Genomic DNA, 144,179 nt, shown 5'->3' with positions numbered 1-144,179 from the left:
CCACCTAACCGCTCTGTGACCCTGGGCTGGTTATTTAACCTCATTCCTCAGCACGTTTCTCCGTAGAATATGGGTAACTGCAGGGGTGATGCAGGTTAGCTGAGATAGGCATGTATTTCGGCCAGTAAACGTGAGTTATTTTTGTTGCTTTGAATTCTGCCTCTTTGCTATACTCTTGAGCTACTCATTGTAGCTAGAAACTGCGGAAGCCTTCAAATGCTGGCAGAAAGAACATGGAGAGAATAATTCATAGAACAAGAAACAACATTCTGCCAATTTTTCCTCTTCAAAACTTGCCACTTACCCAAATGCCCTGATTCTACTTTTTCTTTCCAGCTCCACACCCTCAAGATGATCCCAGTGAGCTGGAATCCTGGTTGAGGGATCTGGGACTTGGCTAGATGAGATTTGGCTCTCAGATGTGCTTTTTGTGAAGTATAACTATGATTTTTCTCTAAATAGTTACTCCAACTTAACTGTCATTCAGTCAAGACTCTTAGTTTTCTTGTTTGTGTTCATGTAGCTTCTTGTAAGACAAACAATTTTAAAAATATAAAAATTGTTCTATTATCCAAACACAACATTTCTGTGTGCCCCTTTCCTCTTCCCCAGTCCTTGGAGTTCATTTTCTTTTGTATGTTTCACATATACCAATGACAAATATTTCATAGTAGATATTGCCTAGGTATAGAATTAGCTGGTTTTTTTTTTTTTTGAAACGGAGTCTTGCTCTGTTGCCCAAGCTGGAGTGCAATGGCATGATTTTGGCTCACTGCAACCTCCACCTCCCAAGTTCAAGCGATTCTCCTGCCTCAGCCTCCTGAGTAGCTGGGATTACAGGCGTCCGCCACCACGCCCGGCTATTTTTTTGTGTTTTTAGTAGAGACAGGGTTTCACTATGTTGGCCAGGCTGGTCTCGAACTCCTGACCTCGTGATCCACCCTCCTCAGCCTCCCAAAGTGCTGGGATAACAGGCATGAGCCACCGCGCCTGGCCAGAATTAGGTTTTTATGAATGTGAAGTATCAGGTTCTTATCAATGGGCACAAGTAGAACTGAGAAACTATATCATATGCTTATAAACTCATTTCTTCTTAGTTTTTACTCCTATAATGTTTCTGTCGAGACCGGTTGACAGAGTAGGAGTGTCAGTATGGAAAAAGCATGGAACATTTTGAAACGCAGATTATTCATCAATTACATGTGTTTTAGAATGGAGTCAGTGATATACCCTTGGAGATGATCTCTCCTCACCCTCATCTCCTCCCTTTTTCCTTTCCCCATATCTGTAGCCACTCCCTGTCAGCTAAACCCAGAAGAAAAACTTGACAGAAGCAAAGAGCATCCAGAGAATTATGATCCCCAGGTTGTAGTTCCAGCTCTGCCATGTCCTAAGCGGTCATCATCTCTCTAGGTCTCAGGTTTCTTATGTATAAGATAAGTAGGAGATTGGGGTCACAACACCTGAGACTAAAGGAATTCTAAGTTTTCATTACTCTTTGGATTCCACCTTTGCTAGCTTGGGACCTGGCAGGTCTCAGCAGCTGGTCATGTAGCTAATTTCCAAAGCAGATAAATGCCTGCAGGATAACTGTGAATCGACTCTAATCACAGCAGAGTCCAGTTGCTGCAATAGATGCTGGTGCCTTTGGCTGCTTCCCGGAGCCACCAGTCAACCCAGAGATGAAGCTGGCTGAAAAAGTGGACGGATATGTTGGAGAGGCCAGCATCATCTCTAAACACAGCATCTGGGAAATACCCATGTCCCCGGAAAGAGGTCATTGAAATCCTTCACTTAGTGGTGCAGTGCAGAGACTCAGGCAAACCAGGCTTTGAATCCTGACCCTGCCACTTATACCAGCAGTATGAGTATGACCTTGGGCAAGTTCTCTGGCCCTATGTCATCTTCCTCCTCCATACAATGATGGTAGCAATTGAGCTACCTTGCGGGAGTGTAGTAAGGATTAAGGTCCCAGGAGGCCTAACAGTACCTACTAAGCAGAGGTCCTCAGAGGTACATAGTAAATGGTAGTAGTAGTTATTATCCTGTGCCCTTTGTTCACAGGAGTCTCTCGTAAGGGACTTGGGCTCAGTGCTCCTCCCCATAGCCAGGCTGTATTGGCTCATGTCCAAGGTGTAGCCTTGCCAGGGAGCCTGGTACAGAGATGCTGGTGATTGACATGCTGATTACATTCCCTGATTGAGGAGCCTCAGCATTCTGGCCCAGGGCAGGAGGGCCAACAATATTTAGCACAATCTGCTTGGATCTTCAATTAAATTGTTTTCCCAGACTGCCCTTTTCAAGGTCTTGTCCTCTTTCCTCACCTCCTTCTGGCCCCTTCTCTCTGGATCCTTGCCAGAGAAGGGAAACAAAGCCTTGTGGGGCTCCATCTGCTTCCCCCTATCCAGAGAGAAGGTGACAGAGGCTGTCTTCCTTGCAGAAGATGCGGTTAAAACAAGCCTTGGCCATTCAAGGTGGCTGCAGTCTCATCCTGGAGGCTAAAGGCTCTGCGCATTCCAGGTTGATCCCTGTTTTCTTGGCAAAGCTGAGCTCTCAACTCAAACCTGCTTCTCCCTCCATCCTTTATCCCGCCAGCTTGCAAGTGCTTTGCTGGGAAGGACGATTAAGTGGCACTTAGAGTATTTTTCCATTTTCCTGTGTTCACCTGGTAAAAAAGAAAATAAAACAAAATAAAGGAGGCCCAGGATTGAACTGTCGTTATTTTTTAAATGGAGAGAGAAGGGGTCACATGACTGCGAGTAACCGATTTAGCCAAGTGGCTGCAACTCCGAGTTTGCTGCAGAGCCGCCCCCTCCCGGCGGGGGCGCTGACGTCACGGAAAAGCCCCGCGGCGGGTCGGCTGGGCTAGTTATAAACCGCCCGGCCACGGCGGCTGCAGGCGGCGGGCACGGACGGCGGGCACAGCGCAGCACTACCCGCTCGTTGGCCCGGGTATCCCAGCGCGGACCCACGCGATAAGCTGACGCCCCGACGCCGATCCGGCCGAGCCAAGTAAGTGGGGCGGCCCGGGACGGAGAAGGGAGAGAGTGGGAGTTTCCCAGCCCGCAGAACTTTCGAAGTTGAGAAAAGAACCCCTGAAACGTGCGTTCTGCGCTGGGATTTTCTGGTGGGGGTCAGAGCTTCAAGTGCAAAGGATGTCGCTTCTCATCAGCAGGTTCCTTAGTTCAATTCGGTAGGAGTCACCTCCTCCTACAGATCGAGTGGTCAGAGAGGGCAGCCCTTAATGATGCTTTATGTATTTGTTGTTTGAATGTAAGTCTGCCAACTGAGGTGCTGCTTTTGAGACTAAAAAACCAGCTGGTCGTCCTGGTTAGTGGCGAGGTGTTGAGGTATGGAGTGTGGGGGTGAGGGTGGGAGAGCAGTGTTTGTGCATCTTGCTGATTGCAATGTGCATACTTACACTTCGTCGCCAGTAGCCAGAAAAACAGACCTTCCGGCTAGGCGAGGCAGTCTGCGAAGGGAAAGTTGTAGCGAAGTTGTTGAATATCATTTAGGAAAGTCTTCAGCCTTCTGATTTGCTTCAAGAAGGGAGGCTGAGAATAGTGGCTCAGGCCTGTGGTCTCAGCACTTTGGGAAGCCGAGGCAGGAGGATCACTTGACCCCAGGAGTTGGAGACCAGCCTGGGCAACATTGTGAGACCACCATCTCTACCAAAAAATAAAAATAAAAATAAAAAACTAGTGGGCGTGGTGGTGCGGGTCTGTAGTCCCAGCTCCCTGGGAGGCTGAAGTGGAGGATCACTTGAGCCTGGGAGTTGGAGGCTACAGTGAGCTGTGATCATGCCACTATACTCCAGCCTGGGTGACAGAGCAAGACCCTGTCTCAAAAAAGGAATCTGAGTTGAATTAAAGAACTCTTGAGAATGGATGTGGTTTGTTAAGAATGAGGCACTTTCTGTGCAAATTTGCTAGGTCTGAACATGAGCAGATCATTTCTCTGCCAGGGTGTCTAGGTTTGGAGCTGGGATGCTTTAAAAGTGGTATGTGTGGATAAGAGGGCACAGCTGAGGCATAAACTTTAAACAGAAAATTTCCCCTCTACCCCCAATAATGGCAGGTGGATGCTCTCCAGGCATCTGGAGAGCATCAAAGCAACTTTACTAAACATGGAAGTTCCAATAAGTGCCTGTCCAGTCCAGCCAGGGTTGTGGTGGGGAGGGGTGGGGGTGATGTCATTGCCACGTGTTTCCCACTGAGGCACAAAATCTGCTGGACGCTGGTGCAATTAAGAGCCAAGTTTAGACAAGAGCAGCTAACCTGACCAGTTGGTCCCCAGCAGCATTAACTTGTTGCTTTTCAAGTCATCTCTGGAGGCTGCTGGTTCTTTCCAGCTGCCTTTGTGCCAGCTCTGAGTGCAGCTCTTCTTTGATCCAAGTCTGCTTTGAGGAAGGGGTAAGCTCCATGGGCAGTGGTTGATGTTAACAGTATTGTTTTTTCCATGCAAATGACAGTCTGCCTGAGGAGCTGGTTACTGACAGTGTGGGCAGTGTGTGTGTATGTGTGTGTGTGTCCAGTTGAAAGCCTGTCTTGTTGGGGTTTGGAGACTGTTTAATTGTTGTTTTTTATGTTGGGGATACTTGCTTCTCATCTCATCTAATATAATATTACTGATGACTGACCATGTATTTGAGCAGAGCTCTCACTCATGCTTACTAATGCTGCCATCTTGGCTGCTTTGCTCCCCAGGACCCAACGATGACTCTGAATGTCACCATGCGCCAGGGCACTGTGGGCATGCAGCCGCAGCAGCAGCGCTGGAGCATCCCAGCCGATGGCAGGCATCTGATGGTCCAGAAAGAGCCCCACCAGTACAGCCACCGCAACCGCCATTCTGCTGCCCCTGAGGACCACTGCCGCCGAAGCTGGTCCTCTGACTCCACAGACTCAGTCATCTCCTCTGAGTCAGGGAACACCTACTACCGAGTGGTGCTCATAGGGGAGCAGGGGGTGGGCAAGTCCACTCTGGCCAATATCTTTGCAGGTGTGCATGACAGCATGGACAGCGACTGCGAGGTGCTGGGAGGTAGGTGTCCCAGCCCCAGTGGGCTTCTTTCCATCAGGCATGGCCCAGGAAGAAAGAGAGAAGGTGGGTGGCTTATTTACCTGAAGAGTTGGGAGCTAAGGTTATGCATTTTAGACAATTGATGGGGTAACTGAGTCTCCAGAAAAGCCCAAGCACAGGCTATCAGAGCAATAAAATGAAAAAGCTTGTAGACAGGACCAAAATCTATTGAACCTGGGCCAGAAAGGGAATTTTTCAGATTTCAATTCTAAATGGGTGGGGGAAGGCTGATTAGAGAGGGCATAGTCAGAGGGTCAGCGCCCCACCTCTGACTTCTGCTGACTCTGACTTGAACATTCTTCCCAGAACTCAGTATAGGCACAGCCTTTTTCCATGGTTATACCTAAAACAAGCCAGTTGGAAAAGCTGTTAGGATGGCTTGATCAGTTTGCTTCTACCAATATTAGAAACTTTTGTGGGTGTAAAATAGTTCAAAATCTGTATTTGAAATAGTATAATAATTTTTTAAAATGTGAAGTATAACAATGATACTTTGTATAGAGTCTGACAGCTTTTCAAGACAATTTTACCTGTACAATTGCATTTCATCTATTTATTGATTGGAATCTAGCCTATTTCCAAAACTGTTTTGAGGTGACATTATCTCAAAATGCATGTATTCTTCAGCTAGGGGTAAAGTACAGCCCTATGTTCTGCTAAGTAATATGAAGATCCTGATAGCCAATGCTGTCCATAAAGTGTCTTTCAGCCACGGCTTCAGTCTGAGCGTATGCGACCAGGGTAGTTATGTGTCCCTATTCACAGCTACAGAAATAAAGGAAGCACTGCTCAGTGTTTCCCCAAGTCACATGGTCTGTGTTCTGTCGCGACTCACAACTGAATCACAGAGTAGGGAGGTGTCTCAGCGATGACTCAGTTCTCCCCTGCATTGATGCATATTAATACTATTCCTCACTACCCACAGCCCATCTCATCTGGAGGTTTTATTCTTCTTGACTGTCTCGGTGTCAAGGAGTTCACTGCTTCATGAGGCAGCTCAGGAACTGGGCTATAAATGATGACTCATTGATGAAACATCGATTTCTCTCCTGGCTCCTGGAATCTCACAAGAGTAAAGGGATAAATAGGGCCAGTGTTGTACAATTGATTCCCTCTTTCTTTGTAAAGGCTGCCAGGTGACTTGCTAGGAAAGAGAAACAGGAGGAAGGGACTGACATTTAGAGTGAATGTTTGCAATGGGAGAGGCACTTTGTTAGGTGCCTTATATCTGCTAATGTTTATTTTGGTCTTCACAAAGTTCTTGTAGTCATGAGTAAACTAAGTCTCAGGGAGACCAAGAGCCTTATCCAGAATCACCCAATAAGGAAGGTGGATTTAGAATTTGGGATTTTATAATCTTAATTCAGTTCATTTTACCATTTCTGGGGAACTTGCTATGTGCCAGGCACTGTGTTAAGTACTTCCCGCACATGTTTTTGATAATACTTGAATCAATCTGGCATTAATATACCTATTTTATGGGTGAAGAAATGGAGGCTTACAAAGTCAAGTGACTTTCCCAGGGTGAAAAAACTCGTACATGGTATGAACAGGATTCAAATCTAGTTGTGATTGAACCCAAATCCTGTGTCTTTTCATGGCCCCCTGCAACCCCAGGATTTAGCTTCCAAATACTAAGTATAACAGCACACTGGGCATGAGCCACACAGGTGGCTCTGTCCTAAGCTCTAGGGTACATGGTGATGGATGAGGTATACCATGCTCCCTAATAATGAGCTAAGTGTCAGTGGCTATACTGCAGAGCAGGGTCACATTAACTGATACTTTAAGCAGTAACAATACAGTGCTTTGGGCGTTGACATAAGGAAGAGATCGACTGGGAGGTTTTTTTTTTGTTTTGTTTTTAAGAGGGAAGAATTGAAAAAAGTTAGTGGATAGTAGGCTTTAAAAAATGTTTGTCCATTAGAATGGAGTGTTATGTATCCAGAGGGTACTATTCCCACAGGCATAAAATGTTAAGAAGACTGACTCATACCTGGAATTTGGAAAGGTAGGCTTCCCAGATATTTTGGGAACTTCTTTGTTGAGAGAGACAGAGATGCCCAATATGACAGTACATTGGGCATCAGGCATATGGCTGATCCTGGGTCTTCAGGGGACCATGAAAAAGACACAGGATTTGGGTTCAATCACAAGAGAGAAAGGGAATCCTTTCCCTAGCTTCTTACACAGAGAATCTGTAGGACCTGCTGGAATCACTAGTTGGCTTTGTTTCCCAAGAGGAAGGTTTTCTAAGGCACACTCCTACATTTTTTTCTAAATCAGCATCTACTATACGAAAAAAATCGACATAATATTCTCATAATTATTTCTCCTAATAAAGATGGATATTGTTATAATTATACTGCAGTTATCTTATGACTCTCTGTACACACTGAATGCCATTCACTCATTCATTCCTAAGAAGTTACTGAATGTATAGCAGAGAGCTTGGCGAGGCACTCCGGGGACATGCGAAGAGTTATAGTCATGGGACTTCTGCGGAGATGCTCACAGTATGCAATGGAGCATAATGTATACACCAAGTAGAAATTGAGATAGAATGTGATGTCTTGAAAGTGTTGTAAGGAGAGTGCTGTGGGAATTCAGAGGTGAAAACATTACCTCTGACTGTGGATTTAAGAGCTTCATGGTTGGCTGGGCATGGTGGCTCATACCTGTAATCCCAACACTTTGGGAGGCTGAGGCAGGTGGATCACCTGAGGTCAGGAGTTCAAGACCAGCCTGGCCAACATGGTAAAACCCCATCTCTACTAAAAATATAAAAAATTAGCCGGGCATGGTGGCAGGTGCCTGTAATCTGCAGGTGCCTGTAATCCCAACTACTCAGGAGGCTGAGACAGGCGAGTTGCTTAAACCCAGGAGGTGGAGGTTGCAGTGAGCTGAGATCTCGCCATTGCACTCCAGCCTGGGCAACAAAAGTGAAACTCCATCTCAATAAAATAAAGTAAATAAAATAAAATAAAATAAGCTTCATGGAAGAGATGGTCTCTGAGCTGGACCCTAGGAACAACTATGATTTGGAACCCCTGAGCTAGGTGGGAAGGCACACTACATATATACAGCAAAGTATGGAAGTCTTATTGGGCTTGGGGTTTGATGAATGGGTTTAGACACAGCTCTGACACTGACTTAGCTGGGTGCTCTTGGACAAGCCACTTAGCCTCCTCAAGCTGCCTCATTAGTGTAATTGGGGTAATACCTCATTCATAGGGTGTTGCAAGGATTAAAGGAGATAACACGTTGAGCGTGGAGCATAGTGCCTGGCACATAATAAGTACAAAATGAGCATTAGATAGAGCTGATTCTGAATCTACCATTTCCTTTTTTTTTTTTTTTTTTTTTTTTTTTTAGGCGGAGTCTCGCTCTGTCGCCCGGACTGGAGTGCAGTGGCCGGATCTCAGCTCACTGCAAGCTCCGCCTCCCGGGTTCACGCCATTCTCCTGCCTCAGCCTCCCGAGTAGCTGGGACTACAGGCGCCCGCCACTTCGCCCGGCTAGTTTTTGTATTTTTAGTAGAGATGGGGTTTCACCGTGTTAGCCAGGATGGTCTTGATCTCCTGACCTCGTGATCCGCCCGTCTCGGCCTCCCAAAGTGCTGGGATTACAGGCTTGAGCCACCGCGCCCGGCCCTACCATTTCCTTTTGATGTGCTTGTGCTTATCTTTCAAAAGTGGCGGTTTCCTTGCTTGTGGCCCCTGTCCACTTTGGTCACTGTTGGCTGGGGCCCTTGGAGCTGTGCAGAGGGGACTGGGCCAGTAAAGGAGAAGACAGTATTTGTAGAGCAGGCATTTCTTCCGAGGTTCCTTGGGATCCCCTGAGCTATGAAAGCTGGAAGCAGTTGAAAGTTTTCAGGGAGAGGGATGCTGCAGTCTCGGAACTTTAGAGGTGCTGCAGGAGTCGGTTCTGGCAGTGAGAGAACACTTGGGTGGGTTCCACACACAGCACTAGAGCCAGTCTCTGGCAGAAGGGGCCTCACCTCCAAGCACAAGAGGCGTTAACAAAAAAATTATTAACATGGTAAGGAAGACCTTATTCAGGGCCATTGCAATAGGCATCCCAATAGCGGGGAGAGATGGGGCTCAATTCCAAATACAAGAAGAACAACTGGGCACTTGGCCAAGGAGCAGGTGGGAGGGGGTCAGAGGATGGAAAATTACTAAGAGGAGACGTCAAGGTTAGGGGGTATTCTTGCTGAAGTCAGGCCAAGGACTTAGACATCAGAGGTGGTGGGTGAGGAATTTGATCAGATATTGAAGGTGAGGGATTCTCACTAAACTAACTTAGCAGGATTCTTGCTAACGGTGGATTCTGCCAGGATGGAAATGGAAGCCCAGGGTGGAGGCCTGGTAGAGAAGAGGATTCAGAGGAGCCTGACTAAAGTTTGGTTAAGGAGAGAGTCTGTCAGGGGGATCAAATGAGGAAAGACACACTGGTCTAGAGAAAGTGGCTACTGACCACCATCACCCTTTATAGAACCTCTGTCCGTCCCCATCAGCATGAGTTCTCTTGCTACATAGAGAGTGCACAGACACCCCAGCTTTCTTCCAGTGCACTGGAGAAGTGGGGGTGTCCTCAGACCCAGATTACTGAAAAGCTTCACAGAGGCTAATCAGTATCCAAACCTTTCTCCACACCTTTACTGGAAGCAAATTTCAAAGAGCTCTCCTAGAGTCTAGTATTCCTTTCCTTCCCTTCTTCTCACCTGATTAGCACTTGAAAAGGATAAAAGATGAGCTGAGCAACTTAGATGAAGAGAAACCTGGAGCTCTGGTTACTCCCAGGCTTGCACCTGGTTAGGGGAGAGTCTTCAGTTGGGATGCCATGTGTGCTGGAAGGGTCCTGGTGCACATAGCCAGTGGCCGTATCTAAACTCATGTACTGGAGTGGGGGATAAAAAGGGGAGTACACGTGCTGCGCAGGGAGAAGATGGATTGTTTTAGCCTCCCAGGCCTCCAACACAGTAATTTTCAGGCAAAGGTAAGATCAGAGCCTGTCAGGAAACTAGAGGCGCTCAGGAAGCTTCTAGAATGGCAAAGCATCGTGTTTCTATTTTCATGGCTGTGATCCTTGGTCCACTTTTTCTCTAGACTTGTTCTGATATCTCTTAAGCCAGGAGAAAGTTGGGTTTTCTTTTCTCATCAGCGATTGGAACACAGTATGTTTCTTTCTTTCTTTTTTTTTTTGAGACGGAGTCTCACTCTGTCGCCCAGGCTGGAATGCAGTGGCCGGATCTCAGCTCACTGCAAGCTCCGCCTCCCGGGTTTACGCCATTCTCCTGCCTCAGCCTCCCAAGTAGCTGGGACTACAGGCGCCCGCCAACTCGCCCGGCTAGTTTTTTGTATTTTTAGTAGAGACGGAGTTTCGCCGTGTTAGCTAGGTTGGTCTCGATCTCCTGACCTCGCGATCCACCCGTCTCGGCCTCCCAAAGTGCTGGGATTACAGGCTTGAGCCACCGCGCCCGGCCGGAACACAGTATGTTTCTATTTGAGTGACTGAGCACTCAAGCAAGTTCCCTGTACCTGAGTGGTGGGCTGGGAAAGTTCCTCCATCATCGAAGGAGTTGTCTGAGTTCAGAGAGGGGTTTTAGAGAAAAGCTAAGAACCCTGTGGTGGGAAGGGAAGCAGCGGTCAAGCCATCCCCGCTCTGTGCTGCCCAGACTCTGATGGTCTCCGTTGCATTGTCTAATTTGCATGTTGAGGTTGTGAGGCTCTACCCCCAGTAATCCAGATAGTCCCACTGTGATCTCATTCCTTCTGCCTATTGTGAGAAGGCACGCTATGGGCATGACAGAGTTTTAATTCCCTGGGGGCAAACACTTACTGATTAGAAGAATGACGCTGTGGGAGGTGGGGAAACTCACAGAAAGACAGGGACATCCCTGGTTAACTCTCTTCTTATTTGTCCAAGTTTTCCTTCTGTAAGGAAGGGAAACCTCTCCTGATTCCAGTTCTTAGATGATGAAGCATTAAACCAGGAGCAGTGTTTTTCATAAACCCCTCACTATTGTAAAACAAGAAGTGCCCTGGTTCCAATGTAGCTCTCTTAAGCTAGGATTTATCTGTAGTGAGGACGTGCTGAGTATGGTAAGAACCAGCTTCCTTCACCTGAAGAAGTGATAATGGCTAACACTGATTGAGTTTCTACTTTGTGCCCAGACTTAATATAGGTAATTGTCACATAGCCCTAAGGTGTGAGTACTATTACCAATTCCATTGCACTGAGGCTCAGAGAGCCTGAGTGGTGCAGACCCCCAGAGTTCATAAGGGATGGCACCTGGATTCCAGTTAAGGTTTGCTTGTTTTTGCAGCCACAATGCTATATTTATCATTCATTCGCTGCACAGACTTTATTGTGCACCAGCAATGTACCAATGTGCTGGGGGACACAGTAAACAGCACAAATGCAAATGTCTGCCCTAACATTACGAGGAGGGGCAGGAGGGACAGAAAAGAATAGAATAAGTAAGTTAAATATGTTGTATGTTAGGTGGCAATAAGTGAGATGGAGAAACATAAAACAGGGAAGGAATACAGTGGGAGAGAAGTGTTACAATTTTAAATGGATGGCCAGGAAGCACCTCTCCCAGAGGGAGGTAAGGGAACAGGCCTTGTGGCTATTTGAGGGAAAACACCCTAGACAAAAAGAACCAGAAGAAAAATGATAAATCATTATGAAAGTCATAATTTTCAAAAGATGAAATTCAAAACAGGAAACCTCTGTGAAAATAGAGTGGGGATGGGCTCAATGGTATTGGGATGAGTGAAATCCCACTTGCAGAAATCCCACTGCGCCCCTTTCTATGCCTGCTCCCCATGGATTTTCCAGGCTGGAACTGCTTTGGCCCATTGCACTGTACTGTGTTCGCCCTTCACCTACACACGATCTGGGCTCAAGTGCAGGGAGGAAAGTTTCCATTACCACGTAGAGCTGGAGGCTGCATTTCTGTTATACTCAAGATGGGAAAACAAGCCCTAGGGAACAGCATTTTTTTAACAAAAGGAAGAAAACTACAGCCAAAACAGGGAGAGTCTCAAGATTCTTTCTTGCACTTGTCCAAAGAGGAGCAATGTCTCTGAGCTCAGAGCTCCTGAAATTGCTAGTGAGTGTTCAGTAACTACCCACTGAAAGGTACAACGGACTCAGGAAAATGCAGCTTACAGTTTCACTGGGTGGTTAATGTTTCCCCATGGCATTAACCATTGAATCTGAGTCAAAAGCTCTTAAGTAAGTTTATCCTCATAAACGATTTTCCCATACAAAAGGTCCAGGAATGATGCAAACAAATGCCTTTTACTCCATGTGGTTTAGTGATACGTGTTCTAGAGAGACGTTCTGCTGGATAAGGACTGGAGGAATTATATGTAGAATGTTGTTGAAGGTGACAAAAAATAGTAATTTGCCTTTGAAAATATTTGTATACTTACATAATTAATTGCATATTTAGTAAGTTTATGTTCTAGCATAATTTTCTACCTGACTCTCTTATGGAGAAGTGTTGCATATTCGTCTGACTCCAATATCTTTGTTCTTTCTTTTCTAGAAGATACATATGAACGAACCCTGATGGTTGATGGGGAAAGTGCAACAATTATACTCCTGGATATGTGGGAAAATAAGGTATGCAGAGCCTGTAGCTCTCTAAATTCCTTCAGGGCTTTCCTTTCAACAAACTGTTTGGTGCGAGGGTGACCTTGTCCTATGTAGTGGGTGTTCCAGATGAGGTGGGCTCATTTTCTTGATTAAAAGCATACTTCTGAAGAATGAGACTGTTCTAAGGAACAGGTCATTAACAAATGAGTTCTGAATAACAAGCAAGTTGTAGTGACTTGCCTTTAGTTCTATTAAAAAACACACCCAAAAAGTTTATTTGTTTTAGGGAAAATACAAACAGGCATGGACAGTTATTTTAAATAACATAAGTCCATCTTATATGAAGATATTGAGATTCTCAATACTAGTCTTCAACATTGGCTTTTAAAGATTTTAAAAACTTCAGAACCTGGCCAGCGCAGTGGCGTAAGCCTGTACTCCCAGCACTTTGGGAGGCTGAGATGGGTGGATCACGAGGTCAGGAGATCAAGACCATCCTGGCTAACATGGTGAAACCCTGTCTCTACTAAAAAATACAAGAAAAACTAGCCGGGTGAGGTGGCGGGCGCCTGTAGTCCCAGCTACTCGGGAGGCTGAGGCAGGAGAATGGGGTAAACCCGGGAGGTGGAGCTTGCAGTGAGCTGAGATCCGGCCACTGCACTCCAGCCTGGGCGACAGAGGCAGACTCCCTCTCAAAAAAACCCAAAAAACTTCAGAACCTATGTGCTAGACTTCTGTTTATTGAAAACCCTCCTAGTCCCACAAAACTGTTCTTAATCTCGTCACTTAGAAAAGGCAAAAGGGAGTTTTTGGGAAGTCAGAAAAGGCTCATTATGGTAGATTAAATAGAAGTTGGAAACCCTGTTTGGCAGAGTAGTTGTGTAATGTATCAAATCAAGCTGTAGAAGTATTGAAAAGTAAAAACTTTTTGGCATAAATAGTGGACAGGCTAGCAATTTTTACAGCCACCAGACATCTTATAGGCATGGAAGACCAATGCTTTTGGGGAGTCAGAAGCGATTTTCTTCCTTTCTCCTGTCAGCAAGGGTACTTTAGGACACACATAGTGTTTTTTTGCAAACTGACGCTTCATTCCCTGGTGTAACTGAACTCACAAAAGATCTTATTGTTTCATTAGGGGGAAAATGAATGGCTCCATGACCACTGCATGCAGGTCGGGGACGCATACCTGATTGTCTACTCAATCACAGACCGAGCGAGCTTCGAGAAGGCCTCTGAGCTGCGAATTCAGCTTCGCAGGGCCCGGCAGACAGAGGACATTCCCATAATTTTGGTTGGCAACAAAAGTGACTTAGTGCGGTGCCGGGAAGTGTCTGTATCAGGTAAGAGGAGCAGAGCCAATACTGTAGAAACAGTCACTGGATCACATGCATTTTCCTTCAGACACAGGTTCTTCCCTCCTTCCACGAGGCTGGATCTGGGAACTCATAAAGATGCTATATGAAATTTTAGGTGTGTTCCTCAGACTCCTACAGTCCCAATCAGTCTCCTCCACAGTAGTTACTCTCCTTTGTCCAGCTGGTCTACCTACAGGATGCTAATCTTCCCGCTTTTAAGGAGTTTCCTGGAATTCCCAAGAGTACAGGGAAAAGAAAGTAGCATCTTCATGCAAGAAGGATAGGGAACTCTGATTTAGGGGAACCGTGAGAAAGAGTTTCATTGAGGAAAAAGAATTCTACTCTGGCTGACTCTGGTTCCTGTAAGCCCTAGAAACACTGTCCTACTCTCCTACTCCCCATCCCTGGCTTCTGAAATTTCATTTAAGGCATCAGTCTGATGGGGTCACATATTCTTCTTCATACTTAGTTCAGGGAAAATCTCTGTCTTCTGAGTGCTTTTACAACCGTTGAGATTTTACTGGCCTAATTCAGATTTGATCCCTTATACAATTATAAAACTAAAATACTGCATTGCCAGGCCCTGCTCAGGAGGAAAGACACCTGATAAAGACAATGTACATGCTAGTTTGGGAATGTCTTCCTACTAGGACACAACTGTCGACAGTAATCATTTTTCTCCAAACCAAAACTTGATGCATGGTCATTGAACACAATGAGATACTTGCAATTGAGACTGTCACAGAAAAGCTTGTATAATTTAACTGTATTACACATGTGTACAATTCTCAATTTTTTCCCAAGATATCTCATTATTGCTTTATTTTCATTTTCATTTTTATTTTTTAAAGAGAGGAAAGCTAAGTAGTAGAATTCTTATTCCCAATTCTGGAAACTGGGTCAGGAAAAAGAGTTGAGTGTGGGCTTGAGAACTGAGCAGACCTGGATTCACTGCCACTTACAGGCTGTGTGAACTTCACCTGCAGAGGAGACTCCCCTCAGTTTCTTCATGTATTCGACAGGGATAATAATGTATTTTCCAAGATTGTTGTGGACATTGAAAACAGCGTTTATAAATAACTTAGCCTTGGTCTTGGCACATTGTAAGTCTGCAGTAAACTAAGGATATGGCTTTTACTGTTATAACAAATATCACTGTATTTGATGAAATGGACCTTCGGACAGTGAATGTATGGTGGGCCAGGTCTAAAGCCCGTCTCCCTTACTTCCAAGGATCCTCCAGTGAGACGTTTTCTATTCATGCCCTGGGAGGGCCCGTGCTGCAGCAGCCTCCTCTATCCACTACACATACAGCTGACTTAGTGTTACCTCGAAGAGCCATCCAGCTTGACTGTGTGCTGTGCGGGACTGTGCTCTGCAGCCCCTCTCACCTCTTTCTTTCCTTCCCAGAAGGGAGAGCCTGTGCAGTGGTGTTTGACTGCAAGTTCATCGAGACCTCTGCAGCTGTCCAGCACAACGTGAAGGAGCTGTTTGAGGGCATTGTGCGGCAGGTGCGCCTCCGGCGGGACAGCAAGGAGAAGAACGAGCGGCGATTGGCCTACCAGAAAAGGAAGGAGAGCATGCCCAGGAAAGCCAGGCGCTTCTGGGGCAAGATCGTGGCCAAAAACAACAAGAATATGGCCTTCAAGCTCAAGTCCAAATCCTGCCATGACCTCTCTGTACTCTAGGAACCCAGAGTCACCCACATGTCCCTTCGATGGACATTGTTGAAGGCCATTGGGACCAATAATCTATATTAGATTGGATACTTTAGTATTGTTAGATGTGGTTTCCCCCATTGTAGCAGGGAGCCGACGTATTAGCCTTGTGGGCAACATGATGCATGGGAAATGGAAGATTTTTGTAAAGAGTCAGTATTTATTTCCAGGAAAACCTGACCTTGCTATTTGAACACCCAAGACTCGTTAGAGGATGTGTTTTGTGTTCACATGTGTTTCTTCTCTTCTGGATAGTAGAGAAGTAAAGCTTACAAAGAATGCCTAGAACAAGAAATTTTCGCATTAAAAATTTTGCGCAGTGTTCTGATATGTGACTTTGAGGCCAATGGGTCATAAACAAATATAAGAAAGCTGTTAATCAGTTTCTTCAAAGGAGAGAAAACTTTCTACGAATCTAAGATCGATGGAGCTAGAATTGTAGGACTAGGCTTATCAGAATCGTGACTATTATTGTTCCATCAAACTGTGAAAAGAAATGATGTGGACCTTGCTGGAAACAAAGGCTTGGCAAACAATTTTTGTTCAGTGCCCACTGAGATGTGTAGAATTGGGAACTGATACATGTATTCCTTATAGGCTCAAAAATTATATCTTACAATTTCTTATTTAGGGGAAAATTATTTGAATCAGATTCTATTTAGTCAAACCACCTTTTATGTTTTATTAGTTTTGAATTCATGGAGCCATCATAAAAATATTTTTAAAATCAAAATTATTGATACCCTGTAGTGCAAAATGTCAATTTTTAATGTATAATCAGAAGTCTGAATTTTTATAAAACATATAGCATAAAAACTTCCAGTACTTTGGTTGACCCTTGTATGTCACAGCTCTGCTCTATTTATTATTATTTTGCAAAATAACCATTTTAACATTTGATAAAGCATATTTATGAACATATTTCTTAATAAGAAAAATATCCATTTTATTACCATTTTCTATCTTTTTCAAAATATGCAAGTTTTTACCTATATGTCTTATAATAAAAGAAAATATTTGAAAAAAGGCATTCTTGATTGGTTTTCCTCCCCAAGCAAGATGATTAGGATTATTTTTATACAGCCTTTAGAGCAAGCACATTCCAAAGAGACATATGCCTGTTGTTTTCTTTCTTTTTTCTCACCAGCAATAGCCCAGTCATTATCCGTTTTAAAGGGTATCCCTGACATCTCTGCTTTGGAATCACGATTCACAGTAATGCAAAGTTATTTTTGGCTGATACCGTTGGGAAGTATTTGGGGTCATCTCAATGCTGTTATAGGAAAAGCCAGATTGACATTTTTGGTCTGGCAAATGCTGACTGAACAGATGGGCCTCGCTTTGCTCCCTGGAGGCTCATGGTCTTAAGCTTGACTAAGGCATTAGAGGAAGTTATCAAGGATTAGGGGGAAATAAAATAAAGGAAACTAGTGATTTCCAGCCCAAGATCTAGCCAGGCAAAGCTTTCACCAAATTCTCCTCTCTGACATTAATACGGCTTGACATTAATCACTTGGCATCTATCCAGTGGCTGTATGCAGCCCTTTTGCTGGAATGGAACTTCCTGGTATTCTGCCTTCACATCTTCTCTGGCCCTATATGCACCCTATTTCACTCTCTTCTCCTAGCTTTCTGAGTTTGTAGTCAGACACACACTGACGGTGACAATCATGGGACTTCAGACATTCCCTAAAGTGACACAGTTGTTGTTTTTTTTTTTAGACAGAATCTTGCTCTGTCCCCCAGGCTGGAGTGCAGTGGCCGGATCTCAGCTCACTGCAAGCTCCGCCTCCCGGGTTCACGCCATTCTCCTCCCTCAGCCTGCCGAGTAGCTGGGACTACAGGCACCTGCCACCTCGCCAGGCTAGTTTTTTATATTTTTAGTAGAGACGGGGTTTCACCATGTTAGCCAGGATGGTCTCGATCTCCTGACCTCGTGATCCACCCATCTCGGCCTCCCAAAGTGCTGGGATTACAGGCTTGAGCCACCGCGCCCGGCCTCACAGTTGTTTTTTTTGAGATGGAGTCTTGCTCTGTCACCCGGGCTGAAGGGCGGTGGCGTGATCTTGGCTCACTACAACCTCTGCCTTCTGGGTTCAAGTGATTCTCCTGCCATAGCCTCCCAAGTAGCTGGGACTACAGCGTGGACCACAATGCCAGGCTAATTTTTGTATTTTTAGTAGAGACAGGGTTTCACCATATTGGCCAGACTGGTCTCAAACCCTTGACCTCAGGTGATCTGCCTGCCTTGGCCTCCCAAAGTGCTGGGATTACAGCCATAAGCCATCACGCCTGGCCTTAAAGTGATGCAGTTTTAAAGGGGGTCTCTGCTCTGTTTTTGTTGCCCTTTCTCCTCCTTTTTCCAAGTTGAGCACAAAGGTTCCCATCTCAATGTGCTTTGCATCTTAGAATTGCTCAAGGCAATAGCATGGGGAGATGGATGATACAAGTAAAGATTCAGGTTTCATAGATGTGGGGTGAATTTTGACTGTGGAATTTAGCATCGTGGCTTTTGGGGTAGAGGTTAAAGGTTTCTAGCTATCAGTTTTCTCATCTGCAAAATGGGATTGCTAATAATACCCACTTTGTAAATCTGTTGTGAGATTAACATCTTTTAACCCACCATACAGTAAAGAGCTCAAGAGATGTTCCTTTCCATGGTTGCACATTTTCCATTCTGTATCATTTAGAGTTAGTTTTACACGTCTGTTTCCCCTAATTTGAATGGAAACTCCTTCAAATCAGGGACCACCACTCTGTTCCTCCTTTCTCTTCTACTCATCAGTGCAGTACACTGCATATACTGGGATTTTAAGAACTTTCTTCTTGAACTTCATAGGTCCTTCCAACGCCTTTGTGAGGTCAACAGGCCATCTCACAGCAAACTAATTCAGGTAGATAAATGACTGGTCCAAGTTTGTTCAGATGCTAAGTGTCTGAGCTAGGAATGAGGTCCACCTGTGACTCCTGGTCATTTGTATATTCTTATCTCCAAAACTTTCCTATAAACAAAGCCTGTTTCATCCCCATGTATCATCGTATACACAGAATACACACACACACACACACACACACACACACACACACAATGCGTATATATTCTTTACACTACTTTTCTCTTCTCTCAATCTCAAGTTTCCTCATCACTTCTTTCAGACCTTCCCAACCAAATGGCCAACAGATGCCAAGGCTCCCAGGTTTAACGGTGTGTTCAAGGTTGTCATGACCACATTCCTTTGGCTTGAAGCAGGGCAGAATATTGCCGACTACAATCCAATCTGAGAGGATTTTTGGTTAAGAGCTTTAGCTCCGGGGTTAGAGAAACCTGGGTTTCAATCTGGTTTCATCACTTACTGGATGTGTGGCCAAGAGTCAAGTTCTTTACTATCTCACAGCCTCAGTTTTCCCATCTGTAACATGGGAAGAATGCCCACCTCATAGGGTTGTGGTAAGGATTATGTGAGACCTGCAAAAGTTAAGTCATCATCTCAGGGACAGCTCTGACTCTGCCTGCTTTCGTGCAGCATCCACACCTTCACACACTCGTGCAGTCTTCAAATATTATTGGATACCCAGGTGCTAATAACTGCTAGGAATATAATGATGGCTAAGATGTTATCCTTGTCCTGAGAGATCTCAAGAGTAATAAATTTGTCCTGAAAACCCAAAGGAAGTAGCACTGGTGATAGGAAGAAAATAAAGAAATTGTGAGAGAATTATACCAGGAAGGGACTTGATTTTTATCCATTAGATAAAATTCAAATGGTGAAAAAAATTAAGATGATTGAGTTAGATGTGGAAAAGAAAATTAGGCCATTAAAAAAATTCCAGTTGGAGAAAGTGGGAGCATTGGGGAAAGGTGAGTTTGTTAAGCATCCTACATTTTTGCTTACAAATACATGAACTATTCAATGCAGAGAAAGATGCAGATGATTCTAAATTCACTTGGGCAAATTTGTGGAGCTCTGGCTTCTGAAAAGTACTGTGGAGAACACATGGTGGGAGGAGGCAGTTTTGCCTTTAAGGTGCTTGTAATGTAGTTAACAGTGGCAGGAAGCAGATGTTGTCAGGAATGGAGGCAACTACACAGAAACCTACAACATGAGGTTGAAGATAATATGGGCCATCGGAGACATGTGCAGTAAGGCAGTTTAGCTCAGGTGGGAGAAAAATCCTTTGCTTGACTGTTGTAGTAATGAATGTCTTCTTATTTATTTATTTATTTTTGAGATGAAATTGTACTCTGTTGCCCAGACTGGAGTGCAGTGGCACAATCTCAGCTCACTGCAACCTCCACCTCCTGGGTTCAAGCAATTCTCCTGCCTCAGCCTCTGAGTAGTTGGGATTATAGGTGGGTGCCACCATGCCCGGCTAATTTTTGTGTTTTTTGGTAGAGACGGGGTTTCACTGTGTTGGCCAGGCTGGTCTGGAACCCCTGGCCTCAAGTGATCTGCCCGCCTTGGCCTCCCAAAGTGCTGGAATTACAGGCGTGAGCCACTGTACCAGCCCATGGATGTCTTCTTAGAGGAAGTGATGTTGAGCTTCATCTTGAAGACTACATAACGTTTCCACAGGTAGGATTGGTTGAAAGGAAGACAAAGGGAAAAATTGGCCTATGTAAAGAAAACAGCATGAGCAATGACAGAGAGGCAAGAAAGGGAAAAATCTATATAGAAAAATGAGAGAATTCCAATTTGGCCAGGAGCTTTCTGGGAGGCGTTAAGGTATTAATGTATGATGCTTGATAGCCTGAGAGATTCAGTTTCAAATTCTTACTTGTTGGGTGTAGTGAGTTAAACAGTCTTCCTCCAAAATTTGTGTCCACTTGAACCTCAGAATGTGACTTTATTGGGAAATAGGGTCTATGCAGATGTACTAGTTAAGGATCTCAGGACGAAATCATCCTGGATTAAGAGTGAACCCTAATTCCAATATGTGGTGCCTTTATAAGAGAAAGAAGAGAGATTTTGACACAGAGGGGACAGAGAGGGAAGAAGGTCGTGCAGAGATTGGGGTTGCAATGCCAAGGAATGTTTACAAGCACCACAGCTGAAGAGACAAGGAAGGATCTTCCTCTAACTCCTTCAGAGGACATGTGGCCCTGCCAATGTCATGATTTTTAGATTTCTATACTCCAGAACTGGAAAAGGATATATTTCTGTTATTTTAAGTCATCAAGTTTATGGTAATATCAGCAGTCCCAGGAAACTAAATACATTGGGTTACTTAGGGCAAGTTAATCTTAATATATACCTCAATTTCTTCATCTGAAAAACAGGGATAATAACATATACCTTATAGGAATATCATTAGGATGAAATGTAAAGCACTTAACTTACCAACTTATTGTTTGCCCAGGAGGTGGAGAGAGAGTGAACTGGAAAGGTAAGTTGGGAAGCAATTGTAGGATACATTGAGCTCCAAACTGAGAAATGTGGACTTGTCTCGGAAGGTAATGTAGGTACTTGAATATTTCTAAATAGGGGTGTGACAGATCAGAGTGGTGCTGCTTCAGGACATCGCCCAGAAGAGCTGAGCCTGGCAGGAACTGAGTCATGAGACCCACCCAAGGAGACCAATGAGGAAGCCACTGCAACGCTGGGAGGAGAGTCGTGAGTAAGGCATTTCAGGCAGAAGGAAGGAAGTCCTTCATGAGGGGCATTTGCTGTGCTTATTGGACTTAGAGAGCACATGTGTCCGGCAGCATTCAAGGTTTTCTGTGAGAAGTACGCATAAAGTGTTGAGGCCTGATGCCCACAACAGCCAGACAGACAGCAGCACAAAATGACAGCAGTAGAGAGAGGGAGCCATTCTGGCCAGACACAAGCCCTGGCCAAGGCCCTGGTGACAAGATTGTGCTGGAGTAAGATATGGAGTCCAGTCATGTGACTTGACAGGAGACAGCCACAGAACAACAATAGACTCTACCTAAACCATTGGTAATTCATCCAGTCCAACCCCAGGGAAATGAGGAAGTAAATATTATCCACCCGTTTTTCTTGTCATGCAGCTGGGGAAAAATTAATCTATGCAAACCAAGGACATGAGATTTTTAGCAAAGGAACATACAGGTGATCCTGTGTCTGCATGCATGTATGCTGGTGTGTGTGTGTTGGGGAATAGGGTAGAGGTGGGAGAGAAGGGACTCACAGCTGAAGGAAGAGTACAGTACTACAATTAGTGAAACATATCAATGAGACTCTTGTCTTGCTCCACTTTTCTTTTTTTTTTTTTTTTTTTTTTTTTTGAGACGGAGTCTCGCTCTGTCACCCAAGCTAGAGTGCACTGGCCAGATCTCAGCTCACTGCAAGCTCCGCCTCCCGGGTTCACGCCATTCTCCTGCATCAGCCTCCCGAGTAGCTGGGACTACAGGTGCCCGCCACCTCGCCCGGCTAGTTTTTTGTATTTTTTTTTAGTAGAGACGGGGTTTCACCATGTTAGCCAGGATGGTCTCGATCTCCTGACCTTGTGATCCGCCCGCCTCGGCCTCCCAAAGTGCTGGGATTACAGGCTTGAGCCACCGCGCCCAGCCTTTGCTCCACTTTTCAATACATATATTCCAAAAATGGGGATGCTGTCAGTCTTATTTATTTATTCCAGCATCTACCAAGGAAGGTGAGTATCCTAGAACATGCCCTTTCTGGTACTCAGGATAAGTAACTGTTATTTCAGTTTTGCTGGAATCGTGCTCAAATACACCAAAACAAAAATGTTCTTGTATCTTCTGTTGTATTAATGTTTTAAACCACTTCACTGTAAGTAGAGAAGCTATCCCCTTACTGTCAGGCTTCTGAAAAAGTCAAAATACAGGAGAATTGAGAAGTACTCTTGCTAGTATCACTCAACGGCCCCAAGGCAGTTGCTTGACTTGGAGAAAGTACCTCGTGGATAATTTGAGATAGCTTTGGAGGACACTTTCTTGAAAGGTATTGCAATTTTATTTGCGTATGTGTACATACCTATTGTGTATATATGTGTGTATATGCACTCAGATATGTGTATACACACATGACATACATTTCTTTTTTTTTTTTTTGAGACAGAGTCTTGCTCTGTCACCCAGGCTGGAGTGCAGTGGCACAATCTTGGCTCACTGCAAGCTGCTCCTCCTGGCTCACGCCATTCTCCTGCCTCAGACTCCTGAGTAGCTGGGACTACAGGCGCCTGCCACCACGTCCCGCTAATTTTTTTTTTTTTTTGTATTTTTAGTACAGACGGGGTTTCACCGTGTTAGCCAGGATGGTCTCAATGTCCTGACCTTGTGATCCGCCTGTCTCGGCCTCCCAAAGTGCTAGGATTATAGGCATGAACCACTGTGCCCGGCCAACATACACATTTAAACTAGTCTTGATTAAAGGTAGGGAATAATTGCAGGGCAGATGGCAGATATTTTATTGATTGATTAATTTTTTTTTTTTTTTTGAGACGGAGTCTCGCTCTGTCGCCCAGGCTGGAGTGCAGTGGCCGGATCTCAGCTCACTGCAAGCTCTGCCTCCCGGGTTTACGCCATTCTCCTGCCTCAGCCTCCCAAGTAGCTGGGACTACAGGCGCCCGCCACCTCGCCCAGCTAATTTTTTAAAATATTTTTTAGTAGAGACGGGGTTTCACCGTGTTAGCCAGGATGGTCTCAATCTCCTGACCTCGTGATCCGCCCGTCTCGGCCTCCCAAAGTGATTGATTAATTTTTATTTGTATAAGTATGTGAAGTACATGTGTAATTTTGTGACATGAATATATTGCAGAGTGCTATGAAGTCAGGGTTTTTAGGGTATCCCTCACCCAAATAAAGTACATTGTACCCACTAAGTAATTTCTCATTCCTCACCTTCCTCCCACTTCCTCATCCTTCCAAGTCTCCATGGTCTATAATTCCACACTCTACGTCCATGTGTACACATTATTTAGCTCCCATTTATAAGTGAGACCATGCAGTATTTGTCTCTCTGTTTCTGAGTTGTTTCACTTCAAATGATCGCTGCTAGTTCTACCCATCTTGCTGCTAAATACATGATTGTGTTCTTTTTGTTGGCTGAATAGTATTCCATTGTGCAATATACCACATTTTCTTCATCCCATCCAGATGGCAGATATTCTAAAATAAGTATCTAATGGGGGAACTCCTACGTCTCAGGCATACCCACAGACACAGAGGAAGGGCAAATGTGTGACATCAGGAAATGGGCAAGGAACAGTGTTGGAGGTGTGCAGCTCAAGCAGTCAGGATTTATTTGACTAAAAAACACATATATTTGAAAGTAGTGACCTCTCTCTTTGCAAACATCAGGCCAGACAAGACAATGAGGTAGAAGTTGAAATCTTACTTAAAAATCCAAAGGAAATGGCCCTGTGACTCATCTATTTGCTAATAAGATGGAGCTGGTGGCCTGCCATAATGTGTTTCAAAACTTGGAAACAGCAGTGTGAGGAGCTTGGATTATTTGAGGAGTGACTGGGCAAAAGTGCCTCTGAGCTGGGTAGGGGAAAAATAGGTAGAGCCAGGGCCTCCAGATGTCTTTTGGACAAGGACTGCCATGCCATAGGGCAGTAGCCCAGGGAGGCAGGCAGGCAGGCAGCTTTGACTGTGACCCCCCCACGCTCAGCTCCACGCAGCACGGTGCGAAGGGCACGGTTTACTCATCATGTGTGGATGATCTGAGTCACAGCCAAGGTGGTGATGTTGATGAGGCTGGAAGGAGCTGACATTTATTTAGCTCTCATTGTCACACGGAAGCACATGCAGACCTACTGACCCCCAAAGATGACTCAAGCTTATTAGAGCTTGAGAGGACCTTAGATGTCAGATTCCCCAAATCCTTTTCATACAGAGAGAAAATGATGCCCTGACAAGCGTGATGTGCTCTAGGTGACTCAGTAGCCCAGCTGGCCTGAACCCTGGGGCTCCAGATCCCAGCTCAAGGGCTTTCCCACAAGCGTGTAGTGCGGCCACTTGGCTCCACATCAGGATCAGGCAAGTGACCCCTTCCCAGCTCTGCAGAGACAGGTTCTTTGGTCCCCTTGCTTAGCCCTTCCTTCTTGTCCTTATGTCACACGCCAGACGTGGCTTTTCTTAGGACACCAACCAAAATTTACTTGTCCCAGTTTCAGACTTCTGCCAGGTGAAAGAATTGTGTAAGAGATGTCAATGAGTGCTAAAATTCTACATCCAGAGAACACTGGGCTTGGGTGAAAGCCTTAGATGAGTGAACTTTAACATCCTCCTATATAAAGTAAGAATAATGATACCTGCCTTGGAGGGTTTTTAAGACTGAGATAAGTACAAATGATTCGTAATCTCTAAAGAGCATTCGAATCTCTGCAGGGTTATTAAAGTGCTATGCACATGTGAGGTGGCATAAGGATTTGTTTGCACTTCAATTCATTCACCATTGTTTGAGGGAGAATGACAGGCATTGCATGTATTTGGCTGGCATAGGAAAGAGATCTTTGGGAGTAGTGGGTCTCTCAATGCCCACCCCCATATTGGGCCCTGTCTCCAGCATGCAGACAGACTCTCACCTAGTTTGCTGACCTATTGGACTGGGCTTGACTGTTGTCCCTGGGAACACACAAAGCCAGTTTAGAAACATTAGCAGTTGGAAAAACGCCACCTCTATCTCTTCTGGCAGCAAGAGAAGGAAACTCTTCATTTGATTTCCTTTACTATGTTTTTGAGACTCTCTGCAGACTGGGCAATGAGAAATGCTATTTTACGCGCTGAAGAGGAAGATGTTTGACTCATAAAAAACTCTGGTTGAAAGTGACACGGTCCATTTCCCAGCTTAAAAGCAGAATATCACCAACAGATAAATGGGCCTCCAGGGTTTCACAGGTGCTCCCAGTTAAAATTCTGAGTACAGGAAAAAAAAGACAGAAGTGGACGAGAAGAATCCACCTGCTTTGTTACTAAGAAGGAAGAAGCAGACTGTAGAGGTGTGTGGAGGGTGGCTGAAAAGATGGGGTAAAGTGGCAATGAACAGGGTGGGTTCTGGAATCCAGTTGCCAGGGTTTGAATCCTGGCTCCACTGGTTCCCATCTGGGTAACTTGGGCAAGTAACTTCATCTTTCTAAAGCTCAGCTTTTTCATCTGAACGGAGAATTTGAGTAAATGAATTAAAAAGTAATTCACTTCTTAGTTTTTTTTCAGGGGAATAAATGGAAAATGCCTACTAAGTGCTTGGCGCTTTCCCTGGCACATAATGAAAACTCAAAAACTTTTAGCTATATTGTATTATTTTCTTTATTCAGATGAAAACCAAGAGCCTTCAGAGATTCGTCCTGGGAGGAATTCTGGAAGCAGGGACCAGCTGTCTAACCAGAGACTCTCCTACTCTATTATCCCAAATTTTCATCCTCCCATTTTGCAGCCTTAGTACTGTTCTCATGGGTAATCCAGACGTAATGCCCTGGTCAAAGGATGAACCAAACTCCCTGGCCAAAGGAGCTCCCCTTAGCAGCTGAGAACAGGCTAAAATTTTCAAAAAGCCTTTATTCAGTTCTGAGGTTGCTAAGCAACCTGTATTCGACATGTAAACAAAACAATCTACAGTATCAGAGGTACTTAGCCCCCTACCTCTTGGGGCATATGTTGACAGGCATGTTATCTCAGGCCTTCTGCCTGGATTTGTTTGCAAGCTTCCAATCCTGCCTCCAATAGGGTATTCCCCTTAAGAACCCCCACTCAGAAGCTACCTCATAGATATCATAATGTCAAAATGCAGAGAAGAAGATGCCTTCCCTGCCCTCTGCAATTCTAGTGCTCTTCCCTGAATGCTAATTTACCAAGTGAGATATAAGCATCTTCCTTCCCTAATGACTGGTCCAATGTGTTTCTCCTCCACCTGTGGTGAGTACCTCACCCTGCGCCACCATAGGGTTTCTATCCTTGAAGGTCCTGTCATAATGCCACAAGCCAGCCTTTCCCAAGTGTGTTCTCTGGGACCCTTGCTCTCTGTTGTATTATATTAATGTGAATTCTGATGAAAACGGGGATTTCCATGGTCAAATAATTCAGGGAAAGTTAAGTTAAAGAAAGCAAAATGGTTTTCTTATTTTTATTGTGGTCAAATACACATAACATAAAATTTACCATTTTAATCATTAAAAAAATTTTTTTTACAGACAGGTTTTCACCTGTCACCCAGGCTGGAGTGCAGTGGCATAGTCATAAGCTCACTGTAGCTTTGAACTCGTGGATCCCACCTCAGGCTTCTCTGTAGCTGGGACTTTAGGTGCACACTGCCATGCCTGGCTAATCTTAAAATTTTTTTTGTAGAGACGGGGTCTCACTATGTTGCACAGGCTGGTCTCCAACTCTCGACCTTAAATGATCCTCTGCCTTGGCCTCCCAAAGCGTGGGGATTACTGGCATGAGCCACTGTGCCCAGCCCATCTTAACAATTTTTAAGTGTACAGTTTTGTGCGTTAAAGTATATTCACATTGTTGTGTAATCATCACCACCTTCCATACTCAGAAATTTTTCATCATCTCAAACTGAAACTCTATACCCATTATAAAATAACACTCCATTTTGCCCTCTCCCCAGCCCCTGGCAACCATCATTCAACTTTCTGTTTGTAAGAATCTGACTACTCCATGTACCTATACAATATTTGTGTTTTTGTGACTGGCTTCTTTCACTTAGCGTAATGTATTCAAGGTTCATCCAAGTTGGAGCATGTGTCAGAATGTCCCTTATTTTAAAAACTAAATATTATTCCAGCTGGGAGCAGTGGCACACGCCTGTAGTTTCAGCTACTGGGGAGGCTGAAGTGGGAGGATTGCTTGAGCTCTGGAGTTAGAGACCAGCCTGAACAATATAGCGAGACTCCTTCTCAATCTTAAAAAAAACTTATTCCATTGTATATGCCACATTTTGCTTATCCCGTTGGCGATAGATAATTGGATTGCTTCCATCTTTTGGCTACTGTGAGTAATGCTGCTATGAACATTGTATAAGTATCTGTTTGAGTTCCTGCTTTCAATTCTTTTGGGCCCAGAAGTGGAATTACTGGATCCTATGGTAATTCCATTTTAAATTTTTTTTAGGAACTGTCAATACTGTTTTCCACAGAGGCTGCAGCATTTTCTGCTCCTACCAGCAATGTACGCACGTTCCAATTCCTACACATCATTACCAACACTTTCTATTTTCCGTGTTTTTGTTTAAAAATACATAATAATCATTCCCATTGGATGTGAAGTTGTATCTCATTGTAGTTTTGATTTGCATTTCCCTAATGATTAGCGATGTTGAACACCTCTTCATGTGCGTACTGGCCATTTGCATCTCTTCTTTAGAGAAATGTCTATTCAAATCATTTGCTCATTTTTAAACTGGGTCATTTGTTTTTTGTTGCTATTGTTGAGTTGTAGGAGTTCATTATATGCTCTGAATATTAATTATTTATTAGACATGATTTGCAAATATTTTCTCCCATTCTGTGGATTTCTTTTTCAATTTGTTGATAGTGTCCTTTGAGCCACAAAAGTTTAATTTCAATGAAGTCCAATTGATCTATTTTTTCTTTTGTTGCTTGTGTCTTTGGTGTCATATTCAAGAGACCACTGCCAAAGACTTTCTTTGTGTTTTCTTCTAAGATGTTATGGTTTTAGCTCTTATGTTTAGGTCTTTGATCCATTTTGAGTTAATTCTTGCATATAGAATAAGGGTCCAATTTCATTATCTTTTGCTTGTGGGAAACTGGTTTCTTTCATCAACTAGAGTTCATTGTTGCAAGCAACAGCAATTGAGATAGACAAACTTAAGGAAAAAAGGAAAATTATTGGAATAATTTTAGATAGTTCACAGGAATTAAAGGAAAAGATGAATGATCAAATCACTGGATGTACAGGATCTGGGAAAGATTTAAGAGTCTTAGTAACAGGAAGTTATGGACAGCTTCTAAGAGTGCTATGATCTGAGAGATTCAGTTCCAGTAATCTTTTTTGAGCATGAAATTCTGCACTGGTTACCACATTTGGCTAGGGGCCTGCAAGTGGGAGTGTGTGTGTGTGTGTGTGTGTGTGTATGTGTGCGCTGAGGATGAGGCAGCATTGTCGCTGAATGGTCTCAACAAATAGGACCACATGAAATGCAGGGTCATGGTGGCTGGGAGGGAGGGAGTTGTTCCCCAAAGGAAAACCTGAATGCTGTTACCAAAGGAGGGAGAAAGGAGTGCTGGGCAGGCCAAGCAATAGACACCCACTACTTTTCTTCACTGAAAATGTTCTCAGAGCTATTGATACTGCTTTGTGAATTTCGGGCCGGGAGGAATAGTGTGTAGCATTTCTCATACCTATTTGTCCATAAAACCCTCAGCTGCATCTCACAGGATTCATGTTCCACAGAACATGTTTTGGGAAATGCTCCTCTATGCTAATAAAAAGAACAATGTTCTTGTAGAGACTTAATGGGAGATTTTGATAGAGTAGGCCTTCAGTGAACACTGTCCTAAACCTTGGGACAAAGGCTGATAAGGCTCGTGGAGGTAGAAAGAACTCTGTTTTTCAAAATGCAAGCCACATGCCATGGCTCATGCCTATAATCCCAACATCTGGGGAGGCTGATGCAGCAGGATTGCTTGAGCCCAGGAGTTCAAGACCAGTCTGAGCAACATAGTGAGACCTATCTCTACTAAAAATAAAAAGAATTAAAAAAAACCCAACAAAACCCAAAATGCTATAGCTGGTCTTCCAAAAATGAATAATGAACTTGTTCTAAAGGAGCATACATACAACCATCACGGTTCAGTTTCCTCATCCTGATACACTAAATTTGCCATGACTACCCCCTTAGAGCTGTGCTTTGGAAGTCCCTGTAGACACCCAGGAGAGGGTCTGGCTATGTGGCCAGGCAGGTATCGGCATGACCCTGGCCAGGTGCCTGCTTTGCTAACTCTTGAGTATCTGACAGCTGCTGGCTTGGGGTGACTGGGGATGGAAAGATGTGGGGGCTGCGCCTTCCAAGGTTGGAAGGCGGCTTCCTAATCCTCCGATCTCAAAGACTAACCTTGCTTTGCAGAAGGCCAGGTTTGGGGATTAATAATCTGAAAACTGAATGCAAAAAAAGCTGGGACTGATGCGATGGGTAGTGGGAGTGTTCCTGGTACCGAAGGAGGTATTTTCTAGAATGTGAACCAGGAAGCCAGAAACTGGGGATCTGGGTGCAGCCTCAGCTCTTCCATAAATATGTTGATCTCCTCTATCCTTCAGAATTTATTTTTCCTCTATAAAGTGAGAAGAGTTGGGCTAAATCAACTAATTCAAAAATGAATATTTACCAAGTTTTGATTAGCATGGGGCTCTGTGCTAGAGGGATGTGGCATTATTATCATTATTATCACTATTATGATTTTTTGAGACGGTCTTGCTCTGTTGCCCAGGCTGGAGTGCAGTGATGCAATCTTGGCTCATGACGACCTCTGCCTCTGGTATTTGAGTGATTCAGGGACGTGACATTAAATCAGGCATGCTACATGCCCTTGTGAAGATGTGTGCAGGGCCTCCTGCTGCTCTCACATTCTGAGTCTGTGAAACAATGCCTGACTATGGCAGCCCTTGGACACTGTGTGCTTCCACAGGCATTGTCACAACTGTGCTGAGAGATGCATTGTTCTTCTCATTGGTTGGAGGTCAAGGGACTTGTCTAATGACCACAGCTATTAAGCAGCAGAACTGGACTTGAATTCAGATCTGCTTCTCAGTCCAGTGTGCTCTGCTCTATAGCTGACTGTGACTCTTCTTGCTCTTCCCGGATGTCCCCACGCAATGAAATAACAGCTATCATTTGCCAACCACTTACTTTGGGTCCTGACACAAATATCATTTCATGGAAATCTCACGGGGCCTATGATTGTCATTTTACAGAGGAGGAAACAGGCTCAGAGAGACTGAGTACTTTGCCCAGAATCCCACAGCTTATCAGCAGCCTTTGATCCTGGGTCTGCCTGTCTCTGGAATCACCAGAGGGGATGGAGAGGACAATGGGCTCTGTCCCTGGCTAGAAAGCAGGAGCCTGTCCCTTTGGCAGATTCCTCCTGGAGGAAGGGGGCAACGCACAGGAGCCCAGGGAGCTGCTGCAAAGAGACCTTGGTGGATTCCCGGCCTGAAGGCCTGAGGCTGGGGCCTTGATGGGGAAACATCACAGACATTCAAGGCCCCAAAGCCATCCCAGGTGCCACAGACTCAGAGGCCCCTAACAAGAGCCAGTGGAGAGGCGGGAGCACCTGGTCACTTTCCAAAAGGGATCTGGGAAAGGCACTGCTAAGGGTCGAGGCCCTCCCCTCCCCCAGTGCCTGCCATCTGGGCTCCTGCTACCCTCAGGCCCAAAAGGCCTTTCTTCTTCCGAAGCCTGCCTTGGTCCCCTCTATCTAGCGCTTAGGGGGTAGAGCGAGTACCACATTCACCTGGGCCACGCAGTGTCCTCACTTCAGGGCTGCTGTGTGACCTCCTGCCATTGTGGAAAGGCTGAAAAATCACGAGGTGCACCCCCAACCTACAGATGGGGAGTGGAGGCTTAAAGGGGATAGAAATAGCTCACCTCACCCTCCACTAACAGAAAAGGTTGGGCTGAAGCCCTGACCTCAGTTTCTAGAGACATGGGCAGAGCTGACCTGCCACATGGGTGGATTGAGCTCACACCTACTCTCTGTGGCCCCTTTATCTTGACACAACCCCGCGAGGCAAGCAGTACAATCTCCCTTCCACCAAGAGGCTGGGAGAGGTTCAATAACTTAGCCCACGACACTCCGCGAAAGCATAGGATTCTAACTCCAGCCCTTCTGAATTCCAAGCCAGGGCTCCCCACCTACAGCCCCTGGGCTCCTCTCCCTCCACTCCTGTGATTTTTCCAGACTTGGAGAGCTGGAAGTGGGGCTGGCAGTTCACTGGATGTGAGGGAACCCAGGCGGTCCCTTAAGGTAGGTGGGTGACTGTAAGTGGGATCCACATTGCCTGCTGAAAGCTGGCCCCGCAGGCCCTGGTCTTTATCCTGCAAGCAGCCGTGCTAAGCTCGGCCTTAGCTATTAGCAACAGGAAGTGTGTGAGAAGCGCAGAAGCTCCAAGGGGACATTTTAAGGTAACCAGCAGCTCAGGCACAGGCCGAGGAGGAGTAAACAGAGCGCCCAGAGAGATGAAGCTGGAAGTGCCGGGTGAGGGGGGGTGACCCCAGTCCTGAGCCCCAGGAGAGTGGCTCTGACAACTGCGAGGTCACCCCCCCCAGTGACAGACACCCAGTGGATGAAGGTCACGGCCTCCACAGAGACGGTGCGAGATGGTGTGAGGCAGCATTTCTGAGTCACCGTGGGAGACGCCCACAGTCATGTCCCGGAACCCAGGGACTCGGCCCGCGCTGTCTCCACACCGCCCTCCCATAAAACACAGGATTCATTGTCATAAAAGCTCCTCACCCACGGGAGGCTGCACACTGGCTCTGCCCTCAGCGCGAGGAGAAGGCGCTTCACTTTCCTCTAATTCTCATCTGACCTGCCCGAGCCCTCAGGGATGGGCTCCCCCACGCTGGGAGGGGAATTCTCTGCCGGGGATGCAGGGAGAGGGAGGTGCAGCTCGGGATTCCTCCAGACTCTGAAGCCCCAGAGGGCGGATAGGGGAGCTGTGCGAAATAAGCAAGACAAAACCCGAGCAGATGGGGAAGAAATCGGCTTAATTGTCCGCTTTCCCACCTCCGGGCGACCTGGGGAGGTATAATCAAGCCTATTCTCTTGGAAGTTGAAAGAGAAATCAAGCGGCAGTTGTTTTTGTTTTTCCTCTTTTCTCCTCAAGAAACACATTTTTTTTTTTTTTGGACACAGTCTTGCTCTGTCGCCCAGGCTGGAGTGCAATGACGCGATCTCGGCTCACTATTACCTCCGCCTCCCGGGTTCAAGCAATTCTCCTGCCTCAGCCTCCCAAATAGCTGGGATAACAGACATGTGCCACCACACCTGGCCAATTTTTTTTTTTTTTTTCAGTAGAGATGGGGTTTCACCGTGTTGGTCAGGCTGGTCTCGAACTCCTGACCTCAGGTGATCCACCCTCCTCGGCCTCCCAAAGTGCTGGGATTACAGGCGTGAGCTATCTCACCCTGCCAGTTTTTTAGGGGGGAAATTCTCAGGGTACACACATGACTGACTGTCCCCAGAGAGAGGGGGGTGGGAACAGGAGCTGCGGGGCAGGCTCTTCTCGGTTCAGATGTTCCCTGTGACCCCCAGCGTGTCTTGGTTTTCCCTATGGTACCACGTGAGGAGCAGCAAACACTCGTGTATGTGTGTACGTGTGTGTACGAGTGTATGCATGTGTGTGTGCGTGAGTGTGTGTGCAGGTGTGTGGTGAGTGTATGTGTGTGGTGTGTGTATGTTAGTGTGTGATGTGTGTACGTGTGTGTGTCTGTGTGTGTGTGCGTGGCTTGCTCTGCGCTTTGGAGCGGAGCACAAACTCTGGGGAGGAGGGATTGGGTGACTGGAGTGAGTGGAAAGTGTTCATGCGACCCCAGGCTGCTTCTCAGCTCCTGATGGAGGACCAGTCCCTGGGGGGGGGGGGGGGGGGGGGGGGGGAAGGACGTTGTGAGCACAGGAGCTGACACACTGACTTCTGTTGAAAACAGTGGAGGGGAAATCAAGGAAGCCAACAGGAGTGCTCATTGGAGTGAAAAGTCTCAGGCGGCTGATTGGGATGGGAGAATCTGGATCTGAGGATTTGGGATCACTTTGTTCATGCTTCAGATAAGAATTTGGAAGTCTCCACATTCGTATACAACATTTATTTTTCTTTGTTGATAATTTCTTCCTTTATTTTTCCCGTTATTCCCTGCCCCACCCCTCTGCGCTATTCACTAGTGCAGTGAGGGCCTGGGAGTTTGGAGTTTTCGGGAAAAGGCGTTCAGAACTCTGACCAGCTCATTAGATCTACTCAGAGAGCTTGAGTCAGGCACACCTGGTTCCACCACTTCCCCGGTGAGTCATCCCCGGGAGGTTACTTAACCTCGCCAATCCTTGGATTTTTCACTTATAAAATGAGGGTGATAAATCTCTCCCTGTCAGGGTGGGTGTGAGAATTGGACGCAGGGGTCTGCTGCAGTTGTGTTTCCAGCCCTCCAGCCTGACAGTGTCACCCTTTTCTTTAATATTCCAACAGACTCACCCAAGGCCCATTCCACATGCTCTGGCTTGTCCAATCTCCCCTCCCTCACTGCTCCGGGAATTCTTTGGGGGATTTGCTTTTCTTGCTGATGATCTCCCACTCTGGTTTCCTGCCTCTGTGAAGCTGTGAAGCCCTCTCTGCATCTTTCCTGCCACGATTTCGCTCCTGTTATTACCTTCTCCACCCCTCCCACTATGCACTCGGAAAGGCATCATTCACCAGGGTTGTGTGTTTATGGAAGATTTGGGCCTAGTTGGGGTGGTTTAAGGGGGTTTACAGCCCAGACCAGTTAACAACTTAAAACTGACTGCTAGACATTACCCTCTCATGTCTCTCCCCCGTCTCACTGACTATTTAGCTAATTCGACATAACTGTCCTCAAATCATCCCCAGACTCAGTGATCATAATCCTGTGTATTAGCAATTTAGGATCAGCTGGGTGGCTCTTCCAGCTTCTGCCGGATTTTCATATGGGTATTCGAGAAACTGTGGGTCCATTTGCTAATCTTGTTGGGACCCTCTCACATGTCTGGAGACTTGGCTGAGACACTTGGGCTCTGGTCCACGTGGTCTGTCAACTTGAAGCAGCAGAGCCTTAGGCTTGTTTGTGGACATGGTGAGTGCGTGGGATGCAAGGTTTCCGAGACCTGAGCTTGAACTGGGACTCCACTGCATTCTGCTGATCAAAGCAAGTCACAGGGTCAGCCCATATTCAAGGGGAGGAGAAATAGATGCCACGTTTGAATGGGAGAAGCTCCAAAGCCGTATTGCAAAGGGCACGGTTACAGAAGGAATGAAGTATTGTATCCACTTTTTGCAGCCTCCCATGCCGTCTTTCCCCTCAGGGTCTCACCTGAGACCCTGGAGATCTTCAGGGTCTCCACCTGGGCTAGAGCTCTTTCCAGATATTCTCTTCGCTGATTCTACGGGCCCTGACTCTTCTTTCTTTTTGAAGAAGTCTCCAAATTCTTGTATAATATTTATTTTTCTTTGTTGACATTTTTTTTTCTTTCCAATCATGTTCACAATAGAAAAATATCCTAAGTGTGTTTGAATGAAGTAAAACCAGTGGTTCTCAACATGCTGGGCACAAGAGTGATCTGCAAAGTTTTAAAAAATTACTGATATCTGGGTTCCACACCCAGGTCTGGGGTAGGTTTTAGATAATGCTATTGCTTAAAAGGTCCCCAGGTTATTCTAAAGCGTAGCTAGGGTAGAAAACTACTGGAATACATTAAAAACACCGTTAACCTCTGAGATGAATTTCTTACCTAAAATATGGACATCTACAAGCTGTTTTTATTTTTTGTTTTTCTTTACAGGAACAGTTTCCTTCTTCCTGTTCCATTGATAAAGTACCCGGTGCATTGCAGATGCTCACGACATGTAAGCTATCATCACTGTTACTCTTGTATCATAGGCAGTATAATGTGGTGGTGAAGAAGATTTCTGAAGACGGGTCACCCCACCTCTCTCTGCCTCAGTTCCCTCATCTGAAAATGAAGATAAAGTTTCTACTTCATAAATAGGTACCTACATCATAGGATTGTTGTGAGGATTAAAAGTCTACATGGTTATACTTAGATGTACAGTAAGTGTTAGGTAAGCAGTGGCTAGTGTGTAATTATTATTTTATTCCTTCAGCATCCCATGGTTTACTAAGCTTGTCCTTAGTTTGCTTCACTCTTTGGTCCAGTTTCCAAGCAAATGTAATGACAGTGGGTAGAGAGGTGGTGCTGCCGTTATTCTGGGCTGGGGCATGCTAGTGTTGGAAGAATGCCAAAGAGACACTTCCACTGCTTGGGGGAACCATTAGCTCTGCCAACTGTAGATTATTAAGAACATTAAAAAATTCTTTGGCAAACTTGGGTCTCCCCTTTCTTTTCCAAGGTGAGTTTTCTTCAGCCCAGCATTTGTTTTGTGTGCCTCACACTTGTGCAAGTGCTTGAGTAGTGTGTAATGGGCACACTTAGTTCAGATGTCTTGGAGATAGTAGATGTAGGCAGAGATATGAAAATCTGCTAATAGGAGCCTGGGCGAGGTCTGAGTACCAGCCCAGTGGGGGCAGTCAGCAGCACGCTGGGCGGCAGGGGGACAGAGGACATCATGGAATTACAGGGAGTCCCAGTCAGCAGGACCCTTTGACATTTAAATACACATACAAGGAAACCGAATCTAGAAGAGTTACAGCTGGTGACTGGTAGAGTTCTGACTAGGGAAATCGTGGAAATTGCAGCTATTATTCTTTGCATCCTTGTGTCAGGCGTTGTGTTAGGTCTTTTTTGTTTGTGATAAGGTCTCACTCTGGCACCCAGGCTGGAGTGCAATGGCGTGATCGGGGCTTACTGCAGCCTCAACCTCCTGGGCTCAGGTGATCCTCTCACCTCAGCCTCCCAAGTAGCTGGGACTGCAGATGCATGCCACAACGCCTGTCTTATATTTTCTGTATTTTTTATAGAGAAGAAGTCTCACCATGTTGCCCAGGCTGGTCTTGAACTCCTGGACTCAAGTGATCTGCCTGACTTGGCCTCCCAGCATGCTGGTATTACAGGCATGAGCCAACGTGCCTGGCTGTCTTTAGTATTTTAGTAACATCTTGCTAAACCCAAGAAGTAGATATTACTGGCTCAATTTTGTAGTTGAGAAAACTGAGGCTTAAAGATGTTATGACAGGCCGGGCACGGTGGCTCACACCTGTAATCTCAGCACTTTGGGAGGCCGAGGCAGGCGGATCACCTGAGGTCAGGAGTATGAGACCAGCCTGGTCAACATGGTGAAATCCTGTCTCTACTAAAACTACAAAAATTATTCAGGTGTGATGGCAGGTGTCTGTAATCCCAGCTACTCGAGAGGCTGAGGCAGGAGAATCGCTTGAGCCCAGGTGGCGGAGGTTTCAGTGAACTGAGATTGTGTCACTGCACTCCAGCCTGAGGGACAAGAGTGAGACTTCATCTCAAAAAAAAAAAAAAAAAAAAAGATGTTATGATGTCACAGCAACTACGTGAAGAGTCAGGTCACAGTATTGCCTGTAACACTATGAGGACTGTTTAAGACATTGGAATGACATCTTTTAAAACCCTTAAAATTTCTTTTCATCTTGAAACAGGTTGCTCACCTACCTACAGACCCCGAATGAGATTATCTCCATGGTATGACTTCAGGAAGACCCCGTGTTAAAAAAAAATCTCTCCCCCAAAGCGAAAACCAGAAAACTCAAATCTCACTTCAGTTTCCTTTCATCTCATTCACTGAGATGTGAAAATGAATTACTACTTAATTCAAGGTCTTAATTTCTGATAAAATAGAAATAGTCTTAAAAGAAACTAAACCTCACTGTGACCTAAAAGAAGCAACATGGTGTAAGGGAATGAGAACCCACTTCCCTTGTGAGTATGTGATCTCATATTTTCAACAGCCTCCTTGGGGTAAAATTGGTTAGCCCAGTAAAAGTCATGTATTTAGAAAAGTATGGAGAAACGGCACAGATAGGATCTTATTTAGTGGGAAAAAATTTAAATTATAAAATATTCGGAAAACATTTTTTTTTTAAAGAAATGGGGTCTTTCTCTGTTGCCCAGGCTGGAGTACAGTGGCACGAGCCTAGCTCACTGCAGCCTCAAACTCCTGGGCTCCAGCAATCTTCCCACCTCAGCCTCCCATGTAGCTGGGACTACAGGCGTGCACCACCATGCCCAGCTTTTTAAAAAATTTTTTAGTGGAGACAGGGTCTTGCTTTGTTGCCCAGGCTGGACTGTAGGTGCACACCACTGTGCCCAGCTTTTTTTTTTTTTTTTTTAATTTTTAGTAGAGATGGATCTCACCTTGTTGCCCAGGCTGGACTTGAACTCGTTGCTTCAAGCGTTTCTCCTACCTCAGCCTCCCAAAGCACTGAGATTACAAGTGTAAGCCACTATGCCTGGCCAGAAAACATACAATTTTATTATAGTCTTTATTATAAACCAATAGATGTGATACTATTATGCAAAATAAGATGGAGGAATTTAAAAAAATGATAACTCTCAACAGACAACAGGCCTGACAATGCCTCATAAGCACAAAAACGTTATACAATCAGAATGCAGTGTAATAGAGCGGTTATGTTTTTAGACTTGGGAATCAGACTTCCTGGCTTCCAATCCCGGTGGTACCAATTCACTAGCTGAGTTACTTTGTGCAAGTTTACCTAAGCTCCCTGAGTCAGAGTTTCCTCACTAGAAAATAGTGATAATAATAGTAAGTACATCATAGCTAATGTTTTCAGATACGAATGAGTTAATGTTGTCTTTTTCCTGGTGCAGGACCCTCTGCACAGGAATCCTGTCATGGTTATCACCTTATTGCTAGTAATGTGGCTTTTGAATTAAAGCAACCATTTTCCTGATTTCTGATCGTTATCTTTGTCCTAAACAGGCTGGGATTACCCCTCTGCAACTATAATTTAGGACATGCACATAGCTGCCTTGTCTTAGATAGATGGATCTTGCATTGGTTTTCAGCTTGGCTCTGACATTCAGAGCTTTGGCAAATGTGCACTGGCCAAGTGTTTGCAGCAAGAGGCACTGCAGAGGGGAAGGCAGGCCCTCCTGTGTCGCTTTCACTAGGAGAGGGCCGTGGTGGAACTAGCGTCCTCTGAAGTCCTAGGTGGGTGGCATGCTGTGGACTGGGGTGTGATTCTCAGTCATGCCTGCATCTAGAATGCCTGTGGTTCTACCACACACTCGGCTTTTCCCCCATTTCCCAGGCCTCTGGTCCTACTGTAGGTCAGATAATGAACTAAGGCAGGAATAGGATACTTTTTGCCATTTGATGTACAAAGTTGTGCGGAGGGTCGGAAGAGGGCACAGGAGGAAGAAAGAAGGTAGACCACGTTTCCAGAACTAATCCCAACCCAAACTTTAAAAGCACACAGCACAAGTGCTTCTATAACAACCACCTTCTCCATGTTTCCACCCTCTGAACATCCAGCCATGAATAAGGGCAGTTCTTTTTTTTTTTCCCGTTTTTTCGAGATGGAGTCTCACTCTTTTGCCCAGGCTGGAGTGCAGTGGTGCGATCTCGGCTCACTGCAACCTCCGCCTCCCGGGTTCAAGTGATTCTCCTGCCTCAGCCTCCTGAGTAGTTGGGATTACAGTCACGTGCCACCACGCCCGGCTAGAACAAGGGCAGTGCTAAGCATGATCCAAGGACATGGTTTCCCAAGGGGAGCCCTGGAGTGGGTTGCTCAGGGTGCTGTGTGGGGCCAGCTAGAGACAAAAGAGCAGCCTTGTCATCAGCTGCCTATATCTCAGTAGTTCTCTGGAACAGCTCTGCCACCAACTACAAGCAACCGTTAGCCTAAGCTTGGCAGTTGGCCGACATCAGAGGCCTGGCAGATGGCCCATGTGGGAGCCTTTCCAGGGCCTCAGTCGGAATCTCCAACAGATGACGTTTGCCTAGAGAGCATGGTAGGTTGGGCAATTCTTGCTCCCATAAGCATCTACAAATCTCTTTAGAAGGAGAGATTCTGGATTGCAGGCCATGGGCTTGGATGTATATCAATCTGTGAGTGCTTCTTCCCACACATCCCCTAAACGGAGATGGAATCCTGGAACAAAGTGTACTACTCCACACTCAACATTGCAGGTTTCTTCTGTTAGAGACATTTGCTGACATTCTTGTTTTCCTTACCTGTGGGGCAGCATGGAGAGAAATCACAAGAGACATTTGAGGACCTGTGCTGAAATTTAGATTCTTCCATCTTTTAGCAATGGATGCTGGGACGTGTCATCTAACTGAAAAGAGTTTCTTTATCTGTGAGATGGGGATAGAAAAATATTTACCTGAGAAGTTTCAAAAATGGCATCGTAGGTAGATAATGAATGCTGTTTCTCAGAATCAAAGAATTATTTTTCTCATGAAAGAAGAGATGAAGTCCTATTTGGAACTGATGCAATAATGCTCAGTGCTCCTCTCCTCAGGTGTGGCCTTCTCAGAGGGTCTCAAGATAGCTTTGGTGGTTGGCATCACACCTTGATGCTTCCTTCCTCACTTTGCTTTTTTTGTTTGTTTTTTGAGATGGAGTTTCACTCTATTGCCCAGGCTGGAGTGCAATGGCGCGATCTCGGCTCACTGCAACCTCCGCCTCCTGGGTTCAAGTGATTCTCCTGCCTCAGCTCCCAAGTAGCTGAGACTACAGGCATGTGCCACCACGCCCGGCTAATTTTTGTATTTTTAGTAGAGATGGGGTTTTGATATGTTGGCCAGGCTGGTCTCAAACGCCTGACCTCAGATCACCTGCCCACCTTGGCCTCCCAAAGTGCTGGGATTACAGGCGTGAGCCACTGCACCCAGCATTTCTTCCTTACTTTTTGATAAACTTTGCTCGTGTTTGTGTGTGTGTGTGTGTGTGAGAGAGAGAGAGAGACAGAGAGAGAGAGAGGGGAAGAGAGAGAGAGAGAGGAGAGAGAGAGAGAGAGAGAGAGAGAGAGATGGAGACAGAGACAGAGGGAAAGAGGGAGAGATTAGAGATTATGATGGTTAATTTTCTGTATCAACTTGGCTGGGCCGTGGTGTCCAGGTATGTAGTCAAACACAATTCTGGATATTTCTGTGAGGGTATTTTGGATGTAATTACCATTTTAATCTGTGCACCGTGAGTAAAGCAGGTTGCCCTCCCTAGTACCAGTGGGCCTCATCTGATCTGTCAAAGGCCTGAAACGAACAAAAGACTGACCTCCCTCAACAAGATGGAATTCTGCGGCAGACAGCTGGCCTTCGGGCTCCAGCCACAACGTTGGCTTTTCCTGGGTCTTCAGCCAACCAGCCCACCCTGTGGATTTTAGATTTGCCAACCTTTAATTGCATAGGCCAATTCCTTAAAAGAAATCTTTCTGTATAGAGATACATATCCTGTTGGCTCTGTTTCTCTGGAGAGCACTGACTCAGAGACAGACAGAGAGACAATGATGACATTGGCATTCTCTCTTTTTTTCCTGAGACAGGGTCTCACTCTGTCACCCAGGCTGGCATGCAGTGGCATGATCTCGACTCCACTTCCCAGGCTCAAATGATTCTCCAACCTCAGCCTCCTGAGTAGCTGGGACTACAGGCACATGGTGGCCACGCCCCGCTAATTTTTGTATTTTTTGTAGAGATGCAGTTTTGCCGTGTTGCCCAAACTGGTCTCCGACTCCTGAGCTCAAAGCAATTTGCCCGCCTTGGCCTCCCAAGCTGGAATGACAGGTGTAAGCCACTGCACCCCGCCAACACTGGCATTTTCTGCTGCCTTCTCCGGACTGAGGAACTTTACACAACAACTGGGCTCACAGCCCTTTTTCCACAGAGATTTTATGGAAAATAGCCTTTTTGTCTCATGCCTGCTTTTCATTTATTTGCTTGTTTGAGATCAATTAAAAGCAGAAAATGAAGGAATAGTTTGGTGATTATTAGATTGCACTATGTTTAACTAAATCTTAACTCAAAGTAAGATTTACACACACACCTATTCCTCTTTTGAAGATAAAAGACAACACAAGCCAGTTTCTACCAACCTAGTTCTATTATAAATACCTATAAGACAAGCATCATGGTTTAATAATTATAATACGATCATAAGAACAATAGCTGCCACTTAGGAGTCCTTGCCAGTTATTGGGCATACACAGGCCCTTTACATATGTTTTTTCTTAAACAAAATTGATGCCAGAGACCTCACTCAATGCGCCGAGGCATCACTGCAGGCTCCCAAATTATAGTGTTTACTTTCTTCTTAGAAATGATATATTATGAAATAACTGTCTCCACACATTATTTTGTCACATACTTTCCAGTTCAGCTCTAAGTCTATCCTCTCCACAATCTTCAAGTGATGCAGTAAATATGTATGCTTCAGAGGGTCATGTTTGTCTAGATCCAGTGGTAGAAAAGCCAGTGTGGTCTGAGAATGTTATTCTGGCTAACCAGGTATTCTGGTTCTATGGATTTCACGTGACCATTTGTGACTGAACAGTGTCAGATAAACTTAATCCAATAAAATACATTTAATACTTGGCCTCTCTGGAATATAATTGTGTTTTGATGATGAGTCATAAACTTCTTTAGGATATCTGGCTGTGTTTGAGTCATGTTTGTGGTCATCAGTTCTCATTGTGTTGTATCACTGCTTTCTAATCAATAGGATGCTAAATAAATTAGCTTTTATTGCATTACTTGCCACAGGGGAAAGGGGGCTGCATTTGTCTAAAATATCCTTCATGATCTATTTAAAAGTGATATAAGATAATGGGAAAAAGGAGCTGGGAAATACACATTCTTATTTTTTGTTTATCACCAGCACCTGCCAGGCTCTCTGAACGCGTTTACATTTGCTGCCTAGATAAATGACCAAGGCACGATCCGTCTTCGGAACTCACTGGCTTTCCCAAATGTACTGTTGTCTTTCTTGCAAGGATTAGAATTTTTACCCAGGAAATGCTCTGTATATGACCCCTGCAGCGACAACAACCACTGGTGTCCATAAAGTGCTGCTCCATGGCAAGCGAAACGCAGACTGTGGGGAAAGAGTTTTGCAGGCAGACTGCCCTAGGTTAGAGGACAAGCTACCTCACTCACCAGCTGTGTGACCTTGAATAAGTTACTCAGTTTCCCTGGACCTTCTTCTTCTTTTCTGTCAAAATGTGGTGATAATATCTATGTCATGGTGGTTTGGGCAAGAGAGTTACAAAGGTTCATCGAGGCAATTAATGATGTAAACTGCTTAGTACATCATCTGGAATGACTATGAATGGCACGTAGTATAATTGTAACCTTGTCATCAGCTCAGATTTTCCTGACCACTGGAGATTCAGACAAAACTCTAAAAAACTTTAAATTATGCTGCAGTGATCCCCACAATTCCTGCAAATTCCGGAGGCTTAGTCTCAAGTGGACAATCTTCCCATTCTCCCTCCATCCCCCCTCGCTCCCAGGCCACTGGCTTTGTGCCTACATGCGCTATTTCTGTTTCACTTTGCACCCACCTGGATGTGAATCCCAGCTCAGGGGAGAGATTTTACACTACTTAGATGCTGAGAAGGTAGAATAGTTCTCATGTTTCATACTCATTTTAGTACTTCGACTTCCAAATTTTTCCTTTTAATTCAGAAATCTTCACTCAAATTTTCTGTAAGGCCAGATCAAGAATGTGAAATAAAGGGAACTCAGCACATGATACTATGGTTGAGTAGTCTCTTCTTGGGCAGCTTTCCAGTGAGAACATGTTCATTATTATCCTCAAGGAGGTAAACGACTTATTTTACAAAAATCACCATTCACCCAATTATTGACCCAGATCCTCTGTTCAAAAACAAGAGCAGAATGTGTGTGTGTGTGTGTGATTTTTCACATTCTGATATTTTTTAATAGAAAATTTAAAACATAAGCAAAAGTAGAGAGAATAACGTAATGAGTTAATAAACCCCCATATGCCAGCACCCAGCATGGGGAAGAATAAGCTCATGCCCAATCTTGTTTCCTCTCTGCTTCCCCGTACCACACTAGCCACCCTGTTCAACCCAAATGGATTCTTTTGAGGCAGATCCAAGGCAGCAATGCATTTCATCCATAACGATGTCCATATGTATTGGTCAATGATAAGAACTCTTTTTAAAAACTAAAACCACATAACTATTATCATACTTAAAAATAGATGACATTCAAATTTCTCTAATTGTATTATTTTTTCCCTTTTTTATCTTTTAAGAGTTGGTTTGTTTCAACATTCTTTAAACACTTTTTTTACTGTGCAGGTTTCTTCTCTCCTTTTTTTTTTCAGTTTATATATGGAAGAAACAGAGGCATTGTCCTGCAGTTTCTCACATTTTGTATTTTGCTGATTGCAACCCTGAAGTGCATTTCATCTGCAACCATTTTTTCTGACCAGCGTTTCCTATGAATGCTAGACACTAGAACTGGAAGTTTGATCTGATTCAAGTCCAACTTATTTGCCAAGAATCCTCCATTAGAAATATTGCATACTTCTCTTAGGAGACCAGTTGTCTCTGTGATGCAGCAGCCACTGATGATCTGTTTACATCCATTATTTCAACAGGGGTTGCAAAATGGTAATATTTTAATTCTATCATTCCTTCATTTATGAAAGACTTACATAAAGAGAAACTGTACCTTGAAAAATTATCCTGATATACTGTTTATACAGCAAGGACAGGCAAAACCCTTGATTCCTGCCCTGTATTTTCGTGTTTTCAAGTGGATAATGTGTTTCCCTGGCATCCACTAAAGGTGGTCAGTGAGTATTTGCTGTCAAGTGTGATTATGATCTCACGGATTTTAACACATCTGATTTGTTTAAATTCATCAAAGTCATTGTTCTTACTTGTTCTAAAATTTTCCATAGTTTCCTAGTGATAACCCCTTCTTTTTGGCTTCTAAATGCTTTGAAACAACCAGTTTTTAGTAAATTCCTTGCTGTCTGGTATGATAAATGTGCTAGGCACATGTACTTTTCCTGCCCCAGAACTATGGTCAGCGATTTCTCCAAGGAGGGTTGGTTCATTTAAATACCATTTGCCAATGATTTTTAAAAATTATAGGGTCGGGCCCAGCATTTTGGGAGGCTGAGGCAGGCAGATCACGAGGTCAGGAGTTCGAGACTAGCCTGACCAACATGGCGAAACCCCGTCTTTACTAAAAATACAAAAATTAGCTGGGCATGGTGGCACATGCCTGTAATCCCAGCTACTTGGGAGGCTGAGGCAGGAGAATTGCTTGAACCTGGGAGGCGGAGGTTGTGGTGAGCCAAGATTGTGTCACTGCACCCTAGCCTGGGCAATAAGAGTGAAACCCCGTCTCAAAAAAAAGAAAAAACAAATTATAAGCTGGCTTTAGGGCTGCCCATTGCTTAAGAGTTGGTCATTGTTCCCAGCCTTTTTCAGTGGACAGAATTGAAAACACTACTTTAAAGAAAATGCATCATGAGTTCATACTAAAATTTTGAGTTTGAATTTAGTATCACAGGGTTTTTTAAAATTTAGCTCCTTTGATTTTATATTTATATATCTTCTTTCTTCTACCTAAAATCTTGGTTGCAGACAATATTAACATAATTACTTACCTGCCTTAGTATACATATTTTAGAATAATTAATCTTGATATAATTGCTAAAAGTATGATCTCTGAAAACAGTGTAAGATTTCTTTTTCTTTTTGTTTTTTTTTAAGACAGAGTCTTGCTCTGTGGTCAGGCTGGAGTGCAGTGGCACAATCTCAGCTCACTGCAACCTTTGCCTCCCAGGTTCAAGTGATCCTCCTGCCTCAGTCTCCCGAGTAGCTGGGACTACAGGCGTGTGCCACCACACCCAGCTAATTTTTTGTGTTTTTAGTAGAGACGAGGTTTCACCATGTTGGCCAGAATGGTCTCAATCTCTTGAACTCATGACCTGCCCACTCAGCCTCCCAAAGTTCTGGGATTATAGGCATGAGCCACCATGCTTGGACAACAGTCTAAGATTTTTCAAGGTGAATTTTGGTATCTGACTATGTGTACTCTTCTAGGTCTCTTACACTATTCTGGGATCAAATTGATTACTGGAAAGCTATATCCTGGATGGACCTCATTAACCAACACTGCTATGGAAACTCTTGACTCAGTTGCCCTTTAACATTCCATCCTTTGCTTTCATCAAGGGCGGACATAGAAAAATGCCAATACAGAGAATGTCTCCACATCTTCTATACAATCACAGCAAAGAGATTTCCTCTTACATTGTCAACCTGAACGACAGAGAAATGCTTTCTAAAAGAAAATATTTATCTGGAAATAGATCATTGCAATAGGAATATGCCTGCCATAGTAAACCATGCATGGATTCAGGGAGGTAAAGAAAGACAAAGGTTTTTAAAGGAAAAAATAAGGAGGATTACATAATTGTTCTGAAATGATTATATTTGGCCATAAAGATTAATAACAAAGGTGATCCCAATGCAGTTGGACAGGCAGTTGCTGGTCTGATATCCTCGTAGCAGTATTTTTTTGTGTAAGGTTGCAGTGGCCGTTGTGCAAGATTGTGGTTTTTAAGGCTTTTGTGATAGTTTTGTTATTAGACATACAAGCATGACAACCTGCCTTCATGGTCTTCCATGGGTCTATTTGTCAGGGTTTGTTTTGATTTTTAACATTGGCAACTCCATTTTGATTCTGGCAATTTCACAATTGTTAGGTGAATCTAGAATCGGTTTGATCTGATCCAGACACAATACTTTTGTCCAGAATCCTTCCTAAGTAGTAGATATTTCATATCTACAAGGAGGCACATAATGACCACCTGTCTCTCTTTCTGTGAGGTAGCAGCCATGGATGACCCTTGCCTAGACTTACTTCGATAGGAGTTTGTAAAATGGTAATATTCTAATTTTATCGCCCTCTCTTCATTTATTAACTGGGGGATTTCTAGAAGAGAAACTTTTCCTCATGATCCACAGCCCATGGCAAACATGATCGAAGCCTGGAAAAGCTAAGGAAAGTGATCACCAGTTGCTTTCCCCAATCTCAGGAGAAACTTAGTGACTCCAGGCAGCATCTGAAATGGAGACCAATGTATTTAGACAGCGCAGTCTGGGGGAATTTATGTAAATATATCGCAGAGGGATAAGAGCATAAGAGTTAATAGGGCCGGTTTAACATTACCTACTTGAACATTAGGGTTTACCCAAAGCAATGATTTTAGTTTTGGCATAAATTCTTCTGATTCTCTTTTAGAGTGTTGTAAAACAGAGTCAGTTACCTACGAAGGCCTCTTCTGGTTGGTAGCAGTAAAGCCACCACAAGGGCAAGTGATGAGAGAAGGGCATGGCCAGGGTATTGGGGTAGAGGTGGTGACTAGGACATTGCATAGATTAGGAACAGCTTTCACAGTGACAACGGTTGTGAGTCAGCACGCCTGATTCAAATCCAGGCTTTGTCACCTGCCAGCTATGCGAACTTGAGCAAGATATTTGACTTCCCTGAGCCTCAGATTCCTCAACTGTAAATGGGGATTGGCGATTTGACCTGCCTTTCAGATTTGTGCACATTAGAGATAACATAAGCCAAGCACTTTGCCCAGTGCCTGGCACAGAACAGACATTAGCTAACTAAAGGTCAGCAAAGTAACTGTTTAATTAAATTGTTAATTTAATTAAATTAACAGAGTTAATTAAACTAACAAAGTGGAAATTGAGCCCACCCCTAAATCCAATACACAAACATTTCTGGTGGCAAAACAACCCGTGAATCTTTAACTTTAGATAGACTTTTTGCAATTCGGCTATAAGTGTGCAAGTTTCCCGCTGCGAACGGTTCTAGACTTCACAAAATATGAAGACATTGCTGTGGGATTATAAAGTCAGGGCAACGATTTAGTGGGTACCGACAGAAATCAGGGTTCTCACCATGCTTCCCAAAGCCATTTGCTAAGAAATATTAATAGTACGACAAAATCGTGTTCACTGTGATGTCTAGTGACCCATTTTAAGGTCTCTCACTGAAGCTTGCTGTATTTTATTTTTTAAAATAGAAACTTATAAGAGGATCTGAACTGGACTTTCTGTGGCTTTCTCTGTATTTGGTCTGGTATGTTAATGACACCAGGTTTTAATTTTAGCTTCCTAACGACCTAGGTAATAGCATGAGATAGGGTGATCGGCCACCAGTTGCTTAGGCTTGTGACAGATAAGGCTAACTGCTATCAGTTTCTGGTCTGAGCGTGGCTGGAAGATGAATGAAAAATACTTTTTAAGTCAAGGCAAGTAGAGCTGGGAAGCAAGTAGAACAAGCAGAGCAGGGAAGGCTCTTTGGAAAAGTAATTTATAGAAAATGTTGGGATGTCCTCTTTACACCTTCAACATGTACTGAAATAACTTGATACCATTTTTAGACAAACAGGGTTCCGATCTCCCTAACGAAGACCTGTAATCCACTTTAGTTTTACTTCCTTGGTTGGGCCATAATATTTACGAGCCCAAACAGACAGAGGAGGGGTGTGATATCAAGGGTCCACATTAGAATTTCCAAACCCATATTGGTGAAGAATATCAAGGCTAAAGAATAGCCTTGGAATTGGGATTCAGTCCTAATTTGCCAGTCTCTAAATTTTTGGTCTTAAACAGTGTTATGTCCAACCCCTATCAATTCTTTCAGGGATTCAGGGTTTGAAGACCTCTGGCACAAGATTCAAGAGACTGAAGAAGAGCCCCAGAGCCAGCAAATGAGACATGGGGTTTTACTGGGGGCTCACATGCAGGGGGACAGGGTCCAGCAGCAGTGGGCTGTACAGAAGAAGCGCAACTATTTGCAAAGAGCATCAGTTTATACAGCATTTTCACTTAACACCCTCCCCCTAACAACCTCCATCTGGCAACCTTCATTAAATCCAAAACAAAGGTCCCCAGTATGGCCCATGTTCCATAGGATGGGGGCCGAGGGTGGAAGGTGCGGTGGGAGATGCTCAGATGTTCCTCATAGACAAGGAATCAATCTCCGCATTGGCCACTCCCAGATTCCCGAGCTCAGAACACACATTCAGGTGCATCTGCCCTACAGGAGCATGCTCAGATTATGCTTAAGTTATTGCTGTCAGGTGTGTCTACCATAAACCCAATATGCCTTAAAGAATACCAGACTAATTATTAGGGAGCTGAATCAAGATTGGGGGAAATAAGTTCTCATTGCCCACGTCAAGTTCAGGACATATGCCATTGACACTGAGCCCCATGAGACTGGGGCCCTGGTAATTCTTTGTTTTTATTTTTTTTACTTTTACTTTTGGTAATTCTTTCTATACTTCTTTGCTTTGTGACCAAAAAAGAAAAGGAACCTGTATTCCAGCAATATAAAAAAATAATTTCAGAAAGTCCAAGGTCCTTGCAGACCATGTTAAATTCCAGAACATTGGAATTTAACATTCCAATGTTAAATTAAGCATTGCTGCATTGGGAGCCACTGGTCCTGAAGAGGATTTTCTATCCTGTTCCTGAAGAGGATTTTCAATATTGAGGAGAGGGTACATTTTAGAAAGTCCACTGAATCAAGATAACTCAGTTATTGCTGGGGGCAAGGTGCTCCTGGTGTTATGCATAACTCTGAACAGTATCGGTTGGCTTTGTCTGAGTCGAGCCGAGCTACAGTGAAGTTAACTACTTCCTTATTAGCTGTGGGAGAGGATGCCTGCCTCCTGGCCAGCTGAAAGAGAGCGGCTGCATTCGAAGGGGTCAGGTGGTGCTATTGCTCTGTAACAAGGGAGATGGGGAGGAAGTATAAGGGGACATCAGTCGGAGCAGAGCTATGGGAGGAAATGTTCTACAGGATAAAGTGGTGGGTATTACTGGTTCTTGAAAATGCTACCTAAGTAGGCTTCTCAGCTAAGGCAGGATTCCCAAAAATATAATGCTCAGAAAGATCGAGTGGGAGGGGCGACTGGTGAGAATGTAATCAGTGTGGAAGTATGATATTTTGGCTATGGATCTGAGTTGATCAATCTGCTTAGTGGATGTGAGTCCCCCCACCCACCCTTGTCTGATTGTGGATCCTGGGAGGTAAGTAGAACTGGGCAGGAGGCTCATTCAGCGGCTGCTATGGGAGCTTCGCCGAGGGTAGCAGCTCAGGCTTTAATTATGATTATTTTTTGAATCAGATCTGGATTCAAATCTTAATATGTATCTTCCTTGTTCCTTTATTTCTTTATTTGTAAAGTAGTAAAAATACCTTCCAGTGTTGCTGTGAAGATTAAATGAGATAATATATGCAGAACAAAAGTGCTTGGTAGAGAGTAGAAGCAAGCCAGTAATTCTCAGCCTTGGCTGCACGTTGGAACCAAGGGAAACATTAAGAATGACTGCTGCCAGGCTTCACCAAAGACCAATCAAATCAGAATCCCCATGGCTCCATGCAGCCGGGGTTGAGAACCCCTCTACTAAAAACTTATTTGTACTGAGAAAAATCTCTCTTTATAAAGAAGAGGGGTGGAGTTCGGATAACTTCTAGTCAAGTCTTATGTAGTTAACTACCACTGATTTTCTTTTGTATAAAGTGATAACTTAGAAAAAGTATAGCTACCTCTGTTTTGTAAATCCCTTTAGATACAGTCCTGGTTCTAGGCAATTCCCTTTGTTTCTCAAGCTTAGGTGAGCAGACTTGGGAAGATCTGGGAATTAAAAAACAACCTTCTGGAGCCCTCCCTTTTTGAGAAGCTGGTCTGTCTAATCAGGTTTAAAGCAGGAGCATGTGGGCTAAGTGGGACTCCAGCAAGGAAGTGAGGGTCCTCCGCCAGCCTCCTCCCAGGCCTCCTTAGAAGTGATCTGGCGCTGGCTGAGGCTCATTGGTAGAGTCAGGTGGTTTCTCCCCTCCTTCTCCCCTGCACTGTGGGCTGCTCCTGTGGATCACCCAAGGCAGGGGAATTACGCAGATTGCAGATGTGAACTTTCATTTCCTGTGTTTCCTCCTGTAGCTATTGGAAAATTCTAGTTTGAAGATAACATGGCTTTTCCAGAAACTCCTGGATTGTTCCTAAGACCAGGCTGAATGTAATCCTGAGTAGGAAACCAAAGGGAGGAGAATTTGGCCTCCTTGTCTCCTGAGTTTCTAGGTGTAGCCACATAGAAGAAAGAAAACAGTCCTCGTTCGGGCAGGCAGTCGAGTCAGGTTTATCTAGGGCTGAACTGCTTGAGCTGAGACACTATCAGAGGGGCTGAAGGGCCATTGTGCCCACATTGTCATTTTCTACTTCATCTAGGCAAAGATAATTGTGTACTGAAATGTTCTTATTCACATTTAAAAACACAAAAAACAAAAGAGGTCAAATAATAGATAAAATTATTAAAAACAAAACAAAACAAAACACCTCATATACTTAAAGGAAAATAAATGATTTTGAAACCCTAAGACATTTCTGATAATAGAACGAAATGGTCTTAAGGGCCTAGACCAAGGTGCCTGAAAATGTTTAGCCTATGTTCTGTATATTTATGTCAGTTCAAAGAACAGCTTTACTGGGATATAATTGACGTACCATACAGCTTACCAACTTAAAGTGCACAGGATTCAGTAGTTTTTAGTGTATTCGCAGAGTTGTGCAACCACCACCACAACAAATCTTAGAAAACGTTCATCACTCTCAAAAGAAGCCCCATATCTTTTAGCTCTCAGCTTCAAATTCCCCCTTAGACCCCCAACTGCAGGCAACTCTGAAATCCACTTTCTGTGTCTATGGACTTGCCTATCCGGATATTTCATGTGAATGGAATCATACAATATTAGGCCTTTTTTGTCTGACTTTTTTCACTAAGCATAATGTTTTCAAGGTTTAGTCTTGTAATATCAATATTTCATATCTTTTTATGACTAATAGTCTATCATATGGATATACCACATTTTATCCATCAGTTGATGAACATTTGGGTTGTTTCTATCTCTTGGCTATTATGAATAATGCTGCTATGAATTTTTTGTGTGATGTTTTTATTTCTCTTGGCTGTATACTTAGGAGTGAAATTGCTGAGTCAAACGGTGACTCTATATTTAAGTTTTTGATAAAACTCTCACTGTTTCCCAAAGTGGTTGCACGATTTTACATTCCCACCAGAAGTGTATGAGGATTCTAATTTCTCCACATCTTCAACACTTGGTATTATTTCTTTTTTATTATAACTGTCCTGGTGGGTATGAAACACCCTGGTGGGTATGAAATGGCATCTTATTGTGGTTTTGATTTGCATTTTGCTTATGCCTAAGGATGAGCATCTTTTCATGTGCCTTTTGGCTATTTGTGTATCTTTTAAAAGATTTCTATTCAGATCTTTTGTCTGTTTTTTGATTGGGTTGTTTATTGAGTTTTAAGAGTTGTTTATATCTTCTAGTACAGTTCATTTGTCAGATATGTGATTTACAAATATTTTCTTTCTATAAATTGGCTTTCACTTTCTTAACAGTGTTTTTTGAATTACAAAAGTTCTTAATTTTGATGAAGTCCAGTCCAATTTGTTTTCTTTTCTATTGTTATTTGTGCTTTCGGTGTCATAGCTAAGACACCATTTCCAAATCCAAGGTCATAAAGATTTACCCCTGCTTTCTTCTTAGAATTTTATAGTTTCAGCCCTTATAATTTATGTATTTGATATATTTTAATTTTTCTGAATGGTGTGAGGTCAGGGTCCAGTTCCATTATTTTGCATGTGAAGGTCAATTTCACCATTTACTAAAAAGAGTATTCTTTCCCAGGAAATACTTCTCTTAAGGGCAGAATTTCCATAGGCAATCCTGTTTTGGTGTCTAATGAGAGACCCACAGGCAGAGAAGGGAGACCATTTAATAAGCCTTAGTGTCCAAGTCTGAGTCCTTCCAAGCAAAGCTCACATGCATGTTGGTCTCCTACTTGACCCCATGACAGGACTTCCTAGACAGTCACTGCACACTGTCTGGCTAAGCGGTGATGACTGCCAGGGCTAACACAAAGGGGTAGTGTTCTAGGAGACATATGTTTTGGAGAATTAAAACAGTACAGTTCACTATAGCTGTGTGGAGTTTTTTGTGCACATGGGACACCTTGGGGAAGTTGTGGAATAGTCAGTTGGATATAGAAAACCAGAGCTTTGACCAGAGGAGAGATCTATCTAGAGAGACTTGAGATGTTGGCAAATAGATGGGAGTAGAGTTGACCTCCGCAGAGTGAGTGACAAGACAAGATAACCTGGGATTGGGCCCAAGGAATTGGATGAGCCACAAGTAGGACTGCAAGGGACTGGCTCAAGAGGTAGAAGGAAAATCAGAGTATTCGCAAGGAAGCCAGGATAAAGGGAAATTTGAGGCGAGCTCACCATGGTGTTGAAAGTTGTGAGAGGTCAGGTGAGGGGCAGACTGAAGAGTGTCCATCTGATTATCATGAGGAGGTTGTTGGCAACCTTGGTGAGGATGGTTTCAGTGGAGCAGTGAAGATGGAAGCCAGATGCTATGATCTGAGCATGAGCTGGATGGGTGCAAAAGCTTGTTAGGTGAAATCTGATAAGAGACAGAGATAGGTCTCAGAAAACCAATAAGATGATCATTTCTTGGAATTTAAAGAAAATCCAAGATCAAATAAAAAGCTTAGCTGTCGGGGCCGGGCGTGGTGGCTCAAGCCTGTAATCCCAGCACTTTGGGAGGCCGAGACGGGCAGATCACGAGGTCGGGAGATCAAGACCATCCTGGCTAACACGGTGAAACCCCGTCTCTACTAAAAATACAAAAAATTAGCCAGGTGCGGTGGTGGGCACCTGTAGTCCCAGCTACTCAGGAAGCTGAGGCAGGAGAATGGTGTGAACCCGGGAGGCGGAGCTTGCAGTAAGCCGAGATTGCGCCATGGCACTCTAGCCTGGGTGACAGAGCGAGACTCTGTCTCAAAAAAAAAACAAAAACAAAAACAAAAACAAACAAAAAAAACAAAAAAAGCCTAGCTGTCTGAGGAAAAAAATGTCTGAGGGAAGATGAGCATGCTCATGTCTACCAAATCCAGCTTATGTGTTCAACATCAGACTGCATCATTATCTCAGACATTCCTGCAGAAATGGGTTCTGCGTGGTGGGGTAATTAATCTCAATTCAGAATAGGCTTTGTTAAATAATATTTACTGGAGGATAAAGCAATGACTCCTTAAGCTAATGTTTCTCATAAGGGCCCATATAATCACCTGCATCAGAAATCCAGAGTGCCAGCCAGGCACGGTGGCTCACAACTGTAATACCAGCACTTTGGGAGACCGAGGCAGGAGAATCACTTGAGCTCAGGAGTTCAAGACCAGCCTGAGCAACACAGAACCTATCTCTACAAAAAATTTTAAAATTAGCTGGTGTGGTGGCACTTGCCTGTAGTCCTAGCTACTTTGGAGGTTGAGGCAGGAGGACTACTTATGCCCAGGAAATCAAGGCTGCAGTGAGCCATGGTTGCATGCTGCAGTCTAGCTTGGGCAACAGAGCAGGGACATAGCCTGAACCAGGATTTCATAGTGTAAGCCCCAGTTTTGTGAACTCTAGTTTGGAAAGACCTGGAAGGCATTTGTCCAATGTACAACTGATGATGCGAATACTTATTAGCCATCCCATTCAGGAGATTCTCCAGCAATTTCATGGCATGGGTAGCTGGAGCCAGATTAAGGGCCCTACCTACTGGGCAGTTGATTGGAGCCAGCATCTATAGATGAAGTGAAAAATCTTCCTGGAATAAACAAAGTACAAAGTGGGTCCACTTCTGTCAGAGTAGATAGTGGGGAAGAAAATCTTTCCTAGCCTCATCTATCTTCCTTAAATATTTTTCAGAATATCACAAGGTGGCTGTCAGCTAAGATTTTTAAACAGCATTATGTATGATTCAGTGTTTCTTGCTTCGAACTAGTGATTCATTTTGTTATCTAAGTTTTAAATCTTGTAATAATTCTCTCAAGTGTTCTGGTTTGGAAAATTGCCAAAAACAAAACTCAACAACAGAAAAGCCTCCAAACATCTGGCCACTGCACTCCAGCCTGGGCGACAGAGTGAGACTCCATCTCAAAAAAAAAAAAAAAAAAAAAAGAAAAGCCTCCAAACAAAAACCCCAAACCCAAACTCAGAAGTAAGTATAGGCTGGGCGCGCGGTGCCTCCCGCTTGTATTCCCAGCACTTTGAGAGGTTGAGGTGGGCAGATCACTAGACCCCAGGAGTTGGAGTCCAGCCTGGATGGATGAAACCCCATCTCTACAAAAAAAAAAAAAAAAGGGATATGATGGTATGTCCCTGTAGTCCGAGCTACTTGGGAGGCTTAGGTGGGAGGATGGCTTGAGCCTGAGGGGCCAAGACTGCAGTGAGCCGAGATCGCACCATTGCACTCCAGCCTGTCAGCCTGTGACAGAGCGAGACCCTGTCTCCAAAAAAGTATGAGCTACATGAAACTAAGACCTGTTTTGCTTAAGTTTATCAGAAAATGGACTCTGTCCTGGCCAGCAAAAGTAGTTGAGGAAGATTCTGCTTCAGCCTAAAAAAAAGACTAGCAGAAAATTAGTTTCACTTCATTCCACTAAATAAATGTGGAACAAAAACTGTGCACTCTGAGTTTCAGGGGGTTCAAAACTATTTGCTTTTCTGGGTTCCTATTGGCCTTGGTTGAGTCTGCAGGTAATCATGACTATTTAGAATTACTGAATTAAATAACTGAATGGAGTTGAGTTCTAAGAAGTACTTACTGAGTACTAATTGAAGACAAAGTTTCTGCCATCATCAAGTTAACAGAGCAAGACAGATATTAAGTAATTACAATATTATTTTGCACTTCTATTAGGTGAGGGTTGTGTGTTGATGGACTCATGATAAAATATTCTGAATGTGTAATATGTAACACATAAAGAACATAAAATGCAAGTACCCAAAAAATTGAGAAATTTAACACTCACAGATTCCATTTTGAGTTTTAAAGAATAAAAATAGGCAGGGCACAGTGGCTCATGCCTATAATCCCAGCACTTTGGGAGGCCAAGGCAGGCAGATCACCTGAGGTGAGGAGTTCAAGACCAGCCTGGCCAACATGGTGAAACCCCGTCTCTACTAAAAATACAAAAAATTAGCCAGGTGTGGTGGTGGGCACCTGTAATTCCAGCTATTTGGGAGGCTGAGGCAGGAGAATCACTTGAAACTGGGAGGCAGAGGTTGCAGTGAGCCGAGATTGTGCCGTTGCACTCTAGCCTTGGGGACAGCAAGACTCCATCTCAAAAAAATTAAATTAAATTAAATTAAAAAGAATATAAATACTAGAAATGTAACATGCTTTGACTTTTAGGAATAATTCCAAGTTTTCATAACTTTTTTGTCTGGGAGGCTATCTAGACTTTCTTACTAGCAAATGTCTATAAATTAATTACTTACGTATTTTCTAGGGACAATATTGGAGGAATGCTTAAAACATTATAGACAAAAGTGTTAAAATGTTTGCACCATCATGAAACTGTGAGTTGAAAGCATTAGCCCAAGTCCTTTCACTTGTTCAGTTTTGTTTCCTTTTTCTTTTTTGGAGATGCAGTCTTGCTTTGTTGCCTAGGCTGGAATGCAATGGTACAATCTTGGCTCACTGCAACTGTTCAAGTGATTCTCCTGAGTCAACCTCCTGATTAGATGGGATTATTGGCACCTGCCACCACACCTGGCTAATTTTTGCATTTTTAGTAGAGATGGGGTTTCACCATGTTGGCCAGGTTGGTCTCAAACTCCGACCTCAGATAATCTGCCTGCCTCAGCCTCCCAAAGTGCTGGGATTTCAGGTGTGAACCACTGCACCAGGCCTTTAGTTGTTTTCATCCTATAAATCATACCTCCTTTGCTTTGGAAAATTAAATCAGTAATATTTATCAATTACATTTTCCTTATTCCTATTATTATTAGCAAGTCTATTGAACTAGCAATGTCTCACTTTTCATGAAAATGAGTTCCTAAAATGCAGTGGTGGTTACCCTGAAACGTGCACATTCTTAATATTTGGATTTAATCTGGAAGGATGTATAAACCATGTAAGGAATATGTGAACAGCTCTCAGAATCTTGTTAACCTGGTATCCCAGAGGACAGAAAAAGCCTCTGCAATCACCTGTTAATTCCTCTGATGGGTGGTTTTGGCGTTTTCAGAGTTTAATCAACCTAATTCTTTGAGCTGGAAGCTGGGGGCTAGAGATAGCATGTGATGTATAGGGGAACCCTATGTTGGAACTTGGCCATCTTCCAACAGGAATGGGCTCATACAAGGATTTCTGCCCTTTGAGTTTTTTTTTTTTTTTAACTCACATAAAGCTGGAAGGAAAAAAATCTGGCATAGTCTATAGATGTAGTGAATAGGATGGAATGTGAATCAGACAGACCAGGGTTGGAGTCCAGATTCTGTAGTCAAAGGCTGTATGACTTAGACAAGACATAAAACCTCTCTGTGCCCCCATTTTCTATCTATAAACTGGAATCTACTTTGCAGACATGCTAAATGAGAAAACAAAATTTTAACTGATGTACCAACATGTCACAAACATTGTTACTGTTGCTGAAAAACGATGACTATAAATGATATATGTACTTTATTTTTGAAGAAAACTCATACATTTAAAAGCGCTTTATTATTTTCAAATTTTCAAAGAAGACTCAAACTTCTTTCTGAACAATGCCCATGATGAGATGCTTGCCCTTGATTCCAGGAACTGAAACATGTGGCAAGTGGAAGTGATTTGATTTTGTAGAACAAGCACACTTGATTCAGCTAATGGGAGGGCAGAGGTGTGAAGAATGTGGGAAGTGCTTAGCCTCAATAACCTCATTCTTCTAAATGAGTGACAGTCAGTCATGTGGGACAAAACAAGAAGGGCACTTGCTGAACCCACCAGTCCACCAAGGATGCTAACCGCTGGCGTGCAACTAGATGGTTTCACTTGCAGGGTCCTGGGGATAAATGAGGTCTATTCCCACAGTGGCTTAGAGCACTCACGAAACCTTCTCATGAAATCTGGAAAGGAGGGAGCCCTGCTAGAGAGTGGGCTGGGCTCCCTGCTTTCCCTCTGTCAGATGCACACCCAGAAAGGAATGGAAAACACACCCCCAGCTCAGAGGAAGCCAAGAAATGAACATGAGAAGGTCCACAGAAACAGGGCCAAGTGTGACACACCAGACACAGACATGACATTGATGCTTACCTTCAGTGGGGATTCCCAGAGTGACCAAAGTGTGGAAATCAGGAATTGGTCTAAAAGAAGCCTGACTTGAGAAATCTGGAGGCATTGGCTTTTATTGGTTAATCAAAAATCTCATTTTGATTGGGGAAAAATAAGTTGTTCCTAGGTAAATCCATTCCCTGAATTGGGGGGGGAGCGGGAAAGGACTTGGTTTGTGTTTGGGGAAAATTTACTATTGGTTGTTTCTTGCAGACTTTGGAAGGGACCCTTGGATTTCAAAAGCAGGCACAGCCAGATTGTATCTTTCCTCATGTCTTCTGAGTCATTTACGATGTCTCATGTGGCCAGTTATCAGTGAACTGTGTCATTGCTCAGACATGGTGCCCCCGCTCCGTCTTTTGTGTTTGAGATGGAATCTACACAAATATTTGCAGATTGAGTCTCCTGTGCTAAGTGTTGGGGGTGTAAAATATGAACAAAAGTCTTTGATGTCATGAACCTCACACTCTAGAGATAGTTGGATAAACAAAACTTTTCCACTCTAACTTCTTGTCTTTTCATTGACTCATCTACATTGAAAAATGTAGCAACCTGTTTTGAGATGGATTAGATGTAAATTAAACTTCTTTTGGTACAAAGTCATTTCTCTCCTGGAGTAAGCGTAATGACACTTTTTATGATACCCAGTGGCTCTCGAAGAGCAATAAAAAATGTTAATGGTTAATGTTTGACTGAAGCTGAAGGGAGAGGCTGGGAGGCAAAGCAGGGAAGAGGGAGTGTTCCCCGGGGAGATAACTCCAGTCGTAGCAAGAGTCTCAACCACTGAATGGAAGAAAAGGACTTTTAACCACCATTTTGTGACTTACAGAAAGGTAAGGGCTGACATGTCTTAACTGTGTCAGTAACATATTTATTCCAGAAGGACAAAGTAGATGGAGGGGAAGGACCCTTAAAAAGTTGCTTGACAAATTTTTTCCTTGAGGTGGGCTATGTAGATGCAGAGAAGGGAAATTTGTTGCTGGCGTGACAAATTTAGCTTGTGGAGCACTTTTTTTTTTTTTTGTAGTTTCTTTTCATTGGTCTATATTTTATAAATTCATTTGATGAAGTGGCTGCAGTGAAATCAAGCTTGGCAGTGGAATTAAAGGGGAGATCGAGCTCTCTGATGTTTAAATAAGTATCACACCCATTCTTCATGATAAGCGTATAAAAGCCCCTGGTCTTAAGGTGCTCTAGGGCTCTTGTATTCTAAAAATTGGGGTTGGAATCACATTCTCAAAAAGCATGTCATTCTGTCTACTTCTCAGAGAATGAGATTCAATTTGGGATTCTTAGAATTGTCTGGGACACAGTAAGGGAGGGAACATGCAAAGAAGAAAAGAAGCCTTTTTGTAAAAGTACTAGAATAAGAATTGAAGACAGACAGACAGACAGACCTGCCTTCACAAGTGGGAGAAGAGGCTGATGTGCGTGTTACTCAGCTTCCTGGACTGCTTTTAGCCTTGGTGGTGGAGGTACCACCTGCTTATGTGTGGTTATTTTTATGTTAAGTCATGCACAGCTTATTGGTATCCTCAATGGTCCGATCTTTGCCTCTGTCTTGGTCTTTTGTTTATGACAGGTGACTTTATGGGGACAGATGCCCTCTGTGGTAGGCGATGCCGAGCAGTAGATTGGAAGGACAGTTCCTTCTCTAATACTTTCTTGTCTTTATTTTTCTTCAAAAACTTAAATAACAAATGAGGTATTATTTGAAAGAAGAAAAACACATGTTTAGATGAAAGGGAGCTGGATGCTATTCAGCTCTTACCAGGAAACAAAGTGAGTCCTTTACTAAGAGAGGGTTTCTAGTGAGTTACAGCGCCATATGAGTCTTCAGGGTTGGCCAGATGGGTTAGGCCAGTTTCATCATTTTCCAGCCTGTGGGCACAGAACAGAGAGCTGTCACTCTCGGAGCCTTAATGTTTTTCATCTATAAAATGGAGAGACTTGCCTAACCAGGTAGTTGTGAGAAGTAAATTAGATAAGTAGGTAAAGAGCTTACTATGTTGCTTGGTGCATGGTACACATCCAGTGAATGTTAGCTCTCTGTTCCATGAGAAAGTTCAAGTAGGTGACTCAGGATGAATTGAGAAATTGCTGTTTCATTCTTTAGAAAAATAAGAAAAAAAATCGGTAATGCCATAAAAATAGCATCTACCATTATGCAAGAGAGGAGCTAATTCTATGTTCAGGAAGTGGGATTCAAAAATATGAGAATAATAAAACTATTGGTTTTGCATATATATATATATATATATATATATGTGAAGCATTTTTTAAAGCCCCTCTTATGGTTCCCATATAAGTCTTTGGATGAGGTGCAGGTGTGGCATCCTTTGAAACTCATCCAGATGACCCCTGAAAAAAGTCATCACTGTTCAAGGTGAAGGTTACATTTCCGGTACCTCCTCCTTTCTCATTCAAAAGGCAAAATATGGCTGGATGTGGTGGCTCATTCCTGTAATTCCAGTACTTTGAGAAGCTGAGGAGGGAGAAGCACTTGTGCTGGAGTTCAAGACCAGCCTGGGAGGTCTGAACATAGGGAGACCATGCCTGTACAAGAAAATTAAAAATTAGCCAGGCATGATGGCACTTACCTGTAGTCCTAGCAACTTGGAAGGCTGAAGTGAGAGGGTTCCTTAAGCCCAGGAGTTTGAGACTGCAGTGAGCCATGGTTGCACCACTACATTCCAGCCTGGGTGACAGAGTGAGAACCTGTCTCAAAAAACAAAAAACAAAAACAAAAAAAAGCTGGATGATGTGCAAAATATATCCTGGCAGAAACTCTACCTTTTGTTCCATTGTCAAAAAAAAAAGTCTAGAAGGATGTGTCCCTCATTTGTCTTCCACATTAACAGTGACACCTCTGAGGAGGAAAGCTGGGCATTGTCATGCTCCTTGCTCTGGAGGCTGACAAACAGTGCTTGCACAGAAGCTGGTTCACATGGTTAGAGATGTATAGATTTGACATAAAATTACATTGAGTCAGAAATCCCTGGTGTCAGATTTAGAATGGGGCTAGTTGTTCTGTAACTGCTCGTTGATTAGCCAAAGAAAGACATGCTGAATTTTAAGGGAATATCTATTTACTTATTTGTTACTTGTGAGAACAGACAGCAATGTTTACTTAGGTACAAGAAATATTAACTTAATAAAAGCAGATATTCCCCTCGTGGTTGACGTATTAATTACACTAAAGTTGAATTTTTTTTTCCACTTAAGCAATACGTAACAAACTAAGCTATACTTGATTGTTGTGTATGTGGTACAAAGAAAATTTCTCTTCAAATATTCTGTAAGACTGACATGGAATTCTCTCATTCATGATATTTCTGAGTTATTCATTTCTGACCATATACTTATTACTTAAAAATATTAGGACTTGTTCTTAAGTGAGGGACAAAGAGAATGGAAATGGTAGATTTGTTCCCTTAACATCTAAGTGAAAGATGAGCTCTCTTCCTCACTGAGAGGCCATCTAGCAGAGTGGCTTGGTGCTTGGCCCCTGCATTCACACCACTTCCTCAAGTGCTCTAAGCTCAGTTTCCTGCTCTGTGGTATAACAACAGGACCCACATTATATGATTGTGTGGTTCAAGTAAGTTGCCCAAAGTGCTTAACTTAGCTTGCATTTGTTGAGCGTTTGCTCTTTTTTAAAACAGTTCCAATGATTTTTAAGAAAACAATTCATGAATGAGATTTCATTGTGGTCTGGCAACTTTTATTAAGCAAAATTAAATTTTTTTCCCTTCCTCTCCTACCCATCCCAGTTGTCAGTTATGATTTAATTACAGAAATCAGAAAGTGAACCTGCCATACTTAAGCATGACTGCACAATCTTGGCATTAAAATTCCTGGCTTGGGTCACCTTGCAAATGAACTGGTATTAGAGTAAGTTCTTTCTTTCCTTCCTTCCTTCCTTCCTTCCTTCCTTCCTTCCTTCTGATCCTTCCTTTTGATCCTTCCTTTCGATCCTTCAGTGTCTAAACCCTACGGGATGGAACCTAATTTAGATTTACTTCCTACTGAATTTCTAAGGCCAGGATGTGTTGCTTTATTATCTTGACAAAATGCTCATCCGTAAACTTTATATTACATAAAGAAATGTTGTGTAATACATAAACACTTTGTCAAAAAAAGTCAAGCCACCTTTTATGAGAAATAGTGATTCCAGTCCTCCTCTTTAGTCCAGAAAAGATGCTTATGATATAGTTCTGCTAGATCTGGGGGAGAAAGGGTCTCCCCCCGCCACCTTCCTAGGGTTTTTGTGGGTATATAGTTGCACACATCAGGGAAGTCAATGTGGAAATCCTTCCTGACTGCCTGCTTAAAACTCATTTATGCCTAGTGTTCCATTATTGGAACACTAAGCATGTGGGAGTTATTTATATCCTACTGCTCAAGGTCATCGCCAAGGTCTGATTGCAAAAATTCAAAAAATTGCAACCTCAGGCATAAATGAGTTACAACATCAGGCAAGCACCCTGGCGGGACAGTCACTGTTGTCCCTAGGTCAGTGGCTCCCTTTCCTGTGACTGCTCTGGCTCTCCTTCCATTCAATGCTGGGATGTTTTGGGAGACTTGGAGGAGAGGCCTCTTCTCCCCGGCTGACCCTTCCCTTGCTCTGTCTTGGGGAGCACTGGGGGAACAAAAGCCAACCAGGAACAAGCATGACACCTCTCTCAAATATTCCTTGGAACTTGTCATTCTTTTCTTTAATAAGAATAATTATGCCAGTAATCCCATTACTGGGTATATACCCAAAGGATTATAAATCATTTTACTATAAAGACACACGTACATGTATGTTTATTGCAGCACTATTTACAATAGCAAAGACTTGGAACCAACCCAAATGCCCATCAATGATAGACTGGATAAAGAAAATGTGGCACATATATACACCATGGAATACTATGCAGCCATAAAAAAGAATGATTTCATGTCATTTGTGGGGACATGGATGAAGCTGGGAACCATCATTCTCAGCAAACTATCACAGGAACAGAAAACCAAACACTGCATGTTCTCACTCATAAGGGGGAGTTAACAATGAGAACACATGGACACAGGGGAACATCACACATCCGGGCCTGTCCTGGGGTGGGAGGCAAGGGGAGGGAGAGTATTAGGGCAAATCCCTAATGCATGCGGGGCTAAAACCTAAATGATGGGTTGATGGGTGCAGCAAACCACCATGGCACATGTATACCTATGTAACAAACCTGCACATTTTGCACATGTATCCCAGAACTTAAAGTAAAATTTTTTTTTTAAAAAGTGAGACAAACATTTTTTAAAAAAGAATAATTATGCTAGTAATGTGTATTATAATTGATTATATCAATCTAAACCATTTTAAGTTCTCCAGGGGACCATTTAGCCTCCTGTGAGCCCATCTTCCCCATCATGAACCTATTGATAGAACAAATAATCACCTCTAATTTTGCATATGTGTAAATCCAGATGGTCATATACTGAAAGATTGGTATATCTATATTACAGAGTTTAGTGACAGAAAGCTGGGCTTGTGTTGATGTATGTATGTTCATCCCTCCCTCCCTCCTTTCCTTCCTTCTTCCCTGTCTCACTCTCTGCTCTAAAAACAAATCATCTAGCTGCCCATTCCCTCCCCATGTGGAGTAACCTGCTTGAAGTGTGAGGCAGAAGCCCAGATTTATACCTGTCTGCTTGTTTCTAGCTTATTAATGGCCACTTTAATTGGGTCCTTAATTTATCAAAAGTGCAAATTGGTCAGATGCTTCCGCGGTTCTCTAAACCTTGAGTGATGCAATTGGTGCCAGAGATCTGTGAGCCAGACCAAAAAGATGGGCGTGACAGATCTGAACATTAATCGATGAATAATGGTTTGAGCAAGATTTTCATCTGATCTTTATATTTATCTGGTCTTGCTTTATAATTTATGCCGCTCTTAGCAATATACAGTGAGGAGGAAAAAGAAATGGCTCACAGGATATTTGGCACTGTTTGGTCCTGGTGGCGCTATGAATTCCAGTCACATCCCTTTTTGCCCACACTACCTTAGGATACTTGAAAACAAATCCTGTAGCTCTCTCCTTCTGCAACTTCTTTGTTTTTTGAAGCTTCAGGCTCAGTCTTAGCGCTAGGTGAATTATTTTAATTCAAAGCCCTTCACGCTTTTTTTTTTTTTTTTTTAATAAGAGATGACTGACTCTAAGATTTGTCTATCACTTAGCTTTTTACACGGGGACAAAAATCAATGCTTATGTGTTGACTTGTAAATTTGGAGATCTGGGACCTAGAAACTCCCTGTCCTTACTCAAATAAATGGCTAAATGAGAAGAGTCTCTAAACATCACCTTCCCATCTTGAAAGATGGTGGGTGAAAAAGTTGAGAAGCTGGATACTAAGGAGAAGAAACCTGAAGCTAAGAAGGCTTTGCCAGTGGCAAGGTGAAAAGGGGGAACCTCAGAGCTAAAAAGCCAAAGAAGGAAAAGCGTTGCTGCAGCGCAAATCCTGTCCTCATTGGAGGAATTAGCAGATATTCCTGATCTGCTCTGCGTTCCAGAAAGGCCACGTACAAGAGGAAGTACTTAGCTACTAAATCCAAGTTTGAAAAGAAGAATCTTGCAACTGTTACAAACCCAGTTGAGGTGACAAGAGTGATGATGCCCAGGTGGTCAAACTTCACAAAATGCCTTGATATTTTCCTACTAGTGATGTGCCTCAAAAGCTGTCCAGCCATGGCAAGAAACTCTGCAGTCAGCATGTGAGAAAACTTAGAGCCAGCACGGCTCTTGGGACCATTCTGCTCATCCTCCCTGGGTGCCCCCAAGGCAGGAGGGTGGTTTTCCTGGAGAGGCTGGACAGTAGCTTGTTACTTGTGGCTGGACCTCTGGTCCTCCATGGAGTTTCTCTGTGAGGGACACACCAGAAATGTGTCATCACCACCTCCATAAAAATTGATATCAGGACTGGGCGTGGTGGCTCACACCTATAATCCCAGCACTTTGGGAGGCCAAGGTGGGTGGATCACTTGAGGCCAGGAGTTTGAGACCAGCCTGGCCAACATGGCAAAACCCTGTCTCCATTAAAAATACAAAAATTAGCTGGGTGTGGTGGCACACACCTGTAATCCCAGCTACTTGGGAGGCTGAGGCATGAGAATCGCTTGAACCTGGGAGGTGGAGGTTGCAGTGAGCTGAGATGGTGTCATTACACTCCAGCCTGGGCGTCAGAGCAAGACTGTCTCAAAAAAAAAAAAAAAAAAATCGATATCAGCAATGTGAGAACCCCAAAACATCTTACTGATGCCTACTTTAAGAAGCAGCTGCAGAAGCCTAGTCAGTAAGAGGGTGAGATCTTGACACAGAAAAAGAGAAATAGAAGACTACAGAGCAGTGCAAGGCTGATCAGAAAGCCATGGCTGGCAAATTTTACCAAAACTCAAAGCTATTCCTCAGCTCCAGGGCTACCTGAGATCTATGTGTGTCCTGATGAATGGAATGTATCCTCACAAATGGGTGTTCTAAATTTCTTAAGAAGAACCTAATTATGTAACTGAAAAAAAAAATAATGAATGCCGTTAATCCTCTTGGGAGCTTGGAGCCCGGTGGGAGAATCAACGAAGTCTTGGGTGGGCTGCTGGGATGCAGGGGGGCCCTGGGTGTCTAATGACTGAGCAGAGCCCCCTGTGAGGCCACCTCTGTCCGGGGATGGCAGCACAGGCTAAACCAGAGTTCCACAGGGTCTTCGTTTGCTAGGGCTGCCTTAACAAAATACCACAGAAAGGGAGGCTTAAACAGCAGGTATTTATTGTCTCAGTTCTGGTGACCAGAAGTCCAAAATCAAGATGGCGGTAGGGTTGGTTCCTCCTGAGAGCTGTGAAGGAAGGATCTTCTCCGCACCTCTCTCCTTGGCTTGTAGATGGCCGTCTGTACATTCATGCAGTGTTCTTTCTTTGTGGATGAGCCTGTCTCCAAATCTCTTCTTAGAAGGACATCAGTTATTGTGGATTAGAGCCCGCTCTAACAACCTCATTTTAACTTCATTACCTCCATAAAGACTCCAAATAAATTCACATTCTGAGGTGCTTGGAAGTGAGGACTCCATCATATGCTTTTTGAGGGGAAGGAGGCACAATTCTACCCATAGCATTTGGATTGATTTTAAAAAGGGAAGATTCCTAAGGTGAAGCACAGAAATGAGGAGAAATAGTGAGACACAGAAATATATTTGCAGTAAAAACAAAACTTCCCAGACCAAAGCAGCCTTTTCCTCCAGGCAGGTCAGGGTGGGTCATGTCAGCATCCAAAAAAAAGAGCAGCTACAAAGTAGGGGAAAAAAACCTTTTCAATGTTTTAGAAAGATCTGTAATGGATTAAATGATACTTGGTGTCTCATGATCAGGATATTTGTGTTTCAGAGGGAGTGAAACTTAGCCTGGCACTGTGACCTTGGGCAAGTCTCTTAATTTCTGTGGTCTTCATCATTTGATTTTCTATCTTTAAGAGGTAAATCATAATAGCATCTGCCCCATAGAGTTGTTCTGAGAAATCAGCAAGATAATTATTCACCACCAAGTCTTATCGATGCATGCAGCAAATTGTTTTCAGTCAATGTTCGCTGCCTTTGTTGTTATTTGGGCTGGCTGCAGATTCAGGCTGTGGCGGGATTCCCATGTCTTCTATTGTATGGTGGATTAAATGAGGCACCACTCCTTCAGAGCAAGCCCAGCAGCCCTGGTTCCCCTCTGCAAGCAGGTGCCCTGGTCTACTGTTGAGCAAGTGGTGGTGGCGGTGGTGCCCACTGGGTGAGGGGCAGTCACAGTTTGGGAACCGAGGCCTTCTTTTCAAAACTCCTTTTCTTGAAAACAAAAACAAAAACAAAAAAAAACACAAAAAAACCAAACAAACCAAAAAACAAAAAACAAAAACAAAAAAAAACCCCAAAAACAAAAAAACTCTCTGATCTGTGTTGCAAAGGGTGTGCTTGGTCACTCAGATAATTGCCGTAGAAACTGTCTGAATTTAGTCCTTGTATCTGAGAGAAATCCTGACAAATGGCAAAAATTCCACGCAGATGGTTGAACCAACTATTACAGGTAGTTCAGATAAAATGCCACAGAATCCTCTGGAAATGTATTTCAATTCTTTTCCAAGTAGTGTTTGTGAGGAAACCTATGTGTCTGGCGTGGTGGTTTCAGGCAATTTCAATGATGAAGGATGGCTTCCCATCAGCACCATCGCAACCCATGGTATGCCATTCATGAGTGGTATTGTGTCCATGGAAGGAGGAAGTGTAGGTGGGACCTGTTTGAGAGACCAAAGTCCTCTTTTGACATAATCCTAGCATTAGTGTAGTTTGCCTTGAATCATTCGGGTAAAAGCTTTGCCTTGCTGCCTCATTTGTCCGTGAGGACGTTCCTGTGTAGGCTGTTTTTAGAATATTTTCATTAGTGGACCACCAAAAGTTGGGAATTGTGAAGAGAAATGTCTTGTTGGACAATGTTTACAGTTTTGACTAAGCAAACGTGGGTGTCAAAATGAATTTTTGACCAACGGTGTTCCAAATATTAACTCGCTGAATCTCTTAACTCTCAAAGGTAGGTATTATTATTATCCCTACTTTACAATGAGTAGACAGAGCCACAACTCAGCCGATGGAGGAGTTAAGACCCAGGCCAGCCAGTCTAACTCCTGGGTCTATGCTCCTAACAACCACATAGTGTGGTAGATTTGTCTTCAAATAAATCATGGCATCCTACGTGTGGTAATGGAAAGCAATGACTTCTACTTCCCACTGGAAACCCTTGGTGAGGGGCAGGCCCAAATGTAAATGACAAAATAAAGGATAAGTACATTTCTTCTTGTACTTCCTAGGTTCCATTCAAACATCCCAGACAGTGGTTTCTGTGAGCATCTGGATCAAAATAAGGCATTCCTTTTATTTTTATTTGTTTTTCTATCATTCAACTTGTGTTTTTTTTTTTGAAGACTAAAAGTGTTAAAAAAAAAAAAAAAACTCAGTTCAAGAAGAGATGATCTGGTTCAATCAGTTCTGGATTATTTACTGAGCAGAAATCTGTTAGTGTGTTCAAAGGAGAAACAACTCTTTTCATCAGCAATAAAAATGTATTACAAAATAAAGCTTTGAGTGTTGAATGAGTTTCCTTTTTTTTTTTTTTTTTCTGAGACGGAGTCTTGCTGTGTTGCCCAGGCTGGAGTGCAGTGGCGCGATCTGGGCTCACTGCAAGCTCCGCCTTCCGGGTTCACGCCATTCTCCTGCCTCAGCCTCCTGAGTAGCTGGGACTAGAGGCGCCCGCCACCATGCCTGGCTAATTTTTTGTATTTTTTTTTAGTAGAGACGGGGTTTCACCGTGTTAGCCAGGATGGTCTTGATCTCCTTACCTCGTGATCCGCCCGTCTCGGCCTCCCAAAGTGCTGGGATTACAGGCTTGAGCCACCGCGCCCAGCCGAGTTTCCTTTAATATATCATGTTTATTGAAAGCTCTTACAGGGAAGAACAAATTATTAAGATATCCATGTTAGGTAATTATAAATACTTTAGAATTTACCCAACATCTGATGAGGGCTTGATATATGCAAGGGATAGTATGAAGAGCCCTGAGAAGTTAAAAAAATATAACAATTTAAAAATAAGGCCTCTGCCCTTAAGGATTTTATTTAATAGTGGCAGTAATGCTAACAGATAAATAATTTAAAAAATATATATATATATATGTCAGAACTGGCTTTGAGAGAAAGAGACTCGCTGAAAATCAAGGAAGATTTCACAAAGAAAGTAGGGCTTAGGTCCTAGCTCCATGAAGGTAGACCCTGTACCCCTTTTTTTGGTATCCCAATTCTTAGCACGGTATCTGGGACATACTAGAAGTGGTGTCGTTCAATGCTATTTAAATAATTAAGTTGAACTTAGATGGTAAGATATGAGAAGCAGAAATGAGGAAACGTCTGCATCCAACCTCATTAAGCAAATATCCGTTGTCCATTTTCTCCAGGCCAGGTGGGGAGAGCAGCAGGGGTGAGAGTTTGGCTGCCAGAGAGCTCAGGGTACAAAGTCCATCTGGGTGGAGGCATGACTGGGTGTGGGAAGGGAGTTGCAGATAAGGCTGGAAGAGTTGGGAGCAGCATTTGAAAGATCTTGAATGCTGAGGAGTTTAAGGAGAGAGATCTCCCAATGTGTCATTATTGCCTGTATTTTTACTCATATTAAGCAAATACAGATTGATAGCTGACCACGTGCATTTTGCTAATATTACAGAAAACCATTTTGTTAGATATCAATTTATTCATTTATAATTGATAATATCATCTTGCAATATGCTAGAACCTGAGGTTGTTACTTGTTTGTATGTGTTTCCAAACCAAATATGTAGTCTAAAGCAGTAATGGCTCATTTGTTTATGAGTTAATTCTAAAATGTTTGGATGTGTCAACCAAATTAACTATGTTGCAAAAGCTAATTTTTAAACATTCAAGGAATTTATGAATCTAGGAGTCCTGAGGGGTTTTAATCCTAGCTTTTCCTTAAAATAGTTGTGGAATTTCAGGGCAAGTTGCTTAATTTATATAGCATGTATAAATATACATACATATATGATATTTATATATCTCTACGACTCTATCTCTGTCCATGCTCCATGTCATACATCTATATCTAGGTAGCTATCACACTGTGTAAGGCACAGTAGCAAGAGTTGAAATTCCAGAGTTTAAACTTTGGAATTGATAATCTGGTTGGAGGCAAGGTAATGTCACTTCCTAGCTGTATGTATTTAGGCAAATTGCTTGACTTTGAACCTCGATTTTCTCACCTACAAAATGAGAAGAACAATTCCCCAGCTCATTATATCTGAGAAAATCATAAGAGCACAAACTTTTTTTTTTGTTTTTTGTTTTTTGGGAGACAGAGTCTCATTCCATCACCCAGGCTGGAGTACAATGGTGCGGTCTCGGCTCACTGCAACCTCTGCCTTCTGGGTTCAAGCAATTCTCCTGCCTCAGCCTCCCAAGCAGCTGGGACTACAAGTGCCCACCACCACCCCTGGCTAATTTTTGTATTTTTAGTAGAGACGGGGTTTCACTATGTTGGCCAGGCATGTCTCAAATTGCTGACCTTGTGATCTGCCCACCTCAGCCTCCCAAAGTGCTGGGATTACAGGCCTGAACCACACCGCACCCAGCCAAGAGGACAAACTTATTATTGAGCAATTGCTATGTGTTTTCCATGTGAAGAGACTGAGGCACCAAAAAATGAAGTCGTATATCCATAGCCACATAGCTATAGAGAGCAGTGCTGGGTTGCTAGGCCAGCTTTCTGACTCGAAGCCTACCTGCTGTACTACTCTGTTACTGTTTTTATTTTTAATTTTTATTACTTTTTTTTGTTTTTTGAGACACGGCCTCACTTTGTCAACCAGGCTGCAGTGCAGCGGCGCAATCACAACTGGCTGCAACCTCTGCCTCCTGGGCTCAAGTGATCCTCCCACCTCAGCCTCCCAAGTGAAGTGACATCATTGTCTGGGCTAAATAGCCCAGGTCATCAGGGCAGGGAAATAGAAAACCCGGGCAAACAAGAAGTGAGTTTAAGAGCAGAGGTTTAATAGGCAAAAGAAAGAGAAAGGAGATTAGCTCTGTCTCCTGCAGAAAGGGGGTGCCACCCGAGTGGGTCTTCCAGGTTTCATGGTGAAATGGCACGGGGTTTTAAATATGAGCTTGAGGAGGTGGTATCTGATTTACACAGGGCTGGAGAGATTGGTTGGACCAGGTGTGATGTTTGCATACTGCGTGAAGAAGCTGACCATCTCACCCTAATCTTTTATTATGCAGATAGGTTCTCTACCTGGCTAGCGCCATATTGTCGGTTCCTTACTGTACACATGGTTTACAAAATAAAGGGAAGATGGAGCTGCCATGTTGAACATGCCTGGCCCCCAGGTGGCATTTTCCTATTGGCAGAGCTGCTGGCATTCACCTGTGCCAACTTCCAGCTTGCTTATCTATGTCTGCAGCTCGATTCTACAGGCTGCTCTTTGTTAGAAAAGAAATGATTTGGGGGCTGCTTTTTGTTAAAAGGAAATCTTACTGAGTACTCTTACCCTCACTATCTGCCTAAATAATTTCTTTCCACCTCCTGTATCAAAAGTAGCTGGGACTACAGGCAATGTGTCACCATACCTGGCTAATTTTTGTGTTTTTAGTAGAGATGGGGGTCTCGCCATGTTGGCCAGGCTGGTCTCCAACTCCTGAGCTGAAGCGACCCACCTGCCTCGGCCTCCCAAAGTGCTGAGCTTATAGGTATGAACCACCGTTTCCAGCCTGTTACTGTTTTTAAAGACCTCTCCGCAAATCTACATCCTGGGTGATGCTTAATAAAGGATTGTTTCTTTATCTCCCAGAACATTAGTGAGACTAAAATGAAATAGCATTTTTACCCTTTAAAGTTCAAATATAAATTATGCAAATATAGGGCATGTAAATTTTTCAGGATCTAAATTTTTAGAGTGGTTAAAATGTTAGTGAAATATTTTCCATGCTGGTGATATTAATGATATGTGCTCAATGTAGAAAAACTTTAAAGAATAAGATGACGAGTAAACCAAGATTATTCCTAATCTCTAGAGATAATAAAGTGATTGGAATTTTAGTGAAATAAATACATTGAAAAAATTTCCTTGACTCAACTGGGCGCCGTGGCTCATGCCTGTAGTCCCAGCACTTTGGAAGGTCAAGGCAGGCGGAGCATGAGGTCAGGAGATCGAGACCATCCTGGCTAACATGGCAAAACCCCATCTCTACTAAAAATACAAAAAATTAGCTGGGCGTGGTGGCAGGCACCTATAGTCCCAGCTACTCAGGAAGCTGAGCCGGGAGAACGGTGTGAACCCAGGAGTGGAGCTTGCAATGAGCCAAGATCATGCCACTGCACTCCAGCCTAGGCTACAGAGTGAGATTCCGTAACAACGGAAGTGTGTGTGTGTGTGTGTGTGTGTGTGTATTTCCTTGACTCTCTCTTTTGGGGAGAGGGTAGTCCAAACTCATGACAGGTAACAACACTGTTTTTCAGGCCATGTGAAAAATTTATCTCACATCTTAAAATCAATTAGTCATGACATGTCTCATAGTGAAAGTTATAATCTCTGTGAAATGGGAAGCCTTAAGGAGGAAGGGAAAAACAATATCGGACAGGAGAAAATAAGGACAGAGTTCAGATTTTTGTTTGACTTCTTTTGGAATAGTAACAAGGAAATTTTTTCTCAGGTTTATTGCATAGGTAATGATAGTATCTAGAAGACCAAAGAGGCAGTTGGTGACATCTTTGAATGAAGAATTGTGAGCATTCTTGAGTTCTTGTCACTTGCGGGATCTCATACGTTTGTGGCTTTGAATCAAAGTGTATAGTTATCCTGGCATTTGCCAAAATACATCTTCTCCATCTGTATAATAGGATTGAAAAGAATAAGCATTGCTGGCTGGGCACAGTGACTCACACCTGTAATCCCAGCACTTTGGGAGGCCAAGGTAGGCAGATCACCTGAAGTCAGGGGTTCGAGACTAGCCTGGCCAACATGGTGAAATCCTGTCTCTACTGAAAATACAAAAATTAGCCAGGCATGGTGACATGCACTTGTAATCCCAGCTACTTGGGAGGCTAAGGTGGGAGAATTGCTTGAACCCAGGAGGTGGAGGTTGCCGTGAGAAGAGATTGCACCATTGCACTCCAGCCTGGATGGCAAAGTGAGACTCCGTTCCAAAAATAAATAAATAAATAAAAACCAAAACAAACACGAATTGTCTATCATTTAAGACACTGAAATGAAGAAGATCATAACAGAGCGGAGCAGTTAGAGAAAAATGGAATTACTGTGAGCATGTTTTGAGATGTTGGCTTGCATATTGCTATGGATTATGTATATGAAGTTTCTGAAAGACTGGGCTGCTCCATACACTGGAGAGGCTGGCCTTTTGGGATACCATTTTACTAGGTTTATAACTGGATATCATCCATTGATTATTACTGATGGGAAAGACATGATTTTAACAGACTGGTAACTAACCATTTTAATTTCTGGTTTCTTCACAGGAATTTGAATAAAGAAAACTATGATACTTCAGGCCCATCTTCACTCCCTGTGTCTTCTTATGCTTTATTTGGTAAGAGAAGAGGGTGTTCTTCTGTATTTATTTACTAGAATATTTTCTGCTATCTTTCTACCCCACACCAGGGAAAGAATGGCTATTATTACTTAAAAAAAGATGAGCTATCAAAATTAAGTTGTTGTATAGAATGGAAACATAGCTTTTTCCACTGTGATATTTTTGATGAAATGGCTACAAATCACATGTCTGCCCTCAACTAGGGGATGCATTTTCTTTCCAGCTCTTAAAAGCCAATACCAGTTATGGGTAATGTTGAAAACAAATCTATCTATGTACAGCTCAGGGAATCTGGAATGACATTGCACTGATACATGAATTAGTCTGTGTCCCTTAATCTCGACTTTCTTTTTTAAACTTTGTGCATGAAAACTTACCACCAAAACATCAAGAAAAGCATTTTCTCTATTTTCAGCCCTGCTCTGCTCTATACTTTCAGGCCTGTTCTGCTGTATACTTTTCATCAATGGTTTGGAATTTTCTGGTTGTCTTTAACCATTTGTCGGGTTAACCCTATTGACTGACAGGCTTCTAGAGCTTAGAGCTGAATAGGAACTGGGGAGTCCTCACCCTTGACCCTTGGGGTAAACAGTAGGTGCCTTTTTTTTTTAATCTACGTGACTCCTGAGGTTCATAAAGGTTGGCCCCCAAATTGCTGTATTATGAAACAAGATTATAAGATTTAGGGGAAGCATTTGTTTTCTTCTTCTTTTTTTTTTTAAAGAAGGAATCTTCTAGATCCTCATACCTCAAACCTTATTTCCTTTCTTCTCGGATCCATAAATAATACATCAAATTGCAAGTCCCAAAAAATACCCTAGAGCTCACATAGTAACAGCGTGAAATGGAATGAAACTTGAAAACTATCAGAGCCTTCCTCCTGGGGGAAATCTTCAGTTCAAATTTTATGAGAGGCCTGAGTCCTCACAGCCTGCAGGCTCGAAGCCTGTCCCCAGGACTGTGGAGGGGCTGGATTAAACATCCCCACTTGACCTCTCTCCTCATCCCACCCCCTCAAATGCCCTTTGTCACTTATGTTATCCCAGGGCAGTGGTCATCAGACATGGTTTCAAACTCGGTGCCTCCACTACCAGTGATAGGAATTTGGTGAGTTACCTAAGCTTCGAGCCTCAGTTTTCTGCCCTGTGAAATGGATCTAATAATAGTACTTGTCTTATGGGGTTTTGTGGCAATTCAATGAGATACTGCATTTACAAAGCTCTTGGATCAGTGACTGGCAGTTAAACACACAATAAACATGAGCTACTATAATTACTACAGCATTTTAAGTGTCGTGTCTATGTCCATATGGACCCTGACCTCCATGAAGAATGGACTATGTTTTTACCATCTTTGTAGATTCAGCACTGAGCACACTGCTAAATTATTTAATAATAATATCAAATTATTAGGTCTCATTTGCTTCTTGTCTGAGACGGGAACATGCATTTTTATTCCTGGATGAAAGGTGAAAATAAGGTTTCCTTCTCTACTCTCACCCCAGTGAGATTTCTATCTAGAGTGAAAATACTGCCCAACCGCTGCTGGCAGCAGTGCGTTGCCCAGGTGAGAGCCACAAGCACAGCTGTCTCTGGGTGAAGTCAGGGAGTGGGATTTCAGGGGTATTGAGAGGGAGCCACTTCTCTCTCCTACCTCTTTCCAACACCTCTTCTATGAATACTGGAAATTTGCTTGAAGAATCTTGCCTTCTGCATAGGGCTTTATTCAACAGAGGCATTAGTTTACTTCAGACTGCGAGTAGATCTTTTCTTTTCCAAGAGATAGATTTATCAGAGGGTTGGAAATACAAACATAGCATGGATGTACTTCAGGGGCACCAAAGAGAGAATGAATAAGTGATCCATGGTTTGGGAAACGGTACTGACTAGGAAATCAGAGGAAACCAAGGCAGAGCCATTTGTTTTGGAGTTATGCCTGGGACTTCCAGAAGGAAGATGAGTTTGGTACAAAACTACATAGTCACTGCACTGAGCTCCTGATGGAGCTACCAGGTAGGTGAACCTGGCAATTGCACATGTCCTTTGGCCTGGAAGGCAGTGTAACAATGTGGTTAAGAGTTGGGGCTTGGTGGTCCAATGGCACTGGCTCCAGTCTGGAGGTAGCTCTATCTCTGAATGCTTTGCCTCTACTGTTGGACTTCTCTGGAGATACTTTCTTGAAAGGATTTGTCAGAAGAAATGGTGTTATGTGGTGATCTAGTCTCATTACTGCCACATAAAAGATGCTAAAAATGACTTTAAGATGGCAGTTCCATTCTCTTCCTTTCGCCTCTTTGTGCAAGATGGAAAATGCTATTGCCTCCAACTCCTGCATAAAATCGCCTTCTTGTCCTTTCACAAGTTTCCACCACACTGTCCTTCCTACTTCTGGAGACTGCGGCTTGATGATTCACAGTGTGCACATGCACTTTGAAATCTTTATAGCCCCAATAGCCATGTTAATTGGCAGGAAGAGAGATTTGTTGTCCTGATACGAGCATGCAACTTTGAACCCTGGAACCAAGACTTGATTCTCATTTTCTGATGGGTGAGTCAGCTTGTTCTTGTTGGAAAAGTGCAGCCTTGTTTGTGTGTGGCTAATGTAGTTTTCAGTAGTGTGACTAACTGAAAGACTGACTGCTTGCTGACATGAGTGCAAAGCTGATGAAGATAGTTGGTTGCTAAGCAGCAGCTCCACAGAAAGCACTGACCTCACTTAACCAACCATGGTGGTACCTGGACATCTATCTTGCACACCACCCAGTTCTTATGCCCTACCTTCTAGAGGAGTTGAAGGAACAGGAAAAGATGTGGAAAAGGAGTGAAAGGGAAGAAGAGCTCCCAAAGGAAGATAATCTTAGAGAGGAGGAGATGGGCTAGAAGTCTGGCAATATATCCATGTAATAAACCTGTGTATGTAGCCCCTACAAGTAAAATAATAGTTAAAATTTTAAAAAGAGTACATATTCTGTGATTCCATTTATATAAAGTTCAAGAATATGTGAAACCAATCAATGGTGACAGATGTGAGAACAGTGGTTACTTTTTGTGGATGTTAACTTGAAAAGGACACAAATGTGCTTTCTAGGGTATTAGAAGTGTTCTATATTTTGATCTAGGTGTTGATTACACTAGTATATACGTATATGTACAAATTCATTGAGCTATGTGCTTAAGATTTATGTACTTTACTATGACTTATACCACAATAAAAAGCAAAAACCTAAAAACAAAACAAAACAAAACAAAACAAACAAAAAAAAAAAGAATGCATTTTCTTGGCTGGGCATGGCAGCTTATGCCTGTAATCCCAGCACTTTGGGGGGCTGAGGTGGTGGATCACCTGAGGGCAGGAGTTCGAGACCAGCCTGGCCAACATGGTGAAACCCCATCTCTACTAAAAATATAAAAAATTAGCCAGGCATGGTGGTGGGCTCCTGTAATCCCAGCTACTTGGGAGGCTGAGGCAGGAGAATCGCTTGAACCTGGGAGGTAGATGTTGTTGCAGAGAACCGAGATCATGCAACCATACTCCAGCCTGGGCAACAAAAGCAAAACTCTGTCTCAAAAAAAAAAAAAAAAAAAAAAAAGCATTTCCTTGCAAGTAACAGGAAATTTGATTTATTTGACTTTAGAGCATTTTAAATAAATAGGGGTTTATTTTCCTCAGATAACAAGAAGTCTGAAGTAGGCAATCCAGGGCAGGTTTAACAATTACATGATGTTGCAGAGACTTGGGCTACTTTCTCTTTGCTACACCATTATTTGAGCTGGTTTGTCCTCTCAGGGTTCATCATGGCTGCCCCAACTGCAGACACAAGGTCCATTGTCTCAGTAAGAGCCACAGGAAGGGCAATGGCAGCCACAACTACCCTTTTTTTAAAATCAGGAAAATGGAAGCTTGACCACCCCCAATGGACTTCCCCTCTCATTTCATGAACCAGAACCGGGCCACTTGGCCACCTTCCTAGCTGCAAGTGAGCCTGGGAAAGGGAACACTTGGTTTAGCAGCCTCTGTGGTGAGAGGCAGCAAGGGAGAGGGTTGGCAGTGGCCCAGGGGCAGCAAATCTAAGGCCCTACCGCAACTCTGAGAACAGACCATACTTCAAAGCCCCTGTGTTCTCATTCATTATTGCTCTTTTGCCAGACAAATCCAGCACCCAACTTAGTCAAGATTCCCCAAACTGAGGGATCCAGCAAAGACCTTTGTCTGATCATTGGCATATTGATGGCTTTTGGGTACTCTCAGCAGGGAGCAGTTTCCTTGGCAAGCGTGTGCTTGCTTTCCCTAAATAATTGGAAAGAAAATGGTTTTCCCCCAACCTAGTGGCACCTGGAAATCTGTCCTGCATACCCAGTTCAGGGAGTGAGAAGACTTTTTACTCTTTTATTTTTATTGTCTAGCTCCAAAAACCATTGACTTGCCACGTCATACTTCTGATTTCAATCTCTTTCACCCCTGATTTCCACCACAAATGGGAGACCCAAAGACCTGCCCAGGAAGGACACAAGGCCAGCATGGGGATGAGACACTAAATCCCTGGTCCTAGAGGGTGCCCCAACATGGGTGCATGATTGGCTGTCCCTTCCTGTTGGCACCCACTCCATCTGCCTTCACAGGTGCTGTTGTGGTGAGGGCTACAGTGATGCTCCCCATGTTCTGAGACTGGGAATGGTGGGAGTCACACTCCCATGCACATCTTCAGTGCAGCCCGCCAGCTTTCCCTCCAGGTTGTCTTGGCTATTTCACCTGCTCTGGTGGGTGCTGGTGCGTAGGGGCTGAGAAGGCCGGTTCCAGAGTTGCAGGTTCAAATCTTGCTTCCAGCCACTACGTAGGCAAATAGTTTAACCTCTTTGGGTCTTAGTGTCATCACCTGTAAAACAAGGGTAACAATAGTAACTTCCTCCCAGAGGGTTGTTGTCAGGATTAAATGTGCTTAGGACAGAGCTCCACATGTACTAACTTAGCAAGTGTGAGTCACTCTTCTTACCATCCCAGCCACACTCACTTCTACTCCAGTCTTGACTTGGGTGTCTGCAGAGCCTGCTTAGCTTTCAGGTTTAGGGTCTTTGGATTTTAGAACCATTGTGGGGCTATTGCTTAAAGTAAACATTTTGTGCTTTTATTGTTTTTTTCTAAATGAATCTAAAGAGCTAATCAAATGTTAAAATAGTAAGCTTTGCTTAAAGTTATCATTCAAATTCAGATTCAAATTTGGCTAAAACTTACTGTGTAACTGTGCCAAGCAAACTTTGTACTAAATACATCTACATTTTCTTCCTCCCCCTTATAAATTCAAAACTCTAGAGTGCTGGCAATCTGCTGTAAATGTCCTTATAAAATAAAAAGAGTGGAGGGAGGTTTTTTATGAAGCTGGAGTGAAAACATATAGAATTTAGAAGACAGTGTGGGATTGTGGAAGGCCATGGGCTTTAGTTCAGTTAGGCCTGAGCATGTGTGCTGTGTTAGCCTTTTTAAGCTTCATTTGGAATATGAGGATGTTAACATTCTTCTCATAGAGTGATTCTTGTCATCTCATATTCTTCTCAGATGTTTAAGAAAAGCAACGCAAAGGTTTGTAACAAGCTACTTTGACGTGGTAGAGCTTCAACAGCTATTATACTCTTTTCTGTTTTGATCAGATTTCGGCCATGATAGAATCCTATGTTTCATATATTGGTGCTGGAAACCCTAATAAAATCATAAGTGACACAGACACATTCATATAAGATGCTAATTTTCTCTTTTTTAACAGGCAACTGGATATGGCCAAGAGGGGAAGTTTAGTGGACCTCTGAAACCCATGACATTTTCTATTTATGAAGGCCAAGAACCGAATCAAATTATATTCCAGGTAAAAGCTACCCTTGATCACTGTCCTCTTGCTTTTGTATGCTCTCTTAGTGGACTTTTACTCCCTTATCTATTGTACAGCAGGAAATAAAATAAAGGCATGACATTCTCATTATCAAGAATGATTTCAGAAGCTAAGTTAAACAGAGAGATGAGTGGCCTCAGTATCATAAGAATTGTACCTGACATTCTATTTAGACTTTCTCAATCATCTCTGGGACGAGTGCTCCCAGCCCTCCACAGGGAGCTTGGTGCCTGCAGGCTCTGCCTCTCCCCTAGAGTAGAAAGGAAGCCTGTCTCTGGAGAGGTGAATGACCATTCACCCTCGAGGTTGTCTGATCAATGAACTTACTGCTTCAAGTACTGGAAGATATGGCTTCTCTGGACTCAGTGCTAGAATGAGCTTTCTGGCCAGAGGGCTGTCTTTTCCTCACCACCTTCTCTAAGCCCCCACCTGGGCCATTGCCAAGGTGTGCTGGGAGGTGGATGTTTTGTTTAGTTAGATAACCATGAACAGTATCAGATGGAGTGGCAGTCTGCAGGTGGGAGTAAGGGAAGGGACCTAAATCCCATCTGAAGTGCTATTAAAGACACAGAAATAATCCTGGAAATGTAGTGGAGAAGGGGAAAACACTACTGTATTTACCACACATCCCTCGAGAAAGTCACTCGGCCCTGAAGTGATTGGAGGATGCTGATGAACCTCTTGGGGATGCCAGTGACCCCTCCCCATCCCATGAACCAGGGAAGTGGCAGAGGTTGCTGAGCTACCTTCTAAGGCAAGTGTCCTCCATTAACTGCCAAAAATTTACAGACGGCCCTCTGTATCTGTGGGTTCACGCATCAGCAAATTCAACCGACAGAGAATCCAAAATATTTGGGAAAAACAATAAAAATAATACAAATGTAAAAATACAGTATAACAATCATTTATATAGCATTCACATTGTATTAGGTATTATAAATAATCTAGAGATGGTTTAATGTACGTGGGAGAATGCGCGTAGGTTCCATGACCATAATACACACTTTAAATAACGGTCTTCAGCACCTGTGGATTTTGGTATCTGCGTGGGTCCAGGAATGATCCCCCACCGATACCAAGGTACAACTGTATTGTGCTGGACATTTCCCCTCCACAGAGGAGAGGCTGAAAGCTGTCTCTCCTCCCCTTTCTTTCACTGGTACCAGCTTAGGGCAAAGGGCCCCTGAGTAAGAGCTAGCAGGAGCATGCTTGCATGTCTATGCAGCCCGGTGAGGTAGGGTCTTATAAGGGGCCTCCACCTCTCCAGTCAGGGAAGTCAGGGCCTGAGGAAGCAGTGGATGTGTTGAGAGGAATTAACTTGGTGAGGAAAGGAGGGAAGAGAGCTTAGAAAAGGCCCGGCATGGATGGCTGCGCTCTGCCAGGAGAGGGCAGGGGACATACCGAGGACTGGCAAAAGGCCATGCAGCTAGGGAGGATGGAGCCAGGAGGAGCAGGTTGGAGAGGAGGCCACAGAGACAGGGAGGATGCTGACTCTTAAGGATCTTGAGTTTTTCTCAAAAGCAATGGATCTGAATCAAGACTCCATTGAGAAAATGTCACTCTGGTTACAAACTAGAGGAAGAAAGAGAGGATTCAGGGAACTGGCTTGAGTTACTTACTTTTTCTCACAGACTTTCTTTTATTAATCATGTACTGAGTGACTACTGTATATACCAGGTGCTCTGCTGGGTACTGGGGATATGGCATGACCCCGACTCCATCCCTGCCCCAGTGAGCTTACCAGCTAGTAAGAGAAAACTAACAAGGAAACAGACACATACACTGAAGGTTCTCATGGGAGGCTGGTGGGATGTGGAAGGGGCAGAGGGTAAGTGAAGAAAGAGTGACTGATTTTTATTTATGTTTATTTTTTAATTGACAAAATTGCATATATTGTGTACAATGTGTTTTGAAGTATATATAGAGAGAAATGACTAAATCAAGCTAATTAACATATGCATTATCTCACTTATCTCTTTTTTGTGGTGAGAACACTTAAAATCTAAGAATGATCAGTTTCAAGTGAAGATGGTAGTGAGTGAACAGAAGAGGTTTCATTGACCCCTAAACTGAGTATTCAAAGATGAGCAGGCGCTCAGTCAGGAAGCAGGTACTGAGTACAGGATGGGAAAAAGCCTGGGGGTGTGCACTTGTCAAGACAATGACAGCTGGCCTGTGGGCCAGAGTCTAGGGTGGGAGACAGGATGCAGTCAAAGGTCTGCATGCCTGCTGAGGTCAGCATGGGCTGGACTAGCCCTTCGTCCTATAGCAGGCTGCAGGGTGCTGCTGGAGTGCTTCAACAAGGAAAAGCATAACTAGATTTGTGCTGTAGAAGCTTACTGTGTGATCACTCTGAGTGTAAGCTGAAAGGCGGTGAGCCTACAGGTTAAAAGGATCTTAGAAAACTATTTTCAATAGTTCAACGGGAAGTGATGAAGGCCTGGTTTGAGTAACTATAGAGGTCTGAATGTCGGTGTCCCCACGAAGTTCATAAGTCGAAGCCTAATCTCCAGCGTAATATATGAAGAGTTACGGTCTTTAGTAGGTGATTAGATCATGAGGGCTCTGCCTCTATGAATAGGATTAGTACCCTTATCAAAGAGGCTTGGGGGAGCCTCTTTGCCTCTTCTGCCATGTAAGGACACATGGCAGGTGCAATCTGTGAGGAGTGGGCCCTCACCAGACATTGAATCTGCTAGTGCCTTGATCTTGGATTTCTCAGCCTTCAGAACTATGAGTGATAAAACTGTTGTTTGTATGTTACTGAATGAGCACAGGAGGTGAAGGAACAGAAAGAAGGACAACTCTTAGGTCTCTGGCTTGCTTGACTGGGTAGTTAGTGATGTCACTGAGTGAGAAACAGAGAGAGTTTAGAGATTTAGAGAAAAGTGAATGAGTTTTAGGCTTGTTGATTTTAAGGTTATCTGCGGGGCAGCCAGGTGGAGAGGTCTAAGAGACAGTGTTAATATGGGTCTGAAGATACAGATTGGGGAGCCTTCCTCATGTAGGTGCCAACTGAGTGCTTGGGTGTGGCATAGACGCCTGTCTGTAGTGAGTTATCTCAACTGCCCTTAGGGGCTAGCTGAGTGATAAATGAAGCCATCTGGAGAAAAGAAAAACAACAGCCAAGCAACAACAATAACAACAAACAGATATGATTAAAAAAAAAACCCAACTGCACAAATATGAAGTCAAAAGTTTTCTGATACTTGTCTTTAGTATTTGGGACAAGAGGAAGGAGTGGGGACTGTGGCAAACTAAGAGTAAGTCAAAAGGGGGTAGGCTCAATTTAGCTCCAGACAATTTTCACAAATTAGAATTTGGGTACTACTGTACTAGATTTTATAATTTTTCTAGAAAAGCCATAAAATTTTATATTTATATAAAATTCACTGATATAAAAAAATTGGCATAGTTTTTTTTTTAATTACAAGCTAAATAAAACATATTTGTGAGACAAAGTTTGTGGCTACTTCTAAGATTTTTGTATGAAAAGACTCAATATCAAAATAGAGTAGGTGTTCTGTGAGCACAGGTTCACACTCCATTGAAGGGAATCAGGATTGTACATAGATGCAACCTTCAACTTACAAGCTTTACAACTGACAAACATCCAGACCTAGAAACTGTTTGGTAGGATCATTCCAGAGTCTCTGAGGATACCAGCCAGTAAAAATCATTCCTTGGGCTGCTCCATGTGTTTTTTGTTTTTCTGTTAGCCATGCTGCAAAGTTATCCCTTCTTGGCAGGAAATGATAGCCTGGTTATCATGCTTGAATGTTTCTTCTTTATAGGTGTGTGTGTGTGTATGTGTGTGTGTTGGGTTAGGGCGTGGGGTTGGGATGATGGAGTAGTGCGTAGAAGATGAAGGGGATTTTCTTTTTAGAATCACAGAAGCTTCACGCTAGAAAAGACACTGGAGAGTTTTGGTACCGACCGCTTGTTTTAAAAATGGGGAAACGGAAGCTTAAGTTAGTTAATGGCAGAGCCAACAATAGAACACAGGTCTCCTGACTTCTAGTCAAGCACATTCTGCTCTCTCCGTCTTTGTATGTGGAAAGAATGCAGCAAACCCAGCCTCGGTAAGATGTGCTCGGAGGTCTTTGTTTCAGTGGTGGGGAGGAGGTAGGTGTACAGGTCCTCTCATCCAGCACCTGGACCTACGGAGGCATGAAGAACACTCATTGCCCCATGAGGTTGGTTCTTGGGTTATTAATATATCCTCAAAAATAAAATGAACTGAACCACCATAGACTTATTTCACTGAAGATTTTTCAACTAGTGACAGCTCTGTACTCACCAGGGGCTTCCAGATCATCAGACAGTGGGATATAAATCTGAGAGAGGTCTTTTTTTTCTCATTTTTAATGAGATATAGCCCTAAAAATTCATGCCTCTAAAATTCAGTAGTTTTTAGTATCTCAAAAGATGTGCAAATATCACTGCTATCTAATTCCAGAACATTTCCATCAGCCTCCAAAGAAATCCTATGCCTATTAACAGTCACTCTTCAGCCTCCACTCCCCTCAGCCCCAGGCAACCACTAATCTACTCTTGGTCTCTATAGATTTGCCTGTTCTAGACATTTCATGTAAATGGAATCGTACAACATGTAGCCTTTTATGTGTGACTTCTTTTATAGTGTTTTAAACATTCATACATGTTGGTAACATGTACCAGAACTCCATTCCTTTTTATGACTGAGTGATATTCCATCATATGGATATATCACATTTTGGATATCCATGTGTCACTTGATGGACATTTGTTTTTTGTTTTTTTTTTTTTCATTTATGGCTATAATGAATAATGCTGCTATGGCTATTCATTCATGTACAACTTTTTATGAGTACATGTTTTCGATTCTCTTGGATGTACATACACTCAGTAGCGGGACTGGTGGGTCAAAGTTAATTCTGTTTAAACTTTTGAGAAACCACAAACTGTTCTTCAAAGCAGCTGAACCATTTTACATTTTCACCAGCAATGTATGAGTTCCTATTTCTCCATATCCTTAGCACTTGTTATTATCTGTCTTTTTTTTTTTATTATAGCTATCCTAGTGGTTGTGAAGTGGTATTTCTTTGTGGTTTTGGTTTATATTTTCCTAATGACTGATGTTGAGTATCTTTTCATGTGGTAATTGACTATTCATATATCTTCTTTGGAGAAATATCTATTCAAATCCTTTGCCTATTTTTAATCAGGTTATCTTTTTATTGTTGTAAGAATTCTTTACATATTCCATATACAAGTTCTCCCTTATCAGATATGATTTGCTGCAAGTATTTTCTTACATTCTATTAGTTATCTTTTCACTTTCTTGGTAGTGTCCTTTGAAGCACAAATGCTTTGAATTTCGATGAAGTTCAATTTATTTTGTTATTGTTATTTGTACTTTTGACGTTATATGTAAGAAACCATTGCCTCATTCAGGGTCGTAAAGATTTATGTCTCTGCTTTCTTCTCAAAGTTTTATAGTTTTATTTATTCTATTTAGGTCTTTGATCCATTTTGAGTTAGTTTTGTGTATGGTATAGAGTAAGGGTCCAACTTCATTCTTTTGCATGTGGATATCCAGTTATTCTAGCACCATTTATTGAAAACATGATTCTTTCCCGCACTGAATTATTTTAGCATCCTTGTCAGAAATCAATTGAATTGTTTCTGGACTCCCACTTTGATTCCATTGATCTATATATGTTTATGTCAGTACTGCATTATCTGGAACTATACCTTTGTAGTTAATTTTGAAATTAGAGAATGTTAAGTCTTCCTACTTTGTTGTTGGCTATTCTGAGTTCCCTGTATTTCCGTATGAATTTTAGGATCAGCCTGTAAATTCTACAAACAAGGCAGCTGTAATTTTGATAGGGATTGTATTGAATCAGTAGATAAACTTGGGAAGTATTGCCATCTTAACAGCATTAGATTTTTAAATCTGTAAATATGACGTGTCTTTCCATTTATTTAGAACTTGTTTAATTTCTTTCAACAGTGTTTTGTAGTTTCCATTTTATAAGCCTCGTATTTCTTTGCTTAAGTTTATTCTGAGATATGTTATTCTTTTTGTTGTGATTATTATTATTATTATTTTTTTTTTTTTTTTGAGGCAGAGTCTCGCTCTGTCGCCCGGACTGGAGTGCAGTGGCCGGATCTCAGCTCACTGCAAGCTCCGCCTCCCGGGTTTACGCCATTCTCCTGCCTCAGCCTCCCGAGTAGCTGGGACTACAGGCGCCCGCCACCTCGCCCGGCTAGTTTTTGTATTTTTAGTAGAGATGGGGTTTCACTGTGTTAGCCAGGATGGTCTCGATCTCCTGACCTCGTGATGTAAATGGAATTTTAAAAATATCATTTTTGGGCTGGGCGCCCTGGCTCTTGCCTCTAATCCCAGCACTTTGGGAGGCCGAGGCGGGCGGATCACAAGGTTAGGAGATCAAGACCATCCTGGCTAATACGGTGAAACCCTGACTCTACTGAAAAATACAAAAAACTAGCCAGGCGTGGTGGCGGGCGCCTGTAGTCCCAGGTAGTCGGGAGGCTGAGGCAGGAGAATGGCGTGAACCCGGGAGGCGGAGCTTGCAGTGAGCCGAGATTGCGCCACTGCACTCCAGCCTGGGCGACAGAGTGAAACTCCGTCCCAAAAAAAAAAAAAAAAAAAAAAAATCGTTTTTGGGTTGCTCTTTGCTAATGGATAGAAAGATTGATTTTTGTTTATTGACCTTTTATTGTGAAACCTTATAATACTTGTTTATTAGCTGTAACAGTGTTTTTAGGTTCCTTAGAATTTTCCCTATATAAAATCATGGCATCTGTGAACAGTGATAGTTTTACTTTTTTATTTCCAATCTTTATGCCTTTTATTTCTTGTTCTTGCCTAATTCCCCTTGCTACAATCTCTAGTATAATGTTAAATAGAAGTGGCAAGATTGAGTATCCTTATCTTGTTTCTGATCTTATGGTGAAAGCTTTCAGTCTTTCACCTTTAAGTACAGTGTTAGCTGTGGGGCTTACTTAGGTGTCCTCTATTAGACTGAGAAGTCACCTTGTATTCCTGGTGTGTTGAGTGTTTTTATCACGAAAGTATGATGGATTTTGTCAAATGATTTTCTGCCTCTATTGAAATATGTGGTTTTTCTCCTTGATTCTATCAATATGGGGCATTACATTAATTGACCCTCATATATTGAACCAGCTTTGTATTCTGGGATAATTTCCACTTGGTAATGATATATAATACTTTTCATATGTTGTTGGATTCAGTTTGCTAGTATTTCATTGAAAAATTTTGTGTCTATATTCAAAAGAGATACTGGTCTGAAGTTTTCTTGCATTGACTTTTTTCTGGTTTGGGTATCAGGATATTGGCCTCATAGAATGAATTGAATACGTGTTCCTTACTCTTCTAGTTTTGGAGGAATTTCTGAAGGTTTGGTGTTAATTGTTCTTTACATATTAGGTACATATTCTTTACATACTAGGTACATATTCACTAGGGAAGCCATCTGGTTCTGGGCATTTTTGTGTGTGGAAGGTTTTTGATTACTAATGCAGTCTCTTGTTATAGTTCTATTCAGATTTTCTATGTGTTCTTGAATCAGTTTTAGTAGTTTTTGTTTGTCTAGAAATTTGTCCATTTCATCTAGGTTGTCTAATTTGTGGGAAAACAATTGCTCACAATATTCTCTTTAATACTTTCTGTTTCTATAAGGTTAGTCGTGGTGTGTCCTGTTATAGTCCTGATTCTAGTTATTTTCACCTTACCTCATTTTTCTTGGTCAGTCTAGCCAAAAATTTTTCACTTTTGTGGATCTTTTCAAATAATCAACTCTGGTTTTGTTGACTTTTCTCCTGTGTTCTTATATTCTCCATTTCATTAATTTCCACTCTGGTCTTTATTATTTTCTTCTGCTTGCTTTGCTATTCTTCTTTTTCTTGTTTTTTTAAAGTAGAAGATTAGGTTATTTTGGGATTTCATCTTTTTTAAGTAGAAACATTTACAGCAATAGATTTTCCTCCTAGTACTGCTTTATCCGCATCCCATAAGATTTGGCATGCTGTGTTTCTTTTTGTTTTCAGTTATATCAAAGTATTTTCTAATTTCCCTTTTGATTTCTTCTTTGACCTTTGGTTTTTAGAGTATATTGTTATTTCCACATATTTGTGATTTTCCCAAATTTCCTTATATTATTTTTAATTTTAGTCAAGTGTCAAATACTTTGTATAACTTCAATCCCTTTAAATTTATTGAGACTTGCTTATGGTCTAACATATAACCTATCCTGGAGAATGTTCCATGTGATTGGCTTTTGTTGGGTGGAGTGTTGGGTGTCTGTTAGCTTCTAATTGGTTTACAGTATTGTTCAAGTCTTCTGTTTCCTTATTGATATTCTATTCTATTATTTAAAGTGAAGTCTTGAAATCTTCAATTATTACTGTTATTTAATTTCCTTTCCATTCTGTCAGCTTTTCTTGTGTTTTGAGGTTCATTGATAGGTGCATCATATATGTTTATAATTGCTATGGTTTCTTGATAGATTGACACATATCATTATAGAATATCCTTTTTTATCTCTGAAAATTTTGTCTTAAAGTATGTTTTGTCTGATAGTAGTGTAGGCTAATTTTATTCTCATTTTGAAGGATAGTTTTGTTGGATTTACAATTCTTTCTTGGCTACTCTTTTTCTTTCAGCACTTTGAATGTGTCATTCCACTGCCTTTTGATCTCCATGGAAAATCAGCTGTTAATTTTATCACTTTGCATGTGATGAGTCCATGCACTTTTAAGATTCTCTATCTTTCAAATATATATGATGTGACTACGTTTGGATTTCTTTGAGTTTATTCTATTTGGAGTTCCTTGTGATTGTTGGATATATAGATTCATGTTTTTCTTAAATTTGTGAAGTTTTGGGTCATTCTATCTTCAAATAATCTTTCTTCCCCCTTTTTCCTTTCCTTCTGGAACTTTTATTATGCATGTGTTTGTCTGCTTGACGGTGTTCCCACATGAATAAAAATGGGAATCTATTCATTTTTATTCATTTTTTTTCTTTCTGTAATCTCTATTAATCTATTTTCAAGTTTACAAATTCTTCCTTCTGCTAGCTCAAATCTGCTTTTGAACACCCTCTTATGAATTTTTACTTTCAGTTATCATCCTTGTCAACTGTAGAATTTCTAATTTAAAAATTTCTATTTTTAATATTCTTTATCTGATGAGACATTGTTTTTAAGCTTTAATTCTTTAGAGATGATTTCCTTTAGTTTTTGAATCTATCTAAAATAGATTTTTAAAAATATTTAGTAAATCCAACATCTGGGCTTCCTCAGGGACAGTTTCTGTTGACTTAACTTTTTAATATTTTTGTACATTTCATAATTTGAAAACTGAACATTTTAAATAATGTGATGTGGCAACTCTAGAAATCATATATCTTTCTTTTCCTGGAGTTGGTTGTTGATGCTGTTTGTTTGCTTAGTGACTTTCCTTAATGAATTCTGTAAAGTCTGTATTCTTTGTCATGTCTGGCCACTGAAGTCTCTGCTCAGTTAGCTTAGTGTTCAGCTAATGACTAGATAGAGATTTCCTTAAATGTCTTAAGCCAGTAAGTCTCCTGGCTTTTACCAAGGGGCACTGTGTGCATGTTGGGACACAACCTTCAACTATGTGACAGGCAGTTTACAACTCTGCCTTCGCCTTTACTTTCTGCTTATGCAAAGCCTCCAAGTCAGCCAGAGGTGAGGGATAGGTCCTTCTCAGGTCTTTCCCAGGCATGCATGCAGCCCTGCTCATGATAGTGGCCTTGTAGATTGCCAGGAATATATTAGAGATTTTCAAAGCCCCATATGGACATCTCATTTCCCAGCTTTCCCTTTTAAGTGTTTTGGTCAGCTGTTTTCAACTGTTATCACAGCCTGAGGCCTCTGCAATGTTGAACAATTGCTGATGGTTGTTTTCAACAAATGGCCCAGGGGAAAAATTGTGTGTAGTGTGTGAATTCTGAGTCTGGTCAAATGAAGATAAGCCTTATAAGTAGGTGTTCCCAGGGAAATGCCCACAGGATAGCTAATGATAGTTCTCTGGTGATGGAGCTTTTCGGAAGCTACAAATGCTTCTCACCCTCTCCATGGTACTGTGGTGTGAGGCTGTTGCTCTCAAGGCTACTTCAGGTCTTAGGAAAGGACCATGGGATTAGGGTGCATTAAAACACCACAAAGCTTGGTTCTCGCTGATATTTAGTAGTTTTTTTTTTTTTTAATAAACATTCCTTGGATTTTGCAAGCATCTGGTTAATTTCACATATTCTGAAAAAATGATATTTACAATTTTTGCCAGTGTTCTCGTTGCTTTTATGGAGGAGCAGTTTTCTGCAGGCCCTTACTCCACCTTTCTCACTGATGTCCAGGTCTTTTTCTTAAAGCACAAAATAGCAACATGTTCATTTATTATATAAACAATATGATATCAACAAACAAACATGCACAAAAACTTTTTAACCTATAATCTTACCCATTTAACACATCAACTGTTCTTGTATTTTAAATTCCATTTCTTACCTACTGACATGAATTCTTTTGGTACTGTTACAGTCTAGATTTACTCTCAAATTTACTTCTGTTACTTTACATCACTGTTTCTTATGTTTCTTCATAATTTGTAGAATGAACATTTTAATGATTAATATTCTGTCAAGGTCATGTGCCATAATAATTTCACTGTCCTTTTAATGATCCTTTAGGAGTTTGCAACCTTACTGGTGTTATAAATAAAGTTACTTACATTACAAGCATGTACTTGTTTGAAAAAATATTTCCTTAGGGTAAATTCTGTATAGTAATGTTTGCTATCAAAGGCTATAAACATTTTATGCCTCAAGTTATTTCTAAAAGGATTATAGGAATTTATATTTCCATCAACAATGTTTCTTTATATTGATACTAACATTGATATTGTTTTTAATTTAATAAAATATACAAAAGTATATTAAAACTTAAGGTTGAACAACTTTTATGTTTTCTTAGTTTTATGTGAATTTTCTGTTGTTGTGGTCTTAAAAGTGATATAGCCATATCTATAAATATGGTGGTCAGTATTTTCTTCACTTCTGAAAAATAGATTATCATATAGCATTTGCATTAAGTTGAAGCCACTTATAAATTGTTTTCCTTAACATTAAGATGTCTAATAATCTTTGTCATGATTTTTAGAAGTGCTAAATGACATATTTTATCCTAGCAAGAAATCTACCCTTTTAATGCCTCTTAGAAGCTAGTAAAGTCATAGATTTCAGATATTACCCAAAAGTCCCTTTTAACCTCAGCTATAATTTAAAGCATCAGTGACTTTTGTCAATGTATTGAATAATAGTATACAGTTTCTTGAGGAAAATGTATGTTGAATGTTACACAGTTATTGTGCAAACAAACTTTTAGAAGGTACTACTTTAAAAGTTGAGGATTTCTTATTTGGTAATTGAACCAATGAAAATTTTACCTAAAATTGGTGACTTTCTACAAATTCCACAACATTGTTTTTTCCCTTACAACCTAATCTGTTGTTTTTGCTTTTTTCCCCAGTTTAAGGCCAATCCTCCTGCTGTGACTTTTGAATTAACTGGGGAGACAGACAACATATTCAAGATAGAACGGGAGGGACTTCTGTATTACACCAGAACCTTGGACAGGGAAACAAGATCCACACACAATCTCCAGGTAAATTGAGACCAGGTGAAGGGATCTAACTCCAACCTCTGCAAGCACCCTTTGTTCTGGAAGTATCACTGGCATCTTCCTCCCTTGCATAGAATCCAGTTACAACTTTCCTTACATTAATGGCACACTTTGCAATCCTTATATGTCCATTTCTTACCAACTACAGAGAGGTGTGGTAAACATATCCTTTTCCTTAGGCTTTTTAACCAGAGTAACCTCACTTACATTGCCAGGACCCTCTGATGACATTACTTATCCAAGTAAGACCATGCTTAGGTACTTGGATCAAAAGTCAGCACATCTGTGATACTTCACTGGTATCTGTCTGTGGCTCTTGCATTTGCTTGGGACACATGAAGAAGGCTGCATCGGCGCTGGGATGGAGCTACTTTGGGCATTGGAAGAAGCAGAAGGAACCAATAGCCGGAAGCTGACTAAAAAGATCCTTCTCCCTCTCTTTCTCCTTTAGTTTTCACTGTTGGTATCTAAATACTTAGGAAAGGCAGAGAGCTAACTATGGAAAAAAGAGTGAGATAAAAGCTTTCTGTCTGGTATTTCTGCGGCAGGCCTTGCAGGTTGACCACCAGAATGGCTCTGGAAGAGAACCCGACACTTTCATATTCTCGGGGGTCGCAGTGCTCTTGTTTCATGGACTCCAGCCATCCAGAATAGATGCATGTTCAGTGTCCAAAACACCCTGCTGATTGAAAGTCACCGTCATTATTAGTCAGGCTTAACTGATACAACCCCTATTTTAGCAGCTCCCAATTTGGGCTTTTGTGAGTTCTTTCTGTCCTACAGTCACCAGGCCATTGGTTCTTTGAGTTCTAATTTCCTTCAAATGATTTTTGGGCGTGTGACATGAAGTTCAGTCTCACCAACATGGTTTCCTTTTCCTCAACATCAGGTTGCAGCCCTGGATGCTAATGGAGCTATAGTGGAGGGTCCAGTCCCCATCACCATAGAAGTGAAAGACGTCAATGACAATCGACCCACGTTTCTCCAGTCAAAGTACGAAGGCTCAGTAAGGCAGAACTCTCGCCCAGGTAACAGGCAGGGGCCAGAGACATTTATGGAAAGATGGAAGGGTGTCAGGTGGAAGGGGCAGACTTGTGTGGCTAACGGCTGCAGCTGTCACTCAATAAGCACTATCTTACCCACATTTCATACTGATCTGGGAGTTGTTTGACTATCTCTGTTGCTCCAGAGCACTGTCTCTCAATGTCTCAGCACAGCACTATGTATTGACATCTTGGGTCTGATCATTCTTTTTTTGGTCAGATGCTATTCTGTGCCTTGTAGGATGATTGGCAGCATCCCCCTGACCTCTATCCACTATGTGCCCCCTGCCAAGTTGTGACAATAAAAATGTCTCCAGGCTTTGCCAAATGTCCTCTGGTGGGTGGAGGGCACAAAATCCCAGCACTTTGGGAGGCCAAGGTGGGAAGATCACTTGAGCCAGGAATTTGAGACCAGCCTAGGCAACAAAGTGAGATCCTGTCTCTACAAAAAATAAGAAAGTTTGCTAGGTGTGGTGGTGCACGCCTGTAGTCCCAGCTACTTGGGAGGCTGAGGTGGCACAATCACTTGAGCCCAGGAGATTGAGGCTGTAGTAAGTCATGATCACACTATTGCACTTGGTCTGTGTAACAGATGAGATTCTGTCTCAAAAATTACCCCCAGTTGAAAAACACTTTTCTAGGGTGATCTTTAAGATACTTCAGAGCTCTAGAACACTCTAGAAAGGTGAGCTTACTCCCTTGCATCTTCTCAGGAACCTCCATTGATATTGTCAGTGGTGGTTTCCAGCTCTTTTTTTCTCTTACATCCCATCTATGGCTCAGCCCTTCTCTATGCTACATCGACCTTCTACCTTTCACTTCCACAAGAGCTCTTCATTAAGGAGTGAGTGTGTCCAGCAGGCGCCTAGAAAGGAGCATCACCTCATAAGAGTTGCACAAAACATAAAGGAATATTAGACTTCAGAGTCTCAGAAATACAGTTATAGCTATCAACATTTACTGTATTAGAAAATTTAAAGATATTCATTTAAAATAATGCTAATCAAGACATGGGGCCATTTGCATAATTCCACCATCAAGCTTCACTTCAAGTTACTTAATCTTTTCCTTCTCTTTCTTCAATGCCTGCCTCTGAGAATTCCGGGAAAAAATTCACTTCACTTTATTACGTGGAGTGATGTCCCTGTCCCTGAGGCTGCATACCAAAGACTCACACAGACTCTGCTGAATGTGAAGCCTCCAGGCCATACCTTTTCTATCTTCACTAATAGAATCTGCTAGAGAAGTGGCTCTCAAACTTTTTGGTTTCAGGACTTGTATATTCTCTTAAAATTTACTGAGGACTCCGAAGAACTTTTAGACACGTGGGTTATATCCAGTGGTGTCCTGGTAAAGGCTTAACAGCTATTTTTCTGGGGGGACAAAGCTCTGATTTGTAGAATTTTCCAATTTCCATGTTACAAATACTCCTACTATGGTCTATTTCAAGTACCATGGCCTATTTCAAGTGACCATTGGTATTAATAATTGACACACAACATTTCTGAAAATTCAACAACTGAGTCTCATGAGGCGTCTCTACTATATCACTGGTTGTATCTATCAACATTTACTGTATTAGAAATTTTAAAAAAGTATTAATTCATTTAAAATAACACTAATCAACATGTTTTAATGAAAAATAATTGATTTTAAAGACAAAAATAGTGAGAAAAATGGCATTGCTTTAATCTTTGCAAATCTCTTTAATGTCTGGATTAATAGAAAACACTTGGATTCTCACGTCTTGTTTCTACATTCATTCTCTTGCCATGTGCTAGTTGAAGTATACGAAGGAAAATTATCCTCACACAGATATGCAGTTGGACAAGAAAGGAATATTTTAATAATATTTTCAGATAACTGGACATTCTTTAGTACTATACCCAAACTCAATAAATTGTGGTTTCTTAAAGATTAGTTGCAAAGTGAAATCAATATCAATACCATATTTTCCATCTTTTACACTAAAAGTCACTAAATTATCTTGTACTTTAAATGGATCTTTTACACATACCTGACCTTTAGCTTTACAGAGTGCTTGAACAGTTTCAGGGACCCTTAGAGGTTCTTGGACCAGACCTTGAGAAACCTTATTTTAGGGAAGGGGAGTGGGATAAATATTTATTTCCCCACTGGTGTGAATTGTCATACCTTTCCCTATTATATCTCCACTTTTTACATGGAAGAAGTAGCTATGGTTGGTTTGGGTTTCAATTAATATCTTTTTTTTTTTTCTTCCTGGTTATGTTTTGTTAAATAGGAAAGCCCTTCTTATACGTCAATGCCACAGACCTGGATGATCCGGCCACTCCCAACGGCCAGCTTTCTTACCAGATTGTCATCCAGCTTCCTATGATCAACGATGTCATGTATTTCCAGATCAACAACAAAACGGGAGCCATCTCTCTTACCCGAGAAGGTATGTTCAGGGGTGCCCTGGTAGGACTGTCTCAGTCAGAAAAAGGGAGTTGGGTCTGTCTCTTCCAGAGATGCTTCCTATTCCCTTCTCCCCTACTTCTCATAGGATCTCAGGAATTGAATCCTGCTAAGAATCCTTCCTATAATCTGGTGATCTCAGTGAAGGACATGGGAGGCCAGAGTGAGAATTCCTTCAGTGATACCACATCTGTGGATATCATAGTGACAGAGAATATTTGGAAAGCACCAGAACCCGTGGAGATGGTGGAAAACTCGACTGATCCTCACCCCATCAAAATCACTCAGGTAGTACCCAAGCCCAAGTAACACTGAGAGCCAACTAGAGAAATGGCTTCACTTTGTAGAGACCCACCATAAAGGTCTTCACTGATATCCTTATTAGATACATTTTTGCATAGCATGATTATAAAGCAAATTATATAGCCTCTGACCCCGAGTCACTGGACTTGACCATGCCTCATGGGCAGGAAATTTGGATGCAGATATTGTGTTAGGCAATTTTTGCACTGCTATAAAGAAATACCTGAGGTAGGTAATTCGTAAAGAAAAGTTTAATTGGCTCATGGTTTTGCAGGCTGCTCAAGCATGGCTCTGTCATTTGCTTCTGCTGAGGGTCTTGGGAAAATTACGATCACAGCAGAAAGCAAAGGGGGAGCAGGAGCATCACATGATGACAGTGGGAGCAAGAGAGTTAGGTGGGAGGTACCACACACATTTAAGCACCAGGTCTCCTGTGAACTCAGAGTGAGAACTCACTTCATCACCTAGGGCATGGTGCTAAGCCATTCACAGGGGATCCGCCCCCATGATCCAATCACCTCCCACTGGGCCTCACCTCCAATACTGGGGATTACATTTCAACATGAGATTTGGAGGGGAAAACATTCAAACTACATCAGATATATACTTTTGCTTTCAGAGAGAACTTCACTCACCCGTATCTTAAAAGTAGACAACAGTGACGTTTGTTGTTCCGTGTTAGCAGTGTGGGATATGGCTGCCCTGCAGTAGGTCATATATGGTGCACATATTGTATGAATGAATATAGTTTGATTTGGGGGTTGCAAATAGTTTTGAAAGGCTGCTCATTCTTATTGTGGGAAAAATCTTGACCCAATAGACTTGTCCCATCATAGGCTGAGGGACAGAGATAGGACTGGCTAGGGGTAAAAGGATCATAGTAGGGAACCTTTCCCCTTGGAAACTCCCCACACCTGGCATTCTGTCTCCTGTGTGTGCCTCTCCCCTCTGTTCAGATGCTCCTACTTCCCCACCTCCGTGGCATGTGCTCTCACCCTGGGTTCCTTCCTACCTTAGCTCCCGGAAATTCACTCTGGACTCCACCCAGATTTGATATTTTCTGGAAGCCCAGGAAATTCCTCCACATGAAAGCTGTGGGTTAGTGGGAGATCCCTGGATTTGGAAGCAGATTAAGAAAATCATATTCCTGTTCCATTACTTAAATGACTGATCATAAACAAGTCATTTAACTATTCTGAGCCCCAGTGTCTCATCAATAAAATAGGGATAATACTTCAGTGTTTTGTGAAGATTAACTGTGATAGTATCTGTAAAAGTAGATAAAATTATTAGATATTAAAAGATATGAAGAAGTACTAGTCTGTAGTTCCCCTAATTTTTTTTAATGCTACTATTGTTAAGGGGCCCTGGAATGACCTGTTCCATCATATTTATTGGGATGGGCGAGGGACATTTATTTATTGAATGTTGAATTAATGAACTTCAACTTCAGGAGGGAAAAAAAAGGAAGAACAGCAGGAAGAATTCTGATTTCCTAGTTAGAAAGAAAGCATGTCAACACTCATTACCATGAGGATTTCCGATTGGTGGCCTAGACTAAAGTCTTCGTAGCTGTTATTCAAGTTACTCCCATAGGGATTTGTAAATGCTGCAAAGAACTCATGCTTAGTTGACTTGAGGCTGCCAAGAAAACATTCTAGAGTGTCTACCCAATTTTCAGGCCTGGAAAAAAATGTTCTGGGTGTTCTGAAACCCAAAAGGAGAGAGGGAGAGGAGGAGGGAGGGAGGGTGGGAGGAAGGAAGGGGGGAGGAGAGGGAGGAGGGGGAAGGGGGGTAGGGGAGAGGAACTCAGGCTGAATTTTTAGAACACAAGAGGAGCCCACTTTATAACCAAGCAGGTAGTCTTTGCATGGACAATGCATGATGCTTAAATAATTAGCAAGGGACAAAGTTGCTTCTGTGATACCTTCCCAGGCTGCTCTGAGAATGGTTTATTGCGAAAATTTCAACTAGCAGTAGGACCTTGGGCAAATCACTTAAATTTTTTGTGCCCTAGTTTCTTCATTGTAAAATGGAGATAACAGTAGTCTGTACTTCAGAGGACTGTTTGGAGATTAAATGAGATAACACATAAATATGTTTAGAATTGTGTCTGGCATGTGCCAAACTCAGTAAACATTATTGATATATCAGACCAGGCTCTGCCTATATAGCAAGTAGATTGGTCTTACTTGTGTTATTTTTTATTTTTGCCAGGTTGTTTACAAACAACCCTAGGAGTTGGCAGTTATTCTCATCCCTGAAGTCTCTGAGGCTAAATATTTAGGAAAGGAATGTCCTTATTTTTGTATCATTTGTCTTACTTAATGGCATGGAGAAGATTTCAGAGTGGCCTCTATTGCCCCTGTTCATCTTCATTGGTGAGTGTTAGATGCTCACCATACATCACGGCTTGGTCCTCAGACACTGCCAACTACAAAGTACATTTTGTTTCTTAACTTGATGGTTCATGGATAGAAAGTTTTCACAGTCAGACTTCCAAAAGAAACCCTGTAGAGGGTTTGTGAGGAATTGCTTTAGAGAAGAAACATTTCCTGGTGTGCTTTTTTCGAGCAATATAACTTGGTGGGGGCTTATTTTAGGTTAAAAGTGAAAAATATAATTCAGTTGTTATAAGAAACCACAGACATACAAGGTTGTCAGAGATTTCAAATTGAGAACCAGAAAATTATTTCCTTTCCAGTTCTCTCAGTCCAAATGTAGCTTTCCTCACAACTGACTTTGGGTCCTGTAGGTGCGGTGGAATGATCCCGGTGCACAATACTCCTTAGTTGACAAAGAGAAGCTGCCAAGATTCCCGTTTTCAATTGACCAGGAAGGAGATATTTACGTGACTCAGCCCTTGGACCGAGAAGAAAAGGATGCAGTGAGTAAAAGAGAATAATTTCACAGACGACAAGACAAAGTCCTATGCCCATCTACAGTTGAGAGCAAAATGGATTTTACTTTAAAAAAAAAAAAAACACACATTTCAGACTCCAGCATATTATTGGTTTTCAAAGACATGATAATTTTCACATAATTCTGACCCATCTCATTTTTTTTAATCTCCCAGTTCTAAGTGAATTAAAAATAAGGGAGTAAATGACATAGAAATGAAACAGCGATTTTCTCTGCCTTTGGCAGAGGGTGGTGGGTGAGTCTTGTCTTAACTCTGACTTTCCTGTTGTAGTATGTTTTTTATGCAGTTGCGAAGGATGAGTATGGAAAACCACTTTCATATCCACTGGAAATTCATGTAAAAGTTGAAGATATTAATGATAATCCACCTACATGTCCATCACCAGTAACCGTATTTGAGGTCCAGGAGAATGAACGACTGGGTAAGAAATGAGAGAGCTGCCTAATGCTGTTTAACTTCCCTGCATTTCTCTCCTCTGCTGGGTAAAATGTGAGCAGGAGACCTTACTGGAAGTCAATAATCCATGCCTTCTACAGCATGGAGGTTGACTGTACTTTGGGAGTCATGTAGGGACCGTATTTGGGGTCAAACGGTATCTGGATAGTATTCTTAAATTGGGGCTTTTATAACTACCACTAGCACTACTACCATTATCACTATTATTATCACCCTTACCACTATCATTAGTATCACAGCCACCTACACTAGTATCTTATATACATGTATATAGGGATATCTCATTTGCAGGATTTCCCCATACATTATTTGACCTCTAATAATCTCATTAAAGAGATAATCTCATCACATTTGCCAAAGAATTTAAACATTTACACCCAAAGTCAGACAGACACCCTGCAAGAAGTAAGCAATACCAGTGGAAGTTGACTTTTGGCCCTTGGGCGCCCCTCTCTAAGAAGCTGATAATATAATTCAAGAGGCTGCTAGATGAAGTCAAGTCCCATCTATTTTTATCATTTTTGCTTTGTCTTGCTGTTTTCTTTTACTGTGTCCTAAGATAGCTTTTTAGTTTTTGTATAGGAACAACTACTGTCATAACATTATAATTTCTGGGAGTTTTATGGCTTCTCTGGGTTTGGGACGATGCTTGTCTATTTCCCCCTTGGCAGTGAGCCCCTTGACTGAGCAGACTGGCCTTTCTTGAAATGTTTTGTTCTGTTGTGCTGTGTACGTTTCAGAGGCTTTACAAGTGTAGCAGCCTCACGACTATCATTTCTAGAGCTTTGCTGCCCTTGTGGGCAGATCCTCCTATGCTTTGTGGACGGGCTCATATTTTCTTTTGGTTCCTCCACTCCTCACCAGACACCTCTGACAGAGTGAGTGCCTTCCCGGAGGCTTGGTGGGTGCTGCTGGAGTGGCTTGCTCACACTGCTCTTTATTTTTCTTCTTGCTGTCAGGTGTCATGTGGCTACCTTTTGTCAGTGTGTTCTGTGCCACTGTGTTCTGTGCAGGTCCTCTCTGTTTGATTTTTTTCAACTCCTGCCACAACAGGGAGAGTTAGTGCCAGCTTGAAGGATTTCAGTTCATTATAAGGAAGAATCTTCTCACAGTCACAATTGTGTAACATTGGAATGTGTAACAGTAGCCAACAAACACGTGTGCCATCACCTTCTTGGGAAATCTGGAATGTTCTGTGACACTGAATAAAGGTGGAAAATCTTGACAACCTTTCTTGACCTGGACATGACACTTCAAGCCTCTTTTACATTGGGCCAAACATGTAGTGCATTTGTTACCTATTTCTGTAAAACAGATTGCCCTAAAGCTTGGCAGCTTAAAACAACAAACATGTATTATGTCACAGTTTCTGTGAGTTGGGAATCTGGCTGAAGTTCAGCTGGGTACCTCTAATTCAGAGTTCTGAGGGAGAGGGAAAGAGTACAGCAGAGCAGGAAAGGACAGGCAAGATGGAAGTCAATCTTTCTATGACCTAATCTTGGAAGCGAGCCCATCACTTTTGCCATTAGAAACAAGTTGCTAGGCCTAGCCTGCACTCAACAGGATGGGGTTATGAAAAAGTACAAATATCAGGAGATGGGGGTTGCTGGGAGACCTTTTAGAGGCTCCTGCCTCATCTGGGAAGAGGACAGTGCTGGTTTTCTTAGACTGAAGAAGTCGTTGTTGTTAGAATAAATTTTGAAGGGGCTCAGCATGCTAGTTGCCTCTCTAAAGGTGAGAATTTGTTTTGTAAAAATATTTCAGTCTTTAGTGGACCAATAATTCTTATAAATCAACTGAGCATATTCTATGTATGTAACCTGAAAGAGGTACAAGACAATGCTCCTGCCTTGTGGGGACTTACTGTCTAGCTGAGCTGACAGGACATGAGTAGGTGGAAATATTCACAAATTAAACCTTGACAAAATACCGAACTAGGCCAGGTGCAGTGGCTCGTGCTTGTAATCCCACCTAGCACTTTGGGAGGCCAAGATGAGCAGATCACTTGAGAAGAGTTCAAGACCAGCCTGGCCAACATGGCGAAACCCTGTCTCTACTGAAAAAAAAAAAAAAAAAAAAAAACCTACAAAAATTATCCAGGTGTGGTGGTGCATGCCTGTAATCCCAACTACTTGGGAGGCTTAGGCATGAGAATTGCTTGGACCTGGGAGGTGGAGATTGCAGTGAGCTGAGATCATGCCACTGCGCTCCAGCCCGGACAACAGAGTGAGACTCCATCTCAAAAAAAAAAAGAATTCTCCAGTGTATTTACATTCTCTGGTTTGGTATCTTGTGGGACTTGTGTCCGCAAGTCTTAGCAACACTAACATTTATTCCTGAATCCCACTTGCCACCAAGTCTTATGTATTCACACAGAAAATTTAGACTCTCATAAAAGCCCCACCTCCCTAAATATTTCTGCATATTTCCAAGATATGCTACATATACTCCTGTATCAGTTTGAGCTGCCACTTGTTCCTGGCCTCAGTCACTCAGAGACATGGTTCCTTTCACTTCCAACTGATCCACAAGTCCTCATGGTGCCTCTGGCAGCATGGAGGTTTCCTGTGAGTGAGAGGAGGTCAGTGTCCTCAGTTTCTTGCTCAATTGCTGAGGGGATAGAGCTATGGCAGGGCTGCTGAGACACCAAAGGACCACAGAATTTAGTAAGACACTCTTTCATCCCAGCACACAGATACTTTTCTTGCAAGGGCATATGCATGCCATATGCACTAGGTACATATTCTCTTCTGTCCTATTTCTTCTGATGGTCCCTGTATGCAGCCCATGAGACACATCTGCATGTGTCCAGCTCTACTGTAGACATAACATAGGTACTTTCTTTTTCCTCCCCCAACCCAAAACCAAAAAACCTCTAAATTTCCATATGTGTCAGTGGATGCAAACTGTGTCAGTGGATGGGTGAGAGGGTGTAACTACACAAATGGGATGAATTCAAGTTTGAGCTCCTACGTGGGATTCTTGCTGCATATAAAAAGACGCACAATTCCCACCTCCCAGAGTAGGATGGTCTGGAACCTGTCGGAACTTGCCCAGAGCTGGGTGCAGAACCAAGTCGTAGCCACTGGCTTGTAGAACTCCCTGGACTGAAACTCTGACAGGAATAAAATACTTAGGACCACAAACTACAGCATGGCAGAGAGGATCCTGCCTGGTCTCTGCCCTGTGTTATCTTTGGTGTAGAGTCAGTCTCTGCAGTTGTTCCATGAAGTTGCTTAGAGGCAATCTAGGATTGGCTTCTCTTTGTTTAGTGATACCATTTGCCATGTGTATTAGTGTCCTAGGGCTACGGCAACAAATCACCACTGACGTGGTGGTTTAAAACAGAAATCTCTCTCCTAGTCCTGGAGGCTGGAAGTCTGAAGTCAAGGTGCTTGCAGGGCCGTGTTCCCTCCAGAGTCTCAAGGGGAGAATCTTTCCTTGCCTCTTCTGGCTTCTGTTGGCATCTGGTGTTCCCTGGCTACTTGTGGCAGCCTATCTACAACTTCTGGCTTCCTCCTCCAGATCATTTCCTCCTGTGTGTGCATCTCTGTGTTTCCCTTCTTACAGGTACACCTGTCATTGGATTTAGGGCTGCCTCTAAATCCAGGATGATTTCATCTCCAGAGCCTTAACTAGTGATATCTGTGAAGGCCCTATTTGCAAATGAGTCCCATGCTCAGGTTCTGGTAAACATGAAGTTTTGGGAGGCAGCACTAGGTGTTACAGGCTGAATGTGTCTCCCATGCTTCCAAAATTATATGTTGAGGTCATAACCCTCTGTTCTAGGCTACATGTTTCCTCTCCCCGAGATTCATAGGGTGAAGTTTTAACCCCTAGTACCTCAGAATGTGACTATATTTGGAGATAAAGTTTTTAAAGAGGTCATGAAGGTAAAATGTCCTTACGGTGGGCCCTAATCCAGTATGACTGGTATCCTTATAAGAGGAAATGTGGACACAGGGAGGTTCAGAAGGAAGGTGCTGTGAAGGCACCGGAAGGAAAAGACAGTCACCCACAAGCCCAGGAGAAGCCTCGGAAGAAACCAACCCCTGCAACACCTTGATCGCAGACTTCTGTCCTCCAGAACAGTGAGAAAATTAGTCTCTGTTGTTTCATCCGTGATACTTAATGACAGCCCTGGCTGACTAATACACTATTCAACCCACTACATGATAGGATGAGAAGAACCAAAATAAATCTAAGAACGTTTGTCTGCTATCCCGAGTTATTCATGGTGTTTTCTAGGAATGTGCTTATTCACTGAAACTATTTTAATTACATGGAGCCTGTAATGGTTGGATTTCCTTCTTTCCTTCCTCATAGGTAACAGTATTGGGACCCTTACTGCACATGACAGGGATGAAGAAAATACTGCCAACAGTTTGTTAAACTACAGAATTGTGGAGCAAACTCCCAAACTTCCCATGGATGGACTCTTCCTAATCCAAACCTATGCTGGAATGTTACAGTTAGCTAAACAGTCCTTGAAGAAGCAAGATACTCCTCAGTATAACCTAACGATAGAGGTGTCTGACAAAGGTTAGTATCACTCCACTGTCTTGAGTACAAATCATTGTTTTCCTTCTAGCTATGACTTACTTGTCTGCTCTAATGTCTGGTAGGTTATAGAAGGACGCCATTGAAACCTTCTTTGCTTCCTTTGTGAAACACACATAACACAGAGATAGCTGGTTGAACATTGTAAAGGCCAGAGCTGCAGCTCAGGCACCATTGTTGTGTTGGTTTGGGTCCTATGAGAAGCAGATGTCAAAAGGAGATTAAATATACAAGGATTTTATTGGTGGGGAGCCTGTGAGAAAAAATTGCAGAAGGGCACAAAGAAGTCTGGGAGAGTCATCAGACCGAAATGCAAGCCTGATGCCTGACCCTGAGTGAAGGGGAGGTGGAGAAGGAAGGCTGGTGGGAATGTCCTAGACTAGAACAGTCTGAGGAAAGCTTGGCACAGCTGTTGGGGAGTCTAAAGGTGGCTGTCAAAGGAATCCATTGTCTTTGAAAATGAGCCTTACCATTGCTGCTTTTCTCAGTCACTGGCTGTGGACAGTCCAGAGGAGGCGAGGTCTCAGTGCAAATGTGGTAATAGATTCCAGAGCACAGCGGTGGGGCCGTCGTCAGTTCACATCCTGTTGTTGGAGGTCTGCCAGGCACATTCTGCAGACCATGATCACAAACAGGAAAACTAATTGTATTTCCCAATTCTTGCTTTCAGACTGAAAGGGCTCTACTGTAGGAAAGTGGAGGAGAAGCGCATCTTTCGGGAAGTTCTGTCTTATCCTATCAGCTTCTAGTTGGCCATTTGAGAGTATCAGGAGACATTCTTCCCTATACTCCTTAAACAATTGCAGAGCAAGTGGTTCTTAATCTCTGTTGGGTCACAAGAGCCTTTGCGAATCTGATAAAAACTATGCATTCTCAATCAGTTGCACACATTGTTAAACAAATATGCACAGACACACAAAATACATGGATTCAAAGAGAGACTCATTTCAAGGACACTCACACTCCTAGAAGGTCTTTTGAGTTAACTCGTACTGAATCTTCGATTACCATATTATTCAGTAATTGTTCTGTTGGCTGACACAGGTATGGAGAACAAACAAGAAACGTTTCACACTGTGCTTCATGTTTCTCTCCTTGGCAGTGATATTGGGATACTAGGCAGAAGCCAGGTTTAGTAGGGCCCCAATGCAGAATGAAACCCAGTAATTTGACAAATATTAAGGCCCTAATATTTATCTAGCATTATTATAAGAGATAGAATAGATGTAAGTATAATAAATCTTCCCTATCCACGACAAGCTAACAATTTCACACTCTCAGCAGTCCATTCTTTCAGCAGTTATTCCACATTTACCTATTTGAGGCACCATGCAAGGTATTGGGGAGACATAGATGATTCTATCCTCAGGGAGCACTCATTCTGGTAGAGGAGATGGACACGTGAGTCAGTAAATTGCAAGGAACCGCACAACGTAGCCCATGAAGGAAATAAGTGACTCAGTGGCGGGAGATAACAGATACAGCTTTCTGGAAGAGGTGTCTCTGAGCTGGCCTTTGAAGGATGAATATGACAAGTGACAAAATCATGTAGGGCTTGTGGGAGAGTGGGAATCCATGTGGAAATGCATGGGGACCTGGAGCAATTTGAAGATAGAGTTTAAAGTGGGAATCAGATTACAATTGTTTATTTGCATGAGTAAATCTACAGAAAATATGGACCAGATGATAAAATATATTCAAATACGTGTGTGTGTTGATACAACTAAACATTCAACTGTGCACTACAGAAAACTAGAGACTAGGTTATAATTAACACAGTTTTACATAAAACCAAGGAAGGCCTTTTACCCAGAAAGGCCCACTGCTGGCCAAACGAGGTGTGTGCAGAGCAGTGAGCCAGTGGGTTCCGGGTTTGGGACCACTCCAGTCTTCAGCCGTTCTTGTTGCCTACAAACGTTCTGAGGACCAGCCTTAACTTCAGTCAATATCCACTTGGTTGTAATTGGATTGCTAATAGATTCTGTCCCTGGGATCATCTCCAGTGCATTGAGTACCCGCTCTAAACTACCTGGGAATATTAATCAGGATCCCAGCAGGAAATGGAGGCTCCCCTCAAAGAGTTTAAAGAAGGGATTGTTTGCAAAGGTTGTGGGCAGGGTTAAGGGAAACCAACAGGATGTGTGAAGCACAGTGAGCAGCATTTTCTGCCCTAAAACCCGAAGAAGTCAGGGAGGAGAGCATCCCCCAAAGGAGCAAGGCCTGTGCCTGTCACCAGAAGAGGGCTGTTGGCAACGGGGGTGTGACACCCCCAGCCACGTTCTTCCTGTTCTCCCTCCAGTCTTTTGCCAGGCCTCCCATTGGCAGAACCCAACTGTTAGCCTCAGGGTGAGGATGTGCATCGATGCAGTTCATAAGGTCAGCCCCTTGGGCTACAGAGCACAGACAGAGGAATGGATGGTGGCTGCAGAGGGCAAAGGGAGCCTCTGGGTTTGAATCCTGGCTCCATCACTAGTTAGTTTGTATGATCCTGGTCAGGTTGCCTGAACTTCTCTATTCCCTGGCTTCCTCATCTGTTAATTAAATGGAATGACAGTAGCACTATATCATGAAGTTATCATGAAGACGAACAACTCAAGTAAAGCAATACTGTTGCTGGTATCTAGAGGCCACTAAAAATTGTATTATGATGAAAACATCAGTTCTGTTATTCATATTTTACAGATAAACAGAGTGAGGCACCCAAGCTCTCACATATATGCTAAGTGGCAGAGCCAGAGTCCAAACAGTGAATTCCAAGCCCAGAGTCTTAACCATTATGTCTAACCATGGTTAGAACAACAGCAACCCAACAAAGAACCTGTCATTTTATTTCTTGTTCTGTCTCTCCCAGGCATCCTGTCCCCACCTGCACTCCACACACATCTGGAATCTAGCTGAAGCTGCTATCTGCCTAGGTCTTAGAATTGTGAAACCCATCCCTGAAAGCCTGGGTGATTTCTCCAGGCATCCAGGAGCTACCTCTGTCCCCACCTTGCTTCCTGCAGGCTGGGTAGCCAGACTCTTATGAACAGCCAGTTGTGCCAGTTCCTCCCTTACTTAGAAGATAGCAGGCCCTTGAACCTCCCCATCATAGTAGGCAGAGCAGATGTAGGATGGATGTGTTCAGACAAGGAGAGACAGCCACTGGGATGCTCAGAGAAGGCTTTCTGGAAGGATAGTTTTGCTCTGGACTTTGAAGATTACATAAGTTTCACTAGTCAGAAAAAGACTGCTTCACAAAAAAGCCATCCTGCTCAGGAACAACCTGTACGTAACTTCACTTAGGAGGACAGCAGGTGGACAGCAATGAAAAACCCAGAAAAATCTCTCTTAGATCTGTCTTTAGCCACCCTGCCCCACACATGGTGACCACTTGGGTACAGGTAGGAAGCAGAGAACCCACTCTCTGCATAAATTGCATGTCAATTGCAAAATTGTGGCTATGGCTGTCACTTCACTTGCCAAGTATTTTCTTGCGGATTTCTGATTTTAATGCATGATTTTCAGTGAAAATTTTTATGACATATGACTTTGGTTTTCAGATTTCAAGACCCTTTGTTTTGTGCAAATCAACGTTATTGATATCAATGATCAGATCCCCATCTTTGAAAAATCAGATGTGAGTAGTTGTCATTATTTGTTTTTTCTTTACTTTTTTGTTCATTTTACTTGACCCTTTCTTCTGGGATAAAGACACAGATAGTAGCTAGGAAAAGTGCCAGACTTAATAGGTAAACTTGGTCAGTGCACCAATAACCCACAGGCCATCTTCAGTGAAAATCTTTGGGGAACAATAACACTATTATAGGTGTCTGGGAACATTTGTTTATAAACTCCTGCCAGTAGCTCATTTATTCCAAGGGCTGCTTAAAAACAGCAACCACAATCTTTGTCAAACTGAAAAAAGTTGAATGGCGGCTTGCAGTTTGTCATTATATATTTTTTGTGTATTAGGACAATAAATAGATTTACTGCTAGGTCTCAAGCATTTTTAGTCAAAAATTTAATATTTGGAATATTGGCAATTTAATTTGTAATAATTGGGTAAGACAAAGGAAGAAGAAAAAATTAATCTATGACTTAAGCCAAAGAAAAATGTGTCCAAGACATTTGAGAGAATTCTAACTGGACAGAAAGAAAAAAGTCAATTTAGAACCTCAAGAAAAATGCAAATTACTATTTTCTTATCATTGATAGGGCGTTCAGACTTGGTGATGACTTTATCATTGTTTCCCTTAGGAGGGAAGTCTCTATTTATTTTGAAGGAGCAAGAAGCCCATTTGACTAGACTGTTATGTCATTTTTGAAGTCAGTTATAAGGCAGCCCAGAGCCCTGTGATGATGTTCATAAATCAAAATAGGGACAAGGCTGTGACAAAGAAAGGAACTGATTTATGAGGGGGATGGGGTGGGAAGAGGTGTGAGTGGATATGTCTTGTATAACAGGCACTGAGGTTCAGCAGGCATCAAATAACCCATTTCTTCTCAGCCTCCATTCTCTTGGGCATTTGATCCTTTGCTAACTTTGTGACCTCCTTGCCTTTTATCGAGACAGTGTTTTTTAGATTGAGGGTAAGAATCCTGCACTTGAGGTCTCAGAGCTTAAATACTTATCTGGCGACAGAGAGAGTGAGCCTGCTTCTTTCAATGCCGTGGTCCTCTCTCCTGATCCCTACTTAGAACCCTCTTTAGAATCATAATGCCAAGAGAGACGATCTGGGGGATTTTTAGCAGAGTGGGAGATGGTCTAGGCCAGTGTTCAAGAGCACAGGCTTTGGAGTTGCACAAACATGGCTTTGAATCCCAATCCTGTGACCCACTAGCTGTGTGACCCTTGGTGGGTTTAACTTCTCCAAGCGTTTGCTCCTCGTAAGTGGAGATGGTAACATAACTACTCCATAAGATGTTTTGTTGCTTTCCTTTACTGAGCACTTACTATGTGCCAAGAATTTAGGAGCTTTACGTGCATTGTCTCTCTTAATGCCCACAGCAAACATGAAGTAGTTTCCATTACTATTGTCTTCATTGGACAGATGATGAAACTGACAAAGAAGTGAAGTAACTTGCTTCAAGCCACCCAACTAATAAAAAGCAAGCCTATGATTCATTTTCAGGCTGTTTAACTCTAAAGTTCAAGCTTTTAATCAACCTCCATTCATTGGTTGATTTAAGACTTGATTAAATAATGTATATAAAGTGCCTACCACCTGATAGATACTCAGTACATGGTGGCTATTTATATCATTACTACTACAATAATTAAGTTATTAAACAAATTGGATATAGAAGGGGGAATTTGTTTTAGAATCCTACCAGTAGCTCTCTGAGATATTGTGTTCTTTGGTACAATGGATATTGGCTCATGAGTATGACTGATGTTAAAATCAACTGCAATATATTCATCAATAGGAAAAAACATGCCCCATGAAGATTGATGCAAACTATGACTTGTGTCTATTCTGAAACCAGAGAGATAAGTTTGTCCTTTGGCTTTGATGACAACAGACCTTCTCATTGTTTCCTTCTCCATTTTCTCCTTAGTATGGAAACCTGACTCTTGCTGAAGACACAAACGTTGGGTCTACTATCTTAACCATCCAGGCCAGTGATGCTGATGAGCCATTTACTGGGAGTTCTAAAATTCTGTATCATATCATAAAGGGAGACAGTGAGGGACGCCTGGGGGTTGACACAGATCCCCACACCAACACCGGATATGTAATAATTAAAAAGGTAAATAGCCCATTTATTTAATATAATTTGTCTTTGTTTGTGGGTTAATTTACTAATGACAGTGTGAGGATCTATAAGCAGAGGTGATGTATTAGCAGCCGCCTCTCAGGCATGGTGATAGATTCCTGCATGCCTGGATTCCTCTTAGTCATTCCTGTCTTCCTGACAGATGTAAAGTCAGGATTCTAGACCTGGCTCTGTTGCTAGTTAGCCAAGTAAATTTTACAGGGAGGTAATGTCACATAAAATATATAAAATGCAGGATGAACAACTTTTTAGTATAAGTGTGTTCCATGCAATATTTGGGACACACTTATACTAAAAAGTTGTTTGTTGTTTATCTAAACTTCAAATCGAACTTAGTGTTTTATGTTTTTATTTATTTTTATTATTATACTTTAAGTTCTAGGGTACATGTGCACAACGTGCAGATTTGTTACATATGTATACGTGTGCCATGTTGGTGTGCTGCACCCATTAACTCATCATTTACATTAGGTATATCTCCTAATGCTATCCCTCCCCTCTTCCCCCAATAGGCCCTGGTGTGTGATGTTCCCCTTCCTGTGCCCAAGTGATCTCATTGTTCAATTTCTACCTGTGAGTGAGAACATGTGGTGTTTGGTTTTCTGTTCTTGCAATAGTTTGCTGAGAATGATGGTTTCCAGCTGCATCCATGTCCCTACAAAGGACACGAACTCATCCTTTTTTATGGCTGCATAGTATTCCATGGTGTATATGTGCTATTTTCTTAATCCAGTCTGTCAATGATGGACATTTGGGTTGATTCCAAGTCTTTGCTATTTTGAATACTGCTGCAATAAACATATGTGTGCATGTGTCTTTATAGCAGCATGATTTATAATCCTTTGGGTATATACCCAGTAATGGGATGGCTGGGTCAAATGGTATTTCTAGTTCTAGATCCTGAAGGAATTGCCATACTGTTTTCCACAGTGGTTGAACTAGTTTACAATCCCACCAACAGTGTAAGAGTGTTCCTATTTCTCCACATCCTCTCCAGCACCTGTTGTTTCCTGATTTTTTAATGACTGCCATTCTAACTGGTGTAAGATGGTATCTCATTGTGGTTTTGTTTTGCATTTCTCTGATGGCCAGTGATGATGAGCATTTTTTCATGTGTCTGTTGGTGGTGTGAATGTTTCTTTTGAGAAGTATCTGTTCATATCCTTTGCCCACTGTTTGATGGGGTTGTTTTTTTCTTGTAAATTTGTTTGAGTTATTTGTAGGTTCTGGATATTAGCCCTTTGTCAGATGAGTAGATTGCAAAAATTTTCTCCCATTCTGTAGGCTGCCTGTTCACTCTGATGGTAGTTTCTTTTGCTGTGCACAAGCTCTTTAGTTTAATTAGACCCTATTTGTCAATTTTGGCTTTGTTGCTCTTGCTTTTGGTGTTTTAGACATGAAGTCCTTGCCCATGCCTATGTCCTGAATGGTATTACCTAGGTTTTCTTCTAGGGTTTTTTATGGTTTTAGGTCTAACATTTAAGTCTCTAACCCATCTTGAATTGATTTTCGTATAAGGAGTAAGGAAAGGATCCAGTTTCAGCTTTCTACTTATGGCTAGCCAATTTTCCCATCATCATTTATTAAATAGGGAATCCTTTCCCCATTTCTTGTTTTTGTCAGGTTTGTCAAAGATCAGATGACTGTAGATGTGTGGTATTATTTCTGAGGGCTCTGTTCTGTTCCATTGGTCTATATCTCTGTTTGGTACCAGTACCATGCTCTTTTGGTTACTGTAGCCTTGTAGTATAGTTTGAAGTCAGGTAGCGTGATGCCTCCAGTTTTGTTCTTTGGGCTTAGGATTATCTTGGCAATGTGGGGTCTTTTTTGGTTCCATATGAACTTTACAGCAGTTTTTTCCAATTCTGTGAAGAAACTCATTGGTAGCTTAATGGGGATGGCATTGAATCTGTAAATTACCTTGAGCAGTATGGCCATTTTCACAATATTGATTCTTCCTATCCATGAGCATGGTCTGTTCTTCCATTTGTTTGTGTCCTCTTTTATTTCACTGAGCAGTGGTTTGTAGTTCTCCTTGAAGAGGTCCTTTACATCCCTTGTAAGTTGGATTCCTAGGTATTTTATTCTCTTTGAAGCTATTGTGAATGGGAGTTCATTCATGATATGGCTGTTTGTCTGTTACTGGTGTATAAGAATGCTTGTGATTTTTGCACATTGATTTTGTATCCTGAGACTTTGCTGAAGTTGCTTATCAGCTTAAGGAGATTTTGGGCTGAGACAATGGGGTTTTCTAAATATACAATCATGTCATCTGCAAACAGGGATGATTTGACTTCTTCTTTTCCTAATTGAATACCCTTTATTTCTTTCTCTTGCCTGATTGCCCTAACCAGAACTTCCAACACTATGTTGAATAGGAGTGGTGTGAGAGGGCATCCTGGTCTTGTGCCAGTTTTCAAAGGGAATGCTTCCAGTTTTTGCAAATTCAGTATGATATTGGCTGTGGGTTTGTCATAAATAGCTCTTATTATTTTGAGATACGTTCCATCAATACCGAATTTATTGAGAATTTTTAGCATGAGGGGCTGTTGAATTTTCTCAAAGGCCTTTTCTGCATCTATTGAGATAATCATGTGGTTTTTGTCTTTGGTTCTGTTTATATGCTGGATTACATTTATTGATTTGCGAATGTTGAACCAGACTTGCATCCCAGGGATGAAGCCCACTTGATCATGGTGGATAAGCTTTTTGATGTGCTGCTGGATTCGGTTTGCCAGTATTTTATTGAGGATTTTTACATTGATTTTCATCAGGGATATTGGTCTAAATTTTCTTTTTTTGTTGTGTCTCTGCCAGGCTTTGGTATCAGGATGATGTTGGCCTCATAAAATGAGATGGGGAGGATTCTCTCCTTATCTGTTGATTGGAATAGTTTCAGAAGGAATGGTACCATCTCATCCTTGTACCTCTGATAGAATTCGGCTGTGAATCCGTCTGGTCCTGGACTTTTTTTGGTTGGTAGGCTATTAATTATTGCCTCAATTTTAGAGTCTGTTATTTGTCTATTCAGGGATTCAACTTCTTCCTGGTTTAGTCTTGGGAGAGTGTATGTGTCCAGGAATTTAATCATTTCTTCTAGATTTTCTAGTTTATTTGCATAGAGGTGTTTATAGTATTCTCTGATGGTAGTTTGTATTTCTGTGGAATCAGTGGTGATATCCCCTTTATCATTTTTTATTGCGTCTTTTGATTCTTTTCTCTTCTTTGTTAGTCTTGCTAGCGGTCTGTCAATTTTGTTGATCTTTTCCAAAAACCAGCTCCTGGATTCATTGATTTTTTGGAGGGTTTTTTGTGTCTCCATCTCCTTCAGTTCCGCTCTGATCTTAGTTATTTCTTGCCTTCTGCTAGCTTTTGAATGTGTTTGCTCTTGCTTCTCTAGTTCTTTTAATTGTGATGTTAGGGTGTCAATTTTAGATCTTTCCAGCTTTCTTTTGTGGGCATTTAGTGCTATAAATTTCCCTCTACACACTGCTTTAAATGTGTCCCACAGATTCTGGTATGTTGTATCTTTGTTCTCATTGGTTTCAAAGAACATCTTTATTTCTGCCTTCATTTCGTTATTTACCCAGCAGTCATTCAGGAGCAGGTTGTTCAGTTTCCATGTAGTTGAGCAGTTTTGATTGAGTTTCTTAGTCCTGAGTTCTAGGTTGATTGCACGGTGGTCTGAGAGACAGTTTGTTATCATTTCTGTTGTTTTACATTTGCTGAGGAGTGCTTTACCTCCAACTATGTGGTCAATTTTGGAATAAGTGTGATGTGGTGCTGAGAAAGAATGTATATTCCATTGATTTGGGGTGGAGAGTTCTGTAGATGTCTATTAGGTCCACTTGGTGCAGAGCTGAGTTCAATTCCTGGATATCCTTGCTAACTTTCTGTCTCATTGATCTGTCTAATGTTGACAGTGGGGTGTTAAAGTCTCCCATTATTATTGTGTGGGAGTCTAAGTCTCTTTGTAAGTCTCTAAGGACTTACTTTATGAATCTGGGTGCTCCTGTCTTGGGTGCATATATATTTAGGATAGTTAGCTCTTCCTGATGAATTGATCCCTTTACCATTATGTAATGGCCTTCTTTGTCCCTTTTGTTCTTTGATGGTTTAAAGTTTTTTTTTTCAGAGACTAGGATTGCAACCCCTGCTTTTTTTTGTTTTGTTTTCCATTTGCTTGGTAGATCTTCCTCCATCCCTTTATTTTGAGCCTATGTGTCTCTGCATGTGAGATGGGTCTCCTGAGTACAGCAAACTGATGAGTCTTGACTCTGTCCAATTTGCCAGTCTGTATCTTTTAATTGGACCATTTAGTCCATTTACATTTAAGGTTAATATTGTTATGTGTGAACTTGATCCTGTCATTATGATATTAGCTGGTTATTTTGCTCGTTAGTTGATGCAGTTTCTTCTTAGCCTCGATGGTCTTTACATTTTGGCATGTTTTTGCAATGGCTGGTACCTGTTGTTCCTTTCCATGTTTAGTGCTTCCTTCAGGATCTCTTGTAGGGCAGGCCTGGTGGTGACAAAATCTCTAAGCATTTGCTTGTCTGCAAAGGATTTTATTTCTCCTTCACTTATGAAACTTAGTTTGGCTGGATATGAAATTCTGGGTTTAAAATTCTTTTCTTTAAGAATGTTGAATATTGGCCCCTACTCTCTTCTGGCTTGTAGAGTTTCTGCCGAGAGGTCTGCTGTTAGTCTGATGGGCTTCCCTTTGTGTGTAAGCTGACCTTTCTCTCTGGCTGCCCTTAACATTTTTTTCCTTCATTTCAACTTTGGTGAATCTGACAATTATGTGTCTTGGAGTTGCTCTTCTTGGAGAGTATCTCTGTGGCATTCTCTGTATTTCCTGAATTTGAATGTTGGCCTGCCTTACTAGGTTGGGGAAGTTCTCCTGGATGATATCCTGCAGAGTGTTTTCCAACTTGGTTCCATTTTCCCTGTCACTTTCAGGCACACCAATCAGATGTAGATTTGGTCTTTTCACATAATCCCATATTTATTGGAGGCTTTGTTCATTTCTTTTTACTCTTTTTTCTCTACACTCCTCTTCTTGCTTCATTTCATTCATTTGATCTTCAGTCACCGATACTCTTTCTTCCAGTTGATCGAGTCGGTTACTGAAGCTTGTGCATTTGTCATGTAGTTCTCGTGTCATGGTTTTCATATCTATTGGTTCTTTTATGGTTTTCTCTGCATTGAGTATTCTTGTTATCCATTCATCCATTCTTTTTTTAAGGTTTTTGGTTTTTTGCACTGAGTACATAGTTCCTCCTTTAGCTCTGAGAAGTTTGATCAACTGAAGCCTTCTTCTCTCAACTCATCAAAGTCATTCTCCATCCAGCTTTGTTCCATTGCTGGCGATGAGCTGCGTTCCTTTGGAGGGAGAGATGCGCTCTGATTTTTTGAATTTCCAGCTTTTCTGCACTGTTTTTTCCCCATCTTTGTGGTTTTATCTGCCTTTGGTCTTTGATGATGGTGACATACTGATGGGATTTTGCTGTGGGTATCCTTTCTGTTTGCTTGTTTTCCTTCTAACAGTCAGGACCCTTAGCTGCAAGTCTGCTGGAGTTTGCTTGAGGTCCACTTCAGACCCTGTTTGCCTGGATATCAGCAGCGGAGGCTGCACAAGATAGAATATTGCTGAATAGCGAGTGTTACTGATTCTTGTTCTGGAAGCTTCACCTCAGAGGTGTACCCAGCTGTGTGAGGTGTCAGTCTGCACCTAGTGGGAGATGTTTCCCAGTTAGGCTACTCAGGGGTCAGGGACCCACTTGAGCAGGCAGTCTGTCCGTTCTCAGATCTCAACCTCTGTGCTGGGAGAACCACTGCTCTCTTCAAAGCTGTCAGACAGGGACATTTACATCTGCAGAGGTTTCTGTTGCTTTTTGTTTAGCTATGCCCTGTCCCCAGAGGTGGAGTCTACAGAGACAGGCAGGCCTCCTTGAGCTGTGGTGAGCTCCACCCAATTAGATCTTCCCAGAGGCTTTGTTTACTTACTAAGCCTCAGCAATGGCAGGCGCCCCTCCCCCAGCCTCCCTGCCGCCTTGCAGGTAGATCTCACACTGCTGTACTAGCAATGAGGGAGGCTCCATGGGCGTGGGACCCTCTGGGCCAGGTGTAGGATATAATCTCCTGGTGTGCCATTTGCTAAGACCCCTGGGAAAGTGCAGTATTAGGGTGGGAGTTACCTGATTTTCTAGGTGTTGTGTGTCTCAGTTTCCCTTGGCTAGGAAAAGGAATTCCCTTCCCCCTTGTGCTTCCCAGGTGAGGCGATGCCTTGCCCTGCTTCAGCTCTCACTGCTCGGGCTGCACCTGCTGACCAGCACCGCCTGTCTGACATGCCCCAGTGAGATGAACCCGGTACCTCAGTTGAAAATGCAGAAATCACCCATCTTCTGTGTCACTCACGCTGGGAGCTGGAGGCTGGAGCTGTTCCTATTCGGTCATCTTGGGCGCCCCCAGTGTTTTATGTTTTAGTTGCTAAATCTGGCAACACTGTTAGGGGCCAAGAGTGGCACTCAGGGCCTTGCTTTCACTTCCCCCTTTGCAAATGTGAGGAGTTGGGTTGGATGACCCCATGGGCATTTTAGGCTGTAAACCCTTTATTCTAATGTGCCAGGCAGAGATACCTCTTGATTAACAAAACTGCTGGGTCTCCTTTCAAGGTTCAATAGACAAGTTTCTTTTCAATCCCCCTCCCCGCTGCTTTACTTTCATCTTTTACTGTATTGATAAGCCCATGGGCTTTCATTCTGTCTCTCCCTCTGTAAGGACTGGGTAATCTGGAGTCAGTCTTAATTACCTTGGTTCCTGTCTGTTTGTACAGGATTCTCCCAACCCTCCCTCAATCTACTCCTGTCCCCTGCCATGTACACCTGAATCTTGACTCTTTTCTCTGTGGCTGCCTCATCTGTGTTTAGAGCATGTCATGGGTTTACCATATGACTCAATTGGAAGCAGCACTCAATGCCGTCCAATGTACTTACAGTTAAGATACTTTCCTAGGGGAGAGAGTGAAACCTCGCTGTTAAAAAGGGCCAGAGAGAATTTGCAAGGGTGGCTAATTATTTAAGATTTGCAGTGCAGGGTGCTGGAAACTGCAAAAGAAAGCTCTGGAGTACAGTTTTGAGCCAGAATAAAAGAAAACTGAAAGAGGCTAAAAATGAAGACAAAATAGAATAATTTCACAGAAAATGGACAGAAGCACAGAGGAAAAAGCACTAGTGCTAAAGCAAGCCCTGGGACAGAGTCTTGGAATTCTGATCCCATTGTTACCAAACATTCCAGCTCGAACCAAGGGCCCTGCTGCATTTCAGCAGAGAGGTTGCTGTGGACCAGCTCAAAGCCTTGGCCCTGTGTGTGAATCCGACATTTGGAAAAGGTACCATGCCAACCTCCTCTTGTGCTCACAGCAGTCTACACGGAGAGAGAAAATCACAGAAAGGATAAAGGAAAGAGCATTTTTCAGAGCTTGCAGTGGGTTGGGGTGTTCCTTTGCCGGTGATGGGGGCGGCTTTCTTTTATCCTTTTGCAGGACCAGAGCTCTCTAGGAATCTAAGGGAAGATAGAGGCCTATCCATCCCAGAATGAACAAGGCCCATATGTCATCTTTTTTTAAACAGCGGTTTAACTTGGCCATTTGTGGTTAATGGGCCCTTTTAGGGAGATATTGGCACCTACCTCAATGATTAGCGGTGGGTGAGAGCTATGAGTATTCTCCCTCACAACCTAACACGAGAAGTATGCTACAGTAGAGTAGGCCTCTGACCAAAGTCTTTGTCACATCCTTAATTTATATGTGATTCTATTTCAAATGTCTATTATATCTCCTAGCATATATTAGAGGTTCAATAAATATTGCTTGACTTAATGAATAAATGAATTCTGTCCCATATACAATTATGAACAAGCAGACACATAGATGATCATCCAACCTGTGCTTTAGGCCTATGACCTCCCAGCTGTCTGTCCCTTGGGCACTGTGATAACAATCCTTAAGCAAGTGGGTTTGTTCGACCATCCAGAGGCAGGAGATAACTGGCAGAACAGAACTGAGTCCTGGAACTCTGCAGGATATAATCTGCTAGCCAGGCCAGATATCTATACTCCTGTTCACAATGACTAAGGGATACACTAACCAAACAGCATATCTTTTTTTCTGAGACAGGTATAGTGCCGCAGTCATAGCTCATTGCAGCCTCAACCTCCTGGGCTTGAGTAATCCTCCCACCTCAGCCTCCTAAGTAGCTGGGACCACAGGCATGTGACACCACACCCAGCTAATTTTTTATTTTTGTAGAGATGGGGTCTCCTTATGTTGCCCAGGCTGGTCTTGAACTCCTGGGTGCAAGTGATCCACCTGCCTTAGCCTCCCAAAGTGCTGGGATTACAGGTGTTTGAGCCACTGCGCCTGGCCCAAAGTGCATATCTCGGACACCACTCATATCACCAAGAAAATTTATTTGTAAGATCACTTTACTAATTAACAAACCTTCCAGTTCTGATTGAGATAGTGTTGGCTATCATAGCTACCTCTGGGATATAGATCTTGGATTAGGTTCTTTCAGATGCTAAGCAACAACCAACCCTGGACTGTGGATTCTTGATTAGGATACACCAAATGTTAGCCAATTCCCCACTAGGATATAGAATAAAAATATAACAAAGGTATGTAGCTATACTATTTGTTACTGAAGTGTTTTATAGACTATATAATTTGGTTTTTTATGTATGGCTTTGTCTTCTAAGTCCTTGCCTATTAAGCCATCAGGGGACTACCACTGTTCTGAACTACTGTGTTAATAATTTTTAAACATTTAAATTAAGTTTGTTAATCACAATTATATCATTAACAGTTCATCTGAATTACAAATGTGCTAATCACAGGTAAAATTCATCGAGGGACTCATACATGGCAGCTATAGTTTGTTTGCATAAACTCTCTTGCTTCTCCTACTGATTTTGAGGGAGGCAGAAATTCAGGCCCACAGCAAGGTACAGTCAGGCCTTCTGGTGATGGCAGAGCTGGGAACTTGACTCCATGTATCCAGCTCCTCTCAGGATGTAATTTCTGTGAGTCCTGGTGTTGCCACTTACTAGCTTGTGGCCTTGACCAAATGATGTAACCTCTCAGGCCCCAGTTTTCCAATCTGTAAAAATGGGTAAAATGGTAGCACCTTTCTAGTAAGGATGTTGAAGAATTAAATGCAAAAGTACGTATATGGTTCCTAACACAGCATCCAACAGGTTGGAAACTTAAACATGTGGCATCACTTGATTCTAATTAATTAGAGCTAGGATTCTACCTGTGGACAGGTATGCTTTCCCCTGTTTCCTAAGGGGGCCAAACTTGCCTAATTCAAGAGTCAAATGGTGCATACTGAGGACTGCAGCCTCAGTCTCTCAAGGGGAAAGCCTGGAAATGAGTAATTTTGGCAAGTGCCCAAAGCGATCCTTCAGATTAAACAACTGTCAGAAATGCTCCCTGCTCTGTATTTACTGCTGCCCAAGCTCCAGCCTCTCGTGTGGTTGGTTATCATGCTCTTGGGGCCAAATGTGTGTCATGAGCAGGAAAGCTATTTCTTTGAACCCTGCCTGGCTCAACAATAACTCTCCTGGGATCCTGTTTCTTGAAATTCAGGGTTCTGCCTTTTTTTAACTGGCAAATTTTGTCACTTCTCCACTATGGCTGATCTTTTTGAATTCTCAATTCACTAGCTATTTTTAACTAGCCCAAATGTCATCTGGAAAACTAATGTGCACACTTTGATCTCATCAGTGATCGCTAGTGAAAATGGTAAATATCCCAGTCTCAGCCCCTCTCCTTCAGCATCTTCTTTGCCTCCAAGTTGAATCTAAATCACTAGGTTTGACCTGTCAGGCAGTTGTGTGCACAAAAGGAATTGTGGTGTGAGCAGGTTTTTTTAGTTAACTTGAATATGTCTTGCCAAGATGGGACTGAGGCCATTCCAAAAGGCAGTGCAGGTCTCTTGACTTGGTCTTGCAGTCATATCCCCATGTCATGAAAAACAATGCACATGGCCAGACAAGGCTTGTTCTTGGCTCAGCTCTGCTGATTACCGTTTGCTAATTTAGCATCTTCCATTTATAATTTCTCCAGAAGATTTGATGCTCCTCCAGGTGTGGAAGTTATGTGAATAGAATTCTCAATGGTAGGCTGCTGCTTTTCATTCGTTCTTCCATCCAGTGTTTAGGGAACACTGACACTACCTTCTAGCTAGTCTTCCTGCCCCAGTGTGGATCACCTCGAATCCATCCCCCATGCAGCTGCTCCTAGAGTTATCTTTCTAAGACACAGATCTGACCTTGTTAGTCAAGGATGAAGTTCCAACTCCTCAGCTCACCATACAGTCTTCTCTTTCCACTCTCAGCCTTGCACGTTCTCTTCTGGTAATACAGGCTGCTTCTCATTTGCACATACAGTGTCTCATTTCTTTAAGCCGTTGCCTCTGGGACCAGTGATGGAATGAGGAAAAGCCAGGGAGGGTGCTTAGGACCTGCTTCGTGGTGAGGATGGATGCAGGTGCTCTGCCTAAGCATACGGACAGCTGTGCTGCCTGCCTGGGCCCGGACTTTGCTGAACTGGACAGGAACAGAGAGCTGTGTCCTTTGTCCCCATCACAGGCTCATTCTGGGGGCTGCTGCCTTCCTGCTTGGCCTACTAGGCTTTTATCTCAACTGGACAGTTCTGTCATCCCCTGAGACTGGGAGTGGGTCCTGTGAGTCAGAAACTCCAGCTTGCTCTGCCCACCTCCACTTCAGGGGGAGAAGCCCAAACTGAACCGTGGACCACGTGTAGCAATCACGAGGTCGACGAGGGCCAGGCCCTGCAGACAGTGGGTGCTTATCACTATGAACAACCTCTTTTTTCACACTTAGCTGGCTTACATGATTTTCTCTTACATATTTGAACAAATTTCAATTGCTTTTTCTATCTCAAATGACCCTGAGTCTTCACACACAGTTCCCACCCTTCCATGTGAAAAATCGTGCCACAGCACTTATGAACTAGAGAGTGAGTTGTGATGGTGTGTGTTGGTGCATACATGGGGGAAAGGGGGTTCTGGAAGGTGGGGATGTTCTCTAGAACCTCCTCTCCATGGAGTCCCTCAAGGACCAGGCCTTTCTGGTCTTTGTATTTCCTGACCAGCCCACTGTGGGCACTGTGTGTCAGGGAAGAGATGAGAAGCGAAGATGAATATGACGCAGTTCTTCCTCTCACGGAGCTTAGGGTCAGTGAAGATCTAAAATACATCAACAATTGTATCTATTAGGTGCTATGAGACTGCAGAGGATGTGCAGCTTGTCAGTTTGAGGATTGAATGTGGGGAACAGGAAGCCGACATGGAGAAGACAGCACTGAGCCCACTCCTGAAGCGGGGAGTACTCTTGGGCAGCCCTGTTAAATGCTGCCTCATATGAAATCAAAACTGGTTTCTTGATGTTCATTCCTGGTTCCATCTGGCAGGTCCTCAGCAGATCATCTGTCATCTCTGTTTCCCTCTCCCATACTCCGTGAGTTTAAAATCTTTGATTTGGGGCCTTGAGTTTTGAGGCCCTTGGAAAATCATTTCCCATAATAAATGGAAATCTCTATGCAAGCATTTCCCAAGCTGTCACCTGAGAACTGTCTTGGGAGAATCAATACATTTCTGTTGAATAAATGAAGTGTCCCACAGTTAAATAAATTTGAGGAATTCCATGTTCCAGTTCCTCTTCTAAGACATATTAGCGCAGTGCAAGCTCTGATAAGTCCTGTAAAAAAAGACACTTTCATGGCTCCGTAATCATTCCGAGAAGGTTTTTGCTGACACTTGATTGCGAACCACTGCTATGAAAGTTTGCCTTGTTTATAAATGACAAATAAAAATTGTAAAGGAGGACATGTTTTGAAATATGCATACATTGTAGAATGACTAATTAGAGCTAATTAGCATCTGCATTACCTCACATACTTAACATTCTTTATGATGAAAACACTTAAGATCTACACTCAGTGATTTTAAAGTATACACTATGTTGTTGTTAACTGTAGTACCACGTTGTACAATAGATCTTTTAAACTTGTTCCTTCTAGCTGAAATTTTGCATGTTTTTACCAGCACCTCCCCAAATTCCTCATGCCCCAGCTCCTGGTAACCACTATTCTACTCTCTAAGTTCAACGCCTTTAGATTCCACATACAAGTGAGAACATGTGTTGTCTTTCCACGCCTGGCTTATTTCACTTACCGTAATATCCTCTAGGTTCATCCGTGTTATCACAAATGATGGAACTTCCTTCCTTTTTAAAGCTGAACAGTATTTCATTGTGTGTGTATATATATATGTGTGTGTGTGTATATATATATTTTTTGTTTATCCATTTGTTTGTTGTTCGACACTTAGATTGATTCCATATCTTGGCTATTGTGAATGATGCTGCGGTGAACATAGGAGTGCAGATATCTCTTTGAATACTGACTTTATATACCCAGTAGTGGGATTTCTGGATCATATGGTCGTTCTATTTTTAATTGTTTGAGGTTCCTCCATACTGTTTTCCACAATGGCTATTGTAATTTACATTCTTATCAACCGTGCACAGGGTTCCCTTTTCTCCACATCCTCATCAATGTTTGTTTTTTGTCTTTTTGATAGGTCATTCTAACAGGTGTGAGGTGATATCTCATTGGGGTTTTAATTTGCATTTCTCTGATGATTAGTAATGAGCATTTTTTCATATACCTGTTGGCTATTTGTATGTCTTCTTTTGAGAAATTACTATTCAGGTCCTTTGCCTATGTTTTAAACAGGTTGTTTTCTTGCTACTGAGTTGTTTGAATTCCTTATAAATTTTTTATATTACTCCTTTTTCAAATGTATATTTGCAAATATTTTCTCCTGATCTGTAAGTTGCCGCTTCACTGTTTCCTTTGCTATGTGGAAGCATCTTACTTTGATGCAATCCCATTTGTCTACTTTTGCTTTTGTAGTCGGTGCTTTTGGGGTCACACCTAAAAGATCACTGCTAGGCTGGGCATGGTGGCTCATGCCTATAATCCCAGCATTTTGGGAGGCTGAGGTGGGTGGGTCACTTGAGGTCAGGAATTTGAGACCAGCCTGGCCAACATGGCAGAACCCCCATCTCTACTAAAAATAAAAGGGTGAGTTTCCTCTATCTCGTGAGATGGTTTACCCTTCTGTCATAGGATAACACAGCACAAAGTCCTCAACAGATGCTGGTGCCATGTTCTTGGGCTTTCTAGCCTCTAGAACTGAAAGTCAGATAAACTTCTATTCCAGCCAGGCATGGTGGCTCATACCTGTAATCCTAGCACCTTGGGAGGCCAAGGCGGGCAGATCACTTGAGGTAAGGAATTTGAGACCAGCCTGGCCAACATGGTGAAACCTTGTCTCTATTAAAAATACAAAAATTAGCCGGGCGTGGTGGTGGGTACCTGTAATCCCAGCCACTCGGGAGACTGAGGCAGGAGAATCACTTGAACAAACCCGGGAGGTGGAGCTTGCAGTGAACCAAGATCGCACCACTGCACTAAAGGCTGGGTGACAGAGCATGAGGCTCCATCTCAAAAATAAAAAATAATTTAAAAAAATCATTGCCAAGACCAATGTCAGTTTTCTTCTATGTTTTCTTCTAGTGGTGCTACAGGTTTTAGGTCTTATGTTTTGTCTATAATCTATTTTGAACTGATTTTCATACATGGTATAAGATAGTCTAATTTCATTCTTCTGCATGTGGATATCCAGTTTTCCCAATATCATATATTGAATATATGAGTTTAAGAAGCATAGGGAATGAATTTAATCACCCCAAAATTAATTTTCTGTCTTTCTCCTACACAGCCTCTTGATTTTGAAACAGCAGCTGTTTCCAACATTGTGTTCAAAGCAGAAAATCCTGAGCCTCTAGTGTTTGGTGTGACGTACAATGCAAGTTCTTTTGCCAAGTTCACGCTTTTTGTGACAGATGTGAATGAAGCACCTGAATTTTCCCAATACGTATTCCAAGCGAAAGTCAGTGAGGATGTAGCTATAGGCACTAAAGTGGGCAATGTGACTGCCAAGGATCCAGAAGGTCTGGACATAAGGTAAAGGGCAACAGTGCTGGGCAGGCCTGGCTGCGTGGTCACCAGAGTCAGTGGGGAGGAGGAGGAGGAGCTGGCCTGCACTGACGCCAGGGCTGACCCTCACAGCACACCCAGCAATGATGAACTTGGCCTTGGTTTAGGAAGGTGTCAACACCCTGGGGGCATTCCGAGGGATGGTGGTTCATCAATAAGCATCTAGTCTCAGACAAGTGGGAAGCAGTGTGAGGTTCCGTTCCAGCCCATGAGCTTCAGGTCCCAGCTGAGAGCTGGATGGTTCAGGTGAGGTTTACCTCTGAGAGAGACAAGATGAACCAGGCCCTGTGTCTAAGCCAGTTATCTGGGCTGAGTTTAAGAAAGGGCTCCAGCCTTAAAGGTGTATTGGAGTTCTAGACAGAGAGACCAAAGCCCAACTGGACAGACCATGCCAACTTACAGGGCTGAGGGAATCTTCTGGATGTAGGATACATAGGTTCCTTGGCCTCAAAGAGCACCCCTGGAGAAGCTGGTGCTCTGGTTGAGGTGGCTAAACAAAATGTATAAACATTTCCATCTTAGCAATTCCTTTTTTTCAGTTCAATAAGACCCACACGGATTTCCTTAAAAAGTACAATGATGATTAATTTGCTTAACAAATATGTTTGTATATATCTGTATAATATCTATAAAATCTTTAAGATCATGTAGTTAAAAAGACTTGAACTCAGATCTTTCACTGCTGTTGTACATTACACCTCCTGTCTATGGCATAATAAATATTTCAGCATGAATTAAATCATGCATGTGGCTATGAATGACAGACAATTCCTTAACTTTCTCTAAACATCTGGAGGGAGTCTTGCCTCCCATTGAGCTGTCCTTCAGGCACTTGGATTCACTTCTAAGACCTTTATCTGATCATTGAGAAGCAAGGTTACCACCTACAGTTTTACTCTAACTACTTCTGTAGTTTTATAGAGAAGAAAGAACAGTAGGGGATATACTCTGTGGTTTAGTGTAGATACTACTGAGTAAAAAATTATGAGGAGACACAATATGTTTTTAATCTTTATACCATTTATTTCACAAAAGCTCCTACCTTCTTCATGGAAATGCTATAAAAATCATTGGTCGAGGCCAGGCGCGGTGGCTCAAGCCTGTAATCCCAGCACTTTGGGAGGCCGAGACAGGCGGATCACGAGGTCAGGAGATCGAGACCATCCTGGCTAATACGGTGAAACCCCGTCTCTACTAAAAAAATACAAAAAACTAGCCGGGCGACGAGGCGGGCGCTTGTAGTCCCAGCTACTCGGGAGGCTGAGACAGGAGAATGGTGTGAACCCGGGAGGCGGAGCTTGCAGTGAGCTGAGAGCCGGCCACTGCACTCCAGCCTGGGCGGCAGAGCAAGACTCCGTCTCAAAAAAAAAAAAAAAAAAAAAAAAAAAATCATTGGTCAAAGATGAGAATAAAAAGTTTATCAGTGGGAAAAATAAAGGCACATAAGAAAATTACCGTGATGAAACAAGGAAAGGATACATATACAATTAAGTTGAGGTCAGGAAGAGGAGGTTAGCAAGGGAGACTGAGAAGAGGTGTTCTGTAAGGTGCAGTTCCAGGAGACAAAAGAAGAAAGTGTTTCAGGAGTAAGGAATAATCAATAGTTCAGACATGAGTAATAAGTCTGTTAAGAATTAAGGATGACTCCAGTGTTGGTCTGAGTAATTTAATTCTCCAGCTCCACAAACTTAAAATCAATTAGCACCCAGTGGATCTGAATCCAGTCCTTCAGCAAATCTTATAGATTCTTCTATTGAAATATATTCGGAGTCCACCTGCTTTTCCCTGCTTCCAGCCTACTCAAAGGCACCACTGTGTCTGTTCTGGATTCATCCTTACCCCTGCCATCCCCCACCCCACCCTGAATCTACTCACTGAATTGCAGTCAGTGACCTTTTAAAAAAGTAAATCAGATCATCTGACTCCCCTTTCAAAATGCTCCAAAGCATTCCATCTCTTTCAGGATGAAATCCGAAGTATAAAGGGTTTCATATTCACTACCCATATTTATAACCTAACACAGTGTTTGGCATATGGAATATACTTTAAAAAATACATTGTGGGAAATTAACACATAATTTTTAATCATTCTCTTATTCTTTGACATGTCGGTTGCTTCCAGTATTTCTGATTATAGAAAATGTTTTAAATAGATGTATGCATGTAATTCTTTTTAAACTTTGATTAGATTGGTTTTTTTTAGGTGGGATTTCCAGGAGTGGAATTATTTGCTCTAAAGACATGGACATCCTCATGACTATGATGTGTTGCTTTTTAAAGGGCTGTACCATTGGTTTTCCTGTGGTTCTAGTCTTGTTTCTCTCAACTTCCACACACCTACCAATGAGCTCTGTTGAAAACACAAATATGGCCAGGTCACCTTCTTGCTTAAATCATTGGCTGGCTGCCCCTTGCTTCTTATAATCTGGCTCTTCAAATCTCTGTGGCTTCTGCTTCCCATGTATACCCCAGCGCTGCTGAAATGCCTGACTCCACACTCACCATGCTGTTCCTTGGCCCTTGGTGCTTTAGCTCACACTCTTCCTTCTGCTTGAAGCGTCCTCTTCTTGCCTTTAACATCTTCAGAAAGACTTTGCTGATTCCTGTAAACTTGTCTTGGATTCCATAGGGCCCCCTCCGTTGTGTTAACCACATTTTATTGGAATTATCTGTTCATCTGTCTATCTCTTTCACTTGCCTAAGAGCCCCTTTTTGTGACCTCCTCCCTTGGCCCACTGCCTGATCTTCCTCAGCACTCAATATATGTTTGTTGGATGAGGAATTCACTGCGTTACCAGGGTCTATGAGTATCCACCCATCTTGCCCAACATTTCCACCACTGGGTGTTCAAATTTTCTAGATGAGTAGTTTGCTAAGATGTTTTAAAAGATACTTCTGGGTTACTTTAATTTAAATTCTTTGATTGCCAGAAAAGTTTAGCTACTTTCCCCAGAAGTTTTGAACTATACCCTTCCTAACACAAGCACAAACACCACGTTGTAAGGATGAACAAATCCTTTTGAAGACAGATGAAATGCAAATAAAGCATTAATAATATGAGATAATAGATCTTTTAAATATGTTGTAAATAATATACAAATGCTGAGATTATCATTATCAACATTATTTGTATATTATTTACAACATATTTAAAGGATGCACAAACATTTAGTTTATGCATGAACTAGCTTCACATTTTCATGCAAAGTAATGCAGGCTTTCTTTTCTCTTTTCATTTGATGAAGCTATTCACTGAGAGGAGACACAAGAGGTTGGCTTAAAATTGACCACGTGACTGGTGAGATCTTTAGTGTGGCTCCATTGGACAGAGAAGCTGGAAGTCCATATCGGGTACAAGTGGTGGCCACTGAAGTAGGTAAGCAAAAAAAAAAAAAAAAAAAAAAAAAGGAACATAGATTTTCAGAAGATATTTGGGTTGAAATGGGAGGGAGGATAAGAAAACTGACAGAGCCAAAGCACCAGAATATCACAATGTTAAAGTGGAAGGATGAGAAGGGTACAAAAGTATAAGGAGTGCTCATATCTTCCTTTTTTTTTTTTTTTTTTGAGATGGAATCCCGCTCTGTCACCCAGGCTGGAGTGCAGTAGTGCAATCTCCACTCATTGCAACCTCTGCCTCCTGGGTTCAAGCAATTCTCCTGCCTCAGCCTTCTGAGTAGCTGGGGTTACAGGCACCCAAAATTCTGGGATTACAGGCGTGAGCCACCATGCTGGGCCCCTTCATGGTTTTGTTAAAGGTGAAAAACACCTGTGCCCCCAGCAGGGCTGCTGCTCACTCTGTGGTTTCCTATAGGGGCTACCGCCTCTTCTAGAGGGTTCTGTGTCCCTGGCTGAACTACCTCCCTTCTTCCAATGTGGTTGTGGGTTTCTCCCAGGAGCTCTGAGTGGAGTCAAACCACTTACCTGTTCACCTAGACCACCACTTGCTCCTTCAACCTTAAATTGTAACTCTCATCCTTTTTGAAGCAGAAAATGTTTTATGAAATATTCTCTACTTTGATATGTGTCAGAATCCCCAGGGAGTTTGTTGAATATGGACACTAGGAGTCCACCCCTGCAGATTCTGATTCCATAGGTTTGGGTGAACCAGGGTATCTGTGTTTTGACGAAATCAGGTGAACTTTTGAAAGGAAAGACTATTATACAGAAAAGCCCAGGATGTTTGAGCCATTTCTGTATAATCTTTGCATCCTATTTATTTCAGTTGTGGTGATATATATTGCCTGCTGGCTCCAAATGTGGAGTTCCAGAGAACTTTTTTAAATAAAAATAAACTCATAGGAATAGTATGTTTACCCAATAATAAACCTGGCCACTAACACAGAGTTTCTTTGCATTTTAATGGAATTTTCAGACATACGACTAGGAAATCTGTTGATCCAATGTTGATCAGGCTCTAATTAGCTAGTAAATGTATCTGTCAGGTTTACCAAAAAAGATAATTAAACAAATTACTCAATAAATGTTTTTAGACACCCCCACCCACCACAGCCCTGAAAAAAAAAAAAACCTTTCAAAATGTGAGGCCCAGGGTTGAGAGCTAAATGGAGAACAGACAGGAATCATAAAAATGGCCCCTGCATGCGGAAAGATTAAGAAAAACAAAATTACTTCAGTCAAGGCAAACCAAAAAGGGTAGAATGCAGAACCGTGTGCCAGCTTGGGAAGGGTGTGTGTGAGCAGACAGGCCCTGTTTCTGTCTCTTGCTTGAGTGAAGCACATTCCACTATCGCATTGTATACATTTAACTCTTGATTTAAAAGCTCCCAGTGAAGCAGCAGGCAGGTTCTGGCTGAGCCTTTATGCTGTGCACACCCCTTTCTCATAGCATGGGGATCAGAACTTCACTCTGGATGTGTCCCAAGAGTTTCTCACATTCTAGAAGTTTCAGAAATCAAAACCAGGGTCCAAAACCCTGTTCTGTTTTTAGTTTTTGGCACTGACATGATATAAATAGATACAATGACTTCAAGAACACAGCGGCCTTTTCTTCTTTGGTTAAGTGTAGTCATGGACATAGAAGATGTTGAGACTAAAAGCAAGAAAACAGGGTTTACTGGAAATGAAGCAGGAGCAAGAAAACATTACTGGAATCAAACAAGGTCAGAGTCAGAAGTTGTAGAAACAATGTCTGTGATTGGTGTCGGGGAGGACACGATAACAGTCAGTGTTTATGTTGCACTGACAGCCCCATACTGAGCACTTAGTGTAATAACTTACTCCTCATGCAACACTATAAGGTAGGTGCTATTCTTGACCACATATTATGAACGAGGAAACCAAAGCACTGAGAAATTAAGTAACTGCCCAAGATTACATAGCTACCAACCGGTTATGCTGCAGATCTAAGTTTTTCACTCCTGACATATACTACATAATATCTGTGGAGACTTTTACTATTTTCCAGAACATTCACTCATATTCGGGATTCTCGCAAAGCTACACAACTGAAGAAAATAAGCTTAGAAAACTCAACTAACATGCCTAAGGCCTGGTGAGGAGCAAGTGAAGGTGTGAGTGCTGGAGTTAGACCTCTTGGATTGAAAACCTCTCTGCCTTGGGCAAGTTACACAACTTCTGAGCTCAGTTTTCAGAATTACTGTGAAGTAATATATGTAAAATATTAGCACATAGATCTTAGTTATTATGATGATGGTCAATAAGACTTTTTCACCAGTAACAAAACTAGGTCTTTGATTCTAAAAGCTCGTCTTCTTTCTAGCATCTCAGTGTACCTAACTGCTTGAATTTTAAAGAAAGGGAAACCCTTCTATTTAAGAGGAAAATGAGTGAGCTGATCCCATGTTTCAATCATTCAATTCCTTAGGGGGGTCTTCCTTGAGCTCTGTGTCACAGTTCCATCTGATCCTTACGGATGTGAATGACAACCCTCCCAGGCTGGCCAAGGACTACACGGACTTGTTCTTCTGCCATCCCCTCCGTGCACCTGGAAGTCTCATTTTCGAGGCTACTGATGACGATCAGCACTCATTTCGGGGTCCCCACTTTACATTTTCCCTCGCCAGTGAAAGCCTACAGAACGACTGGCAAGTTTCCAAAATCAATGGTGAGTTGTTGGAAATACATGGAAAAAAACACAGATGGATGATGAAAGTAGGTTTTATTTAACTTGGTGGGTTTGCAGTACTCAGCGCAGAGCTTTCTCTCATGCTCCAGGATGGAAGTTCATGCTTTGGAAGCTTGCACAGGGAAGGACTCCAGAGGGGACAAAGCCCCAGGCTTTCAAGGGAGGAAAGATTATGACCACACAGCATTCCCTTGGTGTAGATGAACAGTTGGATGACCTAAGCATCATTTGCAAAATTTTCAATGACAGATGGAAAGCAGATTTTATAGAAATTTTTAAAAACGTTGAGATTGAATATTATGTATATATATTCAAAGTATACAAAGTATACAATTTTATGAGAATTGATTATGTGTAAATACCACTGACGCCATCAACACATTCAAGACAATGAACATTTCTATCACCCCCAGAAGATATTTCATGCCCTATTATAATCTCTGCTTCCCACCCATCCCCTCTCCCCAGGCAACCATCAATGTGCTTTCCATTACTATAGTTTTCATTTTCAGTAAGTTTATCTGAATAGAATAGTATAGTATAGTATGTATACCTTTTTTGGTCTGGTTTCTTTCATCTCATTATTTTGAGATGTATCTGTGTTGTTACATGTATCAATACTTCATTCCTTTTTATTGAGGGGTAGTATTCCCATTGAATGACTATACCTGTTCACCGGTTGCTTGTAACTCCAACTTTTGCTATTACAAAGCTGCTGTGAGGATTTGTGAACAAATATTTTGTGAAGGGACATACGTTTGCAGTTTTCTTGGTTAAATACTGAGGAATAGAATGGCTGGGTCATATGGGAGGTATATGATTAAGTTGTGGAGCTCCATGTCTCTCCCTCTCCTTGTGCCTCCCTGTTGCCTGAGACACAATATTGAAATTAGGCCAATTAATAATCTTAGAATGGCATATAAGTGTTCAGGTGAAAGGAAGAGTCACACATCTGTCACTTTCAATCAAAAGCTAGACGTGATTTAGCTTAGTGAGAGAGTTATGTTCATAGCCAAGATTGGCCAAAAACTAGGCCTCTTGCATAAAACGCTTAGCCAGGTTGTGAATGCAAAAGAAAAGTTATTGAAGGAAATTAAGAGTGAAGCTACAGTGAACACAAATAATAATAATAATAAAAAAAAGCAAAATAGCCTTATTGCCATTAAGGCAGAAAGTTTGAGTAGTCTGGATAGAAGATTAAAACAGCAACAATATTCCCTTAAACCAAAATCTAACCCAGAGCAAGGCCTTAACTCCTCACTTCTGTAAAGACAGAGAGGTGAGGAAACTGCAAAATAAACGTTTGAAGCTAGCAGAGGTTGGTTTATGATGTTTAAGGAAAGAAGCTATTTCCATAACAAAGTGCAAAATGATGCAGCAAATTAAAGTGGAAGCAAGTAATCCAGAAGATCTGAGATCATTAATGAAACTGGCTACACTAAACAAGCTTTTCAATGTTGATGAAACAGCCTTCTTTTGGAAAACAATGCCATCTTTATCTTGGACATCCATAGCTAGAGAAGTAAATGCCTGGCTTCAAAGCCTCAAAGGACAGGCTGGCTTTTATTAGGACTAATGCAACTGGTGACTTTAAGTTAAAGCCAACACTAATTTAGCATTCCTAAAATACTAGGGCCCTTAAGAATTATGCTAAATCTACTTTGTCTGTGCTCTATCAATGGAACAACAAAGCCCAGATGACAGCACATCTGTTTACAGCATAGTTTACTGAATATTTTAAGCCTGGTGTTGAGACCTACTCTCCCCCAAAAAAGATTCCTCTCAACATATTACTACTCATTGACAATGCATCTGGTTACTCAAGAGCTCTGGTGGAGATGTACAAGGAAATGAATGTTGTTTTCATGCCTGCTAACACATCCATTCTGCAGGCCCCAGATCAAGGAGTAATTCTGATTTTCAAATTATTTAAGATATACATTTCATAAGGTTATAGCTCCTATTAGATAGTAATTCCTCTGATGGATCTGGGCAAAGTAAATTGAAAGCCTTCTGAAAAGATTCACCAGTCTAGATGTCATCAAGAATATTTGATTCTTGATGACATCTTAAAAAAGGTGATTCATGGGAGGAGGTTGAAATATACACATTAGTAGGAGTTTGGAAGAAATTGATTCCAACCCTCATGGATGACTTTGAGGGGTTCAAGACTTCAGCAGAGGAGTCGCTGAAAATGTGGTGAAAAAAACAATAGAGCTAGAATTAGAAGCGGAACCTTGATTATGTGACTGAATTGCTGCAATCTCATGATCAAACTGGAATGAATGACAGTTGCTTCTTACAACTGAACAATGTGGGTTTTGTTTGCTTGTTTGAACAATGGAATCTGCTTCTGGTGAAGATGCCATGCACATTGTTGAAATAACAAGCAAGGATTTAGAATATTCCATAAACATAGTTGATAAAACAGTGGCAGTGTTTGAGAAGATTTACTACAATTTTTGAGAGATGTTCTCTTGTGGGTAAAATGCCATCAGCCAGCATCACATGCTACAGAGAACTCTCTCATGAAAGGAAGTCAATAAGTGCAACAAACTTCATTGTTGTCTGATTTTCAGAAATTGCCACAGCCACCCCAGCCTTTAGCAACCACCAACATTGAGACAGGAAATGATTAGCAGCAAAAAGATTGACTCATTGAAGCGTCAGATAATCATTAGCATTTTTTGGCAACAAAGTACTTTTAAATTAAGGTATGGACATTAGGGTTTTTTTTTTTTTTTTTTTTTTTTTGGTATGATGCTATTAACAGTCCAGAGTATAGTATAAGCTGTTATTTCGGTAGAAAAACAAAAAATTTGTGTGACTCGCTTCACTGAGCTAATTGCTTTATTGCAGTGATCTGGAACCAAACCCATAATATCGCTGAGATATGCTTGCATAGGGGGTGTGGTAAAGACCAAAGTTTATTGTTTTTAACATAGCTATCTAACTGTTCTAACACCATTTGTTTAAAACATCCCTTTTACATTGGATTATCTTAACTTTGGCAAAAATCAAGTGACCACCTATACATAAATCTAGTTCTGGATTTTTTTGTTTCATCAATCTGTTTCTATTTTTATACCAATAAAACATTGTCTTGATTACTGTAGCTGTATAAGGCTTGAAATCAGGTAGATTCATTTTTCTGACTTCTTTTTCAAAATTCCTTCATTCTGTCTTGTTCATTTCTATATAAATTTTAGAAGGTAGCCTGTTCCTTCCTGTTGAGATTGTGTTCAATCTATTGGGGAATCTGGAGGAGAACTGACATATTAACAAAATTAAGTCTTCCAATTCATGAACGTGGTATATGTCTCCATTTATTTAGCTCTTTAATTTCTTTCAGCAATGTGTTTGTTTTCAGTGTATAGTTCTTGCAAAATTTTCCCTAAGCATTTCAGAGTTTTGATATTTTAAATATTTCTAGATATAGGAATATAATGATTTCTGTATACTGATCTGTATTCTACAGCCTTGCTGACCTTATTTTTTTAGATTTCATAGATTTTCTACACAGACAATCATGTTGTCTGTGAACACTGACTTTTTCCTTTTCAGTCTGTATGTCTTTTGTTTATTACTGGCTGAAACCTTCAGTGAAATGTCAAATAGAGGTGGTAAGAGCAGAAATACTTGACTTGTTCATGATCTTAGGAAGAAAGCATTTAGCCTTTCACCATTAAGTAGACGTTAGCTGTAGGGTTTATTTTTGTAGGTGATCTTTATTAGGTTGAGGACTTTGACTTTTATTCCTATTTGGAGGTGTTTTTTTTTTTTTTTTTTTTCTAAATTGGAAATGGATATTAAATTGTTCAAGTGCTTTTGCTCCATTTATTGACTATGTGGCTGATTTGATTTTTTGGGCCTATTAATTGATGAATTACATCAACTTTTGAATCTAAAATCACCTTCCTGGGATAACGCCTACTTAGTGATGAAATATTACCATGTTTATGTATTGTTGGATTTGCTAAAACTTAATTTTTGCATCTATATTCATGAGGGATGTTGGTCTCTATATTTTGCCTTGTAGAATGAGGAAGCATTTCATCTGTTTATCTTCAATTATCTGGTCAAGTTTGCATAAAAGTGGTATTTCTTCTTAAAGCTTGAAAGAATTTGCCAGTAAAGCTATCTGGGCCTGGTGTATTTTTAAGAAGTTTTAACTACAAATTCAATTTTATTTTATAGATATAGAAAAATTCAATTTATATATTTCTTTTTGGTTGAGCTTGTTAGCTTGTACGTTTCAAATAATTCACCTATTTCATTAATCTAATTTATTGATATAGTTCATGATATTAATATCTGTAAAATACATAGTGATATCACCTCATTCTGATATTGGCAAATTATCTTTTTTCCTGACAATCTGGCTAGAAGTTTATTTTATTGATATTTTCAAAGAACCAGCTTTTGGTTTCATTTTTTTCTGCTTTTGTTTTATATTTCACTGGCCAGATCTTTATTATTTCCTTTATTCTTCTTACATTGTGTTTTTGTTCTTGTTCTGTTTTCATTAAGGTGGAAGCCGATGCCATTACTTTGAGATCTTTTTGTTAAATAGACAGGGCCTCAGTCACCCAGGCTGCAGTGCAGTGGTGTGATCATGGCTTGCTGCAGCCTTGAACTCCTGGGCTCAGATGAGCTTCCTGCTTCAGCCTCCTGTGTAGCTGGGACTACAAGTATGAGCAACCACACTTGGCTAATTTTTTATTTTTAAATTTTTTGTAGAGATGGGGGTCATGGTATGTTGCTCAGGCTTGTCTCAAACTCCTGGGTTCAAGTGAGCCTCCCACCTCAGTCTCCCAAAATGCTGGGATTACAGGAGTGAATCACCATGCCTGGCCCACAAAATTTGATACATTATGTTTTCCCTTTAGATTTCTTTTGTGATCATGTGTTATTTAGAAGTGTGTTATTTAGTTTCCAAATATTCTGGGAATATTTCCTATACCTTTCTAACTTCTAATTTAATTACATCATAACCAGAAAACATGATTAGAATCATTTTAAATTTAGACATTTTTTTCTTTTAGTACTTCAAAGGTATTTCACCACTTTTTTTTTTTTTTTTTTTTTGAGGCAGTCTTACTCTGTTGCCCAGGCTGGAGTGCAGTGGCACAATCTCAGCCTCCCAGGTTCAAGCGATTCTTGTGACTCAGTCTCCCTAGTAGCCCAGACTGGTCTCAAACTCCTGGCCTCAAGTAATCCGCCTGCCCAGGCCTCCCAAAGTGCTGGGATTATAGGCGTGAGCCACCGGGGGTGCCCTGCCCACTATGGTTTTTCCTTGTTCCATTGAATGTTTGTATTCTTTTCTCTCTGGGTGTTTTTAAGATATTCTCTTATTAGTTTTAAGTAATTTGATGCTTATATTGCCTTGGTGGTGTTTTATTCATTTTTCTTGTTCCTGAAGTTTGATGATCATCTTGGATCTGAGGATTGGAGTTTTCATCAAACATGGAAAAAATATTAGCCATTGTCTTATCAAAAATGTTTTTCTCTCCACTATCTATCTTTCTTGGCTTTCAGGAATTTGATTACACATGTATTAAGCCACTTGAAATTGTCTCAAAGCTTACTTTTTTTTCTGTTTTTTTTTGGATAGCTTTATTTCTATATCTTCAAGTTTACTGTCTTTTTCTGCTACATTCAATGGCTATACTATAGCCATTAATCCAACCTAGTCTATTTTTATATCAAACTTTGTAGTTTTCTTCTATAAATTAACTTGGGTTTTTAAAATGTTCTGTATCTATCTACACACGTCTTAGTCTTGTAGCTTCTTGAACATATAGAATATAATAACTGTTTCATTCATGTCTTTTCCCACAATTTATGTAATATGTGTAATTTCTGGATAGGTTCTGAAACTGGATCCTGTCCTTACTCCTTATACGAAAATTAACTCAAGATGGATTAAAGACTTAAATGTTAGACCTAAAACCATAAAATCCCTAGAAAAAAACCTAGGCAATACCATTCAGAACATAGGCATGGGCAAGGACTTCATGATTAAAACACCAAAAGCAATTGCAACAAAAGCCAAAATTGACAAACGTGATATAATTAAAGAGCTTCTGCACAGCAAAAGAAACTACCATCAGAGTGAACAGGCAACATACAGAATGGAAAAACATTTTTGCAGTCTACCGTCCTGACAAAGGGCTAATATCCAGAATCTACGAAGAACTCAAACAAATTTACAAGAAAAAATAACCCCATCAAAAAGTGGGCAAAGGATATGAACAGACACTTCTCAAAAGACGTTTATGCAGCCAGCAGACACATGAACATGATCATCACTGGTCATCAGAGAAATGCAAATCAAAACCACAATGAGATACCATGTCGTGCCAGTTACAATGGCAATCATTAAAAAGTCAGGAAATAACAGATGCAGGAGAGGATATGGTGAAATAGGAATGCTTTTACACTGTTGGTGGGAGTGTAAATTAGTTCAAGCATTGTGGAAGACAGTGTGGTGATTCCTCAAGGATCTAGAACCAGAAATACCATTTGACCCAGCCATCCCATTACTGGGTATATACCCAAAGGATTATAAACCATGCTACTATAAAGACACATGCACACGTATGTTTATTGCAGCACTATTCACAATAGCAAAGACTTGGAACCAACCCAAATGCCCATCAATGATAGACTGGATTAAGAAAATATGGTATATATACACCATGGAATACTATGCAGCCATAAAAAAGGATGATCATGTCCTTTGCAGGGACATGGATGAAGCTGGAAACCATCATTCTGAGCAAACTATCACAAGGACTGAAAACCAAACACTGCATATTCTCACTCATAGGTGGGAATTGAACAATGAGAACTCTTGGTCAAAGGGTGGGGAACATCTCACACTGGAGCCTGTCGGGGGGGTGGGGAGCTGGGGGAGGGACAGCATTAGGAGAAATACCTAATGTAAATGACGAGTTGATGAGTACAGTAAATCAACATGACACGTGTATACCTATGTATCAAACCTGCACACTGTGCACATGTACCCTGGAACTTAAAGTATTTAAAAACACACACACACACAGGGTCAAACCTAAAAGATGACCCATGATTTCAAAAAAAAAAATGGCTCTGAACTATAGTGCTGAAGTGCTATCTAGAGTTCCTAAGCACAGGAAGGCTGTGATGTGTGCCTTACAGAGAAAAATTGTGGTTTGGGTCACAGATTAAAAGTAATGTCCAAAACTGCAATTATTTTCCACCAACCTAAACATATGTGTTTGATAAGCTTTGTTCAGGAAGTTTTAGTGCTGTTAGATGTGAGTTAAATGTTACAATGAACAATATATGTTAAATAAGATATCTTTAAACAAACAAACACACAAAAAACCAAGGTTATATATTAATCAGTTAGGGAAAATGTGACTAGAAGCTCACAGGAAACTAACCCTGCCTTTCCTCTAGGAGCAATGGTTCAGCATTCATTAATTCAGTGTTTGGGGCAACTTTATAGAACATAAGTGCTACAAATGATAATTGACTGTATTTAGTATAAATTTCTACAGAGAAATCATGAATTAAGAACTTAAAGGATGCTTTAACTCTTTCTTACCTTATGGGAAGATACATGTGGAATGATGTGGATGATACTTTGGGCAGTTTAACTCATATCCAGCCATGTTCCAGTCAACCTTAGTATGTGATACAAAATGAGCTTTATTCCTGCTAATCCAGGGTCTGAAGTTGTATTTTCACGTGTTTTTGTTTTTGTGTTTTTTTCCTGTCCTGGCAGGTACTCATGCCCAACTGTCTACCAGGCACACAGACTTTGAGGAGAGGGAATATGTTGTCTTGATCCGCATCAATGATGGGGGTCGGCCACCCTTGGAAAGCATTGTTTCTTTACCAGGTAGATATTCTGCTATAGGCAACTCAGGCTAGTATCTGTCACCACGGGCCGTTTGAAGAGATTCTTGACTTTGATATGGGATTCTGCAACTATTCACTTGAGAATTTATCCTACCAAATACTGTCCTGTTTTGCAGTTACATTCTGCAGTTGTGGGGAAGGAAGTTGTTTCCGGCCAGCAGGTCACCAGCCTGGGATACCCACTGTGGGCATGGCAGTTGGTATACTGCTGACCACTTTTCTGGTCATTGGTGAGTGTAATTTCTTAATTCAAAGAGTCATATCCTGGGCCTCAGAAATGTGAGCTTATCTCAGGGCCTGTCTTCCTGGATTGGTCTGGTGGCTGCTCAAATGGCAACCCAGGCAATAGCCCAGAAGGTAGATCACCAGCAAATTACATCAGACTTTCTTGGAGTTACAGCTTTAGTACCACCCTCTGTCTCTATTGCCTTATTAATTTAAGAAATATAAGGGGATTTATGGTCATCAATTGTTACATATTATGCCTAGTTACAAAGTTTTTGTGATAAAGAGGGAAGAAATGCAGTAGTGGTACCATGTGTCAGGTGCTGTGTTGATGCGGGGGAAACAGTGACATACATAGATCCTACACCAGAGTTTATGGTCTCACCTGCCATTATTGTTACAGGCAGAAGTTAGCCTTCCAGTGGTGATGCTGAGATACCTGAAATGTATAGTGCAGAACTTCCCTATGCATAGAAACCTGATTCTTTATTACTCAGAATAACCCATTGCATCATGACCACAGCCTCTGCCATAGCCCCTGGCTTGGCTAGACAGTAGAATCCCCTGATCTAGCTGTTTTTTTCTTTTTTGCAAACAACCCAGTGCCTATTCCAATTGTTTCCTTACCCAAAATGATTGAGAGCATAAGTGTTTCAGATTTTAGATTTTTTCCAGATTTTTGAACATTTGCAAATACATGATGAGATATCTTGGGGATGGGACCCAAGTCTTAACACAAAATTCACATGATTCAGAAACATTTTATACACATAGTCTGAAGGTATTTCATACAATATTTTACATAATACTGTGCATGAAACCAAGTTTTTCCTTCAACCTGTCACATGAGGTCAGGTGTAGAATTTTCTGCTTGTGGCATCAAGTTGGTCCCCCAAAAGTTTCAGATTAGAGATTTTCAAATTAGGGATACTCAACCTATATATAGTAATTGCCCTCTTTCAACTGTTGTCCCCACCACAAGTTAAGCATTAGAAATAGATACTTCATTATTTCATGGGTACCTGAGTGAAGGGATTTATGGTTGCATATCCTTTTTCTTTTAAAAGAAGGACTAGGATTATTCTAAGTATTATTGATTGTTCTCTCAGCATCTGGTCTTTTCTCCCATGATTGAATGTGTCACACTGGACTCTGGTTCATGCATCTAAAGGGGGTCTCACTTCTTTATACCCTTCAGTCCAGACTCCCTATGGCATGGGAGGTCCTTCACGTCATGGCCACTGCCCGTCCTAATGTGTGCATGGTGATCATCATTCCTCCCTGAGAACCACCATCTGCTGCACACTTTTCATGGTAATTGCACTGGCTTTTTGAGGTCCCACTCACTTACATAAGGTCCCTTCTGCCTCTGTGCCTTTTCTTATTGTATTTGCCCTCCAACCTTGAAAGGGTTTTTGAATTTACACATCAGATAGCAATTTTCTTAACATATCAACTTAATTCCATAATCTTACCACAAGTTAAAGACTGCTTGAGTTTGGAAACATCCAGAAATAGAATAGGATTTTACAGTTTCATTCCCTTATTCTCTTCATGATAGGGTTGCAATTTTAAGTTTCCGAGCATCCAGTCTTTTCTGCCATGATTCCTCCTATAAACTTACTAGCAGGTTAATTTCCTTAAAACAACTCCCTTCGTCATAGTGGGCTCTGTTTGACAGTACACAATCAGTGCTGAGCTGCACAGTGTAATTTTGATGTATCAGGCAAGAGAAACCAAGAAGGTTGAGCAGTCTACCCAGGGTCCCACAACAACATAGGCCGGATCCAAGAGGAAGGTGCCCAAAGAAATGTGATAGCTGGTATGGACACAATGAAAATCAGCTTCAGGGAGGTGAGCAGGTCAGAGAACAGCTTTCTGGTTGTGCTAATTGGATTGTTTTCTCTAGTAAAGGGGAAGAATAGAACCAATATTAAGCATATATAAAGTTCAGGAACTTTGTCAGGTGCTTATACACTCCATAGTGTGGGACATTAGGTCCTATGTTCTTAGGGCAAGATCCAGCAAGTGCCAAGTCGGCTATGATTTGGAACTTGATACATCCAACAGGATAAATGATAAGCTCATTTCTCTACAAAGGCCAATGACTAGAGTCCTTTATTCACTAGGGCAGTGAAACTTTGTTGAACCACATACAAAAATGAAGTTGAGTCATTTTTTTCCTACCACACTACTACTTTATAACTGAATGTGGCAGTACATTTTAAAAGATCCCATGTATTTGACCCTGGGTTTTTTCTTTTAGGTATAATTTTAGCGGTTGTGTTTATCCGCATGAAGAAGGATAAAGGCAAAGATAATGTTGAAAGTGCTCAAGCATCTGAAGTCAAACCTCTGAGAAGCTGAATTTGAAAAGGAATGTTTGAATTTATATAGCAAATGCTATTTCAATAACGACCATCTCATCCTATTATTTTTTCATCTAACATATGCATTATGATTTTTTAAACAGATATTCCCTCTTGTCCTTTAATATTTACTAAATATTTCTTTTTTGAGATGGAGTCTTGCTCTGTCACCCAGACTGGAGTACAGTGGTGCGATCCTGGCTCACTGCAACCTCCGCCTCCTGGGTTCAAGTGATTCTCCTGCCTCAGCTTCCTGACTAGCTGGGATTAGAGGCGCCTGCCACCACTCCCAGCTAATTTTTGTATTTTTAGTAGAGATGGGGTTTCACCATCTTGGCCAGGCTGGTCTTGAACTCCTGACCTCAAGTGATCTGCCTGCCTTGGTCTCCCAATACAGGCGTGAACCACTGTACTCGCCTACTTAGATATTTTATGTGCTACATAGACATTAGAGATATTTTTCATTTTCCCATGACATTTTTTCCTCTCTGCAAATGGCTTAGCTACTTGTGTTTTTTCCCTTTTGGGGCAAGACAGACTCATTAAATATTCTGTACAATTTTTCTTTATCAAGGAGATATATCAGTTGTCTCCCATAGAACTTCCTGGATTCCATTTGTGTTTTTTTCTGATTCCATCCTGTGTCCCCTTCATCCTTGTCTCCTTTGGTATTTCACTGAACTTCAAACATTTGTCAGAGAAGAAAAAAGTGGAGACTCAGGAAAAAGAAATAAATAAAAGAACAACCTTTTCCCTTAGTATGAACAGAAATCTGTCTTTAACCAATGTGACATGTTGCTCTTTGGTTGAAATTCTTCAACTTGGAAATGACACAGACCCACAGAAGGTGTTCAAACAACCTACTCTGCAAACCTTGGTGCAGGAACCAGTCAGCTGGCCAGGTTTCCTCACTACCTGCCATGCATACATGCTGCGCATGTTTTCTTTATTTGTATGTTAATAAAGTTTTGGTTTTTATATATTTAACATGTGGAAGAAAACAAGCCATGAAAAGAGTGATGACAAATCAAGAATAAACGTTGGTTGTGGTCAGTTTTGTTTGTTGATCCGCTGCTTCCTGTTTTCTTTCTATTTGTGGAGGGGAAGGACAGAATAACAATTGCTACTTTTTGTGTATAAAAATTGCCTCCCCAGCAGCCCCAGTCAGGGGCTTATAGATAAAACTCCCATCTCCCTGGACAGAGCACCTAGGGGAAGGGGCAGCTGTGGGCGCAGCTTCAGCAGACTTAAACATTCCTCTCTGCTGGCTCTGAAGAGCGCAGCTAATCCTGATAAGGAACATTCTCCCAGCACAGCACTCGAGCTCTGCTAAGGGACAGACTGCCTCCTCAAGTGGGTCCCTGACCCCCGCCCCCATGCCTCCAGCCTGGGAGACACCTCATACAGGAGAGCTCTGGCTGGCATCAGGCTGGTACCCCTCTGGGACAAAGCTTCCAGAGAAAGGAGCTGCAGCAATCTCTGCTGTTCTGCAGCCTATGCTGGTGGTACCCAGGCAAACAGGGTCTGGAGTGGACCTCCAGCAAAGTCCAGAAGACAGGCCTGACTGTTAGAAGAAAAACTAACAAATAGCAATAACATCAACAAAAAGGAGCCCCACACAAAAACCCCATCCAAAGGTCATCAGCCTCAAAGACCAAAGGTAGATAAATCTATGAAGATGATGAAAAACCAGCGCAAAAATGCTAAAAATTCCAAAAACCAGAATGCCTCTTCTCCTCCAAATGATCACAACTCCTCTTCAGCAAGGGAACAAAACTGGATGGAGAATGAGTTTGACAAATTGAAAGATGTCAGCTTCAGAAGGTGGGTAATAACAACCTCCTGTGACCTAAAGGAGCATGTTCTAACCCAGCACAGGGAAGCTAAGAACTTCAATACAAGGTTACAGAAACTGCTAACTAGAATAACCAGTTTAGAGAAGAAACATAAACGACCTGATGCAGTTGAAAAACCCAGCACGAAAACTTCATGAAGCATACACAAGTATCAATAGCCAAATCAATCAAGTGGAATAAAGGGTATCAGAGATTGATGATCAACTTACTGAAATAAGGCGAGAAGAGACAAGATTATAGAAAAATGAATGAAAAGGAACAAAGCCTCCAAGATATATGGGATGATGTGAAAAGACTAAACCCTAAACCTACCATTGATTGGTGTACCTAAAAGTGACAGGGAGAATGGAACCAAGTTGGAAAACACTTCAGGATATCACGGAGAACTTCCCCAACCTAGCAAGACCTATCCTAAAGACAACATTCAAATTCAGGAACACTGCTAAGATACTACTCAAGAGCAATCTCAAGACACATAATCGTCGGATTCTCCAAGGTTGAAATGAAGGAAAAAATGTTAAGGGCAGCCAGGGAGAAATTTCAGGTTACCTACAAAGGGAAGCCCATCAGACTAACAGTGGATCTCTCTGCAGAAACCCTACAAGCTAGAAGAAAGTGGGGCCAATATTCAACATTCTTAAATAATTTTCATTGCAGAATTTCATATCCAGCCAAACTAAGCTTCATAAGCAAAGGAGAAATAAAATCCCTTCCAGACAAGCAAATGCTGAGCGATTTTGTCAACACCAGGCTTGTCTTACAAGAGCTCCTGAAAGAAGCGCTAAATATGGGAAGGAAAAACTGACACCAGCCACTGCAAAAACACACCAAAATATAAAGACCAATGACACTATGAAGAAACTGCATCAACTAATGTGCAAAATAACCAGCTAGCATCATGGTGACAGGATCAAATTCACACATAATAATATTAAGCGTAAATGTAAATGGGTTAAATGCTCCATTAAAAGACACAGCATGGCAAACTGGATAGAGTCAAGACCCATCAGTGTGCTGTATTCAGGAGACCCGTCTCACATGCAAAGACACAAATAGGCTCAAAAGAAAAAAAAAAAAGGATAGAGGAAAATTTACCAAGCAAATGGAAAGAAAAAAACAAACAGGGGTTACAATCCTAGTCTCTGATAAAACAGACTTTAACAAAAATCAAAAAAGACAAAGAAGGGCATTACATAATGGTAAAGGGATCAATGCAACGACAAGAGCTAACTATCCTAAACATACGTACACCCAATACGGGAGCACCAGATTCATAAAATAAGTTCTTAGAGACCTACAAAGAGACAGTGGGAGACTTTAACACCCCACTGTTAATATTAGATCAATGAGACAGAAAATTAACAGGGATATTCAAGACTTGAACTCAGCTCTGGAACAAGCAGACCTAATAACTACAGATAACTCTCCACCCCAAATCAACAGAATATACATTCTTCTCAGCACCACATAGCACTTATTCTAAAATTGACCACAAAATTGGGAGTAAAACACTCCTCAGCAAATGCAAAAGAATGGAAATCATAGCAGTCTGTCTGACCACAGTGCGATCAAATTAGGACTCAGGATTAAGAAACTCACTCAAAACCGCACAACTACATGGAAACTGAACAAGCTGCTCCTGAATGACTACTGGGTACATAACGAAATGAAGGCAGAAATAAAGATGTTCTTTGAAACCAATGAGAACAAAGACACAACATACCAGAATCTCTGGGACACATTTAAAGCAGTGTGTAGAGGGAACTTTACAGCACTAAATGCCCACGTGAGAAAGCAGGAAAGATCTAAAACTGATACCCTAACATCACGATTAAAAGAACTAGAGAAGCAAGAGCAAACACATTCAAAAGCTAGCAGAAGGCAAGAAATAAATAAGATCAGAGCAGAACTGAAGGAGACAGAGACATGAAAAACCTTTCAAAAAAATCAGTGAATCCAGGAGCTAGTTTTTGTTTTTTGTTTTTTTTAACAGATTAACAAAATAGATAGACCACTAGCCAGACTAATAAAGAAGAAGAATCAAATAGACACAATAAAAAATGATAAAGGGGACATCACCACTGATCCCACAGAAATACAAACTACCATCAGAGAATACTATAAACATCTCTTCACAAATAAACTAGAAAATCTAGAAGAAATAGATATATTCCTGGACACATACACCCTCCCATGACTAAAGCAGGAAGAAGTTGAATCCCTGAATAGACCAATAACAGGCTCTGAAATTGAGGCAGTAATTAATAGCCTACCAACCAAAAAAAGCCCAGGATCAGACAGATTCACAGCCGAATTCTACCAGAGGTACAAAGAGGAGCTGGTACCATTCCTTCTGAAACTATTCCAAACAAGAGAAAAAGAAGGACTCTTCCCTAACTCATTTTATGAGGCCAGCATCATCCTGATACCAAAACCTGGCAGAGACAACAAAAGAAAATTTCAGACCAATACCCTGATGAATATTGTTGCAAAAATTCTCAACAAAATACTGGCAAGCAAAATCCAGAAGCACATCAAAAAGCTTACCTACCACGATCCAGTTGGCTTCATCCATGGAATGTAATCTGGTTCAACAAATATAAATCAATAAACATAATCCATCACATAAACAGAACCCATGACAAAAACCACATGATTATCTCAATAGATGCAGAAAAGGCCTTCAATAAAGTTCAACATCCCTTCATGCTAAAAACTCTCAATAAACTAGGGATTGGTGGAACATCTCAAAATAATAAGAGCTATTTATGATAAACCCATAGCCAGTAGCATACTGAATGGGCAAAAACTGGAAGCATTCTCTTTGAAAACTAGCACAAGACAAGGCTGCCCTCTCTGACCACTCCAATTCAACATAGTATTGGAAGTTCTGGCCAGGGCAATCAGGCAAGAGAAAGAAAAGGTATTCAAACAGGAAGAGAGGAAGTCAAATTATTCCTGTTTACAGATGATATGATTGTATATTTAGAAACCCCATTGTCTCAGCCCGAAAACTCCTTAAGCCAATAAACAACTTCAGCAAAGTCTCAGGATACAAAATCAGTGGGCAAAAATCACAAGCATTCCTCTATACCAATAATAGACAAGCAGAGAGCCAAAACATGAGTGAACTCCTATTCACAACTGCTGCAAAGAATAAAATACCTAGGAATACAACTTACAAGGGACATGAAGGACCTCTTCAAGGAGAACTACAAACCACTGCTCGAGGAAATAAGAGGACACAAATAAATGGAAAACTATTCCATGCTCATGGATAGGAAGAAACAATATCGTGAAAATGGCCATACTGACCAAAGTAACTTACAGATTCAATGCTATTCCCATCAAGCTACCATTACCTTTCTTCACAGAATTAGAAAAAACTACTTTAAATTTCATATGGAACCAAAAAAGAGCCCATATACCCAAGACAATCCTAAGCAAAAAGAACAAAGCTGGAGGCATCATGCTACCTGACTTCAAACTATACTACAAGGATACAGTAACCAAAGCAACATGGTACTGGCACCCAAATAGAGATATATACTAATGGAACAGAACAGAGGCCTCAGAAATAACACCACACATCTACAACCATCTGATCGTTCACAAACCTGACAAAAACAAGCCATGGGGAAAGGATTCCCTATTTAATAAATGGTGCTGGGAAAACTGGCTAGTCATATGCAGAAAACAGA

At 42.0% G+C, this 144,179-nt stretch overlaps 2 protein-coding genes across 4 annotated transcripts; both read left to right on the top strand.

Moving 5' to 3' along the window:
- Positions 1–2,856: 2,856 nt before the first annotated feature.
- GEM (GTP binding protein overexpressed in skeletal muscle) lies at positions 2,857–16,798 on the top strand. 3 transcript variants are annotated; one of them, XM_033202544.1, is made up of 5 exons: positions 2,857–3,012; positions 4,707–5,043; positions 12,646–12,722; positions 13,834–14,038; positions 15,464–16,798. In XM_033202544.1, the coding sequence occupies exons 2-5, from the start codon at positions 4,716–4,718 to the stop codon at positions 15,739–15,741; spliced, it is 888 nt and encodes a 295-aa protein (XP_033058435.1). In that variant the 5' UTR covers positions 2,857–3,012; positions 4,707–4,715; the 3' UTR covers positions 15,742–16,798. The 3 variants fall into 3 exon arrangements, with proteins under 3 accessions (XP_033058435.1, XP_033058437.1, XP_033058436.1); XM_033202546.1 differs by lacking the exon at positions 2,857–3,012 and adding an exon at positions 3,017–3,102; XM_033202545.1 differs by lacking the exon at positions 2,857–3,012 and adding an exon at positions 4,209–4,412.
- Positions 16,799–58,324: 41,526 nt separating this feature from the next.
- Positions 58,325–139,689, top strand: CDH17 (cadherin 17). Its single transcript, XM_033202748.1, has 18 exons — positions 58,325–58,425; positions 72,683–72,753; positions 78,512–78,610; positions 90,217–90,351; positions 91,259–91,397; positions 93,676–93,834; positions 93,940–94,139; positions 96,910–97,041; positions 97,348–97,498; positions 101,860–102,075; positions 105,636–105,712; positions 107,635–107,826; positions 121,731–121,975; positions 125,254–125,384; positions 127,857–128,096; positions 135,892–136,008; positions 136,145–136,258; positions 138,520–139,689. The coding sequence occupies exons 2-18, from the start codon at positions 72,703–72,705 to the stop codon at positions 138,618–138,620; spliced, it is 2,499 nt and encodes an 832-aa protein (XP_033058639.1). The 5' UTR covers positions 58,325–58,425; positions 72,683–72,702; the 3' UTR covers positions 138,621–139,689.
- Positions 139,690–144,179: the final 4,490 nt, after the last annotated feature.

This window comes from Trachypithecus francoisi, unplaced genomic scaffold, assembly GCF_009764315.1.
Source record: "Trachypithecus francoisi isolate TF-2019V2 unplaced genomic scaffold, Tfra_2.0 Lachesis_group7, whole genome shotgun sequence".
Classification (NCBI taxonomy): domain Eukaryota; kingdom Metazoa; phylum Chordata; class Mammalia; order Primates; family Cercopithecidae; genus Trachypithecus; species Trachypithecus francoisi.
Note: the sequence above shows the minus strand (reverse complement) of the source record. Positions and strands in the feature narration are given on the sequence as shown.

Excerpts from the sequence above, each read along its gene's own strand:
- GEM (XM_033202544.1), top strand. The coding sequence starts at position 4,716 with ATGACTCTGAATGTCACCATGCGCCAGGGCACTGTGGGCATGCAGCCG. Across the intron at positions 5,044-12,645 it reads CGACTGCGAGGTGCTGGGAG|AAGATACATATGAACGAACC; the intron begins GTAGGTGTCCCA and ends TTTCTTTTCTAG. Across the intron at positions 14,039-15,463 it reads CCGGGAAGTGTCTGTATCAG|AAGGGAGAGCCTGTGCAGTG; the intron begins GTAAGAGGAGCA and ends TTTCCTTCCCAG.
- CDH17 (XM_033202748.1), top strand. The coding sequence starts at position 72,703 with ATGATACTTCAGGCCCATCTTCACTCCCTGTGTCTTCTTATGCTTTAT. Across the intron at positions 90,352-91,258 it reads GATCCACACACAATCTCCAG|GTTGCAGCCCTGGATGCTAA; the intron begins GTAAATTGAGAC and ends CCTCAACATCAG. Across the intron at positions 107,827-121,730 it reads GATATGTAATAATTAAAAAG|CCTCTTGATTTTGAAACAGC; the intron begins GTAAATAGCCCA and ends TCTCCTACACAG.